At 45.9% G+C, this 139,786-nt stretch overlaps 14 protein-coding genes, 1 non-coding gene and 3 pseudogenes across 26 annotated transcripts in view; 12 read left to right on the plus strand and 6 right to left on the minus strand.

Moving 5' to 3' along the window:
- The window catches only part of LOC133892395 (uncharacterized), a 5,764-nt gene extending 2,075 nt beyond the window's left edge, over positions 1-3,689 (minus strand). The window contains exons 1-4 of one of the 3 annotated variants that reach the window (XM_062333138.1): positions 3,532-3,689; positions 2,424-2,792; positions 1,252-1,865; positions 1-1,164 (exon numbers count right to left, since the gene is read on the minus strand). The exon at positions 1-1,164 is cut by the window's left edge and continues 95 nt beyond it. In XM_062333138.1, coding sequence (XP_062189122.1) covers positions 1-1,164; positions 1,252-1,865; positions 2,424-2,761 — 2,116 coding nt within the window. In that variant the 5' untranslated portion in view covers positions 2,762-2,792; positions 3,532-3,689. Of the gene's footprint in view, positions 1,165-1,251; positions 1,866-2,423; positions 2,793-3,356 lie in introns of all 3 variants that reach the window. The other 2 variants (XM_062333140.1, XM_062333139.1) reach the window with 2 other exon arrangements.
- Positions 3,690-3,895: 206 nt separating this feature from the next.
- On the plus strand, positions 3,896-7,565 carry LOC133892396 (protein ALTERED PHOSPHATE STARVATION RESPONSE 1-like). The gene is made up of 6 exons (XM_062333141.1): positions 3,896-4,036; positions 4,695-5,508; positions 5,604-5,678; positions 5,977-6,134; positions 6,247-6,470; positions 6,707-7,565. Exons 2-6 carry the CDS (start codon positions 4,830-4,832, stop codon positions 7,314-7,316), a joined length of 1,746 nt encoding a protein of 581 aa, XP_062189125.1. The 5' UTR covers positions 3,896-4,036; positions 4,695-4,829; the 3' UTR covers positions 7,317-7,565.
- A 4,617-nt stretch (positions 7,566-12,182) lies between these two features.
- Positions 12,183-13,139, plus strand: LOC133892892 (calmodulin-binding protein 25-like). The gene has a single exon (XM_062333881.1). The coding sequence runs from the start codon at positions 12,309-12,311 to the stop codon at positions 12,921-12,923; it is 615 nt and encodes a 204-aa protein (XP_062189865.1). The 5' UTR covers positions 12,183-12,308; the 3' UTR covers positions 12,924-13,139.
- Positions 13,140-18,357: 5,218 nt separating this feature from the next.
- LOC133893217 (RINT1-like protein MAG2L) lies at positions 18,358-22,010 on the plus strand. Its single transcript, XM_062334190.1, has 4 exons — positions 18,358-18,680; positions 18,799-18,906; positions 19,696-19,805; positions 19,928-22,010. The coding sequence occupies exons 1-4, from the start codon at positions 18,443-18,445 to the stop codon at positions 21,890-21,892; spliced, it is 2,421 nt and encodes an 806-aa protein (XP_062190174.1). The 5' UTR covers positions 18,358-18,442; the 3' UTR covers positions 21,893-22,010.
- A 16,407-nt stretch (positions 22,011-38,417) lies between these two features.
- On the plus strand, positions 38,418-40,289 carry LOC133893656 (probable serine/threonine-protein kinase PBL11). The gene is made up of 3 exons (XM_062334745.1): positions 38,418-38,670; positions 38,864-39,468; positions 39,562-40,289. Exons 1-3 carry the CDS (start codon positions 38,610-38,612, stop codon positions 40,099-40,101), a joined length of 1,206 nt encoding a protein of 401 aa, XP_062190729.1. The 5' UTR covers positions 38,418-38,609; the 3' UTR covers positions 40,102-40,289.
- A 4,630-nt stretch (positions 40,290-44,919) lies between these two features.
- LOC133892947 (CBL-interacting protein kinase 31-like) lies at positions 44,920-50,633 on the plus strand (annotated as a pseudogene).
- Positions 50,634-50,970: 337 nt separating this feature from the next.
- On the minus strand, positions 50,971-55,355 carry LOC133892948 (family of serine hydrolases 3-like). The gene is made up of 8 exons (XM_062333935.1): positions 55,192-55,355; positions 53,879-54,249; positions 53,167-53,307; positions 52,987-53,079; positions 52,695-52,793; positions 52,023-52,064; positions 51,486-51,717; positions 50,971-51,358 (listed from the first exon to the last, which is right to left on the minus strand). The coding sequence occupies exons 1-8, from the start codon at positions 55,265-55,267 to the stop codon at positions 51,198-51,200; spliced, it is 1,215 nt and encodes a 404-aa protein (XP_062189919.1). The 5' UTR covers positions 55,268-55,355; the 3' UTR covers positions 50,971-51,197.
- Positions 55,356-61,780: 6,425 nt separating this feature from the next.
- On the plus strand, positions 61,781-65,785 carry LOC133891963 (rhodanese-like/PpiC domain-containing protein 12, chloroplastic). Of its 2 annotated transcripts, XM_062332686.1 has the most exons (8): positions 61,789-62,476; positions 62,967-63,089; positions 63,248-63,339; positions 63,906-64,006; positions 64,077-64,187; positions 64,937-65,045; positions 65,331-65,381; positions 65,524-65,785. In XM_062332686.1, exons 1-8 carry the CDS (start codon positions 61,825-61,827, stop codon positions 65,602-65,604), a joined length of 1,320 nt encoding a protein of 439 aa, XP_062188670.1. In that variant the 5' UTR covers positions 61,789-61,824; the 3' UTR covers positions 65,605-65,785. The 2 variants fall into 2 exon arrangements, with proteins under 2 accessions (XP_062188671.1, XP_062188670.1); XM_062332687.1 differs by lacking the exons at positions 64,937-65,045; positions 65,331-65,381; positions 65,524-65,785 and adding an exon at positions 64,839-64,929 and having other exon boundaries at positions 61,781-62,476.
- A 131-nt stretch (positions 65,786-65,916) lies between these two features.
- Positions 65,917-65,989, minus strand: TRNAA-CGC (transfer RNA alanine (anticodon CGC)). The gene has a single exon. It is a non-coding gene; the product is annotated as a tRNA-Ala (tRNA).
- Positions 65,990-67,465: 1,476 nt separating this feature from the next.
- On the plus strand, positions 67,466-72,439 carry LOC133891964 (transcription factor TGA2.1). 7 transcript variants are annotated; one of them, XM_062332690.1, is made up of 10 exons: positions 67,466-67,819; positions 68,977-69,033; positions 69,122-69,310; positions 69,999-70,082; positions 70,171-70,230; positions 70,935-71,012; positions 71,107-71,158; positions 71,282-71,553; positions 71,650-71,895; positions 72,029-72,439. In XM_062332690.1, the coding sequence occupies exons 3-10, from the start codon at positions 69,245-69,247 to the stop codon at positions 72,173-72,175; spliced, it is 1,005 nt and encodes a 334-aa protein (XP_062188674.1). In that variant the 5' UTR covers positions 67,466-67,819; positions 68,977-69,033; positions 69,122-69,244; the 3' UTR covers positions 72,176-72,439. The 7 variants fall into 7 exon arrangements, with proteins under 7 accessions (XP_062188674.1, XP_062188677.1, XP_062188673.1 ...); XM_062332693.1 differs by having other exon boundaries at positions 69,149-69,310; XM_062332691.1 differs by lacking the exon at positions 67,466-67,819 and adding an exon at positions 67,868-68,568.
- Positions 72,440-73,854: 1,415 nt separating this feature from the next.
- LOC133893326 (pentatricopeptide repeat-containing protein At1g13040, mitochondrial) lies at positions 73,855-78,093 on the minus strand. Its single transcript, XM_062334324.1, has 3 exons — positions 75,473-78,093; positions 75,238-75,331; positions 73,855-74,670 (listed from the first exon to the last, which is right to left on the minus strand). Exon 1 carries the CDS (start codon positions 77,681-77,683, stop codon positions 75,692-75,694), a length of 1,992 nt encoding a protein of 663 aa, XP_062190308.1. The 5' UTR covers positions 77,684-78,093; the 3' UTR covers positions 73,855-74,670; positions 75,238-75,331; positions 75,473-75,691.
- Positions 78,094-89,348: 11,255 nt separating this feature from the next.
- LOC133892025 (transcription factor JAMYB-like) lies at positions 89,349-91,198 on the plus strand. Its single transcript, XM_062332766.1, has 2 exons — positions 89,349-89,876; positions 89,973-91,198. The coding sequence occupies exons 1-2, from the start codon at positions 89,702-89,704 to the stop codon at positions 90,749-90,751; spliced, it is 954 nt and encodes a 317-aa protein (XP_062188750.1). The 5' UTR covers positions 89,349-89,701; the 3' UTR covers positions 90,752-91,198.
- An 8,423-nt stretch (positions 91,199-99,621) lies between these two features.
- Positions 99,622-101,687, minus strand: LOC133892949 (importin subunit alpha-4-like; annotated as a pseudogene).
- Positions 101,688-103,944: 2,257 nt separating this feature from the next.
- On the plus strand, positions 103,945-107,153 carry LOC133893535 ((+)-neomenthol dehydrogenase-like). 3 transcript variants are annotated; one of them, XM_062334573.1, is made up of 6 exons: positions 103,945-104,470; positions 105,552-105,593; positions 105,675-105,921; positions 106,010-106,087; positions 106,244-106,429; positions 106,507-107,153. In XM_062334573.1, exons 1-6 carry the CDS (start codon positions 103,953-103,955, stop codon positions 106,885-106,887), a joined length of 1,452 nt encoding a protein of 483 aa, XP_062190557.1. In that variant the 5' UTR covers positions 103,945-103,952; the 3' UTR covers positions 106,888-107,153. The 3 variants fall into 3 exon arrangements, with proteins under 3 accessions (XP_062190557.1, XP_062190559.1, XP_062190558.1); XM_062334575.1 differs by lacking the exon at positions 106,507-107,153 and having other exon boundaries at positions 106,184-106,322; XM_062334574.1 differs by lacking the exon at positions 103,945-104,470 and having other exon boundaries at positions 104,488-105,593.
- Positions 107,154-108,397: 1,244 nt separating this feature from the next.
- Positions 108,398-110,644, plus strand: LOC133892951 (subtilisin-like protease). Its single transcript, XM_062333939.1, has one exon. It carries the CDS (start codon positions 108,398-108,400, stop codon positions 110,642-110,644), a length of 2,247 nt encoding a protein of 748 aa, XP_062189923.1.
- Positions 110,645-111,315: 671 nt separating this feature from the next.
- LOC133892952 (uncharacterized) lies at positions 111,316-114,244 on the minus strand. Its single transcript, XM_062333940.1, has 4 exons — positions 113,887-114,244; positions 111,985-113,664; positions 111,458-111,882; positions 111,316-111,339 (listed from the first exon to the last, which is right to left on the minus strand). Exons 1-4 carry the CDS (start codon positions 114,242-114,244, stop codon positions 111,316-111,318), a joined length of 2,487 nt encoding a protein of 828 aa, XP_062189924.1.
- An 8,596-nt stretch (positions 114,245-122,840) lies between these two features.
- LOC133892953 (F-box protein AFR-like) lies at positions 122,841-125,918 on the plus strand (annotated as a pseudogene).
- Positions 125,919-129,132: 3,214 nt separating this feature from the next.
- Positions 129,133-131,233, plus strand: LOC133892792 (protein ETHYLENE-INSENSITIVE 3-like 2). Its single transcript, XM_062333741.1, has one exon. It carries the CDS (start codon positions 129,229-129,231, stop codon positions 131,017-131,019), a length of 1,791 nt encoding a protein of 596 aa, XP_062189725.1. The 5' UTR covers positions 129,133-129,228; the 3' UTR covers positions 131,020-131,233.
- The last annotated feature ends 8,553 nt before the right edge of the window (positions 131,234-139,786 follow it).

The following is a 139,786-nucleotide window of genomic DNA, read 5'->3' on the forward strand; positions in this document are numbered from 1 at the left end:
AACTTCGCTTCAGACCCTCAATTCCTCCTTTGATGCTTTGGTACTCAAAAGTGTAATCAGTGACTGTTAACGCATCAATGTCACTGAAAGATTCATTTTTATGGCTACTGTGTTTCATCAAATCCAACAGTTTGGTGCAAAGTTGGCTAATCTTATCGAGCAATGACAAGCCTTGCATCTGCAGGTTGTCCACTCTGGCCTTAAGCTCCTGGTCAAGGCGAATTGAGGAGGAGCTTAATCCATTTCCAGCACTTTGTAAACGATTTAAGAGTGCAATATTCTCGTGTCTGAGGGACTCTACTTCAAGATGACAAGATCGAACTTCACCTCTCAACTTTTGCTCCACTCCTGTCACTCTAATAAGTTCCATTTGCAATTTGCTCATTTTATCACTGCCACACTCAACAGTTTTCTTATCTAATTCAGCTCTGCATCCTTGTCTCAGGCCCGTAATTGTCCTTTCCTGTTCATTACATGCTGTTTGTAGTCTTGCAATCACTTTGTGCAATGCCCTGTTCTCACCCTCCTTGTCCTTCAAGTATGCCTGGATGTGATCCCTTTCTTCGGCAATCTCAGTAAAACGAGCTTGCAGATCCACTGAGGAATTATGGAGATTCTCGTGCTCGTTTCTGAGTTTTTCTAGCTCATCATTTAGTTTGCCGTTTTGCAGTTCCAAACTTGATACTTTAGCTGAATCTTCAGCCATATTTGCTTCAAGAAAAGTAACTTCTCTCTGAAATGAGACATTCTGCTCTGCAAGTTCTCTCACCCGTTCATGTAGTCTCTGTTCTTCAGATTGAAATCTCAATTGCCTGACAGACCAATCTTGTGACCTTCTGTCCATCTCTCTCTCCAGAGTAGTTTGTAATTCACTCTTCTCCTTCTCCAGCCTCCTAGTTCTGGTGTCCAATTCTTTCTTTGATTCTTTATATTGCTCTTTGGCAGTACATCTTTCTGTAACACGTGCCTTGATCTGCGAAGACAGTTCATGGGCTAGTTGTTTCCTATCTTCAGTCAAACGCTGGATCAATTGAAACATGTCATTTGAGCTTAATCGCTTATCTCTGAGCACGTTGAATTCATATTCATCTCCAGAAGGAACAATAAACCTTGATTCAACTTCTTTAGCTCTTTGAAGCAACCTGTCATCAGTTTCTTGCTCCCCTGGTGCAAAATCCAAGTCATCATGATGAAAATATTGAGAAGCATCACGAAAGCATGAGTGTGCAATGGAGCATCTTGAGGTCATACCTGAAATAGGACAGGTGGAGTGGCAAAAAACATTTGGAGGTCTCACATCTCGCAAATCTTCGTAAATATCTTCAATAGATGTCGCACTTTCTGATTTATAATCTTCTGAATACGGAAATCTCTCAAAAACTTCTGACAAGCTTACATGGTTTCTACTCGTATTGCACAGAGTTACAATCTTGCATGTGTCTCCTGTACCATCTTGAGCAAGTTGTCCAAGGCAGGCATCCTTTAAGTCCACATCTGAATAGGTCTCAGTCATCTGTTTCATTGATTTTGGCAAAGATGGTACAGTAGATTGGGGTCGAGGTGGCCTCCCCCAATTAGAAACCATAGATGTGGCAGGGGAGTAATGCTTCTGTTTCTCATTTGCAATGGTATCTTCATGCTCTCTATCGATGTATCGATCTAGCACTTCAGTCTTGTTTAATAAATTGCTTAGTCTTGTAGACCTGCATCGTAGGGCAATGGGAGAGCTAACAGGAGAGTGCCCTGTTGAGCATGAACAGCATCTTGAACCCAGAGAATCATTTTCCATGGCAGAATGTGGTTTTGGGACCTTTATTGCATACTCTCTCAAGATTGGATTCCCTTCTGGTGACCACATATAGGGACTGCAAGTTAAGATCTACTGTTACTATCATTTCTCAGATGATATGCTGAAAAAAAATGCAGTACATTCGCAATGCACATGGTTTGAGACCAAAATGAGTTTTACCACAAAACTGCTATTGTTAAAGGGAACTCAATCACAAGAATATACTTAGAGTAAAAATAGAACAACATAACTGGCATGCAATTATATCTATTGCAAATCATTGACAGATGCCAGAGAAAGGTGCATTTGCATTGAAACTGAATAATTATAAAGAGGGCCTTTGCCAAAAAATAATTAAGCATAATAGCTGATGAGATGAATAGCTGGAATGAGTAAAATTTGCAGATGCACATAATGAGCATATCCTGATGTTTTTGCCTTTTCCTTTCTTATTTTTAGATGCATTCCTTAAAAAAGAATTTTTAATGCATTATACTTTTCTTGATTTTACCAACCCGGATCAACGAGGGAAATAGGCAACAGAGAGTGATAGCAAATATTATCTCAATCATGGTAAGCATCCTAGACTATAGGGGAGTATCAATAACAATCATCAGGCAATCCAACCACTTACTCATCGTCTCCGGCATGCTGAGGTGCATCAGATTCATCATACAAAGAGCATGGAACATCACCGGAGAAGCTAAAGCTTCGTTCCAAGGAACTGTTTCTGGTCGGGGACGAGAATGACATGGACCTCCTGAGCTGCTTTGGATTGGATGGCTCATCATTAATCAGTTTTCCACGGCGGCTTCTTGATCTTGACATCCTCGTGCAGCGAGAACCGGAACTGTCCTTGCCCTCATCTTCCTCCAGTGTCTTTTTATGCTTACCCCTGCTATCATTGCCCGGTGTCCCATTTCCATCCCCAGCATGCGCAGAGGGGGACCCAAAGAAAAAGAATCTTCTCATCTTTCAGAAGTGTGGAACATCAACAGATTCCCTGCATAGACCAGATCTTGTTCATGAAAAGAACTAACCATGAAATAAATTAGGTAGCAAGTTGTACTGCTGAATCGTAATACTTGAACAGCATAAAAGTTTGGAATAAGCCAAATAACACAATCAACTCCGTTCTTCATGAAGTGTTCAAAAAATCAACAACAACAAGAGAGTTGGGAAACAAAAACGAAAAAGAGAATCTACAAAAAAGAAATTCCAGTAATTACGCGTATCCTTTGCAAGAAATTCAACCATTTCACATCTCCAAGCTGTCTTACATACTTGCTGCATCTCACTAGGTCGAGTGGGAAATCAGTCGAGCAGGCTACACACAACGCCCCCACATGCCAAGAACACCCCCTCCGATCCTTGATCCCAGAGCATCAATCCACCCGAAACCCATCCCGGAATCCAGAGACACCTGCACCGACTGAAACCCCAAATCTAAACCACAATGGAAAAGAAGATCTAGGAGAGAATTCCAGCAATTTCACGCATCCTTGGAAAGATTTAAGATATTCCAACACTTTGCTATATCCTAAACTGAGAAACAAACTCGCTTCACCTCACCAACTCGAGTCCGGAAATCGGTCGAACAGGCTACACGCCAGCAAGCCAAGGACACCCCCTCCGCCGATCCTCGATCCCAGCGCACCAAATCCCCTGAAACCCAGCCCAGAATCCAGAACCACCCGCGGGGCACTCGAAGCGAAACCAAACCCCAACGAGAATTCGCAAACCTTGTCCCTTGGGCAGCAGCGAGGCACGGCGAGGCGGCGAGGAAGAGGCAACGGTCGGGAGAGGGTCGGTGATTTGGAAGGAATTGGAACGGGAAAACGAGGGACGTTTTGAAATGGATTGGTGGGCCCGTTGATTGGAGGAGCGGGGTGGGTTGCATACTGGGCCGGCCCATTGCGGGGAGGCTCTCTCCATCGCGGGGCCATGGCTGGATTGATTGATGGTCCTCCCCCATGGATGATGGATGGAGGTGGACGCGGATGAGTCGCCGTCGGCGCTCTATAGCGCACGGCAATGGCGTGGCGTCCTCCTCCGCACTCCATTCGTGGCGTCCCCTCTCCTGCTACGCCTCAGCTCCGCGCGCCGCTCGTCTTCTCCTCTCCCTCGTGCGCGGCGGCCGGGGAGGGTCGTCGAATCGATCGGAGCAGAGACGACCGCCGTAACGGGATTTCACGCCGGAAAAATAGCGGATTCGTCCGCGGTCCAAGTCGCTGCCAAAAAAAAAAGGTGAAATTTTTTCTTCCTGAGTTTATTCTGGGTGTGTCCTGACTGGTTAGTGTTTGTCCCATCGGATTGGTTATGAGTGCTGCTCCTGCGAACGAGTACTACTGCAAATGTAGAGGGTGCTCGGCTGGGTCCAATCGGCCAGCCGGCGATCTAATGTGTTGCTTTTTTTTCTTGTTAATTCGATGGAGCAAGGAAAAGTATGGCGTTTTTGGCTGCCGCGCAGGCACATGGTTTCTTTTGGTTCGTGGGCTGAATCACCGGAGAATTTGACCTCAAGACTCAACTGATACGCAGATCAGTACTACACTCAAGACTCAACTCTACCCAACAAACTTCTAACTGTATTACTAGCTGCAGACCATAACATATATGGAAAAGTATTTAGACTTGGTCTTTTACATTATCACAAAAGACAAGCGGTATCTGTTTTTGGTCCTTTACCATGTAAATTATGAAAAAGTTACTGGGTACAGCAACAGTAAAATGGAATCAACTGGTGAACTGATCCCCATTTGAGGTAAATCCTTTTTTAAAAGTTCCCAAAAGAAAAAAGGGATTAAAAACAGATGGTTGTGGTGCTCTCTCGGTGAACATATCATTCTTGTTGACTTAAAATTTTAGCATATGGTTTAACCTCTATGGTTTCAAAACCTTGCAGCATCAGAGGCCGAGAGCTACATCACACAGACATTGTGACTTGCAAATGGCATCCAGCGGTGGTCGTCAGTGCATGGCCTGAAATTTGCATGTCCTTGTATTCTTTGTGCAGCTTTGAGTGCTGTTGCTCCTTCAAATGGGGCTGGCGCCATCTAAGATTGAAGATGATAAGGTCCTTGTGTTATGCCAGGAGAGGAAGCGTTTTGTTAGAGAAGCACTAGATGGAAGATGTGCACTTGCAGCGTCTCACTGCGCTTATATTTACTCTTTGAGAGAAACTGGATCTCTTCTAAGGAAATGTTTTGAACTTAAAGTGCTGAAAGAGTCAATGCTGAATGTATTGCCATCTATTTTGTGCTCAAATCATACGAATGCTAGAGAGGTCATTCAGGATTTTGAAAATGTCGATGGTGTTAGATGCCTTCAAGAGGAGGAAGGAATTCCTGGGCTCGAAGAGGAAGGAGAGAATAGTCCAACAAATAATAAGGGAGGTGATTTTGCAGAGCCAGAAAATGATTTTGACAACCCATCCACTGAAACTTTGGTTCAGGTGTCCAAGAACCGGAATGATGTGCCTGTTGAAATTCCGGCAGTGAACCCAGTTAATGTGGTGCAATCTTCAACTGATGTTCTTCCTACGAATGGGGAATCAAAGGAACCTTGTCCTGTTGTAAGTAACGTGGTTAAAGATTTAAACTCATGCATGAAAGAGGTTGAGATATTATTCCTTCGGGCATGCAATTCCGGAAAAGAAGTACCAAAGATTCTTGAAGAAGATAAAATCCAGTTCCGCCCTCTACTGCCTGAAGAGATAGGTTAGATATCAAGTGAATAACTTTCCAATCCTGACCATTTCCTAGCTTCTGTTAAAATTTCAGATAATATTTAATGAAACAATAATTTGCTGTAGCACATGGATCAAAGCCATCAAGTTTCCTGGCAACATTGTTTTCTTGCTGCAGGGAGGACGTCACTGTTCCTGAATGTAAGTTTTCTCTGAAACTATCTGTACAACTTTCGTTTTTCTTCAGTGCAGTCTTGTACTATTTCTGTGTTTACAAACATACAGCATACAGCAGCAAGGTTTTTTTTAGTGAGCATTTGTAATGTTATATTATGCTAAATTGTAAGTTATTGTCATACTATTTGTAATGTTATATTACTTCATTTTCATTATATTCGTAGAGAAGCGGTTGTTTTTCAGCTTTTTCTTTTGTACTGTACGATAGCAAACATGCCATTTCTACTGTACAAAGAATCAAATGCACCATGGTTTAATGCAGCTCCTTCTCAAGCTGAGATAAAGTACCTTACCTGGCATAGATCAGTGTCTTCACAATTGTCACCGTCCAGAAATCCTCTTGGAACTAGTTCTGGTGGCGATATCTCAACACTTGTTAGATTGTATGCATTGGAGAGCAAGCTTTATGATGAAGTTAAGGTAATAGCTCTTTTCTGGATGTTCTATCTGCAGAACTAATCTGTTTGATGTATGTTCCACAATCAGAAGACACCTGGATTCCTGGTACTAATCTGTCTGATTTTGCTTTCAGGCCAGCAGCACCATCTGCAGGAGGTACGATGAGAAATGTAAGAAACTGAGACACCAAGAATCAAGAGGGGAAAATCAAATTAATATCGATTTTACCCGTGCTACTGTAAAGGACTTGCATTCCAGAATTCTAGTGGCTGTTCAGAAAATAGACTTCATTTCTAAGAACATAGAAGATCTAAGGGATAAAGATCTTCAACCACAGCTGGATGAACTAATAGGAAGGTGTGTTTATCTGTTTGAGTTTCTATGGCAAAAGATGTTTTTTGCTATATGTGCATTATAACACAATAAATGTGAGTTTTTTTTTGGGAGGACAATAAATGTGAGTTAGTCAATGATGCAAGATATTGTCAGGTTGTTTTGACAGAATGCGCTCTACCACAATAGGCAGTTTGCATTTTATATGTTTATATACTGATTGCTATGTAAATCTGATACAGTATCTGTTTTCCCTGCAGTTTAAATAGGATGTGGGCAACAATGCTTGTGTGCCATCAGCACCAGTGCACGATAATTAAGTTAGTATGCAGAAGCTGCAATCTGAAAATATCACTTCAGTCAGAATCTCAATGCCAAGCTGCGCTTCTCCTCTCAGTTGAGCTGAGAAAATTATGTTCTAACTTCCAAAATTGGATGGCATCCCACAAGGCTTACCTCTGTAGCCTGAACTTATGGTTGCACAAGTGCATGAAACCATTGAAGAGGAGCAAGGGCTCCAGGAAGCAAAATGCTGTAAACGTTTCACTAACAGGGTGTGCTGTCGCACCAATTTTTACAACCTGTGAAATCTGGATAAAACTTTTGGATGATTTACCAACCAAGGGCTTGGAAGATGCCATTGAAGATCTCATTGCAGATATAAGCCACTCCATTCCCCACCAAGACAAGATACCAAATGATGGAACGGGGGGAGAAATCCCCGCTAGTTTTGCCCCTGCTGATCCACAACCGAGTCTGTTGAGATTTCTAGAGAAGCTTGAAGCCTTTTCAGAAATTTCACTGCAGAAGTACATTGATCTGCAGAAAAGCATCAGTGCAGCAAAGGAGATTTTTTGGAGAAAGGATTGAAGTAGCGATTGCAAATAGCTCATATTGGTGAACACTGGACTGTAGTCTAGTCCCTTTTGAGTTGGCTAAGTAAATGATCCTTGTGTAAATTTGAGGTCTGCTGGTGGTGGTGAAACTACGCAACTATTGTTTTATGTCAGTTGTAAAGTAATCTGGTGATGTAAGTATAGTGTTGTAATTACGCTGCAAGTGTGCTGATATGTATATGAAGTGTATTAATCAAATTCCAGAAGAACAATTCAGTGGGAATTATCGTGTCCACAGGAAAGCTGTGTCTGCAATGTTGTCCATTCTGACCTTTTCATCTGTGAAACAATGGTGCATCACTCTTGAGTCTTGACATTGACGAACAGTTGAGTGCCCCAGCCAGGCAAAGGATGCTTGCATGTTGAAACATTCAACTGGTTGACACTTGACAGCACAGGAATGCATTCGTGGCCAAACGACCAGCCTAGCATTCAAGCTCCGCCAGTACTTCGCGACGTAGTAGTTTAAGGGCATCTATAACAGTTGAATATAGTTGCTATCTCTTAGCTGAGAGAGCATAATTCTTAATATTATAACTAGCACGATTCTTCATATTTTACAGGAAGAGAATGTAGCAAATAATAACTCTTAAAGAAAAGAGATAAAAAAAAAACTAGAACTTGCAAGTCACATCAGCACGTTTCTTCTTTTTAAGGTATGAGAAATTGTAAACGACAGTATCAGTATATATTTTGAAAAGTGTACTCCCAATTAAAATATGGTAACTATGTATAACTATTAAACATACCTTAATGGAAAGAATCAACGCATGCATCTGACCTCTAGGAAACGAACAAGCAGGTCCACCAGATTCCTGGCCATAAGAAACTGCAAGTGGAGTTGAAGCCCTCCCCCTCCCCCTCCCCCTCCCCCTCCCACTACGTACGCGCGCAGCCAAAGTCAAAAGCCATTGTGCTCATCATGATGTGCTTTGTTTCTCGTGCAGCCTGTTTGCCAACTCGCCTCAGTCGCCTGCATAGTTTTATCATAGCAGCCATCAACTTGCTGACACTATGTGCATATTCGGATCAAACCCAGAAAAGGATTCAAAACTTTTCACCATTACTTTCCATCTTTTTTTTCTCCCAGCACATGAACAAGAACAGATTAAGCGATGTCATGCTGATGTGCAGCGTTGGTTTAATAGCATAATGCTGGAGAGAGAAGGATGCTTGAAACCAGAAGCAACATCCATGCAAAAAAACTAGACAAAGCTCCGGGGCACACCCACTCGATCTGACGATGGGGCAAAGGCATTGACCTACGGATAGGGATGTTCCCAGCACAGCATATCCACGCATGATCTGCTACATGTCAAAGGGAATTAAGCAGGACAAGGAGATGGTCCAAGCTGAAATGCTTTCCTAATTCATCCGAGGGAATCCGGCATGGTTTGGTAGGTACAGTTATTTTATTCTGAAGGGCGCTCTGTTAGATCTGTACGGATATTCTGAAACTTGTTGAGATCAGAAATTCATAATGCGGAACAAGGGGATGAGGGAGCAGGTGCGATAAGTCAAACAGGCGCAGTATCACATGAAGAATTTTATATTGGAGCATCTGATGTGTATGCAACCTTAAAATAATGAACAGTAGATAGTTACCACAGGTTGATATCATCATGCCCTCATAACTCCGTCATTCGGACTTCAAGTTGAAGCTAATGTTCGTCACATATTTTGCTCCTGAGACTGAAAAAAGAGTTGAGGCGATCATCAGTTTTTCAGCGGATATTGCTGAAACAGTTACAAGTCTGACCCAATTGTTGTTTGCAAGGCTGTTATATAGCTCCATTTTTCTGATGTCAAAGATGAATGCTACTTGATGATCAGTTACGTCTTACATTTTACAGACTGCATTCTGGATTAGTTGCCTGAAGAAGAAAACTACTTTTCTCATGTCAGAGTAGATTTCAACTTTCCAGATGACACTGACCTATGGATGCAAGAATCAAGAGCGGTAAGGTAGTATTAGTGGAGGTAATCGAGTGTTTGATGGACCCAATGGCACAAGAAAGTCTTCCAAAGCACTCAATTAGTACAAGGGAATGCCTCATGGGATGTCTTGATTATCTAATCTAAAAACCATGCCTCCCGATCGATTGCATCGTTCTCCGATCCGCTTCAACTGTAGTTTAGTACCCCCCTGTTGGCCGTATTGACCAGTGGGCTTCAGTTTGATTGGAGTAGTTGGCTGCTGAACTGAAGGATTTCAACGCTGACAAATGTCGGAACCCGTCAAACTTGTTCAGTTTCGTGTAATCTGTAAGCGTCCATGCTGTCTGTTGTCAGATCATCACGTGCTCCTCGTCTCTGTGTGCTGCCATGCTGCTGTAGCACTTGCAAACGCGTTATTCTTGTACAAGTTGTTCATAAAACACTATTATCTGTCTGCGGCATCAGAGTTCAGACTCGATCGAGTTGCATGCTGGTTTCTGGTGCAGAACGCAGAGTTGAGAAAATGCAGAAAGTTTGTGAGAAGGCAGTACCCAATACAGCAGCAATACCGATATAATTATAGAAAAAAAGATTAGCCCCGAGAAAAAATAGGCAAAAAAAATCTTAACAACTATCCGTTTAAATCAGAGCCAACCAGCAAAAAAAAATCCAATAACATAAGTACCAACAACAAAAAGACAAACATCACTACACTCTAGAAACAAACACACGTGATGTCCACGAACAGTTCATCATTGCCAAACTTATCACACTCTGTGACCAAACAGCTCCGATTTCTCGAAATAGACCATAACCTCTGTCGTGATGCCCTCGTATCCCATCCACTGCCACCCCTGCCATAGTCACCAAGTTCGTCGAGTGCCCTGACGCAACAGCTCCGTTCCACCAAAGCCATCTAACTGAGACTGTCCATGTTGACAGTAGTGGCTACTGAAGCAGGCGCCATGGAAGATCTGCAGTCGTGTTTTGAACACACATTTGGACTTGTGCTCCAGGTCAACCCAACCGAACCGCATATCTCGAGGATTACGTAATTCGTTTGAGCTCAATATTGTGTCGCCTACGGCGACACTGATGACTCCATCACAGGAAGAACATGTATGCAGTGCTACGCTGCTAGCATACGATCCTTTTCTTGCGATACATGGTGGGGAAAAAAGAAAAGTTTCCCCGTTTCTGAAGATAGGTGTGGATTCACCTCTGCTTTTTACCCAAACAAGGGACGATCGGATCATGAAAAAGTAAGTCTGTATCGGAGGAGCGCACTAAGCGCCCGGAATCCAGATGGTTCGCTCGGTACAAGTGAAAACTTATTCTTAATCACATTCGCTATACAGTGGACGCAGAATCTCCATGAGTGAGTAAACAGAGGAGCAATCCGGGGCCTGGCTGGTTTTCAAAGGCTGGCACCGCACCGAGGGATGGTGATCGCGTACGTCGAGATTCTGGCGGAGCAAATGAGCAATCAACCATGACGACAGCCAAATCTTTCGCTAATGCTTCCACTAGCATAAGTTGGTTGATAAACTTCTGCGCGGAGGCCCTTCTTACATGTTCGATCCTTCTTTCTTTATATAGTAGAAGTTAAAATATACATATAAATAGATTATACTAAAATACGGTGGCTAACTTATTCCTAACAAAACTACTTTTAGTCATCATTACGGGGTGGGTACGCCCAACCTGGTCTGGTCGTCCTGCATGCTCTATTCGATCCGCCAACCATTATCATGCCCATTGCGCGCTCGTCATGTCCGTCTGCTAGACCATCACATGCGTATGTCAAGCTGTCTTCTAGCACTGTCTTGTGTCGGTCCACGATTTCACTCTCCGCAAAGATGAATAGTGAAGGAAATGAATAAGTGAAGCATTAAATATGATTAGATTAATTAAGTAAGTGATGTGAGAGTAATGATTTTAAAAATATCAATTATCAGCTAGCATCTGCCGGCCCGAGCCCTCCTCATAGTGACTACTTATTCTTTACCTCGACAGCTTTTTTATTTCTCTTAATTTTTATGATGAAATATTGTAACAATGAACACAGACGGTATGTATTAGTTGATGAAAAAACCAAAACTTTTTCTTTTATCTTAAAATAAAAACTAGCATCAAGGGAGTGAGACAGAGAGTGAGCAAGCGAAGCGTAGATGGAGGGACAGGTCGATGTGATTCTGCTCTTTTTGTTACCGTTCGAGAGGGGCTGCCTAGACGGTAGAGTCTAGAGAGAGATCTCGCCGGAAAAAGAAATCCCCGGTGAGAGCGACAACGAGCCCACCCCCTATATTCCCGCGAATTGACGGGTGACGGATGAATGGACGGGACGGGTATAGTAACATTTGCTGCCTCTTCCTTCGTGCCAGTGTGTGATTTAGAGATCGAGTTCGTCCCAGTGATAGATTGGTTGTTCAATAAAACTTGTTAAAAAGATCAAATTTTGTGCCTCAGTCAGACTGACAGTCACCGATTTGTCGTGAGGCAATGCAAAGCTAAGATCTGCACTGCCCGGCCGACAACCCAATCAGTCAGAGTTCCCGGGGAAGTCGTCGTTTCTTTGCCCGTACGGGAGTGGCTGCTGCGTCCACACTGGGCATAGGCAAAGCTCGCCGTCGGTCGACCACAGTTCACAGGTCAATCTGGCCGAAAAGCGTCGCACGGCATGGTTGGCGGTTGCCACCCACCACCCTCTGCCCTCGGAGAGTGTTCCGGTCCGCAGCTCGCAGGAATGTTCGCCGTTCGCTTCACTCCAGCGGCTGGCGGTGGCCTCCGACACCGAGACAAAACCCCTCACGCCGACGCCCACGCCCCCACGCGGTTTCCCGTCCCCATCCCTTCTTTACCCGCCCGCCCCTCTTCCCCGGCTTCTTTTATATACACCCACCTCCCCCTACTCCCACTCCCCCCGGCCCTCGCCTTCCTCCTACTCGGCTCCTCCTTCCGGTGTGTACTACACTCACACTAGCCACTAGGCTTCCGGGTTCAGTCTCAGCTCAGCTTCGTTCAAGCCATGGACGCCATCTCCTGCCTGGCGCCGCCTGCCGCGCTCCTTGCCAGCTCCTTCGCCGACGCGGCCATCGCGCGCGCTCTCTACTTCTCCATGTCCGACTCCGCCGGCTCCTCCTCTTCGGCGCCCGCGCAGCAGCACTCGCCTCTGCTCGCGGACCTCGCGTACGCGTCCGCGCCCGCGCCGCACATCACCTGCGAGTCCGTGCTGGTCGCCGACTCGCCGCGGCGCTCCCCGGGCGGACGCCGGCACCAGCTGGCGCCCGCGGGCGGGCGCGCGGGGAAGCGGCGGTCCCGGGCGTCCAAGCGCGTGCCCACCACGTACATCAGCACCGACCCCGCCAACTTCCGGATCATGGTGCAGCAGATCACCGGCGTCCAGGCCGAGCCCGTGTCGCCGGCCGAGGCCGCCGCAGGCATCCTGCCGATGACGTTCGAGGCGTCCCTGCTGCTGGCCGCGGACAGTACCCACGCCGGCGCGTTCGGGAACCCGCTGCTGGCGGCCGTGGCGCCAGGCGACGTGGCGTCGCTTCATCACCAGCTCCAGCAGCAGCAGCAGCCGTGCTTCCCGACGCTGGACTCGTGGAACGTCATGTACGAGAGGAACGAGCTGCTCTGAGCCACTCTCAGCCACTCACGCCATGCATTGCCTGCCATTACTTAGGACCTAGATCGAGCTGCTGTTCTAGCCTAGCTACCAGCATGCATGTTTTTCCTTTTCCTCTTTCTATGTACGAGGAGATCGAACTGGAGAAGCTAGCGTATAGTAGCGTATGTAAAGCATCTACGCTGGACTCACGCCTTTTCCTCTTTCTATGTATTAATTCTTGGTCTTTGTAGCATGTATATCAGTTGGGGTCCTTGTAGTCTTTGAGATTTAATGGAAGTTTGTTAGCGTTTGTGAGTTTGTGTGTCCTTTCCTTCTAGTGGTTCTTGTGTAATGGCTGATGTCCTGGCGCGAGTCGTGCGCTAGGTCGTTTGTTCGAACTCTTTTCTCCTTCTTAATGTAATCATGCGCAGTTTTATTGCGTATTTGAGAAAAAAGAGTATAGTACCATATACGTATGTACTTGCTGTACTTAGGTTGTTGTATGGTTCAGAACTAAGCTAGCTAGCTTATCAGCTTCACTTTCAAGCATGATCTGGTTCTAGAATGCTGATCGAATATATGCAGACGAGATCGAGATGACCTGATCGATTTTGGTAATTTATTGGCTCGCAAGACTTCTATTGGATGGACGTTGTGCATAAATATGGCAATAGGCAGAGAATGCCCACGTGCCCGTGCGCAAGAAACCCAATAGGCGCGGATGCGGGTGTTAATGTCTGTTAACGGGCATAGGTATGGGTTTCATCTTAAACCCAACAGGCAAAAGTTAATGGGCAATAAAAATAAAACCCGCGCCCGCAAACCTGTCATACCCACTCCAATTAACTGACATGTGAGCCCTCAAGTGAAGTTGGTATATATATCAATTGCCACCTAGGCTTTCCTTCTTCATACCTCCTTGTCAGCCACCACCTGCAGGCCCCCCACCTGTCAGTCGCCGCCCGCTGGGCCTGCCAATTCGCCGTCAGGCCCCCCCCCCCACCAAGAGTCCTAGCCACCTCGCTACGGCAATGCTAGGCTCGCCTCCACACGGCCAACCAGCCTCCACACTACCCTGTCGCCAGTCACTCTCCAGCCTCCACATCGCCCTACCGTCGACCAGTCCTCCGCCACCGCCCTAGTACCCCCTCCCATTCGGCCCAGTGCCCCCCTCCCAGTCTTGGATCCAAATCCAGCTGCCTGCCACCAAAGGGGGCTCGAGGCGGCGTGACGCGCCCACAATCAGATCCCGACAACCTCGCCGACCACGCTGCATCCTTACAAAGGCAAGCATATTCTTCATCTTGTAATCTTGTTGATGTAGGTAGCCCAAAATTGAATGGACAATTGTGCATGGAGTGCTACTAGCTAGTTTAATTTGTGACTGGAGTGGTAATTTGTGTTCATTTGTGAATGCAGCTGCAATGTCAACCCCTAGTAGCTCCCAACTGCAAGCCTCCCATGCGACCACTGCGCCTAGTCCTCTTGTGGGTGCAGTTGGTATTGAGGAAGACATGGATGTTGTGCACATATCAGAGGGGGAGGACGAAGAAGCTGTTACTGCTGCTGGCTCAAAGAGAAAGCTCACTTCAGCAGTGTGGAACAACTTTGAAAAAGTGTGTGATGATGGTGTTTGGAAGGCTAAGTGCAACCACTTCAAGAAGAAGCTTTCAGCCACCTCAAGAAATGGTACAACCTATTTAAAAACTCATTTGAAAACTTGTATGTACAATAAAAAGAAACCAGGGGTGAAAATCCAAGCTAATTTGAGGTTTGGAAGCACTGAAAAGGGGGCAGTGGCTGTAGAGAACTATATGTTTGATCAAGATGTAGCTAGAAGAGCTTTTTTTTCTCCATGATTATACTGCATGAATACCCATTGTCCATTGTTGATCACTATGGCTTTCGTAAATTTGTTAGTGCATTACAACCTTTGTTTAAAATAGGAACTAGAAATACTATTAGAAGAGACATCTTGAGTTTCTATTGTTTAAAATGGGAACTAGAAATACTATTAGAAGAGACATCTTGAGTTTCTATGAGGGAGAGAAAAGGAAAGCTAGGATATTCTTGCAAAGGACTAATTGTCGTGTTGCTATTACAACTGACTTTTGGACAGCTAATAATGAAAAAAAAAGAGGCTATATGACAGTCACCGGACATCAGATGACTCGTGGAAGCTTAAAAGCTGCATATTGAGGTGATTATCTAATTTTGCTTGATGTCCAATTGAATTATTGCACTATTTAGTGTATATTTTCTTTATTTGCTTGTTGTCTAGATTGTATATTTATGTAATTGTCTAGCTGAATTATTGCATTCTTTTGTGTATATTTATGTATGTGACATGCCCTCATACTGGAGAGGATATCTGTAATACATTGCACAAATGTCTCCACAGTTGTGATCTTGATCGGAGGGTATCAATTGTGACCCTTGACAATACTAAGCATGATTGGCTTAATGGAGACAAGGCTTGGGGCAGCTAACATACTATTGAAAGGAAAATTGATGCATATGCGGTGCTGTGCACATATTCTTGACCTCATCGTCAAAGATGGCATGGAAGTCATTGGAATGACGGTTGCAAACATCTGAGATAGTGTTGCTTATTGGGTTGCTACATCAAAGAGGTATGAAAAGTTTGAGAAAACGACTCTAGATGAAAATATTGAATTGGATAAGAAGTTGCACCTAGATTACAAAACTAGGTGGAACTCAACCTATATCATGCTTAGTATTGCTATACCTTATAGTAAGGTTTTTGAACGTTTTAATGAGCTTGATAGGAACTATGTTTGTCCATTAGAAAATGATTAGATATTTGCTACTACTGTTTGTGAGAAATTAGAATTATTCTATAAGTTCATTGGGTTATTTTCTAGGACAAAATATGTGACAGCTAACATTTTCTTTCTTAAAGTATGTGAGATTAAACTTAAAATCAACTCTTGGAGTTATGATGAAGATGAAACTATTAGAAAAATGTCTGCTACCATGATAGCAAAGTATGATAAGTATTGGGCTAACATCTATGGTCTTATGGCTGTTGCTGTTATTCTTGGTCCACATCATAAGATGATAATGTTATATGCTTGCTACATTGCCTTTTTTGATGAAGAAGCAGTCGAAAAATATGTTACAGATTCCCATCAATTGCAGATTCCCATCAATTGCTAATTTATTTGATGAAATGTTACCTTGTGAATGAGCAAGAGTTTGTGGGTACATCATTTGGTGATGTTTCTTCTTCAGTTAGTGTAGCTGTTGTGTTGTCAATTTTTAAAACGCTTGCTGCAAATAAGAAGACTACTAGCTTTATTGGAAGTAAGAATGAGCTAGATCGCTATTTGGATGACGAAACTCTTCCTCGCGATGAGAATGATTATTTTGATGTCCTTGGTTGGTGGAAGTTGGAGGGAATTTGTTATCCCACTTTGAGGCTAATTTCTCGTGATATTTTGGCTATTCCAATCACTATAGTAGCTTTAGAATCAGCTTTTAGTACTAGTGGGAGGATTTTAAGTGAGCATCGCAACCGTCTTACTCCTAGAATGTTGGAAGATTTGATGTGTAGCTAAAATTGGCTTCATCACGCTCTCAAAGATAAACAAATGTGCATTTGCAATGTATTCTATTTCTAATATATGAATTGTAGGCTGCAGCTACTAATGTATATGAAACTTGATTGTAGATGAAGGTGGTAAAATGTTTGATAGCTTTTTGTCATGCCTTGAAGACATTGAAGAAGAAATGAAGGAAGAATCTTGCATCACTACTGTGGATTCCGATTAATGATCTATTTTTTTTGTTATTTGTTTCCATTGGTGAACTTGTTGTCTATGGCTATGTCTTGTCGAACCATTTCTATTGTATGTGTGAACTAAACTATGTGTGTAACTGTGTATGCAATTATGTATATTGGCATGTGAGATGCTTGTTATTTGTGTGACAATGAGTATTTCGATGCTTATTTCATTCAAATTTGAGATGTTTTGGATGTTGAAGTTGAATTTAGATGCTTGGTGGTTCTATTTTGGTGATCTGGTTCTGGAATCTGGATGGTGATCTGGTTCTGGCGGGCACACGGGTTTGCCCGTGGGCGATGGGCGTGGGCGGCATTTCCTACTCGTGGTGGGTGATGGGCGCGTGCGTGGGCATGAGATTTACCTCGCGGACGTGGGCACGGATAGGATGATTTCAAACAGAGATGGATGCTATCAACTAACTCAAAAACTAGAGAGAGAGAGAAAGGAAAATGTGCAGTCTCTTTTCCTTCCCTTTTCACACGAGAAGAAGCCCAACAAGGCCTTTGTTCCGTCGATGATCTAGGCCTGAATTCGGGCCCATCCCCTCCTCGGGCATGTTATACAGTTGCTTAGGAGGCCATTAGCAGGTGTTCGCACACCCCTCATCCCACATGCATCCTCTTCCTCCTTTTGCCTGCATCGTCTCCTCCGTCACCCTTCCACTGCCTCCCCTCAAATGAGCTCCAATACTAGGCCCCTCCTATTCTCACCTCCCGCGAGCTCTCCTCACCGTGCTCTCCCCTGTCTCGCCCTACTTCTTCGTCTCTGGTGTCTCTCATATCGGATCCGCTATCTCCCACCGCCACCATGCTAACCGTAATTGATTTGACGCTCTTGCCACCCTCGTCGACTTGCTACCCAAGGGCCTCCCTCTGAGCCCACTAACCGCCCAATCCTTGACCCGATAACCTCAAACTCAAACCCAAACCCAAACCCAATCATGGATGTCCTAAGGGTGTGCAAACGCATGATAAGTGTACCCCTGTGCGATGTATAACATTGCCACCCATCCTCTGCAATATGTTAGGATGACTTTTAGGCCCAGAGCTATCTCACAATTCAGAGTTGTCTCTTCTTGGCCTTGGGCTGTGGCAGATGATCCCTGCCTAGCTAGAAGCGGGTATGGTTCAATTTATCGTCGGTATCCGCTCAGTTATTGTAGTTACCGAATGATTCGGTCCGCACTGCATTCATAAATCGAGCGGTTACCGACCAAACTCAAATTCAAAACTAAAAAAATAAAAAATTTGATAAAATTTGACTAGTTTCTACCGAATTCACCGAATTACTATACGGTTACCGCTGACGAGCGATTTTCAAGATCCAGATGTATTTGTAAATGGGTCGTGGTTCAGTCGTGGGTATAAACAAACCTTCGAAATGGGTCATGGTTCAGTCGTGGGTATAAACAAACCCAAGCCCGTGTGTGCGTCAGACTTTGATCACCAAAAAGCAAGAGAAAATCATCCTTATATTTTTCTATGTGAGCAGCTGCTGGAAGAGCTAAAATCACAACCGTCCATCTCCATCTCTACGATCAGATTGAACCAGTCAAGCCAAGCCAGCACCAGAGAGAAATTAACTTGATCACAAACCAAATACCTTTTTCTATGCCCAATTTTATCACTGTCCTGAAATTGGTCATGGCCGAAATTTGGCTTGACACAGGTGGGCTAAGAGAGTCCCGTCCCACGCGGCCACGCCAAGCCACCTCCTCCTCCTCTCTCTCTCCACTCACCCATGTCGCCCCCGCGGCTGCGGCCGCCGCCGGCGAGCCTGCGCGGCTTCCTGGACGCGCACTTCGCCTCCCCGGAGGACCTAGCCGCCGCGCCGGCCCTCGCCGAGTTGCTGCGCCGCGAGTGCGCGGAGCTCGAGGCCTCGCTCCGCCGCCTCGAGGCGCAGCTCGCGTCCGCGGCCGCTTCCTGGCTCGCGCGCTCCGGCGAGGCTCGGTTGGACCTCCGCCGCCTCAGGTCCCGAGGTTCGCTTCCCTAAACCCCAGGGTTTTAGTCCTAGTGCCGCTCCCCCCCCCCCCCTCCCCCCGTGGCTCCGCTGCTGATCCGGCGCGGGCTTGAACTGATTTCCTTGTTGGTTCGTAGGCGGAGGCGTCGAAGAGGAGGATGAGGGGGTGGAGACGGTGCGTACCGTGGGGTTGCCGGCGCTCGTGCGGGAGATCCAACGGATCGACACCATTCGACTCTACGCAGGTGACCGTTTGTTCATCTCTTCGTGTCATGCTTTTTCCAACTATAAACTAGCAATCCTGGTCCTGGAATAGCTGCAAAATATCACTGTTTGTGAAATGATTTACTCTCAAGTTTGATATAGTTTATGTTTTAGATGATTTCTCTTGTTGATATGGACGTGACGTTTAGATGGTGGCCGTGTCAAATAGAATGTGGGTTGTACCTATCAAATTGGTTTACTACCTGTTGCATTAGCCAGCTACTCTGTTAGAGTGAATTGTGTAGCCAGTATTTGAGTAGTTTGTTGATGCTAGATGTTACCTCTTGGTGTAGTTCTTGGTAATGTGCATGCTTTATGTACTGCAACAACATAATCCGGTAATCCATTTTATGTCCACCCATTTCTCAAGCGCTCAAAATATCCATTAATTGTAGCACTGACCTTGCAAATTGCTGAGAAACGTAGTCAAAGTTCCGTTCAATGGAAAAGCTGCTGTGTTTGTTTCTTCCATGCCTCAGTGTCAGTTTATAACTAAGATACTCTTGAAGGTTTGCACTAAATGAACTAGTATCGACACTGAGTTCATTAACAGTACATGAATAAATGCCTTCTGCTCAGTGTGAAACTTGCCATACCAGTTCATAGTTTTAACTTTGATTCGATTACCTGTCTGCATGCCAATCTGTTCATTTTTTCCATGAGAAGGAATTTTTAGCTGCCGTAAGCAGTGTCATATCTTCTCCAAGATCTCCCAGTATGGTGTAGGAATGTATAGTGCTTTCTATAACTTTGCTACGCTGACATTCCAGAAGCTACTCTACAGTTGGAAGCTTTGGTTGGTAACCTAGAAGATGCGGCATTTTCCATCGTTAGACAGGCTTCAAAGTTGAACCTGCCATCTATACTTCGAAAATCAAATGTGAGAACTTTTCACCTTACTCTTTTACTTCATTTGTTATTTCAGATGTGCTAATAATAGTTCAATAGGTTTCTCAGCAAGCTAGTTTGCAAAATAATGCTGACCCCCTTTTCCAAATGTAGGAAACAGAATGGAAGCAAGGAAAGTTGCTTCACGCTATCAATGCCATGAGAGATATTGAGCGAGAGTTGGTAAGCATCAGCACAAGTAGACCACAGTGGACCAACCTTATCATGGTCGTTGATTCTAGAGTGGACAAAACTCTAGCCATTTTGAGGCCTCAAGCACTCACAGATTATCGGGCTCTACTTGCAGCACTGGGTTGGCCACCTTCTTTGTCCTCACCAGACACACAGGAGGATAAATACTCCCAAATTCCGAATCCTCTTGACTTGATGAACGAGGACAATAAAGAGAAATATTCTCAAAGCTTCCTAGCACTGTGTGCCCTGCAACATGTGCAGGCGAATCGTGAAGTGCGCCAATGTCAAACAACAGCAGCAACCCCTGCCCTAGCAGATTCGAAGTACTTCGATAAAACCGCTTGCTTCGATAATGGACTTTGGGCAATTGATGAATTAGTTCATCCTATTGCTTCAAGGATGGAATATCATTTTGCGAAATGGTCTGAACAGCCGGAGTTCATTTTTACCCTTGTTTACAAGATAACAAAGGATTTCATGGATGGGGTGGATGATATATTGCAGCCTTTGATTGATCAAGCAAGGTTAGTGGGCTTAAGTGCCAAAGAATCTTGGGTAACTGGAATGGTGAAAATGCTTGTAGGATACCTTGAGAGGCAAATTTTCCCAGCACTTGTCACCTCTTATCAAGAACAGGCTACTGTTGGCAAACCTGAAGTTCATTCCTCTTGGTTGCACTTAAATGACGTGATGATTTCTTTTGATAAAAGAATGCAACTTCTGGCAGATTCAGGAATTCAGAAAATTGCATCTATTTCTGAAGGGCTGTCGAGATCCTTATCTGTCTTTTCAATATATGGTGAACACTCTGATTGGCTTCAGATATGGGCTGGTGTGGAGCTTAGTTCAGCGCAAGATAATCTCAAATCTGAAATGGACGATGAGACAAGTTGGTCATGTATTGACAATCAGCATGGCCAGTTTGGTCATCAGGAAAACTCTATTAAGTTTCTTCTCTCTACAAGAGAAGATTACAAAGCTCCGCCAGTTTCTGAAATTGTTGTCAAAACTGCATTGTCAATGATCAAAAGAGGCTGTGCTCTGCCTACTAAGGGAATGCAGAGCCAGTATAACCGATCCTCTTCAGTCCAGTTCCTGAATGACTTTTTTCTTGTCTTGCGTGACCGATGTGAGGCATTGCAATTGTCGAATACAGCATTAGAAGATCAGTCTTTGTCAAAGGCTTCCTGTGCAATTAATGCTGCGCGTTATTGTGAAAATGTGCTTCGGGAATGGGATGAAGACACTGCCTTCTTGGATATGGGTGCTCGAGGGTCTCTATTTACAGATGAAATCAACTTTTTGGTTAAATTAGGGACCAATTATCTGGAACAGATACTGTCTTCCATTCTGCTTGAGTTTGAAGATCTGTCATGGGAATATGTCCAGAACATTGGATCATCGAGTGAACAAACTGCCTTAGATGATCAGATCCTGGATGAAGAAAGTGTTGGGGTATCTCCTGGTTTTGTTGCCAGTCTAGATGTTCTGACAGACAGAACCACTAAGCTGAACCTATATCTAAATTCCAAGGATTTCCTTGATCTTTGGAGGAGTATAGCGGAAGGTCTGGACTACTTCATTTACAGCAGCGTACGGTGGGGTGAAGTAAGTTTCTCTGACCCAGGAGTCATCCAGCTAAGAGTTGATACAAAAGCCCTTCTCCACGTTTTTAGGCCCTTCTGTTCAAGACCTGAAGCTTTTCTCCCATTGCTAAGCGAGTCCCTGAGACTGTTAACCATGAGAGGGGCAGATGCACAATACCTGCTGGAAATGCTCACGAACGATTCAAAGAGCGACAATGGCCTATGGCAACAAGGATTTCACCATGTAAAAGCTAGCCAAGCTGCAAAGATCTTAAGAAGCAGGAGCGTTGCTGCATAATCTTCGTCATAAAAGGGTGTTGCTGGAAATGATCATAAAGCTGATTTTGCATGCTGATATTTTGATTTGAATTGTGATGATACTGCTGCTGAATGCACGACTGTATTCCTTCCGGGAAGCCTACTGCGATTTTTTTTTACTTGCTGATTAAAAATCCCAAGTCACTGCAAGAGATGTCACTAATCAAGAAAAAAACTTGTATTATACAACGTTGCACGTATCGAACATGGTAGAAACTCGGGGGCTGCTAATTAGCGCAAAAGTTTTTTGCTTTTAAAGGACAAGAATAAATAGTACTTTTTTAAGGGAACAACAATAAATACTTCACTTTGGAATAGAATCTTTACTGTACAAAACACGAGTTAACTCTCGTGTCACATCTTCCTCTTTTTCTCATATCTAATAAAAACTTTTAAAATTTAAATAATTTATCTATTTTTTCACTCACCTTTGTCCTCTAGCCTTTTCCTTTTTTTATTACAAATATTAGGTCCGATTTACTAATAAAAATAATTAATTAATTCAGAGAAAAAATAGTGAATAATCAATTTTTTTAATCCTATTTGAAATTAAATTATGACATAGCTCTTGACATATTTGTTTGGCGATACTCTTATGACATATTTATATCTCTATATCTTGAGTTTGTACTTAATATTATCATATTTAATATTTATGTTTTTGTTATAACAAACCGCACTTAGCTTGTGGGCCATAATTGAATTGCGGAAGAAGGCAACAACGACAGGACTAATGATTGGTTGCCGAAAAACATAGTAGGTCCATGCCCTAATTCTATGGTCGGAGTAGTCTCCACTTCCTCCCCCCTCTCCTAATCTGCTTCCCTCTCCACGCCACCGACATCCCCTTCTACCCTCATCTTTGAGTGGGCTATGCGGGTGGAGGGCTGTGAGGGCCGCACAAAGTTCTTTTCCGCCCTTCACGAAGCAAACTGTCAGTCGAAGCTGCAGATGGAGGATGTGGGTAAAGAAAGCCCTCTGCTTCACCAGCGTGAACTTCCAGCTCCGACCGGAGTATCATGGAGCATTCCCGGTGAAGGCCATCAACAAGCGATGGTACACCGGGTGGTCGAAGAGGTGGTTTTACTACGTCATGGGCTCCGGGTTCCCTCTTCACTCTACCAACCGGGAGATTCGGTACATCCGAAACCCGGTAGTGGAGATGCTCGAGGCCCGGATGACTTCGAGGGTGGAGCTCCTCCGGCAGGTGGCACAAAAGATGAGCATGTACGACCTCGTAAAGGAGTTCATAATGCTACGTATCAGACCCCCAGGTAGGTTGGGACTATGCCTTTGAGCAAGGTGAGGAAGGTGAAGGCGAGCCAAACACATACTCCGGGCCCACCATTGACTCTGGTGAGTCTTCCTTGCTATCCAACTTCGAACTTGCAAACAAGGCACCATTTTCTTTCAAAGCGATGCCTGACGCTGGACGAAGCCACTAAAGTCGTGGACAAGTTCCTTGGTCAGCCTTCCCTCACTAAGTGGGAGCAGCACATGGAACTGGTAAGGAGCTGGGAGCATCATAACCGGATCTGCTCGCACCTCGGTTTTGTCGGCCCCAACATGGCATGATCCGATGGAGCCCTAGGAAGCTGAAAAGTGTGGGTATTCTACCACCAGCATCACGGGCTCCGCGGTCGTGACGACCTCGCTCCCAGCCTGAACTCCCATCATCCTGGTGGGCTCATGTACTAGTTTGGCGGTCGAGTCATCTGGGACGGGGTTGGAGGGGGCAAAGTGCTGGAGGCACGGCTAGGACTCAGAGGCTAGAGGTGGTGTGTCTGAGGACAAAGCCTAGTCCAAAGGTGGGGGCCTCAGGGAGGCTTCGACCTGTCCGGACCCGACCGTCCTCAGCCAGGGTGGAGGAGGGTGCGAGATTTTCACTTGATGGGCCCTGGGGGATCCTTCTCCACATCGATGATGAGGATGTGACAAGTCCGATGGTAGCTGTGACCGTTGGCATAGGTGAGCTCGCAATTCTCCCTCTTTCTTCTCTCTACTTCTTTGTGGGCTGCACTCACGGCAGTGGTCTTGACTTTGCCTTCTTGTTTGTAGGGGCCATTGGTACGTACCCTTTCCAGAGGTACTAGCTCCAACTGGAGTCCTGATGATTTCCCCAGGGGGAGGTAAAGGTGGCGTGCCGGAGGCTAGGGTTTCACCACCCTGAGCCATGGCCGCAGAACGGGTGTTGGCTTCCGTGGTCGGGGCTAGGGGCTCTGGACACTCCAGGGTACCCGCCTCCGCTCCTCTGGAGCAGAGCTTGACCCTCGAGGCCCTGACCCCGACTGACTTCACACTTCGTTCGGAGGCGTTGAGCATCTTTGCCTCTACCCCATCTCTCTTCACAAGCAGGGAGGTAAGACGCTCTCTAGCTCAGAGGCCTCCGAAAGAGGTGGTGGCGCACCTTCGAGTAACGGTTTGGTAAGTATTTTCATTTATTAGGGACCATTTGTGGTTGTAATTTATTGGTTGTCGCCCTTACGCTTCTTCGCTGCAACCGGCATCAATTGGTCCTGATGGAGGCACTGGAGCGTTCGCAGCGCCGAGCCCTTGCGGCGGCTCGTGACTTGGCTTGTGTTGATGTAGACAAACTCTGTCACGCATTGACAGAATCTGAGAAGCGAGCAGTGACCGTAGAGGGCCGCCTGCAGGAGGAGGTGATGCACTGGGAGCATGCGAAGGAGGTGGCCCGGGTGCTGCCAAGGTCCGTCGTGCTGCTAAGGAATCTATTGGTGCGGCCAATGGGACCTGCATTGATCTTCGAATTATTGTGGTCGAGGCTCAATGTGAAGGGAGGGTTGCTCGGGTCGCGGAGGATGCATTGCGTTCTGGGCACCAAGGGTTGGTTGGGCATGCGACGGAGGTGGCCTATGTCCTCGGGAAGGTGCTCGAGGGCTTCGAGGCCAAGGCCTCACCTTTGCCCTCAGGGGGGAACAGCCTGCGCCCAACGCTCAATGGCTCCAGTCTACCATAGGGGCGGCGACCAGCGTCGTTGTGGCTTTCACCAACTCCAGTGTCTACGTGGCCTCGATAGCGTAGCTGGCACTGCTACACCATGTGGGGTGCAACCATCTTGGAGTGCTGGAGTAGTAGTTCCGTTAATCTGCGGCAGAGGTCATCCTGTCCGAGGTGCCCCCTGCGGAGGTCTGCACAACGGTGGTCGGCTTCCGCCGAGGTGTATGGACGAAGCATGGTTTTGCGCGGGGGTCATGGTCTCGTAGTCGAGACGCTGACCGCGGAGCAGTGAGACATCACGAGGGGGGAGCCCCTGACGCTCGTGTTCCACGTGCGGTGTGATAGCCTCGAAGGCGCTGCCGCCAAGGTCTCAACATCAGGCAGGTGCTCGTTCGGGTGGCATGGAAGTTGCTGGGGTAATGTAGGACCACCTCTGTGCCCGGCGTCGGGTTGGTTTCCCTCTTGCCCAATGGCCTGGGGCTCACCGCCGATTTTCGAGACACTAGCGTCTTTATTGCCCCCCCCCCCCCCGTTGCATGATCCGTCATGCAAACTTCACATTCGGTCTCGAAATCCTTAGACTCCATCTTGGTGCCCCATGCTTGGAGAAGACTAGGCTCATCTAGGTCGTACCTCATAACGAAAACCTCATGACGGCTGAGGTCCTCGAAACAGGACTCCACGACTGCCATTGATCCGGTCATAGGTAGCCCAACCATAGTCTCAATACATGTGGAAACATGAAAAATACGCCCCTACCTGACGCGCCAGCTATCAGAGGATGATCCCTAACAATGTAGTTGGGGTATACCGAATGATGGATGCGTGGATATGCATTTCTTATGGGTGTTTATCGAATGAACTCAAGAACACAGGGATTTATTCAGGTTCATACCTCTCGTAGGATAATAGCCCTACTTCCTGTGTATTTTCTTATAAATGCATGAACTGGTTATGAAGTGTTCTCTCTCTCCTGCTACCTGGGTCCTCACCCCTTTATATACCAGGGAAAAGGAGTATATACAAATGGACCGTGCCAAAACAAGTGGCCGACCTACTCCTAATGAAGCCTAATTATTCCTAGCTCATCATGACGATGGGTATGCACGCCCATCCTACCCTGGTCGCCCTGCACGCCCTGTCACGTTCGCTACGCGCAGTCACATTTGCCTGTAAGATCGTTCCATAGCATTTAATGCTACGAGACGAGTCACCTCGTCTTCTCGCATGTCCACGACCATGCTCGCTGAAAGTGGGTGCCTGATGAAAGAAAAACATGAGTGAACGATATTTAATACGATTTGTTTGGTTAGGTGAATATCTGTCCTGCGGCTAAAAAGGACTGATTATAGGATCTCCTTCTGTGACCAAGGGACTGATTGCACAGGCCCCGCTCTGGTCACACGATGAGATTGTGGTCTTGAAAATATCTACCGTCAGCTAACATTTAGTAGTGTGGGGCCCTCCTGACAGGACATCATCTTACCCATTATACCAACAATACTCTTATAACGTATTCACATATTTATTACTTAAATTTATATTTAATATTACCATATTTAATATTTATATTTTCCTTACAACACGCCGTCATTACCTAGTATAAAAGAAGCTCTACTTACAGCGGCGGCTTCTGCTACCGTCCTGTTTTTCTTTTCTTTTCTTTCTCCCTACTGTGTTGGAAAAGGTTTGGGAAGAGAGAAGCAGAGGAAAGGCCCTGCCAGCTCGAGAACAAGAAACTCGCCCGTTATGCACGTGGACCTTTTTGGCGGCCCCAAACTGTGCAATATCCGTTGAGCCAACTGGAATTTTCTTTGCGCTTGCATAATCATCTTCCTTAAGCCACGTGATACGCGAGCTTTGCTGCAAGGCCGAGGACCCTAAGCTTCAGGGCCTCTCCTCTTGCTAGCTGCATCCTACCTAGCATTTCCAAACAGCAATTTACTACATTTCAATAATGCTGCAGCCGTGTTTCGGAGTTTGTTAATTTGTGTAGGAAACCAGGCACTCTGACCCAGAACTGCTCAAACATTGAACCTAGCACGCCTCGGCGGACTGTGTTTTTTTTAAGAACTCCAGTAGAGGAATCCCCTACCGGTGAAGAAAGCTTTATTAAAATGCTTAAAGAAAGAGCAAACACAACTGTACATAGCCTAAGAGTAGGCTAGACATAACGGACAGAAAAGGAAGAAGAAAGAAGAAAGAAAGAACTGGCTAAAACTGTTAAGCCATTGAGAAAAAGAGGAGTGAAGGGAACTATTGAATCTGTGCAGCTGCAAGCCAATAGTGTGCATGAAGTTTGTGCGCCAATTACGAAGGTCGGATTGGCTCTTGAAAAATCTTTGCATTTTTTTGTCTCCAGATTTCGCAGGATGCAATGGCGTGCGGACTGCTTTGTTGCCGGAGGAGTGGTCAGACATAGATGTGGAGAGAGCTTGCAAGACGTGAGAGGAAAAGAATAGGTCCCACTCTTCGTTGCAGCAAATCACGGTCTATTGTTCCATGTACACATCGTGTTATGCAAGGCGGTTTCCAAGAATTCATTGCTGTCCAGCGCATCTCTGAATTGCTCCATAAGTCGTCGGTTTAGGTTCAGATTATCCTTGTCACTAGCCGCATAAATCAAGTTGAAATCACCCAAACCCAATGTCCATATACGATGCACATATGGCAGTATATTCGATGCTGGGATCCTTTGGTTGGTAGGTCCAGAGAAATTTTGCGCTGACCAGCTATCTCTGGGACAGATCTTCAGCTACGGAGCCTGATATGATAGTAACAGTATTACCCCGTTCACACTTTTGTGGCTATCTGCAGCCTGCATGCGTGTTTCCTCCTTTTATTTTATATATATATATATATATATATATATATATATATATATATATATATATATGTCTTTATGTCTAGGTTAATCTCTGATATTATATTCGGTTATGTCAAATAATAGGTACGTGATTAGCGTTTTAAGTGGTTGTTACTAAGTATGTGTCTCGAAGGAATTCAAAAACACTAAGATTTATTTAGGTTCAGATTTCCCTCAAAATAATAGCTATATGTTCTATATATTTTCTAATGAGTTGAATGATGAACTTGTCCCCGTCACAAACCCGGTCCTCCTCTCTTTATATAATAGGAGGCGAAGTGTATATATAAGCAGACTGTGCTAAAATACAATGGCTACCTTATACCTAACAAAGATAGCTAAGCCTAGGTCATTATTACGGGTGATGGGCACGCCCAGCCTAGCCAAGTCATCTTGCATGTCATGTCCCATCCGCCAACCACCATCATGCCTGCTGCGCGCTCGTCACGTCCTCCTGCCCAGCTGTCACGCATGCCTATCAGGTCGTCCCGTAGTATTAAATGCTATGGGACGGATCACATTATCTCTACGTCGGTCCACAACTTCGCTCATCGAAAGGATGGTTGAGGAAGAAAAACGTATGAGTGGATGCCATTAAATATGATTAGATTGGTTATGTGAGTACCTGTCCCGCGATCATCCCTTGCTGGTCGCGGGATTTCTATCTGCGACTAGGGGACTGTTGCACAAGCTCCGCCTAGTCACGCAGGGGGGCCATGATCTTTAAAACATCAACTGTCAGCTAGCACATGCCGGCCTGGGTCCTCCTGACAAGGACCCCTTATTCTTTACATCAACAGTAGCCCCCAAGCTTTACTGTGGATGGGGTGGATTGAGTGGTTCACCGTATGGTTATAACGTCGTTGGACCCCACTTGGCCGTGGTCAGATCACTTGGGTCCCATGGGAACATAAGTTCACCCAGGGAGTAGTCATCGAAGTGGCCTGCTCTTGGTGTCGACTCAAGAAACCTCATCCCAAGTGAAGGTTTAAATGTCCGGAAAGAGAGAGAGAGAGAGAGAGAGAGAGAGAGAGAGAGAGAGAGATCGTGAGGGAGAGAAAAATGTGAGTGGGAGAGAAGCGTGGGAGAAAGAAATATTAATCGTCGCCGGACCAGAGGGAATTTTGGTTCCCTTGATGCATTTTTGCGAATTTCGTGGAAACTGGACTCCGCGGCAGTTGAGATATCACACTGGCCCTATAAATTGGAAAACCAAAGGTTCCCTATCCTTTCGCCACCTCCCATAGCTTCCAAGCCTTTTGCGCCCAGAGCACTTCTTCTTCGTCCTCGTTCTTACACCTGCCATGGCGTCGCACACTGACAATGAGCCAAATTTCCCTAAGTCCAAGTGCAATATAGCGAGGCTAAAACAGACACATGACACCGGCCTACTTCCTTGCCGCCTGTCTTTTCGATACTGCTCCAGGGAGAGCGTGTCTGATCCTCACCAAGGGGAGATTGTCATGTTTGTTTCCTTCTTCCTGGACGGTCTCGTGCCGACCTTCTTCGAGTTTTTCACCGCCATCATTACTTTCTACGACATTCACTACCTCCATCTTAACCCCAATTCTATTATCATCCTGAGGATATTTGCTCACATGTGCAAGAATTTTGTTGGAGCCAAGCCATGTCTCGATCTCTTTCGGCTTTTCTACTCGGCCCGGTCGGTGACCGGACCTATCACCAGGAGCTACGAGTTCCATCTCTGTGATGGCATCGTGTATTCCTACCACGAGCTGGGCTTCAAATCATTGTGGTCGGGCTAGAGGGAGGATTGGTTCTACCTATCAGCAGATAATGCCTTGGACAACTAGCGCGTGCCGAGCGCACCGGCGCTGGTCATCGAAAATTGGGGGAGTGCCCGAAAGACAACTTCGGAGTTGCTGACCCTCGCCACTCGGGTCAAGTAGCTTGGGGAAGCTAGGCTGACAGGATCGGACGTCGCCTATGATTTTGTTAAGCGCCGGTTGTACCCCTTGCGAAGGAGGGCTCATCCACATTCCTATATACTGGGAGTGACCACGACATCCAGGAGAGCTCCATGGGTAACATCACAGTCATTTCTATGATGTTTTTTTGCTCTTCTTTTTTTTTGTGCTAGGCGCATGACCCTTTACACACTCCTTCTGTCCAGATTTCACCGATGACATCATCAATTCACGGGTCCAAATGCTAATGTTGGCTGCCCCGAGAAAATATGGCCCTCCGCGTGGCGCTCCTGCGCTATGTGACCTTCCTTCATTAGAGAGGGCTCATCTAAGACTGGTAAGTTCGGCCTCTTCCTACAATCATCACCCTCAATCCTTGACTTGGGAAAAGGGATTTGTGACTTGGGCCACTGCAGGGTCTTCCTTAGGTCGATGTCCTGTGTTCGATAGTACACAAGATCATAGTGGTCGTTTGGTACATCAATCTGATTGCCCAAACGACCATCCCATCATCGGGCACCACCCCGACCAGCCGACATACTGCTCAGAGCCAGCCAGTGACTACGGATGGAGATTCTACGAGCGGTGTTGGGTGACAGAGGGTTGACAAATCCTACCCCGATGAGACATGCTCCGGCCAATCCTACCCTGACCAGACATGCTCCGACCAAGCCAGCACTGACTAGACACACTTCGACTAGGTCAGGGACGATCAGGCTGCTATTGGCCAAGGCCCTATGCCAATGGGGAAGAGATCGGTGGAGGACTTGGCTTCCGCAGAAGAGTCCAAACGTGCCCGTGGGACATCGGTCATTGGAGGCTTCACGAGGATGAGGGTCGTGCTTACCCCTCTGCCCACGTGATAAGTTTCCTGGTTAGGTGTAGATGCTTTTGAGGTTTTCTTTCTTTCTTGACTTCGCAGTCTGTTGTCGCTACAGGTTCTCGACTCTACCACAGGCCCTGTTTACAGCTCCTGTGGCGCCTCAGCAAGATGCTCCAGCCCCACAGCTTCCAGTGGATGTGATGCCGGGAGCATTGGCCATGACCTCTACGTCTGTAGATCCAGTCATGGAGCCCGTTCTAGGATCCGACCTACTTTTCTTGGTCACCAGCCTTCTCGCCTCTATCGGAAGACTGATCACCGAGAGAGAGGCGGCGGACAGTAGGTGCACCGAGCTGGAGAGACTGGTGGTTGGAGAGAAGGAGGCAACGCGCTTGCTTCAGCGGAAGAATGCCAAGGTTCAATAGGAAAATATTGCGCTCACTGTTGAATGTTCTCAGCTCAAGGAGGATGAGAGAAAGACACGTGGTATCCTTCAAGAAGCCTTTTAGGCAATCCGGTTACCCCTGTGGAGCATCAGGCTGGACACCGCCGACCCGAAGGATGACAGGGTCACCCTAGGCTGGGCCTATGCCATCCACATCTTGACGGAGAGGTTTGCTCAACTCCCAGGCATCCTAGCGGTGAGCACCTCGGAGGACGTGACAGCGGCAAAAGTCATGGAGGGGTATATTCTCAAGTGCTATCGCTGTCGTGACCCCAACTTTAACCTTGAGACCGTTCGGGAGGGGGTTGTGCATGCTGATCCCGCAGCCATGGAGAGGCTGGAGGTGGAGTGTCAAGGGTCAGCAGATTTCGTAGGGTCTATCTTCCAGGAGTAGACCATTGAGGAGACCGTAGAAGAAGAGTAAACCTTAAACTGTAACTTAGGCTTGTATTATGCATGAATGGAGTTTTTAATTTCTCTGATAAGCTTGTTTCACTGTTATGGTCGTTATCCCCCAGCTGCCTATATCCTTGAAATTGCATGAGTGGCAATTTTAATCCCCACTCAAATGGTTTGGTACTCACCACATGAGCAAACAGGCAAAGTAACTAGTAGCATGGAAAAATAGGAAAAATGACTACATAATCTAACCTGCTCTAGCCCCTGACAGTCTAGTTAGCAGAAAAATATGTCGACCAGGCGGTCAAGCCTTTGAATCAGAAAAACTTACAAGCTAGTGGGAGACTGTTCCTTTCAGGGAAATCCTGCAAAACAAAGAGTCTAATATTTGAATTGGAAACTTACAAGCCATGTTCCATGCTCGTTTAGAAGATCCTACAAAATAGAGAAACAGGCTTGTCTTCGAGTAACCCTACATACAAAACTTACACAATTGAGTTGTTTTAGGAGTTATGCAATAAACGGATGTCCTCCATGGCTAACTTGACCGCATCAGGTCAAATAACATCGACCACCTTGCAGGGCTCCTCCCACTTGGGGAAAATCTTATTCCAACCTACCTTATTTTAGATTTGCCTAAGGACTTGGTCACCTACGACCAGCTCCCGCACCTTGCAGTCATGATAGCTTTTGAGGCTTTGCTGATATCGAGCTGCTCAAATTAGAGCAGGATCACGAAACTCTTTGATCAGGTTTATTTCATCCTCTCGTCATGCCATCTGGTCATCGTCTGAGTAGCTAGTCACTCAGGGAGAATGAAGGGCAATCTTGGAGGGGAGCATTGCTTCCGCACCAATGACCTTGGTCTCAATCTCTTCACAGTAGTCCCAGATGACACTACTAGCGAACTGAGCCTCGTTGTCCGTAAGTATGCGGTTTGGACTACCAAACCGTACTACCAGCCCTCGTATGAACTTATTCGTTACTACAACAGTGATTTTCCTGATGGGCTCGAGTTCGATCAACTTAGTGAATTCGTCGATTGTCATGAACAATAATTCAAACCCGCATGGGGCATTAGGGAACAGTACCATAATATCGAGCCCCCAGACAGGGAATTGTTAAAAGAGTGGTATGGTTTGTAGTTCTTGGGCTGCTAGGTTGGTATGTCGGCCATGGTATTGAAATGACTCGCACCATTTCATCAGCTCGCAAGCATCCTAGAGGGTCGTGGGCCAATACAATCCTTGCCAGAACGTTTTTTCGACCAGGGTGCGGTATGAAGCATGGCTACCACATATGCCTCCATAGATATCAGAGAGTATTATGCTCCTCTCTTCCTGAATGATGCATTTCAGTAAAAGGTCATTGATCCCCTTGCGATAAAGACGTTCCTCTACCAGGGAGTATCTGTGGGCTTGTCGCATGACATTTTCTGCTGACGCATCATCATCAGGGACTACTTGATTCTAAAGGTAGTCTAAGATCTGATCCATCCAAGTCACACTCGAATCGAGAAGGGCGACCAGATGATGGCCACCCGAGGTTGACGGCACCGAAGGAGATGTTGCCTTAAAAGGTGTTGCCTCTGGTGCTCGGTTTCCAAGCGGAGCATACCCTTCACCTTGGTCTGAGGCCGCGGTGGATGGTCATATGAGTCTTTCTTCAAAGACTCTGACTAGGACATATTTGTGAGAAGAAGCTAGACGGGCTAGCTCATCGGCTATGAGGTTATCCTTGTGAGGGATATGCTTGACCTCGAAACCGATAAAGTGTCGCTCTAGCCTTCTCACTTCAGCGAGGTACGCCGCCATCATCAAATCAAAATATTGAAACTCCTTTTGCACTAGGTTCACGACCAGTAGCGATTCCCCTATCGCTAGCAGGGGCTTTATCCCAAGTGTGAAGGCCGCTCGCATTCCGGACAATAGGCCCTTATACTCTGCAATACTGTTAGTGGCCAAAAAACATAATTGAACTACGTACCTGAGGATGTCGCCAGTCGATGAAGTCAGGACCACTCCATCCCTCCCTCCCTTCAGCTTGAATGATCTGTCGAAGTGCATGGTCCAGCGCTCATAAAGCTCTGGTCGTTGTTCCTACTCGGGCTCGATGAATGATCACTCGGCCATAAAATTGACTAGTGCCTAGGACTTTGATGTTCTTCTACCCACTTTGATGTTCTTCCTACTGTATCCCTGCTATGGTGAATTTATTGAATGGAGAGCGATGATGTTATCTTGATTTTGTGGGCCTAGAAGTAGTGTATGAGTTTATGAGAGGCCTTCAGTATTGCGTATATCAGTTTCTGAGCCTGTGGGTACCAAGCATTCACGTCGTGTAGGACCGCACTAACGTAGTACACTAGTGACTAAAGACCTTCTATCTTGATGACAAGAACTGCGCTCATGACCTGGGCGATGGCTGCAACATATAGCAAAAGCTCCTCGTCTGGTCGAGGAGCAGTCAGTACCTTTTGAGATCTTGGAAAGCAGCCTCTACCCCCGATGTCCACTGGAAGTAGTCATTTCTCTTCAAAAGTTTGAAGAATGGCAACCCCTTTTCTCCTAGCCTCGAGATGAACTTGCTCAAAGCTGCCACACATCCTGTTAGTTTCTAGACTTCCTTTAACCTGGTCAGGCATCTCACCTAGTCAACGGCCTTGATCTTGTTAGGGTTCACTTCTATTCCTCAGCTAAACATGAGAAAGCCGAGTAACTTCCCTGATGATACTCACAACATGTATTTATTTGGGTTCAGCCTCATTCGGTACTTTCGAAGGTTATCCAATGTTTCCTGGAGGTCCGTGATCGGGTCGTCCTTTGTCCTACTTTATGACCAAATCATCAACATATGCCTCGATGTTTCTTCTGATCTTTGGTCAAAGAATAAACTAAATACACCGCTTGTAAGTGGCACCGGCGCTCTTCAAACCAAAAGGCTTTTTTACATAACAAAAGACCCCAAATGGCATTTAAAAAGCAGTCATCTCTTCATCTTCCCTACACATGCTAATCTGAGGGTACCCTGAGCGGGCATCTAAGAAGCTTAACATATCGCTACCGGTGGTCGAGGCGATAAGCTGGTCAATCTGGGGGAAAGGGAAGAGATCTTTTGGGTATGCCTTGTTGAGGTCGGTGAAGTCAACGTACATCCTCCACTTACTAATGGGTTTACAAACCATGACTGGGTTAGCCAGCCACTCTAAGTACTTCACCTTCCGGATGAAGCATGTTTTTAGGAGCTTTTTGACCTCCTCACGAAGTGCTTCCTTACGGTTGACCGCGAACCGATGCGTCTTCTGCCTTACTGGTCGCGCGTCCGGTTGTAATGATAATTTTTGCTTGATCACATCCCTACGGACTCCAGGTATATCAGACAGACTTCATGAAAAGACATACGTGTTCACCCAGAGGAAAGTGCTGAGCACGAGTTCCTCTTTGGGTCCAAGCCGGCCCCTATCTGGACCGTCCTGGATGGCTCAGAGTCATCTAGGCAAACCGCCTTGAGCCGATCATCTGGACTGGAGACGTTATGGACCTTCATCGGACGACCACCGGACCCTGCATTCTCGGACTGTGACCCTGGAGTTAGCTCGACCATGTCAAGGCTCCTCTTGTGGCAGTGCAGGACCATTTTTTTATTGCCAAAAATGGTGATGGCCCTCCGCCAAGCCTAAGATCTTGATTGCTTGGTAAGCATAGTGGATGATGGGCATGAATTGGGCCATCACCGGTCGCCCCAAGATTGCATTGTAAGCAGTCTCGAAGTCCGCCACATCGAACAGGACCTTTTCGGTCCTGAAGTTACTCAGTGAGTTGAAAGTTACAGGCAGCTCGATCTTCCTCAATGGCTTAGCCAAGGAGCCAGGGGTAATTATGAAGAAGGGAGGAGATGCTTTCAACGCACTCCTCGGGATATGCAGGGCGTCCAACGCATCGGTGAAGAGGAGATTGATGGAACTCCCACCATCGACCAGTACGCGACCCAGGCGAATGTTTTGTACTGTGGGCTTGACCACGATAGGATAACGACCAGGGCGTCTGACACAAGCGGGGTGGTCTGCCAAGCTAAATATAAGGGGCACCTCCGACCACTTCAGATGGGGATCAGGCCTGGCGTGGTAGCCCATACTTCACAGACCACCGACTTATATTCCCTGTTCGAGGAATATGTTGCAGCGTCCCCAAAGATATGGTAAATCATGTGATCGCCTGCTGGAAATCCAGCACTGACTGATAGGGGTCAGCCCCATCCTCACTATTGTTGTCGTGGCTGGATTAGCGCTCCCCAAGCTCCTTGTCGATGATGCTTGCACGACCTTGCATTCGGTTAGGCCGTGGGCGTCGGTGCGGTAGATCGGACAGTAGCCTTGGCACTTCTTTCCATCCTTTTCTCAAAGCGCCGGCATAGTTGGCCAGTTTGCTCGACCACCATGACCTCGGGCGGTCCTTCCTTGCGTTTGCTCTTCTTCTCCTTTCGGTCGACCCCCTTGTAAGAGGCGAACTATTCGGAGGTTGGTTGCAGCTTAGGGCTACTCTGGCGCTCTCAGGCCTCAGTGGCCTACGCACATTTGTCCATGAACTTCCTTGGTGGCTCATTTTTTGACCATCTTCTGGTCTCTGACCCCCTCTGAAATGCTATGATCATGGACTCACCTGTGATCCTTGGGATGGTATTTCAGCTTTCGATGAAACGCTGGATGTAGTCTCACAGCAACTCGCCATGTCACTGCCTGACTTGGTACAAGTCATCCTCGACCCCTGGTCGGGCATAGGTCCCCTGAAAGTTGGCAACAAACTAGTCGCACAAGTCCTTCTAGAAGTGAACCGACCGTGGGGAAGGCTCATAAGACAGGACCATGCTGATCTAGCCAAGGAGGTCAGAAAATAGTTGGTCATGACTTTCCTGTGACCTCCCATGGCCTGCACCATTGTAGTGTAAATCTGTAGGGACTCCTCGACATTGGTCGAGCCGTCGCATTTTTCGGCTAGGACTAGCTGGAACTTGTCCGGCCGGTGCACCTCTCGCGGCCGAGCGGACAAGGTGTTGCACCTCGTCCCGTAACGGGGAGTCGCTCACTGATGGGAGGCGACGCGGGCTCGAGGAGAGAGACACTGGTCTCATGGTCCTAGCGACTGGGTGGAGGAGTCTGGTGCCTCCCTGCGATTAGGAGGTGAGTTTTAGGGTTGCTTGACCCTTTTTTGCTCCAGTTGAGCCTGATCTTCCTACTCTCGGCCAGCCCTCTGGCCCTTGATCACGCCGTGGAGGTCGCGTTGGCGAAGAGAATCACGTAGGTCAGTAGGTCGGCTGCCTAGCGCAGCGGGGTTCTCCGAGTACTTTCCGTCACGGAGGGAGGACGGGATCTTTTCTGTCGCGTAGCCTACTACGATTCTTGGCGATCACAGCCTTCACCAGTCCCTATGACGGATGTGGTGTTCGCCACCATGGTTTGGCGTCAGGTGGTCTCCACCAAGAGGACGAGGTCGTGCAACCATGGCTCTACTGGCGAACACTCTGGCACGGCCACCGACGGGTGGTTGAGAAGCATTCGCGCAGTCTGCAGATTCTGCACGGGCATCATGACCTTGTAGTTAATCTGCTAAGCGCAGAGCGGTGATATATCATGAAGAGGGGAGCCCCAAGCGCTCGTGTCGTATGATGGTTTAGACAGCGATGCCACAGAGGGTCGTGCCCTATGCGGGTGCTGTATCGGAACACCTCCTTATTCGGTGCCAGGTCGATTTCCCCCTGGGCGCAAGGCTTAGGGCTCACTAATGGTGCCCGGGACACGAGGGCCCCCACTGCTCCCTGCTGCATGGTCTGCCATGCATATTTCATGTTGAGTCTTAGAGCTTTCGGGCTCTGATTCGGTGTCCCAGGCTTGGAGCACACCGAGATCATCTGGATCATATCCCATGATGAATACCTCGCGGCGACCAGGGACCTCAGAACGGGACTCAGTGGTTTTTGTGGATCCGATCATATGTAGCCTAATCAAGTTATCAACACTTATCAAAATGTGAAAACGCGTCCCCTTTCCTGGCGTGCCAACTGTTGAGGGTTAGTCCCTGGCAATATATCTGAGGTATGCCAGATGATGGGCACGTGATCAGCGTTTTCAGTGGTTATTGGTGAGTATGTATGTGTGTCGAAGGAATTCTAAAACAACAGGATTTATTCAGGTTCAGGCCTCCTCGAGATAATAGCCCTACATCATGTGTATTTTCTTATGAGTTGGATGATGAACTTGTTCCCATTACAGGGCTGATCCTCCCCCCTTTTATATAGTAGAAGGTGAAGTATATATACAAGCAGACTGTGCCAAAATACGGTGCCTATCATATACTTAATAAAGATGTTTACTCTTAGATCATCATTACGAGTGGCAGGCACACCCGACCCAGTCTGGTCGTCCTGCGCGTCTTGTCCCATCCGCTAACCACCGTCACGCATGCTGCATGCTCGTCACGCCCGCCTATCTAGCCGTCACGCACACCTGTTAAGCCATCTCGTAGCATTAAATGCTGCTGGGCAAGTCACATTGTCTCTGCGCCGGCCCACGACTTCGCTCACCGAAACGGTGCATGGAGAAGGAAAACACATGCATGATGACAATTAATATGATTAGATTGGTTATGTGAGTATCTGCCCCGCAACTAGAGATTTCTATCTACGACCAGAGAAGTGGTCGCGCGAGTCCCACCTAATCGCGCATGGAGATCATGATCTTGAAATATCAACCGCCAGCTAGCACCTACCTGTCTAGACCTTACTAACCAGAGACCCCTTATTCTTCACATGGACACCTTGCTGGTACTACCTCAAGACTGAATCAACATTGGGTCAAAATTATGTCCGGTTTATCTCTTGTTTGCCAAGCTCTTTTATGAGAAATCCCTAGACTTGTTCCACAAAAGGTTAAAGCAGTCAAAGACTTGGAGTACAATACAGCAGTCGTCCTTCCATGGATTTTTTAGTGGTGATTAATTGACGAGATAACAAATTACGTGTGATGGTGTTTAACAACAAGGGGAAATATCTTAGAAGTTTTCAGTGGCTGGGACTTGACCTTTGTGCTTGACTGACAAATTGGAGGCCTGCATGTAATTCAGTCAACTGACCGATTGACCAGCCATCTCTTGATGCATCCCTTCCCTTATATTCTTCAACTCTCTCCATCAGAGCCTAGAAGAACTATACTCTCACTTGGAGTTTGCATCGGCTGGTTGTTGATTTGGAGCACGGATAAGGAAGGAAAGAGTATCATCCGATCCAATGGGGAACTGCTGCAAGGGATCTGCTAAGTGCGCCAATGCCTCCACACCATTTGAATCGAGTAAGATACTAGTGTTTTCTATATATTCTTTTTTCCCCTTTTGATCCATCCTGCCGTGCATCATCCTTCTCTTGGATGCTTACCCACAAAAACAAAAAAAACAGAATGATCAGCGGAACAAAATAAAAATTGCTATCTTGAATCGGGTGAAGTGCTGATTGCACCATGGTGCTTCTTTCTATCCTGATTCCAGAGGTCACAACGAACAGCAGCACGTCCAATAGCTCGATAGGCATGGCCGCCGCCAAGCTGGTGTCACGCCGCAGAGGCGGTAGCTCCTCGGCCTTGTCCGGCCAGCTGCCACGAGCCGACTCCGACGTGAAGTCGTTCAGCTTGAGCGACCTCCGCGCGGCGACCAAGAACTTCGGTTCCAACTCGTACCTGGGTGAGGGCGGGTTCGGGTGCGTGTACAAGGGTTGGATCGACGAGGCGACGCTGGCCCCGACCAAGCCCGGCGTGGGCAGGATGGTGGCCATCAAGAAGCTCAAGAAGGAGAGCTTCCAGGGCCACAAGGAGTGGCTGGCCGAGGTGACGTACCTGGGCCAGCTCCACCACGAGAACCTGGTCAAGCTGGTGGGCTACTGCTCCGACTCGGAGAACAACAAGCTGCTGGTGTACGAGTACATGCTCCGCGGCAGCCTGGAGAACCACCTCTTCCGGCGGGGCACCCAGCCGCTGTCGTGGGCGATGCGCGTGTCCATCGCGGTGGACGTGGCGCGCGGGCTGTTCTTCCTTCACGGCCAGGACAACCCCGTCATCTTCCGCGACCTCAAGTCCTCCAACGTTCTTCTCGACTCCGTAAGTACTCGATCGTCGCCTGGTCGTCAGAGAAATCACTACTATGCTTTATTGCTGTTGCGAAATTTAGCGTGAATTTTTCTTCATCTTCAGGATTACAGGGCGAAGCTGTCGGATTTCGGGCTGGCGAGGAACGGGCCGACGGGGGACAAGAGCCACGTCTCTACCCGTGTCGTCGGCACCCGCGGCTACGCGGCGCCGGAGTACATCGCGAAGGGGCACCTGTCAGTGAAGAGCGACATCTACAGCTTCGGCGTGGTGCTGCTGGAGCTGCTGACGGGGCGGCGCGCGCTGGACGAGGCGCGCGGCGCGGCGGCGGGGACGCTGGTGGACTGGGCGCGGCCGCAGCTGGGCGAGCGCCGGAAGGTGATCCGGATCATGGACACCAGGCTCGGCGGGCAGTACCCCAAGAAGCAGGCGCAGGAGGTGGCCGCGCTCGCGCTGCGGTGCCTCCAGTACGACCCCAAGAACCGGCCCGGCATGGCCGATGCCGTCCTGCCGGAGCTCGAGCTGCTGCTGCAGCAGCAGAACCACCACAAGTCCCCCTTCTCCTCGTCGACGGCGTCTTCCAGATCCAACACGTCGACGCCGCCGGTGCACGGATCGGGCCGCCACTCCAAATCCAAGGGCTAGCTTAGCTAGCAAGGTGTTTGTTTGTTCGTTCGTTTGACGAGTTCACCGTGTACAGAGTGAGAGTTGAACACTGCCGTGTTGGGTTCCTTGGTTTGATACAGTTGCTAGATCATATCATCATAGTAGGACAGTCAGAATCAGACAGCCGATAGTAGCTTGTTGTGTGAATGGATCATAGATTTCTTTTCTGTGTGCATGCCGTATCCTCTGCAGTGATGACTCCACTGCTTAACCATTGCCACGTTTGGTCTGAGCCTTCTTGTTTTCTTCTCTTTTAAGAGTGTTCCGGTCTGACCGATTGTACAGATGTCAATGCACGCAAACTCTGTTTAGTCAGCGTTTCAGGATGCACGCAAACTCTGTTTTTCTATTCCTCACTGCATGACGAGGCTACAGTATCTGAAAACATGATTGTTGTAATATCACACAAACTCTTTGTGCATTAAGACCTATTTTTTTTTAAAAAAATGACAAATTTCATTTGGCGTAGAAAAACAGTAGCTCCTACTGTGTCGCGTTTAACTTTCTTCGCCATGATCCAGGTGGCCATTTGTCATAAGCAAACTCAGAACAAAGGGCAGCACTGGTCGGCTTCAGAAGTCCAGAAATTAGAAGCGAAGCAACGAGGCAGTCGCATTCCAGTGTCGCCAACGCAGCTGTGAAGCGACCGATGCATCCACTGACGCGGCTGCCGTCTCCGCCACCGCCGCCTAGCTACCAGCTTGGCAGCTACCTCCATGCGCGGACGGCGGAACCCTTGAATCGAGATTGATCGAAGTACACAGTGGCTCGACATGCTGCATGCTTGCGACTCCGGCTGCTGTATCGCTGCAGCATAGCATCCACGATCCGTCATCTTCCTCTTTAGTGTTTGGCGCGTAGGCCAGCTCGTCGTCGGCGCGTAGGCTTTGTCCTCCGCCCTTGCCCACCGCACAGAGAAAGAGTCAGTCGTGCGGATCGAGCTACGTCGCATTGCGAGCACTGTTAGACTGATCTCTCACTAATTAAGCCCAACGGCTTAATTAGAACCTTGACCCGCGCCCTGATCGGGGGCGTCCAGCCCAATTTGGCTGGTGGGCCCCCGTCGCCAGCGTTATAAAAAGAGGTGGGGGGCCGGGGCGCTCGGCACGAGGTTCACCGCGCCGCTAGTCACCCCACCGACACCTAAACCCTAACCGATCTAGAGGAGGAGGCGCTGTGCCGACGGGAAGCTCCACCTGGCCCTCTGCGTCACGCCCTGGACTACGTGCGCCTACGTCACCATCGTCGGACGCCGGCGAGCCCTTCTGCCCCGACCGTCGCTGCCCTAGCGCAGAGCTCCACCGACGAAGCAGAGATGGCGGGTTCTAGCAACCTTACTCCAACCACTGGAGTCTCAGGTATGAACCCATCCATCTCCCCCCTCTCTCCCTTCTACTCTCGGTAGTGCGGTCATCAGATTGTTGAAGATGAACATCACATGTTATAACAATGGCATCAGAGCCCACAACCAAACCCTAACCCTAACAGTTCATCTTCGACTCAGGGGGGGGGGGGATCTCTCACCTCTTCTGGCCGTAGATCACCGCCGTGGGCGGCAGAGAACTCGCACCGCCGCTCGACGGCGTGCGGCACAGAGCCGAGCCCCGAGCGCCTCCTCCGCGGGCTCAAGGGGTCAGGCACCACCGTGAAGCCACTCGACGGCGGCGCGCTCACCCCTAGGGGAGCGCGCACGCCGGCGAGGAGCCTCGCGGCGGCACCGTCTCTCCTCTCCGGCGCCAGTCGCCGCGGAGCGCCCCGGCCACCGTGTCGCCGCTCGGTCTCGCGAGAGAGAGAGAGAGGAGATTGAATAGGTTAGGGTTAGGGCGAGGGGCGCGGCGACGTCGGGTTTTGTTCGGCCGAGATCGCCGCTGCGCCGTCCGATCCAAATGAATGGTTGAGATCGACGCGGGCGGGCGGGGGGGCGCGCTGACGGGCCGAATTGGCGACCCAGGCCCAGGTTGCGGCCTGGGCGCGCGTCGGCCGTCGCGGGCGCGTCCGCCGCGGGCCGCTAGCGGGCCAAATCTCCGGCTGGGCCCAACAGTAACGGGCCGAAAGTGAAATGGATGGGCTGTCAAGGCCGAAATGGCGTTTTCAACAGTATAAAAGAATCTATACTGTTTAGCATTTTCCAGAAAGTATTTAAATTGAATTATTGGTGTGATTTTTATGCAAAAAAATTTATCCAACGATAATTTTGCCCAGAAAATTATAAAGTCTAGAAATAATTCTGGAAAAATAGTATAAAGTATTTAAAATTGTTTTCCGCTGCGTATTTTCATTATTAAATTCAAACCAACGGGAGAATTTAATTCTGGAAATGAAAATGATGATTATTATTATAATTTTGTTATTATTCTGACCAACGTTGATTAATAGCAATATTATAATAATATTAATGTATAATCTCATGTATTAATTCTATTTTGCCCAACGGTGATATAAAATTAGTGCAGGGAACAGTTGTATGTTTTGATTTTAACCAACGTTGCAATCAAGGCATGCAATTGTGGTGTCATTTCATGTTCTCACATTATTTGAATTGTATTTTCAGGAGGGTACAACTTGATGGGTTGTATCAATGAGATTCCAACTCTGAAAGGTGACAACTATTCAGAGTGGAAAAAGAAGATCGACCTAGCCTTCATCTTGGCTGAGGTTGATTGGGTAGTCACCACACCGTGTCCTACAGATCCTGTGGCACCGGTGAGGGAGACAAACGAGGCTGATGCCGCTTGGGCAACCAGAGATAGGGATTATCAATCCCAAAAGATGGCCTATGACCTTGAGCATAGGAAGTGGGTCACTGCCAATAAGAAATGTTTGGCAGTGATAAAGAACACGATTGAGCCTGCTATTGTGGGTTCGATCTCAGAGTGTGACACTGTCACTGAGTACCTGAACAGAATAAAGAGTCAGTTTACTGGCTCTTCAAAGACTTATGCTACCCAGCTGATAAAGCAGCTGGTAACAGAAAGATACTCAGGTGGAGGCAGTGGCATAAGAGAGCACATACTGAGGATGAGCAACTTGGCATCCAAGCTCAAACCAATGGATCTGGCTCTAAAGGATGAGTTCCTTATCCATTTGATTTTTGCTTCTTTGCCAAAAGAGTTTGATACATTTGTTGTGAACTACAACATACAGCCCGAGAAGTGGGATTTAGAGAAGCTCATTGCTATGTGTGTGCAAGAAGAGGAAAGGATAAAAGCTTCACATGGTGGTTTCATCAACTATGTGAAAGAGAATAACAAGAAAAAGAATTTCGATGCCAACTCTCCAAAGGGCAAGGGCAAAGGCCCCATGCAGCATCAACAAAAGAAATTCACAGTGGAGAAAGATCAGTGTCTTCATTGCAAGAAGACGGGGCATTACAAGAAAGACTGTCCCGAATTCTTGAAAATGATAATGGCAAAGAAAGGTGAGAACATTATTACGTTCATAAATGAAATCCTGTATGTGAGTTATTCGAAATCTACATGGTGGATTGACTCAGGAGCAACTGTTCATGTTGCAAACTCATTACAGGGATTCCGTTCGACGAGGACTACGCAAAGAAGCGAAAGACACGTTAAAGTCGCAAATGGAGTCCAAGCAGATGTTGAAGCCATTGGCGACCTTCCTCTGGAGCTTGCTGATGGATTCACATTAATTCTTAGAGATGTGCTTTATGTTCCCTCTTTACAGAGGAATTTGATTAGTGTTTCATGTTTGGACAATGATGGATATGATTGCCATTTTGGAAATGGCAAATGTAAGATAACATTCAATAATGCATGTGTTGGGATTGCTATCTTACAAAATGAGTTATATTTGTTATCACTACGTGATGAAGTAAATGTTATATGTGATAGTGAAAACGTATCCTCGTCTGCGGATGTAAACAGAAAACGAAAGCGAACTCAAGATGCGTCGTCGAAATTATGGCACTGTCGTTTAGGCCATATTTCGAGGGGGAGAATAGAGAGACTAGTAAAGAATGATATTCTTCCTCCATTAGAGTTCGCAGACTTAGAGCAATGCAGAGATTGCATAAAAGGAAAATATGTAAAGAAAATTAAGAAAAATGCCAAACGAAGCACAGGAATATTAGAAATAATCCACACAGACATATGTGGTCCATTTCCTGTGAAAAGTGTGGATGGTTTTGACTCGTTCATAACATTCACAGATGATTACTCCCGTTTTGGCTATATTTATCCAATTAAAGAAAGAACAGAAGCATTGGATAAATTTAAGATATTCAAAGCAGAAGTTGAGAACCAACACAGTTTAAAGATTAAGATAGTCAGATCTGACCGTGGAGGGGAGTACTACGGTCGTCATACCCCGTATGGACAGATTCCTGGACCTTTTGCAAGGTTCTTACAAGAAAATGGAATAGTAGCCCAGTATTCGACACCGGGCGAGCCTCAGCAAAATGGAGTAGCTGAAAGGCGTAACCGTACCCTGATGGATATGGTGCGTAGTATGATGAGTTACTCATCCCTACCATTGGGTCTATGGATAGAAGCATTAAAGACAACAATCCATATTCTCAATAGAGTACCAAGTAAATCGGTGCCCAAGACACCGTATGAGTTGTGGACAGGGAGAGTACCCTCACTAAAGCATTTACGTGTGTGGGGGAGCCCAGCTGAGGCCAAGGTGTTTAACCCAAACATTGGGAAGCTAGATCCCAAAACAGTTAGTTGCCATTTCATTGGCTATCCTGAAAGATCGAAAGGTTATCGTTTCTACTGCCCTGATAGATATACAAAGTTTGTGGAAACGAGACACGCAATCTTCCTAGAAGATGAGATGATGAGGGGGAGCGTGGTAGCTCGAGAGTTTGGCCTTGAGGAGAAGCGGGAATATGTGCCCACTCCGTTGACTCATGAGCCATTCTTCTCACTACCCGTTGTAGCTGCACCAACAGTGGAAGACACTGTGATGCAAGCACCTGTGGTTGTCCCTCCTGTGGCAACAACGAATGAAGATGTGGAACCTGTGCTTCAGGAACCCATGGAAGCTATTGCCACAGATCAAGGGGAGCAACAACAGCCTCAACTTGAAAATGTTCCAAATGTAGAGGCTCCTAGAAGGTCTCAAAGAGTGAGAAGATCAGCTATCCCTGACGATTATAAAGTGTATAACATCGAAGAGTTTCAAATGGAAGGTGATCCTACCTCGTTTGAAGAAGCCATGAGAAGCGAACACTCATCCAAGTGGCTTGAGGCCATGGAAGATGAGATAAGATCAATGAGTGCCAACGAGGTTTGGGACTTAGAGGTAATTCCTAAAGGAGCCAAAACAGTGGGCTGCAAATGGGTCTACAAAATAAAATATGACTCCCAAGGGAATATAGAAAAGTATAAAGCGCGACTTGTGGCAAAAGGCTTTACGCAAAGAGAAGGGATTGATTACAATGAGACCTTTTCTCCAGTCTCATGTAAAGATTCCTTCAGAATCATAATGGCGCTGGTAGCCCACTATGATTTAGACTTGCATCAAATGGATGTAAAGACAGCATTCCTTAACGGGGATTTAGACGAGAGTGTCTATATGGCACAACCGAAAGGCTTTGTCGTAAAAGGAAAAGAACGTCTGGGATGCCGCTTAAAGAAATCCATTTATGGGTTGAAACAGGCTTCAAGGCAGTGGTACTTGAAGTTTGATAAGACAATAAGACAGTTTGGGTTCAAAGAAAATGTAGAGGACAATTGTGTATATTCAAAGTTTAAAAGTGGAAAGTATATCTTTCTGATCTTATATGTGGATGACATCTTGCTTGCGAGTAGTGATGTCAGCCTAATGAAAGAAACAAAGAAGTTCTTGTCCTCGAACTTTGATATGAAAGATCTCGGTGAAGCTGCATATGTTCTGAGAATTGAGATACACCGAGATAGAAGCAAAGGGGTATTAGGACTGTCACAAAAGGCATACATAGAAAAGGTCTTGAAAAAGTTCAGTATGCATAAGTGTAGTGCCTCACCTGCACCCATAGTCAAGGGCGATAGATATGGGGATTTTCAATGCCCAAAGAATCAATACGAGATCGATCAAATGAAAGTGGTACCATATGCTTCAGCTGTCGGGAGCTTACAGTATGCGCAAGTTTGTACACGCCCTGACATAGCTTTTGTCACCGGGTTACTTGGCAGATTTCAAAGTAATCCAGGACCAGAACACTGGAAATTGGTAAAGAAGGTCTTGCGTTACTTGCAAGGCACAAAAGGCCTCATGCTAACGTACAGAATATCAGATTCCTTGCACATAGTAGGGTACTCGGATTCTGATTATGCGGGAGATGATAGAAAGTCCACGTCAGGGTACGTGTTTACTCTCGCAGGAGGAGCAATATCATGGAAAAGCTCCAAACAAACCGTCACTACATCGTCCACAATGTATGCCGAGTTTGTAGCATGTTACGAGGCAACGGGGCAGGTGAACTGGCTAAAGAAGTTCGTACCCGGTTTAAAGGTGGTTGACGACATCTATAGACCACTAAAGTTATACTGCGATAATTATCCGGCAGTACAGTACGCTCACAACAATAAGTCAAGTGGTGCTGCCAAACACATTGACATAAAGTATTACGTTGTGAAGGATAAAGTCCGGGATCAAATCATAAGTCTCGAGCATATAAGTACAGCAAGGATGCTCGCGGATCCGCTAACGAAAGGCTTACCACCCAACGTGTTCAAGGAACATGTAGCCAGCATGGGGTTAAGGGATAGCCTGTGATTCCTGGACTACTAGGGCCCAAAAGTCAAAGAATCTGTTTCAAAACAGAGACGTGCTTGTAGCTACCAAATCTATCGGCGATTGACCGTGACGATGAAGTATGCTCTATGCAACTATCTGTGATGGAATGGGATAAAAGTAAAAGTTTAAAAGTAAAAATGTAGAGTGAGATCAAGGGGGAGAATGTTAGACTGATCTCTCACTAATTAAGCCCAACGGCTTAATTAGAACCTTGACCCGCGCCCTGATCGGGGGCGTCCAGCCCAATTTGGCTGGTGGGCCCCCGTCGCCAGCGCTATAAAAAGAGGTGAGGGGCCGGGGCGCTCGGCACGAAGTTCACCGCGCCGCTAGTCACCCCACCGACACCTAAACCCTAACCGATCTAGAGGAGGGGGCGCTGTGCCGACGGGAAGCTCCACCTGGCCCTCTGCGTCACGCCCTGGACTACGTGCGCCTACGTCACCATCGTCGGACGCCGGCGAGCCCTTCTGCCCCGACCGTCGCTGCCCTAGCGCAGAGCTCCACCGACGAAGCAGAGATGGCGGGTTCTAGCAACCTTACTCCAACCACTGGAGTCTCAGGTATGAACCCATCCATCTCCCCCCTCTCTCCCTTCTACTCTCGGTAGTGCGGTCATCAGATTGTTGAAGATGAACATCACATGTTATAACAAGCACCCCTCCACCAAACTGTCCGCATCCATGCGCGCGACAACCGTCACCACTTGTTGGAGAGGAAGCGCCGAGACGGACGAGGAGAGGCAGCAAGCGCGCCCGGCCCCGGCAGAACAGTGACGTTGAGCTTCACGCCCTGCTGGCAGCCGCCCGCCCACAGAGAAACAAGGGAAGAAGGAACTACGTACCGGCGGGAAGGATCGGACGGGTCGTTGCCTTAAAAAGGAAATAGTATAAATTCAGAAAGGCACAAGAGGCCATTAGAACAGTAGGAGAACAAGAGGCCAAAGCCTGTCCTCGTTTCTTCTCTACCCGGTGTGTGGTTGGCGTGTCGCAAACTTGCAAAGCTTCTCTCTCTTCCCTGTCTTGTTGCTGCGTTGCGTTGCGCTGCGTCGTCCTTTCGCACTTACCACTCTTCACTAGCTCCCCTTCACCGGACCTCCTCTTCAATCGCCTCTGTCAATTCTTTCTCTAATCTGTCTGCGCCGTGGGATGCCAGTTTCGCGTTAGCATTAGCGTTTTGCGGGATTTTCTGTCACCTTTTTTTCTGAAAGCTTTTGGATGAGGCCGGATTCTGCTAATGCGAGTCACTTCGCTACTCCTTTGGTGCTTCATTGCAAATGGCTACTTTTCATGTCCGGTGGTCTCAAAAGATAGAAGCTTTCCAGGTTGGGAGCTGGGTACGCATGCATGGCGTCCTCCCTCCACCTGATTTTGGCCTTTCGCTGAGATCATCTCGCATTTTGCCCCGGCCCGTTTTGTGGCATTGCTGCAGAAACATGTAAATTCGTTGCTAATTGGAGTTGTGGCCAGTTTTCTGTTAGTTCTAATCCTTTTTGTGCTGCTTGCAGGATATCTGCCTTTCGAGGATAACAATGTCCGATCCCTTCATAAAAAGGTGCATACATGAAACGATGACATCTTAAATATTACTCTATCTGTTCATAAATAATAGACTTATTTTTTTAGGCTCAATCTTAGAAATTAGATTTTGGCTAAGATTTTTTTTACAAAATATAGCATTTATAGTTACAAAACCTATATAGTGCGAAATCATTTTGAATTGTTAATCTAGTTGTATAATTTTTATACACTAGATATTTTATAATTAAATTAAATGTTAGTCAAAGTACATAAAATTTGACTTTTCTAAATAGAAATACGTCTACTATTTCTAAACGGAGGAAATAACATTTTAGTTATATTTCTATTTACTCTGCCTGTCCATCTTGGTTTACTTGACAGATCTGAGGAGCTCAGTTTACTTGTCCATCTTCGTTTTCTGCTGGAGCTAAAAGGTTGATCAACAGAATTCTGGATCCTAATCCTTCAACAGTAAGTCGTCACTGAAATCTGAATTTGGTTAGACAAAATGTGGAGAAAACAATTCTCATGAAACATTAGTGATAACTTCAATTCTCTGTAGTGTATGATTCTTTGGTGGTCTATAAGGCTACAAATAGAAGTCTACATAGGCCTGTACAATCGTCGGTCCAGGTCGGGTTTCAGGTCAGGCTTTGAAAAGCCCGATAGAAAACCCACAGGCCCGAGCCCGACTTGAGCCCAATGTCGGGCCGTGTTGCTAAGCCCGAGTCTTTCCTGATATTGGTTTTTTTTTGGTCGGACTCAGTTTATTCGGGTCGGGTTTTTGGGTTTTAGGTCTATTTTGAAGCCCAAGCATGGCCCATCTAGAACTACGGGCCTATGTTTTGAATCCTGTGCACTGGTCAGGTTGGGCTTTTTCGGACCGGGTCGGGTTAGGTTCCTCGGACCAGGTTGCCCATGAACAGGCCTACGTCTACATTGAGTAGACCAAAGTTTTCACTCTTGGATTACTACTAGGAATGGAATTTTGAAGTCCTTTAGTGGCTTGTTATGTTATCTGTGGGTACCTTCTTACTTAGTTTTCCATTGTTTTTGACCAGCAGATTATGGTTCCTCAAGTACAAAAAGATCCATGGTTCAAAAGAGGCTACAAGCCACCTGTTTTCGATGAGAAATGTCAAGCTTGTTTAGATGATGTTGATGCTGCTTTTGGGCACTCAGAGGTAAATTAATTAATTAACCAGCTTATTGCTAGAAAAATATTTAGCCTTTTGTGGGGTGAAATAAGATGATCAAGTTGATGGTCTAATACATTTACCAGGAACATCATGTGACAGAGGAAATGGAAGGGCAGCCAGCCTCGATGAATGCATTTGAGTTGATTTCACTGAACAAGGTGCTGATCTGGGCAATTTGTTTGAATATGATAAGGTCAGGATATTTTCGGTTGCAGCAGTCATGAGTCAGTTTAGATCAGCTATATGTTTATCATATTTTACTATACACATTTTCTGTAAAATAGTTTAAGAGCTGTGCAATTATGATGACGAGCTCAATTTCACTAATCTCTTACAGAAGTACAAGCGAGAAACACGATTTACATCGCAGTGTCCTCCTAAAGAGATAATCAATAGAATAGAAGAAGCTGCTAAGCCACTCGGGTTTTATATCCAAAGAAAAACTACAAGGTGTGCTGAAAATCCTTGCCTGTAGTCTTTCCTATTAACACGATATCACTTTCAACTCAGTTGTGCAAATTTTGAAGCAAAAGTTGGGTATCAATAAATAAAACCATCTTTATCACCCCCATAAATTGAATCTTGAAAACTCTTCTCTTTTTTTTTTCTCTCACGCTATTGTTCTTTATAGATGCTAATGGAGAACCCAAAAGCAGGATTCCAAGTGGCTCCATCCCTACATGTGGTTGAGCTAAAGAAGGCAAAGGGAGATACTCTGGAGTTTCAAAATGTGTCAGCATTTAAAACTTTAGCCATAAACTCAAATTGTTTAAATCATGAATTCAGTATCCAATCTCAAATTTATTCCTTACAGTTCTACAGAACTCTGTCGACGGAGCTGAAGGGCGTTGTTTGGGTGTGCGATGGTGATGTCGAAGACAGAACCTCCGTATCATGAAGCAGTTGCAGACTTTCAGGCTTCGGAACTTAGTGTTTTCTTTTTTCTTTTCTTTTTTTTTAAACAAGGAACCTAGTGTTAGTTTTTCCTGTACATAGCTCTCTTTGGCTCTAACAGATTCATTTGATGCTCAGTGTATATAGGTGTCGCCATTTTATGATAAGGCAGAGGCATAGTCATCGTCCTCTCCATTTTCTGAAATTACCAGGTTTTGCCGTGATGAAGAACTGCTATGGATGATCTGGAATGAATGAAGAGGTAGATGAAGCGTAGGCAAGAAGGAAGGTTGTAGTGAAACACTGGATGTTGTATTCAGATATTCATTTTCATTGGTTCAATTTTCTCTGATTGTTCCCGAGATGCTGGAGTTGAATGTTTCTTAGTTGGCGAAACTTCAAATGGAAACATTGAGTTAGACAACCGTTATAGCATGTAGTTTCAGAATCTCAACCAAGGTTGCTTCCAAGAATACCTTGTGAATGAAAGTACGTTACACTGAATGTCTAAATCCATTTGTTTCAATTGTAACTTCAGAGGATGAATTATTCTTTTTGCCGATAGGATGCACATGTGGACAAACAAGTTCCATGAGCTACTCTGGTTCTGGATAAAGTGCCAGCAACCACAACCATACAGCGGGTGTACTTTTTTTTCTTCTAGAAAACACAGGAGAAATGCGTATCTCTTTGTATTAAGACCATGATGCGGCGAGCATACTCAAGCAGCAACTTGTTTCACCAGCCTTTCTGCTGGTTCAGCACCAGTATTTTCCTTATCAGATGATTTCTCTGAATCTAAGGCCTTGGGACCGTCTGCATTCGTGAGGTCTTCCAGGATGCTTGAACTCCATTCAGAAAGCTGCTTCACAGACGCATCATCTGCAAAAGAATATCGTTATATCAGCTGGAAAGCACAAAACATAAACATGGTAACCGAGTGAAAAGCAAGCAGCTTATGCTGATTCCACAGCATAAATTGAATAGAACAATTGGGAAGAGTGCGAACCAAGCCTAGGGACAGTGTGGCCCTGGGGATGCCTTATGATGAGAGGGTCATCAAAGGCAGAAGCCAGCTCCTCAGAGGGTACTTTGAGCCAGTCCCTTTCTCCAATAAAATGCACTGATTTCACGCTGATCGGGTCCTTGTAAGCAACATTGCAGATGCTTGGGTCCCGGAACTTGCTCCCAGATATTGAGACCATGAATTTAATTGGTGGATGATCACTCAACACCTTGCCCTGAATCGTTCAGATTTGTTAGAATTCACATGGGATCACAAATTGCATATGGTTAGGATGACATATTCCATATAACAAATTTTCCTTCTTAAGTTTCTATGTTCTAGTAAGTGAAAGTAAAATTAACATTTTTTATATGCTACCGGGAGGGGGCTGAGATTTCTATGGTTATTTACTGGCCAAAAATGAGAGCATTATGTCAGTCGATTTATAAATATTCACAAATACAGAGCACTGTTTTTTGTTCCTGTGTGCTGTCTCAAGAACTTAACTAAATTTTTGAAGAACTTAGGAGTAGAATTTACCTGTGCTTGGTAGCCTATCAGAAGGGCTGAAAGTGTTGCTCCCTGAAAAGAGAAAAAATAATAGATGAGCTGCAAGACACGACTGGATTGTTCAACACGGAGAAAAGATTCACGTTCAAAGACAACCCCAGCATTGCTCGGTAACTCAGAACTGATTAAAAACTAACAAACACAGTTCAATACATATCTCTTTGGCTTTCATATGCAAGTGGGTCTCTATAAAAGTGCCTGTGCTTATAATCCAATTCAACATGCATTTCTTGGCTTTTTTATGCAAGTGGGTCTTCATAGAAGTTCCTGTGCTTATAATCCCAGCAGAAGTGCCGAATTTGTTGCACCTTGGAGACAGAGAATGTACGAGATTAATTGCAAGGCATGACTGGGTTTCAACTCACACAGAAATAGGTTCAGGAGGAACTTGAAAATCCCACGTTGCTCAGTACGCTGTTAGTCAATTAAAAAAAATATTACAGCAACTCAAAAGGTGACAGTTCAATGTACTTCTCTTGGATTTAATCAATCCATATGCAAGTGTTTGGGCCTAAATTTCTAGTTTGCATACAGATAACAACTCACATACTAATGTATCTCCGAAATTATGACTCAATTTTCTCAGAAAAAAATATTCAACTCTCTAATGATTGAATAAGTTTCGCAGATTTCAATTTTTACCTGAGAGAATCCAAGCAGGCCGTCAAAAGGTCCATTTTTCACCATGTAATCGCATAGATATGAAATGCACTCATCCAGATTTGTGTATTCAGTGAATTCCTGTGTAGGAAAACATGCAAAAACAAGATTTTTAGCACAAGATTAGGAAAAGGTGTTGGATGATAGGATGGTGACATATATAACAACAAAAGGCTGAAGGCACTGAGTATGTTAGGATGATGAAATATAACAGAGATCTCAGGATGCCATGGGAAGTGTCGATTACAGTTTGGGTTCTATCTGAAGCAGTTACCTTGTTGAACTGGAACCACTCAAAGTACGGTGGTGGAAATATGCCCTCTATCTCCGACTTCCCACCAGCTGGGAAGATGCCATCAGGGAATACCTGAAAATCAGAAAAAAGATATGCTCAAGTGCAAACCAAAGCGAAAGGCGAAACAATTAAATCAGATCTATGAATCCTAGGCAGAACCATGTCAAATTGCTGGAAAATTGATGGGTGCCATTTGCTGATCTGCTTCTTCAAGAAACTCCCGCTTGTCCGGAAGCCATGCAGGCACAGCACCTTAGCTTTCTTGTCCTGCTCCATCTCCAAAGGCCCAAGCAGAGCATGAATTCAGACAAACACAAGAAAGTTTAGGCCTTAATAAGGCCAGGAGGACATGTGGTAGCTGGTACCTACCACTCAAAGGCCGCATGTTACTATCATCCAACAATAAATAGTTGAACCTACCCAGCGACACAAAAAGAAAAGACTGTATTTTGGTTTTGCTAAATTTCACATTTAGTTCACAGTATGCATCTTAAACAAAACAATCTATCTCTGCAGTTCGGAATAAATTTTCACTGAAGCACAGACAGCATCTGTCAATTGAACAAAATATCATGGCAATAAAAACAACTGGCCATCCATCGATACTGACAGAGTCAAGATGGGACAAAATATAACTACATGAGTCCAACTGCAATCAGAACACACAGGGAGGGCAAGCATTACATGTTCACATAAAACACAAGTGATCTGAAAACACACTGGAGAGAAGAATGTAACAAGAACATCACTGCCCTTTTAGCAACTACAGCTAATAGAATGTTCTGCTGGAAGTTGATGAAATAAGAGTTGCATCTTGACTAATATGCAATGCACAATCTTCTTCGCCTTCAGATAATGGTTTGATGGCTCACTTGGCCATCATAACCTTGACAAACTCCTCATAGTTGATCTGACCATCACCATCAACATCAGCCTCACGGATCATCTCGTCCACCTCCTCATCAGTTAGCTTCTCACCAAGATTTGTCATGACATGGCGGAGCTCGGCGGCAGAGATGAAGCCATTTTGGTCCTTGTCAAATACCCGGAAGGCCTCCTTGAGCTCTTCCTCTGAGTCAGTGTCCTTCATCTTGCGAGCCATAAGGTTGAGAAACTCTGGAAAATCAATGGTGCCATTGCCATCAGCATCGACCTCATTGATCATGTCCTGGAGCTCAGCCTCTGTTGGGTTCTGCCCGAGTGAACGCATGACAGTTCCCAGCTCCTTGGTTGTGATGCAACCTGAACAAGATACGCACAACCAATTCCAGGATCAATTACTAAACAGTGAACTCTATGTAATAATTCATTACACTTCAAATTAGGAAATATCAACTTATGAGGACGGACTATAGCAGTCAAAAAATTGCCAATGATTTCCAAGAAAACTTTGCCATGCTATGTGGAAAGCATGGTCAATCGTCGACTTTTAACACAACATCAATACATGGCAAAGAAAATCCAGTCAATCAGGGTGCTAAATGTTACCGTCTTCTAACAGAAACCAGTCCACGTTTTTTTCTCGTTCAACTATACGTCATAGTATGGACTATGGAGAACGGAAACAAGGCACTCACACAAAATAAAGCAGTTATTGGTTGAAGCTGGATCATATAATTACTTACATAAATAAACTGAATGCATTTTTTTTAACCCTCTCCACTCTGCAGTCAACCTGGAGCATATAAAGCCTTAACTGAAAAAAATGCAGTAGCAATCAAGCTGCTGCAACCGCATCGGCTACAGCGCACGGTCAACAAGTAGGACTGGCTCAAAGTTAAAATTTTCCCCAAATAATTCATCAAGATAAAACGTCGAAATGCCTCTACGGATACTGTTCGGAATTCAGGTAAATCTAACGCGGCGAAACACGTTGTGAAACACAGGATTCAAAAGGATCCAAATAAACAGAAGGCGACGAGATGCCATTGCCCGTGACAAAATGGTCAACCCAGCAGATAAGCCTTCCGTCCACATCGCCGATTCTCCACTAGGTGCACAAGACAGCGACCCCCCGACAGCCCGACTCGGTCCAGATCCGGGTCGGATCTACCGCCCGGCGAAACAGAGCTACGACAAAGCCACTACGCAGTCAGTCGCCCGCATCCCACTCGTGCAACTCCCCGGAGATCCGATCCCGACGGAGAGGAACAGAAAGGGGAGGAGGAGGAGGGAGAATCTTACCATCCCCGTCCTTGTCGAAGAGGCTGAAGGCCTCCTTGAACTCGGCGATCTGGTCGTCGGTGAGCTGATCCGCCATGCGCGCTTGCTTCTCCGGTGGTGGTGGGAGGCGCCGCGGCGGAGGGGAGCGGAGAGGAAGGAGAGGCCCGGAGCGTTCTGCGTCCGCTGGAATTTTCCTCCCTCGGATTTATAGACGTGGCCGTCATTTTCGGCACGCCGAAATCCCCAAACTACCCCGGGACATTTTTCTTTTTGGAAATCCATTATTTTTATTTCTTTTTTCCGGGGAAAATACATTGTTTTTCACATGATACACATATCTAAACTATAAAGCCATGAATGTGTTTGGTGTTGAGCATCCTATCCAATGTCTCCAAATCGAATCTAACGTCTCCTTATGTGTTATGTCTGATCTGTGGTATGTCTCCCTGCATATTCACGTATAGAAAGAATTGATCATGTTCGTGTATAAAAATAAAAATTATATTCGTGTATGGAAATGATTGATCATGTTAATCACAAAACGTTGATAGTGGTGATCTACCCCTCACTCACATATCCGTATATGAAAATAATTAATCCCGATCACGTATGAAAATAATCAATTATGTCCGCATATGAAAATAATGATTTGGATTGACACAATTGTACTTACTATCTCTTTCTAATCTTGTAATAGTTCATGGGTCTGTTTGTTTAAATCTATTCTCCATCACGTGATCATGTAATCATTTTTAATTGGATTCACACAATTATTTCTTGTGTGATAGCTAATGACATTTATGGCAGCTCATCATTGTTCTCCGAGAAGATTGAAGGCGGACTGGAGTCCATGGGGGAAGCGTCTCACCTCCCGCTAAAAGTATCGAATGACCCAGGATAGGAGATGAATTGGGTCCTTTGGACTGGATCGAACGATCAAATTTGATAATCAAAGTAAATACAGGAAAGTAAAGAAATAGGTAAGAATGCATCGAATTTTTTTCTGATATATCAAGGAGTTGGTACTCTTCTATAATCTTCGTTAGAGCATCCACTAGGATATTACTCTCCCTTAAGTTACCAAGACTCAAGTACTTCTTAATGATAGCCATTTCTCCATATCTGGATTGGCGAGCTTCAAACTATACACAAAGCTTCCTCTTAGGGCTACTACAAGAACTCTAAGAACTCATCAAGACATCTCTAATCACCAAGAGCGGCTAGGTATTGTCAATCAGCAAAAGTGATAAGCCAATAACTTCACTTGACCCAAATTAAGTCTATGACTACAACTAGATACACACTTGCTACCTCTGAAAATTCTATAAGATAAAAACTCTAAACATGACTATGATTTTGGAATTTGGCGTACACATAGTATTTTCATCTTGTACAATTTATTAACAAATTGGGTAAATGGAACATTTAAGAGCCCCTTTGAGTAAAACAATGTAGCTTGCATATATTTACAGCATTAAAGTAGCAGCTAAGCGTCTTGAACACCAATCATCAATGTCAATATAAAGATGTCTCCTTTATTAAAGTTCAAGAGAAATTTTGCTACAAAAATTTCCCTAAACCCTATCCCAGACCAGATGCAAGTACTACTTAATGGACTTAGGACTTATATTTGGAATCAAAGGAGGTATTTTTATAATAAAATTTATTTCATCTTCTATCATGAGAAGCACACACTGGAAGCAAGTATTATTGCCGCATCACACGAGAGATCGTGTGGCCATTTTGGTAACATGCACGCTGCTCCATTAGACCATCTTTACTGGTTTCTTTTTGCAGGTCCTATTTTTTTTAAAGGATTCTTGTTTACTCCAGTAAACCAACGGCTTTCCTTTACGGTTTACTCCGTGAAAAGATTTTCTCTCTCATTCCTCTTTACCCTAGGATTCTCTCTCCTTTCTATTTACATTCCTTCCGAATGAAAGCTATTGAAGATGAGTAAAAACAAAAAAAATGAAACTGAGGAGGGGAATCAGGAAGATAACGAAATAAATAGAATATGGTTAGAGATGTTCTTAAGCCTAGGTGTGACTTTTTGGGGACGATACAAACATATGGGGTCATAAAGCTAAGGAATCTATATTTCTTATAAAATACACGAGTTATGATAGATCTGATCGATTGAACTGCACTGTTTATTCATGCTGATCAAACGATTATCGTGCAAAGTTAGATCCATTTCTCCTTTTAAAACTATATTTAACCTCTCATTATTTGTCTTCACTACTTAGAAGTCAAATATTTGCCTTCCATACATTTCAAAAGTGCATTCACTCTCCGATTATTTGCCTTCTATACCTAGACGTCAAATATTTATCTTCCATATATTTCAAAAACACATTTAATCTCTAATTATTTGCCTTTCATATCAAGACGTTCAGTATTTCTTGGATTGATTACACGTGTGTGAAACACGTTTGTACTTGCTAGTTTTTTATAATAGACGGTTTTGTTGACATTTTTCAAATGAGGGAAAAGATGCATATAGCCCCCACGCGGAATGCCAAGATTGTAATCAGTTTTGGCAGTTATCAAAAGGACCCCTTGTCTTGCAAGTTTTTGCATTCTGGAACGTGCTATGGATTTGGCACGTCTGCTTCTCATGGGCCTTGATCTTCTACTATATCAATTTTCATAGATCAATCCTCTTTCATAAGCATCGAATCATTTTTTAAGCAAAAAACCGTCACAGATTTGTAAATCTTCTGTTCGAGCCAGCCACATAGTAGCTTTCAGATCAGTCAGTGAACACTAGCAAATAAATAAATGAGCTTCAAAGGTTTGCAAACCAAACATCTTCAGATGCTCTCAGAATTCAGAATTATCATCATCCCGAAAAATATTAAGGATCAGAATTGCTAATAAGCTCTGACGACTAAATATTCATATGGATTTGTACCACCTCTTTAGGTCATCAAATCTATCAAGGAAGCAGGACATGCTTCTACAAATATTCAAAAATGGCGTTGCGCTACTTCTTAGCAACATCGCTCAATGGCCTTGTATAGGACGCATGTCACATACTTGGAGCGGAACCTATGAGTGTAGCCGAGAGCCGCCAGGGGTTGCGCGCCCCAGCCCTTCTCAATGTAAAGGTGGTTAAGGACAACGCGATGTGGCCTCGCGCAACCTTCGTCGGAACTCCATGAATTGAGCACGTCGAGGTAGAGTTAGGCCGGCAACTGAAGAGGCTCCTTTGTGAGCTCCTTTTCATCGGGAGCCTGGAAGCCGTAGCTGGAGTCTGGGGAGGGTGGAGCCATGAGCTTAGATACTGTTGGAGGATGAACTCCTCAAGCAGGGATTCAGAGGGACTCCTTTGAGATTCGGTCGGGGGATGATTCTGAATCTGTTTCGCGGGTGAAATAAATGGGTGTAAATACAATGTAGGTGGAATGGAATGATCGGATGCAGAAGTAGTAAATGCACTGGAGGTTTTTAGACAGGTTCGGGCCGCACTGAGCGTAACACCGTACTCCTGTGTGTATGCTATAAACGCTCTGGGAATGTCTCTCAGAGATGTTGCTGGTTATAAGAATATTGGTCTAGCCTAGAGCTTCGGGTTCCTTGTTCTTCGGTGATCTCAGCTTATATGCTTGTATTGAGACTCTGTCTTCTTCCTCGGCTTCATGTCCTCAACCTTCTCCTTGTCTGTCTACTCGTCCCTTTCACAGGGGAGCCCGTCCCGCCTTAAATACCCACCGGGGCGGTAGCGTGCCCAGAAAGGGAGGGCGCGAGTTCCAAGGCACTATAAATGGAAAGCAACCATCATGGGCTGCTGCGCGAAGTGACAGGGAGGGTTGAAAACGCGCCTCCGTCCGGTCTGGTTCGTCATCATACCGTTCTGCAACGGGCGTCGCGGAGAGGGCCCACCGGGCAGCCACTGAACAGCCCGGCGTGCCCGCTCGGTCTTGTACACCTGACACAGCAGGGCGGCAGGCGGGGCACCTTGGGCTTCGCGATGCTATCCCGAGGCGCGCCGGATGTCCCGCGATGGGACCCGTGCATTAAATGTCCCTACGCCTCCATATCAGGTCATGGTAGGGACTGACACCGAGCGTGGCAGGAGCAGTTGAAAGTGACAGGCCACGCGACCTCTTAAATGCGGTATCGGGCCTTTCACTGGTTGACATCTCACCGCTGGACCTCTGTGGGGGCCACCGGCGAAGGACTTCTTAGGCCGTTAGGGAAACGAGTGCTCGGGGGTCACTGTTCACAGCCCCGAGCACTCTCTCCCGGATATACCCTTTCTTGGTCCTCGGGGAACCGGGTGCTCGAGAATCACTGTTCACGGCCCCGAGCACTCTCTCCCAGAATTGGCTGTTCGGGTCATCGGGGAACCGAGTGCTCGGGGGCCACTGTTCACGGCCCCGAGTACTCTCTCCCGGAACTAATTTTCTTGGATCCTCGGAGTACTCAGGTGCTCGGGGGCCACTGTTCGCCGCCCCGAGCACCCCCTTCCCGGTACTTGACTTTTTTGGTCGTCGGGGGACTTGAGTACTCGAGGGCCACTGTTCACGGTCCCAAGCACTCTTTTCCCGGTATTTGGTCTTCTCGGGTCATCGGGGAACTCAGGTACTCGGGGACCACTGTTCATGGCCCCGAGCACCCTCTCTCGGGACTTAGTCTTCTCGTACCTCGCGGAGATGACCCCCGTAGGAGGGCGCCACGTGACAAACTACTGATCTGGCCTCGGGACTCGAGGACCCCTGGTTCCTGTGACAACGACAGATACACTTTTCATGCTTTCTGGAATAAAATCCTGCATGACAGAATGAAGAGTAAGTTCATATGCATCGGACAACTCATTTGCAGCAAGGAGTACGAGGGACGATGTAGTGAGTAGTCGACTTTACATGGTAAGACAGAAACCATGCATAGAGATGATCTCTTCGTAACTCTGTCTCCTTTTCTTACAACACCCTAGAAGTCTAAGTTGGATCTTACAATCCCATAATGAAGAGAGAACCACCAAACAACGATTGTTAAAGTCAGTTAATTGATTCGTAACAATCAGCAATGGATGGCTCCAATAATACTTCTAGACAACTGGACTTGACCGGCTTTTATCATTTAAAATGCATAACTGAAAATCTTCCAAGTACATTCATTTCCATATGCATTCTGCCTGATTTCATGTGTTTCGAGTGTGTGTTTGATCTATATAAACACTCACCAGCATGTTACGATATTTCGTATGAAAGGGAGAATACTTACATAGACATCTATAAGGTTCACAACATGACCCATGTTGTCAGTTCCGTAGGGAAGATCGGGTATAAATCTTCTTTCTCCATCTACAATGAACCTATAACGGTGAACTCCAGATGAAAGCATCAATAGAATGGTGTGATCTTTTCCAGATTTTTCAACGGGTTTCCTGCGATGCATATCGTGCCAGAACTAAGACATTTATATCGTTAAGTTTCAGTTTCAGGGAAAATAGAATGGAATGTGTGTCTTTTACCTGTCTGATGAATGTACTTTGATGCCCAATTGTCCCATGATCCTTCGACATAGATATTTTTCCCTCCAAAAGTCCAAGTAAGCAAAGTAGGAATTTTCTTTTGAGGTGGGTCGTCAGAATCCCCATGTTGTTCATGCATCAATATCTAGTTGAACACTGGAGGTACTTCGGCAGCTCTTTGCAATGGGGTTACTGGACTCTGCAATATGAAATATATCAATGCCTTTACCAATATATTTATATCAACTGGAGAACCATGCATAAGATGAGCTAGACTGCTTACATCCAAACATGCATTAGGCAGGCCTTGAGGACGTTGGTTAATAATTAACAGATATAGTTAGCCGTATTGTTCTACCAAAATCAGAATAAAACAGTTATCAATGTGCACCGTCAAATCTCATATATTGTATTCTTATGTTGGTTACGATCTCGACCAACAAACCGAGATGACAGTGGGGCCTTGGACCCACCATGACTCACGCGCGAGCTAACAAATGCGCTTGATCATCATTCTCGAGTCGCTAGCGCCACAATAAAAAGAGGAGCCAGCCACCCACGATCGTCTTAGATCGATCGTGAAGTGAGACTCAGCCTGACACCTCAAAACCCTAAAAATACGATATTGCCACGACTCGAAGATCGTCACCGCAGCTGGAAGATCCCGTCGTTTATCCTACACCGACACTGACGTGTGACTGTACCGACCCATACTGATCCTTGCTGCTGCTCCTCCCCAAGTGACCGAGATCATCACGAATTCATGGTGGCATCACCAAACTCACGCTAGCTCACATAATTCCGTATCAGTCTAAGTGTTCATGTGATTAGGTTAAGTGACCCATGTCAGTTTAGATTAGATTAGAGCATTTCACAATTTGCACTAAATAACTTGATATGTTTCTTATATGGTATCGTTATGTCAATAATATGTAAATTCAGATCTTATATATTATCCTCACAACATATAATATAGAAAAACTAAACAGTTATTCATCCATATCTCAGCATGTTATGCCATCCGTACTACTACTGTTAGTACCTATAAAAGATAATAAGGTTGCTTTTACCCAACCAAAAGGTTAGAATACACATTGCAAAGATATCGTACCACTGATCCTAGCAAAATCGATGCGCGGGGATTACAACGTGATCTGACCTGGGGCACGAACATGCGCGGCGAATGCGGCCGCGGGGGGCTCCCCGGCGGTGACCCTCCCCGGCCGCCGCCTCCGACGTATGACGCGCGGTTGCCGCCGCGGGAGCCCTCGTCCATGTCGGCGTCGGCGATGTCGTCCACCCTGCCGCTCGCGTTGCCCATCTCCAACGTCCACGCACGCAGGAGGCGCAGCGGAATCGCCAGTCGCGATGTGTGCCGCCCCTGCTATCGCGGTGGTGCTGGTGCGGAACGGGAGTGCGGGCGCGTCAGGAGGAGGAAGGAGAGGAGCCCACAAAAGCTAATGGCCCACGAAGAAACAGAGCCCGGCCTTCTTCTTCCTCCTCCTCCTCGCCCACAAGTCCAACCGAACGAAAGCCAGACCATCCAACTCCCAACAAATCCTTCCCCCTTCCTCGGCACGGCAGCGACAGCGAGCGAGCGACCAGCCATGCTTGGTCTTCGAGCCCGCGCTGCGGCGCGGCTTCCGTGCCCCTCGCCATCTCCCTACTCGGCTGCCACGGCCAGGTTCACGCGCCTCTCCCCCCTCGCGCCTCTGTCGTCTGCATCGCCGCCGCCGAGGACTCCGCGGCCCTCCCTCTCCACCAGGTGGCGCCTGCCCATGCGTCCCGGGGGCACTGGCAGCTACTCCAGGCCGACTACCAGGGGTGAGTGAGGGGCGTTTCTGGAGTGTCGGTGATCGATTAGCGAGAGAGTTTACTCTCTCGGCCATGTTCTCGCCTAGGGGTGTTGTTTTTGGTGAACTGATGAGCTTTCTAGCGCTACGATTACAATCCAGATTCTGTAATATCTTTGCATGTGCCATCGGTACGAACTTTCTAAAGCTGTGAATGAAAACTTTATGTCTACTTGTTAAGGATTCTTTTGCTTCTGGGGCTTGTTCCGAATGATTATGTACAGCTAGTTTTGCCAATTCGTACGTCTGAGCACATTCATGTTCAGAAAAGTAGTCAATTTGTCACTTGGTTTTAGGGAAATCAGTTAGCACTTTGTTTGATTGTGTAGTTCATCAGGATTTTGCTATCTTATACTCAACAACACTTGGTGGAAATGAATTATTCAATTATCTAATGCATTTGTGGTGCTTACTACTCACATGGTAGAATTGAGTGACTGAAACAAGTCTTTGCTGCATAGTTTTTTGCACTGCTGCCAGCAGTCCACCGAGAGAGGGGAAGGAGTTGCTAGTTCAGCATCTGCTTGTTGGTGAAAAGGATGTCAGGCTTTTGGTCGATCTTGAAAAGAGCATCATCGCAGGAGGTACCATGATACCATCTGATTGCTCAAACTGCTGTTATTTGTACTTTTGATGATCTAGTTTTCATTGTGATATTTAATGTACCCCACTTATCTACAGAAATCCGGTTGTTTCCGAATATATGCACTTACAATGAAAATGCCATTCTTGTATATTTCAGGGGCAGACTTGAGTGATTTAGCTGTCGTGCATTCCTTGTGTCCATCAAAAGAAAATGGTGGTATGCTTGGGTGGGTTCGAAGGGGACAGATGGTACATACTAGAAAACAGTGTTCTTGTAGCTTTTACATATTTTCATTGTTCAAATAAGCTAATAATGTACCTAATTGTACAGCTGAAACTGACTCACTGGTTTAGCTGAGCAGTGATCATAAAATACCGGATTCACTTGAAAGTTCTATGCTTTATAGTACATTGTTTTGGGCTAGATGGCTAGTGTTAAATTCTACCACGACTTCTGTGGTGGATGTTACTGCATCCTTGCAACATGTCAAGTGTAATCAACAGCGTCAATTGATAAACAAGAAAAATGTAAAAGTGATTGTTTTGGTGTTTTTACTGCGTTCTTCCATGCTTTGTGGGAGAAAGGAAGCCTTGCCGCAAGTTTATTTCTTCTTATCGAACACATTTGTACTTGGATGTAAGTACTTCATCAGTCTAATTAACTGAGGCTTCTACCCACATACACACCTAAATCCATGTGCAACTGAATCATCTATCTAGGGCTCTAGGCTTTCATCCATTCATCTATCCCGCCATTTTATTTTTGTGCACAGTTTGTTCAGTAGTAGTTGAATGTTCTAACTTGAATTGAGCAGGTACCAGAATTTGAGGAAGCAGCATTTGGTGCTCCTTTGAACAAAGTAGTGCGATGTACGACAAAATTTGGATGGCATTTATTGCAAGTTCTCGCTGAGAGGTAGATAGTTCTAATGAAGGAAATTTTGATCAAATGAATAGCAACTAATATCTTCTTTACCAAATGTCAGGGATCAATGCATACTGCAAGACATTGAACCAGAGGAGCTTCACACAAAAATGCAAGATCCTAGTTTTGTTGAAGAAGCTCAATTGATTGATGTTCGGGAGCCTGATGAAGTGTGAGATTCTCTGCCATTGTACCTAATGATAATCAAAATAACATGTCGCCCATGATTAGTTCCTTGTCTCCGTACACAAAGATGCATGACCTTTTGTTGAATGCGAGATGTGAATTCATGAATGAGGATGCAAGATATTCCTTTATTTTTGCATTTTTATCATAAGAAGAATAAATCTTGCAAAGACAGGGTCATAGTCTTGACTGATAACAGCCTACAGGGTCATAGTCTTGACTGATAACAGCCATAATCTTAACTTCATAATCTTAACTTTTCACGAAAAGATGACAGGGTCTTGTCCCCATCTTTTGAGAGTTTGATCCTGACATTGCCATGGTCTCAATGGATAATGCACTGAACCATGTGATGCAAAACTGGTCACTAATTACAGACTATGCAATCTTTGCTGTGGTTCCCAAAAACACTTTTGTATACTATCAGGCTAAAGCTGTTAAAACGATCACACATGGTTTTCAGCCTTATTCTATGAGCTTACAGAGTATGTTAATACCCTCACACTTGCAACACACTGATTTTATAAATTTTAGAGGAAGCTTTAATTCCCTCACACTTACAGCACCCCAATACGTGTAGAGTTTCTTAATTCAGCTCGTATATTTCCTGGAGTTTTGAAAATTCTTGCATTCCCAGGTATACTACTGTGACGACCCAGTTCAGTGTAGTTACTTTTCCTATTTTTCACTTATTCCCATGGAGTCGATGCTGAATTGTTACTTCTTGCACGGCAGGGCTAAAGCTTCCCTCCCGGGCTTTAAAGTTCTACCCCTACGCCAATTTGGGACCTGGGGACCAGTTATGACAGATGAATTTAATCCTCAGAAGGACACTTATGTTCTGGTAACCTCATTGCCATGAAACTTGCTGCCAGTATGCTTGTGTTGTGTAAATGCCAATGACCTAGTGGATAAAGAATATATATTTGCATCCTTGAAGCTCCAGTACTTCACCTGTTGAAACTTATTCTTTTTTAAGAAAAATAAAAATCATAAGTACTTTGTACAGATCAAGATTGAGTTGGTTAAATGGTTCTGTAAAAAATAGCGATGAACGCCTTGTTGCTACGCACATTCGAGACGCGCACAATGCCACTTTATAACCCTTTGCCTTTTGCTTTTGTTTCAGTGCCACCATGGCATGCGCTCAATGCAGGTGGCTAAATGGCTGCAGTCTCAGGTAACTGAAGTTCTCCCATAACTCCTGGAAAAGGATGTTCCTACTTTTCTGTGGATACACAAATAATATTTGTTTGTAACCCTCTTTTTCCCTGTGTAGAGTCTTAATACCATCCTCTGATATGAGCTCCATGATTTTGCAGGGTTTCGGAAAAGTCTATAATGTCACGGGTGGAATTCACGCCTACGCCGTTAAAGCCGACTCCTCCGTCCCGACTTACTAGCAGTGATAGCCAATCCGTCGCTGGAGACTGTTTAAAAGCATGCTCAATTTGGCAATGGTTTTGACGGATGCCAGAATTCAGATCTCAATTTTATTTCTGGAACTGCTTGAGGCATTTTTGAGAAAATGTATGCATACGACTATTTTTCTGAAAATAGATAAATACATGAGAAATTGCCTTTTGGACCAACCTCGTCAGAAAATTTCCATTCTGAACGTATCGTAGTACAGTATTCTTTACTTTGTCACCAAATCCAGGCAAAAGTGCAAATAAAAAGGCGTTAAAAATGCTGAGGTGAGCATAAAAAGATATTGGAGGTGCGGGGAATCGAACCCCGTGCCTCTCGCATGCGAAGCGAGCGCTCTACCATATGAGCTACACCCCCGTTTTTGTGTTAACCTCCACTAATCTCACACATCTACAGACAGCTCAGGTATGCACGAGCCCATTCTAACCCGGTTTTTATATTTTTATACTAAATGTTATGAAATTTATTGACGTTCAAAGTTTCAAAATTTGATAGGATGTTAGTCCAAGCCACAAATATTTAGGATCGGAGGAAGTATTATTCAAGAGTGACAACTGAAAGTGTTTTTAGAGAATTTCATCCAACCTTGCCCATGGCAGGGTGGCGTTGGTGAAGAGTGCGAAGGTAGAGGCGTTGCCGGCCGGCCGGTAGGAGCCCCTACTAATCCCCATCACGTCATGCCAACCAACCAACCAGAATTTAATTTATTGACGGTAACCGATTGAAATTCACGGTTACCGAGTTTACTGCTCCGGTCTGGTTTTAAAAACCGAATAGTAATTGAATTTGAATTAAAAAATAAAAAATAAAAAAATCCTAAAAAAATAGAGACAGTTCTAAAATCTTCTATGAAATTTTTTTCAAAACTAATGTCGTTTACATCATATTCTATAGGGAGGAAGTTTAAAAAAAAAGTTGAAGCTTGCGGCTCAGTTATTAACTCATGTTAAGAAAAATCTTAATATGCAAACACATATTTTTCTTGTGTAGGACGTATCTTAAGAGAATCTTTAAAATTGATTTCACTTTATTTATAGTTTTATTAATTTTTCCATAATTTTTACAAAATTCACAAGCATAAAATGAATATGTTAAGAAACAACACTGTAATTAATATTTTCATATCTACCATTATTTTTTCTACATAAAGCATAGTATAAATAAACTAATAAAAGTGGTTTCACTAAATTTGGAGGTGTGATGGATTAGTGGTGAATTAATCTAGTCACAACACATTTACACAATCATGTATGTCACAATAACTAATTCATGAGTTTATGTATTTTTAAAAGACATAGGATCATATAAAAAGACTAACAAAATTAGTTTCATAATTTTTGGATTAGCAAAGAGTAAACTATGCATTTAACTTAGTTTAAAAAATACATTTTCTCACAAAAAAAAATTCAATTTTTTTATGAGTATAAATATTTTTATCATGTATATCATGTTATAAGGAAACTAAAAAAATTGTTTCACTTGATTTGATTTGAAGCTCAGATGAATTAGTTATTGATTTTATAAGATTAAGCTAATTTTTGAGTTTTTTTTTAATTTCACTGAAAATCGAGAAAATCGAGCGGTTACCAACAATACGAAAAATTTGAGAAAACACTCTATAAATCGAGAAAATCGCTCGATAACCGGTCCAATTCAACCGGTTACTGAACGGAGAATCTAATATTTTTTATCCAAATTTCAAATTTTAACAAATAAATTTTATACGAATTTCAACTGAATTTCAAACCGTTATCGCAATAACCACATATTTTCAATTACCGTTGAACCGGTTACCGTTTCCCAACAGTAACTAAAACTTACAACCAACCAACCCCATCCTCCGTCCGGCCCCACATGCCACTCGCGCCACCACCACTGTGCGCCTTCCCCTCCACCATCCCGAGAAGACCTGCTTCTGGAAGCTTCCCCCTACGCAAATCGCCTCGCCACGCCACGGCTCCTCCTCCCCGCTGCCCCGAATCCATCCTAGAACACACGCCGGCACCGCCAGCTTCGAGAAGCTGTCTGCCGCGCCCTCGGTACCGTCACCGATTCATTCGTTGCTGGTTTTTGTTTTCCCCCAAGCCCCGGCCGTTTCTCCGGCGGTACAGCCAAAGGCTGCTCATGGTCGTGGCCCTCCGGCGGCATGCCAAGACTTGCTCCGACCGCCACCGCCTATCACACAAGGTATGATCTTGCTTTCAACTCGCTTCCACTCGCTGAGTTTTTTTTATTTACAATTGCTAGCGATGCTTACCTAATCGAGAGGATTTGAGCTGTGAGCCTGTGACTGCACGAGTGGGTGTTCTCGTCTTCAGCACATCAAACTGCTCCATTTTGATGATCCCCTAAAAATGCGTAGGTTTTTTTTTTGTTCGAAAAACTGCTGCGAAATTACTCATGCTTGCGCAAATGATTCATGAGGTTGAAGAAGGAAAAAAAGATTTTTTTTTCCTGATTCATGCGTAGATTTCTGCACAAATGGTCGCCATGGCCAAGAGATGGTGCAGAGAATAAAAAAAGGACAGGGAACAGATGGTGAAGAAGAACAAAAGTCAGCGTAGGTGTGCTGTCTGATTTCTGGACGTTGGATGCGGCTTCAACGGTTAAGCTCTCCCGAGCCCTACAGGTGAAGCTGCACCCCATGCCCATGCCCAGTCCCGGTCCGCCGCTTCATTTCCATTCCTGCTTGACCCAATCCCTCTCCCGAGCTTGTCATTCGTCCCAAATTCTCCGCGCCGGCGCAAGCACGTCGCCGGCAACCTCCTCCAGGCTCACGGCTCCCGCCTGACCGCGCCGAAGAGCACACCTCCCATCCTCCTTCACCGTAGCACGTCGCTTCGAATTCTTCTCTCCCGTGGTCGCTCCCCTACTCCTCTCTATTGGTCCTGGAAGTGCAGATCCATCCGGACGTGGATTGGTTTCTTCGTTTGTCGGTAAGGAAGCCCTAACTTGCTTGGATGGATTGTCCTAGCAGTTAGTGTTGCCCTGGTCTGGACTTCCCTTTCTTTGCTGCGAGCAATTCTTTTCTTTCTCGGATGGATATTCGGTCCCAATGCGTCCAGTTTGTTATGATTCTTCTGCTGCGTGGTTGGTAGAGTAGTAACTCCGGTTTAGTTCCCACAAATATTTTTGGGGGTTCAACTGAATTCCCATAACCCAGTGCCCCACGTTGAGCCGTGCTGTGGCACAGAGGGCAGTAGCACTGTGCTAGTTGCTGTGGTCCGGCTGGGTGATTGACCAGCCTGTAGGGTTTCAGATCGACACAAGTACAGCAACGTGCGTGTTCTTTTGTTCCCATGTGTTTAGATTGTACTAATCTGGAAGGTGTCTTTTTCCTACAGGTCATATGATTGCAATGAATCCTGAGCAAGTACTGTCTTGTAAAGAAGTAACCCCAAGTGTGTACTGTGTATCATTAGTTTTATGAAAGCTCAGCTATAAGTTACTGATTTGACAAAATAATCTTTTTATTTCACTGAATGAAAGATTCCGACATCAATCGATCCTGTGAAGCATTAGGTTGCTCACTACCTTAGTACCTTGCAACTGGAAAGGAGAGAGCAAAGTGATTTGCTGTCTCCTGGTGATTGTTGTCCGTGACGCCTAGTGATGGCAGATGCTAGTTCGAGGACTGACACCTCAACTGTTCTAGACAACGACGACAAGAATCAGAGGGTAATCCTTGTTCATTAATTTTATGTGTTCACAGGTTTTTCTGCATAGATTTCAAGTTGAACTCAACCATTGGAGCATCATATCTATATCTGTTCCATATTATACTCATTTTTTACCATATATAAGCTAGAACTTCAACTCATTCACATTATGCCTGCCTACAAATTATATACCAGTTCTTGAATATTTGAGTTGATACTGGTCTGAAGTATCAATTTACTGAAGTAGAGGATAAGAGATTATGCATAACCAACAATCTGCTGAAGATATCATTATGATTTTTTAAAGCTACTTTAACTCAATCGTTAAACCTTATACATCTCAGCCTGTTTCACTCGCTCACTTTTTTTGCTTGGAAATCTAGCACGATAGCCACTAATTTCACTGAAAGTTCAGATAAAATTTATTTTGGTGGGCCGGTATTAGAGTCTAATAAGATTCAAATCCTTGGTCTAATGGGATGGGCCGGATGTTAGTCCAAAAGACGATGCATAATTATTCCCTGCCAGCACCATTTTATACTGGTGGATCGGAGTTCTCTCAATCACAGTGTGAAGCTGCGCTGTTGCGCACTGACATCTTTTAGATGCCGTGAATCCATCACCTGTACACATCTCTATAAGTTGATATTTTTCTGAGATTGGCATGCCTGGCTGATGCTATAAATATGCTTAACAAAAAATTGCAGTTGGAAAACGGACAAAGTGAAGCAATCATGCCATCTAATTCTTCGGATAGGTCCGACAGGTCCGACAAACCTTTGGACCAAAAGGTGATATTCTAGCTCCTTTTATCAAATTCTTATTTAACCTTGCATTTTTTTTCCTTATTAATTGCATGCTGTGATTTTCCTATAACAGACACTGCGACGGCTCGCCCAAAATCGTGAGGCAGCAAGAAAAAGTCGGCTGAGGAAAAAGGTATCATTAGACATTCATCCTTATTTTACAGTTGTAAATGTTCTTTTTTTATTCAAATCAAATATTATTTTGAAATGTGCATGATCAATTTTAGTAATATAACCTAAATTAAGTTGGTAGTCTAACTAAATCTGTTAAAGTTGTGTTGATATGCTGAACTGCACGCTATCTCACTATAGCTTATGTCGTTGTGAGTCCATTTTCTTATTTGTGATGCATATTGTGTAATAAAAGAGCACTTGGCGTTAAGGACACGTAACATTTCACAAACTCACAATGCAACATGCTAGAGACTGCTTCTTCTTATACTTCAAACTTTGATAATTTTTTAGTTGTACTTCAAACTTCCACGGATAGAAGCGTGTGGAAGTTAGCAATTCGCATGTCAGAACCATAACTTGTGCATCAGTCTCCTTGTACCATTATTACTTTTTTTTTTTACTATCACTAGTACTTTTATCATCATTATTGTTTTTTCATCATCTTTTTAGTTGGATCTTGTGGGCTTCATCTCCTGCCTACCCCAACTTGCTTAGGACAAAGTCTGTTGTTGTTGTTGTTGTACATGCATATGCAATTGAATCATTTTAATTGGTAGCATAATTTCTACCAGTTCTTCTGTTTCATTTGCCATGAATACTAAGTTATTCTTTTTTTTCTTGGACCACTGCAAATCGACATTGTTTCTTTTTATTTGGTTGAAGGCATATGTGCAACAGCTAGAGAGCAGCAAGCTGAAACTTGCACAATTAGAGCAGGAGCTCCAGAAAGCTCACCAGCAGGTAAATCTTTCATAGTTTCATGTTTGTTTACTGAGTGCTTTGAAAATAGTACTTTTGTGATGTTATTTAGACTCTCATTGAATATTACTTGCAGGGAATCTTCATTTCCAGCTCTGGAGACCAAACCCATGCCATGAGTGGAAACGGTAATGTTTCAATTTTTCATATCTGCGTGGCTCTAAATGTTTGTAGCTTTAATTAATCTATTTTGATTGTGTGTTGTCTGTCTCGTTAAAAGTGCATCTGAAACCATAAACTTGTCTTTGCAGGAGCATTGACTTTTGACATAGAATATGCTAGATGGCTAGAGGAGCAAAATAAGCAGATAAATGAGTTGAGGACTGCGGTGAATGCTCATGCAAGTGACAGTGATCTACGACTTATTGTAGATGGCATAATGGCCCATTATGATGAAATATTCAAGGTCAAAGGTGTTGCTGCGAAGGCTGATGTGTTTCACATACTTTCAGGCATGTGGAAGACACCTGCTGAAAGGTGCTTCCTGTGGCTTGGGGGTTTTCGTCCATCTGAGCTTTTAAAGGTGAGTGAAGATTTAGTTCTCAGGCTCTGTTATTTGTTTTATGCCCTCACTGTTTTTGTAAGATTACTAATTGCTCAATAAGATGCAAAATTTCAGCTCCTAGCGAATCACATCGAGCCCCTAACTGAGCAGCAGTTGTTGGGATTAACCAACCTCCAGCAATCTTCCCAGCAAGCAGAGGATGCATTGTCACAGGGGATGGAGGCATTGCAGCAATCTTTGGCAGAGACTCTGGCTGGATCTCTTGGTCCATCGGGTTCTTCAGGGAATGTGGCAAACTACATGGGTCAGATGGCCATGGCCATGGGCAAACTTGGAACACTTGAGAATTTTCTTCGCCAGGCAAGCATCTTCTCTACATCTTTGTAGGCAATATGTCAGCGTTTTACCAGCATGGATTTAGCCGATCACTCACGTAATGATTATTTGGTTTTGTTGCTTTGGTTTTGAAGAGTAATTTGTTTCATTTCTGCAGGCTGACAACCTGCGACAGCAGACATTGCATCAAATGCAACGAATTCTGACGATCCGGCAGGCTTCTCGCGCTCTTCTTGGTATACACGACTACTTTTCACGGTTGCGTGCTTTAAGTTCTCTGTGGCTTGCTAGGCCACGGGAATAACCAAGGATGATCACTGTGCTGAGTTTCCTGAGATCACTGTGCTAATACAATTATGTTTAGCTGTTGCTTGGTCCAAATTGTACGTAAGTGGTGTACAAGTAGGTTAATCCTGTAAGTTATGATGATTATATGGCTGTATTAGCAATAATAATTAGAGAAATCAGGATCAGTGCTATATGGTTTGTACTGGTCAAAATATGTAGTCCTAAATGCAACTCCTGTGACATTGGGGCGAAATGGGTAATAAGAATGTTCCATTGGTCATCTCTGTTTTTCACTTTGCAGTTAGCATAGTGATTTCATTTATGTACTTGAGTGTTGTTTTAAACCACAACAGGTTTATTAAGCACTATGTTGCAGTGTTAGATCCCTGGTGATGTCTGCTTGTTTCAGTTGTGGATTGTGAAAAATAATTTGGGAATTGTGAAAGCTTAATTGTACAATAACAAACCCGTAAATTCATACAACAGTAGTAGTGGAAGGCTTCCATGGGATGAGTAGTTGAGGTCGCTCATAAGCTTGTAAAACGGGATGAATGAACTGGCACGATTTCTTTCTCAAGTGCCGCGATTTTACACCCTCCAGTCCAACGGCGCCGTGCTGCTGCTCCTCCCTGACCACCACAGCCGACGACTTCATCGCCGTTGGACCCTATCCCGTCCACGGAGATAGAAAGATATCGCCCAGCCATTTGACCGATATGCAACTGCCATTGCCATAAGTACGTGATCCATTTGCCATCCGATGCGCGTAGGTAAGATCATCCGAAAGTATATAATCCCTTCACGAAGAGATGAGCCCAGGCCATCGATCTGTATACGCAAGGACAGGGAAGTCAGGACCGACCGGCTCGCTCGCTGTCAACACTCACTCCACAGGCAGATCGACAGACACCCAGCAAGGAGGCAGCAGCGTCTGAGGCGACCATTTCGATCGTGGAGAAAGAAACGAGCCAAAAAAAACACACGCAGAGAGAGAGAGAGAGAGAGAGAGAGAGAGAGAGAGAGAGACAGAGAGAGCGCTTGCTTGCTTCCCCATAGGAGTTACGACTAGTAGCAAGTGCTGAAACATCCCTTGCCATCGGAGACATGAAGACTACCACGTTGTCATGATACATAGAAATACGTAGTTCTGAGCGTTGGTCACTCAACGGTGCAATGTTGCCACTTTCAGCAGCCTGTGATAGGATATGTTGCAGCAGGTGAGTGGATAAGACGTAAACAACAGCGGCGATAATGGGTCATCCTGCCAAAAACCCTCGCCCGTGCTTGATCAGTCGGTTAGGCATACCGTTAAGGAAGACTCTGGAGAATGAAGTGGCGAGGAGCATGGAAAATCCAAGCATACTATTGCCGTGGAAAGCCCATGTGCAATAAGAGTGTCAGGAGGTATTCCAATAAATAGAGTCGAAAACCTTTGCAATGTTAAGTTTGAAGAGAAGGCCGGTGTGCTTGAACTATGGAGCTGTTTTGCCGTGTTCCTGTCTAAATCATACCAACTAGTACTTTTGAACTCATCGTCAGGGGAAATGTTTTCTGATGAGTCACGGCCAAAAGGCATGTCTCCTCGGAGACCTGCACTCCGATGTATCTGAAACCAGCAGAGGATGCGATCAAACGGAACAAAGGAGAGGAGCATTGTATAGCTCTGCGGATGAGGGATAGTTGCAGAAGCCTCCATTCGAGTTGAATGCCGAATAATATATTGGTACTTTGTTGCACATATACAAGTATATATCCTATTCCTAAGTCACCGGAATTGAATATCCAGGGGTGGGTAAACGCTAAACACAAACGTAGTCCAAGCTAGAGAAGAAACAAGCCACATAGGTACGTGGAACATCTGGACACCGACGTGCATCTCAACAACTACGACACATGCAGTGACGTTTGTTCTGATCCCGGTGCAGCAGTTGGTGGCCGCGTCGATCTGGTGACGCGGCGTACTAGCCACGTGCCGCGCCCACAGCCTGGTGATTTGGACGGTGGTCGCTCGGCGTCCGGGATTTTTGGCTCGCGCGACAAGGCGGCGAGTGTCGTCCTCCTCCCAGTCTCACAGGTGGACGCGGCAGCTTCTTCGGCAGGCATGGGCTCATGCCATGCGTGTCGTCTCTTCTATGGGTGCGTGTCGTCTCGAAGAAAATTTCCGTTTGGAACGGATAGAGATCATTGGACCAGGGTTGTTTCATGGTAGCCTCTCTTCAGAATACGGGGCCCTCACTTCCGTAACTTGTACACACAACAGAGAGAGAAAGAGAGAGAGAGTGAGAGAGTAGACATTACAGAATATCACGTTGTGCAGCGCCACGTTGCTCGCACTGAAGCAATTTCCCGCTCAATAGTCCGGTGCTCCGGACCGTTCATTGGAGGGTATCATCAAACTCGGTTGTTGAAACCCTTCATCTTCAACTCAGTTGTCAAAACCATTCATCTTCATGGTACAGGGCTCCTAGTGATATCGATAAAGCGAATCACAGTTGTCCACCCAATACAAGCCTGGCCATGCGCAGAAAAATTCATATTAAGGAAACCAGCCATTACTTCCCCTCCTGTAGTCATACTATTACGCAACACAAAAAGGAGGACGGAAGACAGCAAAGCAACCATAGCAGGAACATGAAAAATGAAAGAGCATGTTGACAAGTTGACAAGTGCAGTAACACTATCCACGCAGTTGGAGTCATGATATGTCAAGCTTCAGCATTTGAGTACCTAAACTATGATAGTCATCAGCATTTGAGTACCTAAACTATGATAGTCATCAAACACTTGAGTGTATTTGAATTATACATCAGAGGTTGCCCTTGCATATAGCACATCTGTAAATCTGTGATGAACCTTATCCAAGATTGACATTTCTAAAAGTCAATTTCATAACAGTGTATCTAGATACTAACATTATTTCTTTTGGCATAAAGTATAGTTATGAGTCATTGAGAACGAACTTACAATTTCATGGTACTATGCAAGAAAGGATGTATGATGCAACCATATTTGACTATAGAGTGCAGTTGCATTCGAGGAAAAAAATGATGAAACTTATCACTGGAAGTGAAAATGTACCTCAATACTCTGAGAAAGCCACAAACTTTCTCATGAAACAATTGAGAACTTGATAACAAGATTGCACTTGCTGTAGAAGTACTGAAGACCACACCTGGAATTTTCAGATAACTGTTACAGCATATTGGATAATTATGCATGTGTAAGAAAAACATTTCAAAAACTAAAAGATTAAGGACAAAACAACTGAAATCGAATAAGCTGCTGTGAACCAGGTCGTCAGAAGGAGAAGTACCTTGCCCGTTGCTTCTCTGGTGTGGCTGCCTTGGGTATGGTCCAGCTATAATGCATGCATCAAAGCGAATTGCACAGCAAAGCTGTGCCCAACAGCACAAAATGAGCTAAGAACCAACTAATGAAGCCCAGACCTTTAAGCTCTGATATAGGTAGGTCCATGGTGCCCGCATCAGGCTGAAAAGCTCACAGCGACTGAAGTTCTCCAGAAACTTAGCTGTTACTTGTTCTTCGATTTAAGCACACTTATCAGCCTGTCAGAAACATCCCTGTCGAGAATGATGCCATTCTCCATCATATATTCCCATACCTCATAAGCCAGCGTAGCTTTTCCCTCCTCCAGAAGACCACTGATCAAATACCTAAATGTCAAGCTGTCAGGTTCTACTCCTCTAGCCCTCATATCCTTGAATAGATCGAGGGCTTCAATTGCCCTTGAGCTTTTCCCGAGCCAATATATGAGTGTGTTAAAAGTAATAATATCCGGCGACACTTCCTTCTGAATCATCTGCAAGAAAATTTTCTGAGCTTGTTTGAAATGACCAGCCTTACACAGGTTATGGAGCATAATATTGTACAGATTAACATTAGGAACAATCTGAGCCTTCATCATCTGCTCAAAAACTTCTTCAGCTAGATTGTAGTATCCTACACCATAGAGACCATTAATCAGAGTTCCGTATGTCACAGCATCTGCCTGTATTCCCTTATAACCCATTTCTTTGAATAGCTTCAATGCAGAATTTACCTTTTTTGCCTTGCAAAATGCATCAATCAGTATGTTACAGGATACAATATCACAGAACCCACCAACTTCCATATGATCAGAAACGAAGGCAGATGCCTTGTCCAGTTGATGAGCTTTGCATAATCCTTTTAATAACTGATTATAGCTGTACCGGTCAGGATTTACCCCACTCATTTCCATCTTTCTTATCAAATTTTCAGCTTTCTCCACCATACCTGTGTCGCAGTAATGGTTTAAAAGGATATTATATGTGACAACATCTGGCTCACATCCGTTTGCTCGCATGAAGGATACAATTTTGAAGGCTTTATCAATGCTTCCGGCTCTCCAGAAGCCACTTATTAGAGCATTGTAAATACAAACATTCAGTTCTAAATTCAGAGTTAACATCCTCGATGCTAATTCAAAAGCCTTGCCAACCTTGCCATTCTTGCAGAACCCAAAGATTAATGTACCACAAGCAACACTATCAGGTTTAAGGCCCCTCCTCACCATTTCTTCCCAAAGCTCGACTGCTTCTGCGAACCGCTTATTATGACATAAACAACCAACAACCGTTGTGTAAGTGACAATATCAGGACCTGTTCTGTTTATCCCCATCTTCTCCAGCATCTGCAAGGCATCATGCAACCTATTTTGTCTACACAAATAGTCAACATATATGTTACATGCCCAAATATCTGGAAAACACCTAAATTTATCCATATCAGCCAGAAGCTCCTCTACAAGCTCAATCCTGTCTGATTGGCACAATGCAGATATCCACCTTGAATAAGTGAATGGAGTCAAGCAAAAACCTTTCTCAAGTGCCATGCCATAATACCTCTCCACCAAATCAAAGCAACAATTCTTAACTAGAACTCCTATGAACCTATTGTAATCCACACCAAACTCACGGCAACCTGACATAACCATCTCATCAAATGTCTGAATGACTGAATCAAATTGCCCTGCCCGGACATAGCCGGACAAAAGGATCCGGTAGAGGGAGCGATGCAATGCCACCCCCTGGCTCCTCACTCTATCGAGGAACTCTGACAACAGAGCAAAGTTGCCATCTAAAAACAGCAAGCTCACAATGTACGCTATCGCAAACTGCGTGTGATCAAATCCGGGCCGCGACTCTGCCCACCAGTAAAACCGCACTGTGGTCTCCGAGTCCGACAAGCCCCGGAGCACCCGATTGACAACAAAGGGATCCAGGTCGACATGAAGCCTCTCGAGCTCCAGCTCCACTGACTCTGACCATCTCCCCGATTCCAGTGCTCTTCCAATAACGGCGCTGACTTCAACCCGCGGCGATCGGAAAAGCTCTGGCAGCCGCCCGAGATCCCCTGGAGTGGCATTGCTGCAGCCACCGCCACTGTAGGGAGCCTGCCTCCACGAAACTATCCAAGAAACAGTGTGGAGGACGCACAGCCTGCTAATCTGAGACGACCAATGTGGTCGTTTGGCCAAGAACATAACAGATCCCTCTGAGGGGAGTTTCTTCGAACACCTGGCCGGCAGGGGAATACTTAGCGTGGGGCATGGGGGGCTTACTTGAACCCCGGATCTTTTCGGAAAGAGAAGTGCACCGGAGGCTTGGGTCCGAAGTCCGGCAGCGTCATCCGAGATCTATCCTGTTCGCGCTGAAGCAGAATAAGAGGCCAGTCGAAATGGAGAAGCAGCAGGATGGATGGATGGATTAGATCAGTACTCAACTATGCAGCAAATAAATCCGACACTAACTGATGGGGAAAAGGAGAAGGAGGAGTGAGAGACTGAGAGTGGGAGGACGAAGACGACGGCCACGAGCGAGGAGTTTGCTTGGAGGTAGCCGGCGGGCGTGCTTGGGTGGGTGGAGGCCAGGCCGGTTAGACGGCGCGGGAGGGGGTGCTGGTGATTCCTGGCGAAGAGAAGGGGGTTTAGTATTTAGTGCTGCTGGGCTTGCTCGCTCGGCCCAATAGGTCTTGATTTTCTCGTCTCGATCTTCTGCTGCTTAGGCCCAACCCAAAATAGCGATCAGGCCTGTAGGATGGGCTGAGATCAATCCACACAGGTTAGGGTTCGGTGATTGGGTGGCTGATGGGTTCAAAGGGAGGCCCGTCGGAGGTTGGGTGCTCCGACTGTGGACAGGACGGTAGGGCGCTACCAGCTGCTGCGGAGGGATGGCAAAGGTCACGGAGGGACATCAAATCAACATCCTGATAACACTGGGTAAGCGTGTCGGCGAGACGAAGAAGGAGGTAGGGGAGGGGATGAGCACGACAAGAAAGATCACTGGAGGTGAGAAGGAGGGTGAGGGACGGGAGCTCGTTGTTGTCAGAGACAAGCAGCAGGGAGGCGGCAACGATGGCTTCAGGGGGTGGGAGAACGGAGGCTAATGGACCCCTAAGAGTAGGCATGTTGGTACACGTCATTCGTCTTATAGGTCGTCTCATGCAACACCATGTGAGATTTTAGATGATGAGGAGGAGACAGAGGGGGTGAGAGAAAGAGGTGGCGGTTGTTTTCCGAAGCAGTGGTCTCGTAAGTTAAAATATAGGACTATGAGATATTGTATGAGTTGTCATTGTCATGTAAGTTACAATATTCATTTATTTCATACACAAATTAAGGAGTTATGAAATTAGTATGAAACAATTACAAAGACAACTTATTTTAGAGATGTCTGTTAAATTGTTTCAAGATTACGTAGGAATACACAAGACAATCTATAAGATGGCACCATTGTACTCATCCTAAGCAACGAATAACAGCCCCTCCAGCCCAGCCCTTCAGCACGGTGTGTCCCCTTGTCCCCTGAATTCAAACGTGTCAGGATCAAGCTATAGGCTAACCAGCCGAACCATATATGCTTGCTAGTCCAGGCTTGCACAAAAGGTACACTTTGAAAGCGCAATCCACTCCTGCTCTGGCTGATGCCCGGCTACCGAACAATAGCCATGCCTTACCTAGCTAACGATCGATGGACCTTCATGCATGACTCTACATGAAATCTAAGCTAAACTGATCTCTACTTCTCTTGGTCAACTGGTGATAGTCCCTTTCCAACATCTTTTTTTTTCTCTCTCTATGAAACCTTAATTGTACCTACCGTCTGTGATCCGTATCCGGCATGTTTCTCACTGCCAGTTGAATCAGATAGGCGTAGCTTCTCTCTCTCTCTCTCTCTCTCTCTCTCTCTCTCTCTCTCTCTCTCTCTCTCTCTCTCTCTCTCTCTCTCTCTCTCTCTCTCTCTCTCTCTCTCTCTCTCTCTCTCTCTCTCTCTCTCTCTCTCTCGCGTCAGGTGTCGTCGAGTCCTGCGTGTGCATGCATGCATGTTGGATCGATCGATTGGTAATGCGCATTGCACCACCAGTCAGCTGGCGGCGTCAACCCCTGATTGTTCTACTTGTTGAGTCGATCGAGTAGAAGAAGTGTAGGAGAATATATTGCAAGGGTACGGTAGCGCGACTTCTAGCTTGTTTCACACCACCTTTATTTGGCATTCGATCGATCTCATGGTGAAGTCTGCAGTTTGAATTGCGACGACAAATTAACGAGCAAGCACTGCACTGCATTAGTAAATGGAGCAGCAGTGTCACGTAGCTATCCGTAATTGACACAAGGGGTAATGGATCCATCAGCTGCATGTTAGCTACAGGTACCTTGCATTGACCAACAACATATATTGAGCACAGATAAGGATTAACTGGCAGGATTAATTCGAGTGTGACAACACACACACACCAGTGATACGTACATACCTCATATATAGTCACGTGCACGTACAATCTAGTGAATCATTTGCCCTCTGCAAACAGGACATATATATTGTGCACTATATATGTCTTTGTTCAGACGTACGTTGTGAGATCGAGATCGAGATCGAGTAAAGCGCCTAGTTTAGCCTAGCTAATACTCCAGCAAATAGCTAGCCTGTTTGCGAGTACAACAGCGACAGATCGCTCGATATATACAGATACACCGGGCGGTCCGACATTGCACCTGGACATCTATTCCAACTGAACTCATGGAGTCATGGACGCCATCCAAGGCTTCTTGCCTCAGCTAACTATACGCCATTGCACCAAACTCAACAAGCTCCAAACCAAACCATGCACCAGCGTTATATTTCCACGCATGCATGGATGCCTGCTGAAACTGACTTCGTCGTGCTGCGTGCCGGTGCCGGCGTGGCGCATGGCGGCGGCGGCGGCGGCTGTGCGATGCAATGACGCGTGTACACAAACTTAACTTTCGAAGGCTAGGCTAGGCTGGCCACGAGAGACGACGTTTACTGTACACATTCTGAAAAAGAAGTGACTTTATACTGTAGAGACTTGGAGAGATTTGCCATGCGCGCGCATCCTCCGTATCTAACTCTTCTTACTCTCAGGTACGTTACGCCGCCACTCGCCGGAGAGGCCTGGACAATACAGCGGAGGCTTCTGTGGGTCTTTGGGCCGACATGGGCCTCCCACTAGGTATTTGGGCCTGCATTATCCGGGAAGTTCAGACACAAACGCTCACTCGAATACTACTTGATTCGGAAAGTTCCTGTCTGAGAAAAGGAAATTTTTATTTTTATTTTTCAAAATTTACAAAAATGCATGGCCATTTAAAAAATATTGCATATCTAACTACCTCGCTCGTTGGAAGGGCGATGGGAAGATGTCACCCATCCAATAGGTGATGCTATATGGGGTCCGCGATACAACGATCAGAAATTAAATACCCTGATCGACGTAGTGTACATGTTAACATATCGCCTACACAATAGATGACACCTTTACTATCGACCGTTGAAAAGGTGGTAGGGCTCTGGTGGACCTATTAGAAAAAATGTCGTCCATCCAATGGACGACATCTTTTCACATACACAGTGCTAGCTAGCTTTTTCACTCTAAAAACATGCATGCAATAGCAAAAGTCTAAAAGCATGTATATGTATTTAAAAAGGTATCACCCGTTCCAGTAGAATCATGTTGCCCTTACAATAGACGATAATTTTTACTATCGGCGGTTGGTTGAGCGACACATTGATATGCATGTCATGTCAGTCAAGATATTTAATTTCTAACATGTTATGTTGTGAGACACATAAGGTGTTGTCCATCAACTACCGTACTTTCAATTGACAATTATAGTCTAAACAATATTTTAAAATTATCGTAAATTTTTATAAATATTGAGAAATATAAATATATAAAAAAGCTTGGAAAAAAAGAGAGGAGAGACTTGATTTGGTTAGCACGACAGTATCACTGTCGGGATAGACATGTTGCTGGAAGCAGAGACAGCAGCAGCAAGCACAAGGAGGCCACATGCTTGTCCAATCCTGTTCCTGTTCCATTGCTGATGCTACTATATCTATATAGCCTGTTTCGGCCATTGCAGTAGGTAGGAGTATGCTCCTTTCCAAGGCAGGCAGGCAGGTGTCTCCATGCTGCCTTTTGTCTTTGTCGGGATTAATAAGCGATGTTAAGCAAACATGCACAATTGTTGATTACTCCTACAGAACATATGATTATACGGGACTGAATTTGACCCGTGCAATTACAGGCAAACTTTGCGGCAGCTTCTAGACGCTCGTCACAACGCATGCATGAGTCACATGGTCATGGGTCGGTCAGAGAAGAAGTCTGTTTACTCCTCCTCAAAAGTTCTTGTAGTGATCACAACTGTAGAATATGCATCGAGCAGGATGTGATGTGACCCTTTGGTCAGAGCCTCTCTCGCTCCCCGATCGATGTATTCTTCTTCTTCTTTCGTTTCCGAGTCTTTCTACCCTTCCTCCCCACTAATAAAACTAGGACTAAATTCGTCCAGTGTTTTACTGGTCTTGCAGCAAGAGGCCGGAGTTGGTTTATCGTTGTGGTGTCGTCAAACTGATCCATCACCCAAAGATTTTTGTCTCCGGGTCAGATCAATTCAACTCTAGTTTCCATTGTCAAACTGACCCATCAGCACAAATCTGTCTCCAATCGAGTGAGATTAATTATTTCTTCTCTGAGATCTGTTCAAAGTAAGTCTCATGAATTGTTTCATCACATGGTCTTGACACTATGTTTATGCCGTTCAACTTGCCTATGTTGGTTGTCCTTTTACAGCCCTGTAATTGCTGTCAGCTTGATGGCAAAGACCACTCAGTGCTCATTAACCTGGCTGCTGTTGCTAGCTTACTACTGCCACCATTGATTATGCTGCTAAATTCCATCTAGCCCTTCTGGAAGATGATGCATGCTAATCACAAACCTACACGTCGTTTTCTACATGGACCTGGCATTGAGACTTGCACCCATTGCAACAACTCATTTTCTGCTCATAAACAAACACATCCTGAAACGAACTCGACCTCCCTCAGTGTCATTTTTATATCGTCGCTCACCTAACTCGCACATCACTACATCACTAGTCAAGACGTTGTCCTGGATGGCTGTACTGATATTGAAAAAACCTGACAAAGCAGAGGCCTTTGTGCAACCACTGGTCAATTAAAAAGAAATCCTTTTCAGACCAAAGAAAACACATTGATCACTGATGAAGTCTCACACCATGCAACCGTAGCATTTCTCTCCCTCCCTCCCTCTCTCTCCATGAACAAACTAATGCTGTCTCGCATCACTTAATTTTTGACTGGAGCATGTTTGAATAATTTTGCTCGCATTTGACTGCGCATTATCTGTGTCGTCGACTCGTCGTGTACCAGTTTTTTTCTGAACTTGTTGTCATCAGCCTAGCTAGCCATTAGTGCATGGCAACCAAAGGGTCTACTAAGCTGGGAGGCACACCAACTCGAGATCGAGCTGCGCCCATGGGCGGATCCACCGAGGGCTTGAGCCCCCTACCTCTGACACACGGAAGAAGAAAAGAGGAGGAGGATAAGAAGAAAAGGAAGAGAAAGAGAAAAAAAGATAGGGGAAGAAGAAAGAGGAGCAGGTTAAGTCTCTTTAAATTTTTACTTCGGATCCGCCACTGATTGCAAGATATGTTGGTGCTTGCTGCCGATGGACTAGTATTAAACTGTGCTGGACATGACCCTTATCTACGCCGCATTTGAACACGAAATGGAAGGGTCTAAAGATTTGAAAGCAGTTCGGGTCAAAGACGCTTCAACTTGGAAGCAGACCATCGATGGGCCATCGTTTTCATGCCGCGGTATTGGTGCTTAATTTGGATCAGTAGATACTTCAGTGCCACTAATTGCAATTTTATTTCTTACCAGTTAGACTATAAATGACCTGAAAAATATGAACTTCCAACTTGCGATGTTTTATCATTCGAACTACGTACAGTCAATAGCAACGTGTGCGCAGACATGCGTGCAGCCTGTCTAATTCAGAGAAACAGAAGTAGTCAACATCGAGCATGCATTGGCATTTCTTTTTCATGAATAAATAGAATTGGAACCCTGATGACCAAGAGAAATTTAGGTTTATATCATCTGTTAATTACAGTTTTGTCTTTTGCTATTGATTTTGTAATTATTCGATTCACATCACTGGATTCAAAACTGATTAGGCTCATGATACTAGTTGAACCCAACCAGTGGTATAAACTGAACAAGTTTTTCGGTCCAAATATACCAATTAGTGGTATAATCTCAAGATTTTTTATGAACCAGTGACATGAAACTAAAAATTCAGAAAGTAATAACAAAAACAAAAACAAAAACGATAATTGAACCAGTGGCATAAACCTAAATTTTCCGATGACTAACGAGACCGGTCTACCTCATTTCTCTGAAAGACTGCACGATTGTGCCACTTGTTCAGAAGATGAGAGCGCCGTCGTACGTAGTGATTAAGGATAGCGTGGCATCCACTGATATCTGAAGGGAAAGTAAGGGGCTAATGATGGTCAGGGAGTAGAGTAGAACGCTAAACTGCTACTACGTCGTAGTTAGTTGCTGGTGCTATATCAACTTCACAACCATCATTGGTGGCCTCTTGTTTATCCCTTTGTAACTTTGGCCTGCTTTCTGCCTGTGGCAGTTGCCAATCGTGCAGACAGGGCGATGCTGAAATTCCACATGAAGATAAGTACTACCTTTCACTTCCATTATTTTTTTACACCATACATACTTTCACTCACCTATATATGCAACAGAAACAAGGGTACATATGTAAAACAGGGAAATAGATATGTATGTACTTGAGAGTACTTTTTACCTTGGTGAACTTAACAATCAACACATGGCTGTGTTTTATTTTTCTTTTTTTAGGAGAGGGCTTCATGATTGCTGTTTCCCGAGAATCCAGTATGATGGGAGAATAAAAAAATACAGGCAAGTATTTCGTTAAAAAAAAGCAAGGGTAAATTATATATTTATTTGGTGGCTAAGATTTCTTGGTGTGATTCACCACAAGTGCATGGAAAGATTGCCATCCCCGCAAATGCATCGGTTCTAAATTCCTTACTAAAAGTTCGATAGAGTAGTGAATATGAATTCACCGCCTGTTGTGCATGAGCAGCTTAATAAAATTCTAAATGCATTTTTTTCTTGACCATATGGAGGAGATGTTCATCGGGCTTTGATTTTTTAGATAGGGGTATTGAACCCTCGCTAGCCAGGATCACAATGAAACCAAATTTCTCAGCGAGGTACCCGTTACAAGCACCAAAGTTCGAGCCCGGGTGCGTGGCTTCCTCTACGGGAGACTCTACTGAGTTATCGCTCGGTTCTCTTAAAAATGCATCTTTGTTCCTGTTTGTTCTTGAATTGATGACAATGTAAACTACAGAGTTTGCCACCAAAATTAATAGTAGTATCTGCTACTACTTTTGTTACAGGATTTGCCATACTGATATTTGCTCTCAAGTTTTCGCTGAAAATATCATGCCTTTTCAGTCAGAGTAAGCACTAGAATAAGAATTAGCCCAAGTTGATGCTTGCTAAGTAGTGCTAAACTTTCTTACCCAAAGAGTTCCCATTGGATTTAATCGGAATATGGAATCCCAATCATGTAACCTTTGGTCCTCCATTTCTCACAGCAAGAGTCACTAAGATGCTTTGATCCAAAGTATAGATCGATATTCAGTCAGATGCCTCTAAACACTTGTTTATATAAATCTTATCCGTCATGCATAATCCTTACTTTGCTTAGGATGAGAACTTGAACACATGATGGTGAAAGGAGGAACATGAAGTTTCTTGCGATGGTAACTCCAGCTTCGTAAAGCTAGAAATAGCATGATGGCGACTAACTGGAAGATGAAAAGGTCGGGCACTAAATTCATATGCTGCAGCTCCAACCATGTTAGCTGAGTTATTATATCCTGAAGAATCTGGCGAACTGCACATTTATGCTCTTTGGAGAGACTAAAGCAAACTGAAATTCAGCATTGCATCCCTGAGAGAAGTAAAGATGGGAATATGTTCTGTGCTTCCGGGATGAAGCTACTAGCAGGTTTCGACAAAATAGGATGAACACATTGAGTCTCTGTCCTGTTTCCAACATGTGACATTTTTTAGTTGCGTTCACTTTGATATTTTGACGTAGTATAAACAAAACAAGATTAGTTAGGGGAAAGGTCTTCTTTACTTCCACTCAAATCCAAACAAAACAGAGAACTCCATAAGTAAGGAAAGGATAAACAAAAAGGGAAAGCAACTTTAATGTTTTTCTATATATACACTAGTATGATCAATGTAGGAACCACGTGACATCAAACATGTTGTTGCTGCTTTAAGGAACATGTTCTTGAGCCTGTCCTTAAACTCGGGACAAGTAGTTCTTTTCATCAATGTTTAAGTTTTTGTTAAGCCCCTCGTGTGCCAGATGTGTTAGCTTTTTCTGCCTCACAAAAAGGTTGAACTTAATAAGTATAATGCTTGAACAAATGGTGTCCATAAAAGAGCTTGGCTCAATAAGCTAAGTAGTATACTTGAATAATACTTATTTCTACTCCATTTCACTGATATTCACATACGAGACACGTCAACCAACTTACACTTTTGCAGAGGTGCGAAGGGCCAAATCGATCGAGCAACCGATATTTTCTAGCTTTAGACCATCAATAATCTATCTATCTAGCAGCCTCCAGATTTGGAACACGTAAAAGCGGCGCCGGAGTTCATCGGAGACAAGTTAGCTCGCATGAAGGGTGGCTTTTGCTTAACGTGAGCCCTTCGAAGCCTACAAACACTGACCCACATGCAGATGCTTCCACGATCAAACACTATAAAGCAGAAGGAAAGCGAATTAGGCCGTAGCTACCTTAAATTTTTATCCTTAAAAATATTATTATATTATCCTCTATCACTATTACAGCATCCTTTATTTTTTTTATATCCAGCAGCTACCTCATTTTCTATCTTCTGCTTCTCTTTTTCTCTCTCTGTGCCGTCTGTAAGCCTCTGTGAACAGTGTTGCTACAGTACTGCTACAGTACCCGGCGCGGTTTTCTGCAACCGGGCCCACTGTCAGTCCCTGCGAGCAGTGTTGCTACAGTACAGCTACAGCGATACACCTGCTACAGTAGTCCAAAAATGCAGGCTCCGCTCCCACTCCGCGACACTGTAGCACCACTGTTCGACACTGTAGCATTAGATGAGGTATCTGCTGGAGTGCAGTTTGTAGGGCTACAGTACTAGCACTGGATACTGACTTTGCTGGAGTTGGCCTTAGCACGAACAAACCCCCGGTTTCCCACTCGCTAATCCTATGATGTGTCCCCCACTAGTTCATCCATCAGCCTTATAGCAGTACAATGCAATGCATGCCTGAGCTGATCTATCGCAACGGAATCGCTGATCGATTAGTCGTCGGTTTACTTGCTCACCACCGACGTGATCGATCGATCCATCTTGTCTGGTCCTGGTTGCATGATATCTTTTTCTTAATTAGGAAGTTGGTAGGTGGATTTAGAACACACGTGCTGTAACGATCCTTAATTTTAGTGTTCAGTTCATCTGCTAGCGGCTGTCCTGCATAAAGAAGACACACAGCTAGCGTTCTGTAAAAAACATATCATACAGCAAGCTCGCCGGACCTGCCTGAAGCTGCGCCGTGCGACGCCGCCGTGTTTCGCGCGGACGTACTAGGCTTTAGGCTACTAGCTGCTGATATATGCTTGTGTTACATTGCATCACCGTACAGCATCCACCGTCGACACTGCAAGAACATGCATGACAAAGCAAGTGGCCATATCGTAGCACGCATACGGATATGATCGACATGTACGCCTGGGAGATTCCCATGCCCCGGTGACACACATGACGACAGACATGGCAACCTCAGCAGCAACCCTTGTGGTCAACTCGGATCAACATACAGTACTCCAGCATCGATATATTCAGCACGTACGTACACATGATAATTCAGGGAATATTTTGACCTTTGCAAGCAACCCAGCAGACGTACACACTTGATACGCATCGTCGACAGCTCGGCGATCTAGGCAGGCTAGGCATCCAGCTGAAGCAAAGCAGTATAAACAATGGCAGGGACAGCGGCACCGGCTGATCCAATACCATGGACGGATCCTGCTCATGCCATACAGGTCAGGCTGAGCCACAGTGCCGCTAAAATTTCTAAAGGACAGCACTTGGGTTGGACTAGTTTGCCGGAGATGGATCGGCGTCACAGGGAGACCGCAGTCTTCGCGTTTGACAAACAGGGCACCTACCAGAATGGAACCGGACCACACCTCAGCTGTATTTTTATTTTTATACTCAGTTTGTGGCTGGTTTCTGTTTAGAATCACCAAGTTGGTGTTGGACGTGTAATGAATTATTACGACAGCGTACTAGAGTTGAGCAGAAAAATGGACTACTAGACACATTCTGCTTGTTGGCTCAAGCAGTTGACTGACTGTTGTTAATAATTGAGGATCAATCTTAAAAAAATACATTAAAAAATCCCCATTGATAGATAGATAATGCATAGATATATGACCAAAAAAGTTATTGTTAGGAAATTGGATATGAGAGTCACTGATTTAACATAAAAACCTCAAATGTGAAGGAGAAAACTACAGAGACAAATATTTATTATAATGCTACTAAGTAAAGTATAAGGGTTGGCACATATTTATAGGTGTCTGATGAGTCCTATTCTATCAAGGACTAGGATATTGAGGCATTATCCAACAAACCTCTGTCACTCAAACTCCTTACAAATATGTTCATGAAAAAATTATCTCGGAGAACCCCAAAGTGTGAGTGTTTTTTCATCTAGTTCCTCCCATTTATTGTTTGACATATCCGTTGGTTTAGCATAGAATGTCTTTCAAATGCCAACTTTTGCAAGAATAAGTTTAACCTGAACTTGTCATATGGAAAAACTGATCTTTCATTGAACTTCTCAATGCCAAATTTTGCGGATGACATGATGGAGAAAAATTACAGATAAAAAATACAGTTCATTCTGAAGGGAAAAAAACTTATTGGTATGTTGTGGGTGCACGTAGCAATTTTCAGCCAAAAAAATTGTATGTTGGCCTATTGGTTCTATGTGCGCGTAGCAATAAAACCAAACGGACGGCGTGGAGGAAGCCGCGAGCGAGCATGACAGGGCAACGCATGAGGAAACCCAAGCAGCGATGCATGAATGCGAATCCCAGAGGCGACACGTCGATAAAGAATCCCAGGGGGACACGCGACAACAAAGAATCTGGGGGGCAACAGTGAAGAATCCAAGGGGCACGACAGCGAAGAAACTCGAAGGCGGCGCATTGGTGAAGAATCTCGAAGGCGGCGTGTCAGGGAAGAATCCTGGGGGTGACGGCACGAAATCCGAAGCGGCGATGAGACCTGAGTGGCAGCGCAAAATCCAGAAAGGCGATGAGACCCGGGCGATGGTACCACTTGTTAAGGAAAAAACACGCGAGACATGGATTTAATATAGAAAATCCTCCCATATGAAGGAAAAAACATAGGAGTGTTATTGAGCAGCAGAGCACTGCATTGTGATACAGAGATGTAGAAACAGGAGCGCGTGGCGATGGGGGCAGGTCAAAGCACCCGTCAAAGTTGACGTGTGCACTGCGGATTAGCATCGTTAATCTGGTGCGCTAATTCCAAAAGATAAGCTAGTAATCAGGCCATCCCCCCTGTGCTTTTGGCTTTTGGAATCAATCGGCAGCTCCATTAAGCAACAGCCATCCATGGCTTAAACAACTTCTCCACGGTTGCGGCGTGCATGCTCCCTCACATGCTTCTTCCATCTCCAATTCTCTCCAAGTCCACGTCGCAGCACAACTGCACAAGCCAAACCACCAAGACATGATCGACCTCTCTCTCTCTCTCTCTCTCTCTCTCTCTCTCTCTCTCCAGTGCCAGTCCCTCCTCTATATAATTAAGGTCCCTTTTCACCATCTCATTCATCATCGTCCATACTTCACCCATCTCCTTCTTTGGCTATCCTTCGCATCTCTCCTCTTGCGTATTCCATTCTTGGCTGCGACCTACGTGCCTAGCTGCTTACCGTGCTACTTAGTTACAAATCCTGCCTGCTTGGTGTGATCGACACACGTGTACACAGAGCTAGCTAGCTGAAGCTAGACGGAATAATGAAGACGATGGAGATGGCGGCGCGTGATCACCGAGAGGTGAGCAGCGACGAGGAGTCGGCGGCGGCGGGTGACCTCCGGCGCGGACCATGGACGGTGGAGGAGGACCTGCTGCTCGTCAACTACATCGCCGAGCACGGCGAGGGCCGCTGGAACGCGCTTGCCCGATGCGCAGGTACGTGCTGCCTACACAAGATCAAAAACACTAGCTTCATGTGTGGTCTATCGATGATTTCTTGACTGACTCAACTGCTCATATGGATGGTCGCAGGGCTTAAGCGGACGGGGAAGAGCTGCCGTCTACGGTGGCTCAACTACCTGCGTCCCGACCTGCGGCGCGGCAGCATCACGGCGCAGGAGCAGCTGCTGATCCTGGAGCTGCACTCGCGGTGGGGCAACCGCTGGTCCAAGATCGCGCAGCACCTGCCCGGGCGCACCGACAATGAGATCAAGAACTACTGGCGCACGCGGGTGCAGAAGCACGCCAGGCAGCTCAACTGCGACGTCAACAGCCAGCAGTTCAAGGACCTCATGCGCTACCTCTGGATGCCGCGCCTCCTCGAGCGCGTCCACTCCGATGCCAAGCACGACGACGCGCCGCTGCCGCTCCCGGCGGACGACAGCGGCGCCGCCTCCTGGCCCATTGACAACGCGATCAAAAACCTCGTCCAGGGCGACATGGAGCTGTCCTGCACCACCGCCGCGTCGTCGTCGTCCGTGTCGACCGATGGCATGCAACTGCAGCTGCAGCAGCTCGTCGTATCCCAGCCACCGCTGGTGACCGCCGCCGGCGCCGAGAGCGCTTTTCCCGGCGGCAACCACGTCGCGTCGTACAGTAACAACAACACTGGCAGCATGTGCGACACGTTGCGGCAACCACCACACGCAGAATACCCGGCCCAGTTCGGCGCCGAGACGTGCTGGTCCGACGAGTCGCTGGTCCCGGGTCTCTCAGGCGTCTACGCCGACATGGGTTTGCCGGAGCTTGGCGAGACCATGTGGGGCGCCGGCGCCGACGACCTGTGGTACACGCAGATAATGGGGTTGTGAAAGCAAGTCCGCCGCTTCGATTATATCGTTGACCGGACTGGCCCGGTACAGACGTGCTGGACGGGCGTCCAGCGCGCGAGACCTTGACAGATGAGTGGAGATGAAAAGATGGACTCGAAGAAGGATATGGTTATTATTGGGGAGCTTCTGGTTAATTTGGAGCTTAATCCTCATTGCTATTTGCTAGCTCGCCAATAATTTCTTCTCCAGTTCTTGCACCATCTTTTCCTCAAGTATATTAGTTACTGGAGCAGTAGCTTTTACTGGTATGGAGTAGCAGTAGCTGTGGTTTACCATGAGGTTATGTACACTTGGTAAATTATTTAGTGTCGTCGTTGGTTCGTCGTTTTCACTGCCTTTTCTCCATTCTTTCTTGGGTAAATACGGACTGATTGGTTTGTAACTTTGTGTAACGTTGATGATGATCTGGAAGCCGTAATAAAAGTTGAATCACCACCCCTGGGGTGTTGTTGATAGATTAATAGGTAGTAATTTCTATCTGCTCGACTGATGGATCGTTCACTAATCATCACCAACCGGCCAGTACGTTTTGATCTCTCCGGGACTCCGGCCGGACTCACGGATGACGATGATTAGTTTGTCCTGGTGATGACGATGGTGACTGACCATGGAATTGTTTACATCCGACTTGCTTGGTGCATATGAACGACATGGCCGGATCAGATGTATAGCAACGAATTCTTCAGCTCTGCATATGCTCTGATATGATGCGTTTGCCCAATCAAATCGCAGCAGCACTAACAACACGGCACGCGAATGCATGAGCATGACTGGCAGAGCTTGAAGCCGAAATTCGGAGACTGATGAAGCTAAATGGTATTCAATTGTATCATAAAGGGATCGAATTAATAAAATATGATTGATTGAATCTAAAATACACTATAAAATACAAAAAATACACTACAAAAGATTACCCCTATCCATAACAATACTCTGCCATTGATAAGTATTATTGATTAGAACCGGATGTGGGTCTTACTGTGTATGGATCGCTTTAGCATGGATAGCATGGGAAAAGGGACGAGAAAAGAAACAAAATGAAGGCCTTTTTTTTTCTGATACCAGGGAATCAGATTTCAATTTGGTTCCCATCGATGGATCAAGCATTCATGAATATCAGGGTCACCTGAGGAAAGCGGCTGGCCAGGCATCATCGAATCCCTCGCCAGTTTCGTTTCGTGGTTGGGCCGACATGCAAATGAGCTCCCGCAACTGTCAATTTCCCCATCATTGCATCGACCCAACGCTGCATCATTTTGGCTCTTTTTTTGGAGCGCCGAGATGCAGAACAAGTCCAAGGTTTCGTGCAATTGCAGTTTGTTTGATGGCGAAGCGCATTAGCGGACTACGTATATATATCTCTATATGTCCAGATTAGTATCTTTTAGCCTTTTTTCCCCTTTCTTTTTCGTTCCTTTTTTTTTCCTTTTGTGCTGGTCTTCTTCCTGTTGATGTTTGGATCAAAGCTGTTGTCATTTCCCACCAAACAGACCACAAATTCAGAAAGAAAACTGCACAAGTACAGAGCTAGGTAACTGCAGTAACACAGTTGAGAGTTTTACTTTCAAGCAGTATGGTGTGTGGATTACACAATTGTTTACACAATTGTACAGCATGTTGATCGATCGATCACAGGTAGGGTGTCGGATCCGATACGAATGGTTCTATATCTTATCTTATATTTTTTTGAAGTTAGAGTCAGTTACGTATATAAAGAGATCATGAATACGAATTGAATATGTGACGTGTCAGACACAGATGATTAGTCGCGAATATTTCTTCAGATATTAAGTAAAAGCAACAACCGTATATCATATATGTTATGATTATTGACCACTCCACGTGTCTAAAAATCAACTACATTAGCCAATAAGCAAATTAACAATATACTTCTATAGAAGGAGTCACATTAGAGCCAAGCTGGAGAAGTTGAGTGTCTAATATATTGTTGAAGCTTCTATTAATTATTTAGAAATATTAATGACTTCAAATGAAAAAAAATCACAATAAAGTTATAGATCTCGTATCTCATTGAGAGCTATAATTTTTATATAAAGATTGTCTCCATCCAACTACATATGAAATAAAATACAAGCTCTGAAAGAAAGACTCAGATAATTTTCAGATATATCCGATTTTATTCTCAGACATTCGATATCTAACAGATATTTATCTCCTATATCCGACACAACTATATTCCAATATCTGAATTTCTTTTGTAGATATTTGAAATACTATTAGAACCCTTGGAGGGATCGGTCCGGAAATATCCGACTGGTTTCACCCCTAATTACAGGACTAGTGCCCAAGGTGCCAGTCACTGGCAAATCATGTGTAGTACGTTTTGGGCACCTGAATTCACAAGTCCGTTTAGGTTTGTTGCTTGGCATGCAACAGCGGCTGGGGCGGCCCAGATGACACGGCCTGGAAGCAGTAGCACCACACCACGCGCGCACATGATCGTGACTTGTGAACGCGTGGTGCTCCTCCTGCTCGTCACCTTTGCTGCCCCAAGGCTCCAACCCTTCACACTGACCTCGAATGTTTGCTCTTGCCAGGTTTCCAACCTTTTCCCCCCTTCAAAAGGGCATATCCTTGTACCATGAAAACGTGCGTATATAGATATGTAACGAGGAAAGATCACTCGACGAGAACATGCAAGAAACATTGTTAGTGGCTGTCCTAGTGGAATTCTGGGGACCGGCCGGTTATATTACGCACGTCATGCTTGCATCTGCAGAAAGATGGAGGCTTCCATCACTGGTACGCATGTACAATGCGATTCTTGAGGCTAGTGTTTCTGAACCATACATCTGTCGCAATCATATTCACATATCTGCACTTGTGTTCAATTCCTCCATCAACCCTCATCCTTGAGTACATTATCTCGGCCACAAATCACTGCGAAAAGAAAAGGTGCATTGGCAAGTCAAGGAAAAGCAGCTCGACGACTTGAATGAAATGTGCAAAAAGGAAAGGGCCGGCTGCACAAGTCCAATGCATCATCCATCGGTGATCGTCGTCGATGCACAACACATACGAGCCGTGCGAGGTCTGCGACATGGACGGACGATGCATCCAACCAGTTGTGTACATCTCTTGCGATCACGCACGCAACAAATATTCCTTCCAATCTCAACGCGTGCAGCTCCATCGGGTTCCGGTCTTGTCGTGCTAACCTGGAATTGTCATCCTCACTCTCGTCTAGTCTCTTCAAGATATATAATTCCATCTCCTGCATGCATGTTTTTCCAGATTCTTGCGTGCCAAGAAAATAAATACTCGAGAGAGAGAGAGAGAGAGAGAGAGAGAGAGAGAGAGAGAGGATATGGTACAACGATGTACATCCTCGAAATTTCCTGATGGGTGTGTATCGAATTATCTATCTATCGATGGTTTGCTTCTGAATGTATCAGTGCTCTCGGTGGTTGCAGTTAACACATTATGTATCTCCAGGACCTGTCAGTTTCAGAGAAGAGATGAACGCATGAATAGGAGGCGTAGGATACATAGCTTTCTCGGTCGACCAGTGGCTCTCCTGAAAACACATGCGAATTGAGCCACGAATAGTGCCTGCAGATACATTATCCAAAGGGGCAAATTAAGATATGCACATACACTGTTGTTTCTAGCCTGAGCCTAACTGTGGATGGAACAAGTTGTTATCGGCAGGAATGATTGGGAAGGGCAAGTTGCACACATCTGCCCGTTCCATTGGGAAGGGAAAGCCTCTTTGGGACTTGCCAGCTGCTGCAATTCGATATTCGGCAATTCCTGACAGTGAGTTTTCCTGAGCGCTATTCACTCTGCCGCCGCATCCGGTCCCACCACGTCGGCTTCGTACCATGCAGATGCAGTGTGTAACGCGGCAACAACGCAACCAATGAACCAACTCTTTCAAACGAAGAAAGGTGTACTAAGTACGACGCTCTGTCCTGTTTAACATTACCGTTGATATGTTAGTAATCATTATTGAAACAGTAAAAAATACAAGACAAATTAAATAAGTTGTATCCCATTTGGTGGACAGTATCAATCTTTCAGTGTGCCGATCCCACAATCTTATTCACGAAGGATGACCTAGAAAAGTCTAGAACATGAAGTTTTTACTTTATGATTTCAAGTAGCTTTCAAGGTTAAAAATAAACTTCTACACAAATAAATTGATTTGCTTTGGGGCGGTCCAAGACAAGCCCGACCAATATGCTAACATACTTCAATGTGCAATGGCGAGTTACCCATACGGTACCTAGGAATTCCGATTCACTATCAAAATCTAAAACAATCAGACTAAAAAGGCGTAGAGGGACAAATAAAAAAAGACTGAGCAGATTGAAGGCCAAGTACTTATCTATGAGGGGGCAGATTGATACTTCTAAACTCAGTTCTTAGTAAACTCAGTTAAAAAGTTGGCGCCCCACGCCTGTGGGCTTTGGAAGCAGCAGCGCATGCCTTCACACAAGGATGAACCCTCTGGAAGTAGCAGCTTCGGCCATCATGCAAGGGTGGACTCACTCATGGGCCTTCAGGAGCGGCAGCAAGTATGGACCTTCAGCAACAACTGCACTCAACTCCAATGCTTTATATCCCTACATGTTCCTTTTCTTTTTGCAAAAGAAAATTTGCCACCAGTAGGCTTTAAACCTGGTACGTGTAGGTGGGTAATGAGATTTATAACACACACCGAACCACTAGGCATCTATTTCGTTGCTGATGTGGTCATAGCATTTTGCTTGTCTATCTTGCGAAGGGTTACTCATTGGGTAGGAGTGCCACTAGGCAAAAACTGCTTTCTTTATCACCGTACAATCTTACATGCTATTAACGGAAATCTAGTTTGTTGTTAAAAAGCTGGTTTGTGTACGCTTTTGATGTATCTGATAATTTGAATCGTGAGCGTACGCACCTTCGTGGCAATGAAAAGATGAAGCGTTGATGGACCTCAAAACCGAGACACCGCCTTCGCAAAAATTGCAAGACAAAGTGACGGTTGACCTCAATAAGAGGCAACACGCCTTCGCGGTAGTGAAAAGTTGTAAGATGAAGTGCAGGTTCATACCCTAAGCTGGAGGAAATATTTATTCCTCATACACATGTTTTAACCTTCACATGAGAAAACCCTTATTGCCCTTATACAAGAATTTTTAATCTTCATGGGATGGTACTAATCCCTCGTATACAGAAGGTTTTATCCTTCGATGCTACATTTATCATTATGCTAAAGCATGTACTCTTCGGTTGTACTTTTTCAGCATCTATTTAACTCATGCACAAAAGAGAGGGGCTAAGAGTGCTTACCCCCGCACCGAAGATAAACCATGTCTTCGGATTACAACAATGCATTTAATTATTTATTCTTCATGTGCACACACCTAATTGGTTATAATGTGTTTTTCGTCTCAAAAAGGATGCGAAGCACCTATAGTCCTACAAGATACGAAGTCGAAGTGGCACTGGTCCTTAGGTAAAGGCGGTGCACCAATCAACTAAAGGCAGGTGAAGACCCGCCAAGGAGGACCGACATGCTGCTTAGATTTAGGTAAAAGCAACGCTCCAGTTGGACCTCGGACAGTAAGTCTTGAAGACATGGCCCTTTGCGCTCCGTGGAGTCGAAGATCCATTCATACACAGGGCATTGTCGGCCACCTTCATTGACAGTGGCTACTACCTTGGCTATGTTGACCCCTTCGATATCGACTCGTCGTTACCTTCGGCATCAGCATCAACTCAGATAGAGTCGCCCTCACCCTCGGCTTCGACAGTGTCGATGAGACTCCGGATGGAGTCCTCGACGGCTTCGCTCCCCTCTGCTTCGACTAGGGTTGCTTTCGGCCACGTTCACTTCAGGCATGTCGACTTAGCCTCCGACAGCCAGAGGGGTTTCGACCATGACGACTTTGCCCACGGCGACTCTAACTATGTCGTCCAGGGGGGTTTCGGCCGACGACTACAGCCAACATAACTACGCCTTCGTCGACTCCAACTACATCAACCAGGCGACCACTACGGCCGCGGCGCCTTGGCTTTGTCGACTTGGACGTCGACCAAAGGGGCTTCGACTGTGATGCCTTCACATGCGTCGACCACGACAACATCGCGAGAGGGGCTTCAGGCATGTCGACTTCACCTCCGTCGACTATGACTCCATCGACCAGAGGGGCTTCGGTCATGATGACTTCGCACACACCGACTTCGACTACGTCAACCATGTGTCATCCTTCACCACTCACGAACACCAGTCAAGAGGGGCTACGAGGGACGCCCGGATTAATATCCCGTCCTAGGTCACAAGAGTTTGGCCGGCACATGTGAGCGAAGACGTGAGGACATCATCGCCTTCGCTGGGCCGCGACAATAGCTTTCAAACTCAGCTACGTCAACTACGTTGAAGCTGAGCTCGTCGAATCCTCGGTGGTAGCCTTCGTCGGGCACATCATCGAAGATCGTCAAAGCCTCGGCAACAGCCTTCCTCGAGCACGTAATCGAATATGTACCTTCGACTTCGACTACAGAGGAAGAAGCACCTTCGCCAGCCGTCGAAGTCCTCAGCCTTCGCTCAAGACCCCTTCGCCGGGCAAGACGAAGCGTAGTTATAAGAATGTATCTAACTTTAGCAATCATGTAAAGAAAAATCAGTGCCATGTACGTGCTCTTTTCTCCATGCCCTTTTTTCTCACTGGGTTTTTGGTACGGAGTTTTTAGCGACACGTACATGGTGACTATAAGTCTGGGCCTTTTCCTAGTTATAGCTTTCCGCTCCGCTGTCCCATTAGAGCTTATAACTGAGGGGCTACGGTTGGGGGATAGGCCCAGACCTATAAAGGAGCCTATGTAGCAAAGCAGCCCATATAAAGGTCCAATGGCCTTTATGTAATATTTGTACCCTATTAAGGATTGGAGAGAAAATTTCACCTCTCCCTCTCACCTATATAAAGGGCCCAAGAGGTTAAGAGGGGGGGATCCCCTACACATACACTCCTCTCTCTCTCTCTCTGCCCGGATTGAACCATTCGGTACTGTAGATAGAAATAGTTCTAGCAGATGTCTTTCTTCCAAATTCCACGTGGGGTTTAAAAAAGATCGATTATTTTCTATTAAGATTCTATTGGCAAATCGATAGTAAAAAAAGAAATACCATCTGGTGAAATAGAAAGTCATGCGTAAACCCAAAGATCTAGGTGGATTAGGGATTAATGATCTTGATATCCAAAATACATCTCTCCTATGTAAGTAAATGTAAACGCTACTAACTGAGGATGGGACGTGGCAAGAATTACTTCGAAACAAATATATGGGACTAAAACCTCTTTCACAAGTTGAAGAAAAATCAGATGACTCACACTTCTGGGTTGAACTAATGAAAGTGAAAAGTATCATATTCAAATATGGTACTTTTAACATGAAGATTGAGTCAGAAATTAGATTTTGTGATGATACTTGGTTGGGCAACTCGCCACCGAGGTGCCAATTTTCCTCCTTACATAACATAATGTGAAACAAATTAGGCTCGGTAGCTAAGGTGATGGAGTAATTTCCCACAAATATTTCATTCTGATGAGATCTAGATGGCTCAAAATTAATCGCATGGAATGATTTGATAGCTCGTCTAACCAACATCACCTTGTCGAGGGGCTGAGATGAGTTCCAATGGAGCTTAAACAAAACTGAAAAATTTACAGTTAGCTCTTTGTACAGGGTCCTAATGCAAGGTGATGAACCGATCTGAAGAGTAAAATACGAAAATTAAAGCTACTGTTAAAAATTAAAATATTTATTTGGTATTTACATAAAATGGTTTTCTTAACAAAGAATGACCTAAGGAAAATGCAATAGCATGGAGATCAAAAGTGTTATTATTGTCACAAACCTGGAATAATTAAGCACATCTTTTTTTTATAGCCATTTTGCCCGTTCTACATGGCTTGAGTCGAAGTAACATCAAATCTTCACCAACCGTAAAGCATTCAAACATGCTTGGAAACTGGCTTCGGGGTCTTAGTAAATATATGAAAGGCTATATAATGGCAGCGGTGGCCACATTTTATTGGGCGCTATGGCTATGCAGGAAAAATATTGTAATGTTGTCTTTAACAAGAAATATGTTTCTCCTTTGGAGGTTATTTTCACTTGTACATATTGGCTCAGTTCATAATCTGTATTACATCGGTAGGAACATCACATGATGGTTACGATGGCGTGTACGAGGCTAGAGCAGACGACCAGAGAGCTATTTATTCAATTTGGATAACAGTCTAGACTCTGCATGCAAGCTTAATCATAACAACTTGTGTAGAAGTCTCTTGTAACGTTATGGCTCCTTAATGAGTGGATGTGTACATCTTAGTAATGAAAAGATGGATGTAAACTCTTATATGGTTGTATCAGTTTGATGTAACGATGAGAGTTAATAAATTTTTTTCAATTTTAAAAAAAGAAAAATAAAAGAAAACAAAATAAATCTGTTGAGGATAGATACACCGGTAGCCCAGGAATTTAGCCCAATTGCCAGCAATATGGGCCCAATCTTGTGCCTAGCTTATGATTTTCATAAGTCCTTTAAAAAGGGAAAAAGAAAAGGGACATGAGAGTCCTAAATTCAAGTTTTCTCCTCATGGACTAAATTCTCCATTGAAATTTCGTGGGTACTTCATAATTTCCAATGTTGTGTGCACCCATTCACAGACCTTCAAAGGTACAACCTACAGAAACGTAATGAGAAAATTCTGCACGTCATAGGGAAGATTGGCACCTGACCTCAACACATTTCTCCACATCAACTTGATTATAGTATCATAGATGGAACTAGGGAAAGGAATATGAATTTATCTCAAGCAATAAAATGTCTGCCATCATTCGGCTTCGTTTGCACCGGATGAGGGTATTGGTGGCTGAGCAACATCTTCATATGTTGCTTCCACGGTCTCCACTGAGTCATTCGAACCTGGGATGTCTGGATCATCGCTTACGTCTTCCTCCCAGTAACTCTGTAGCAGCTTCATGACTAACTTGTAGATTCTATCACTGTGGTGATCCTGCAGATCCTCCAATTTATCTAAACCCCCACATTCTAGAATGAACTGTGCATATGGGTTCAGCCCGGATTCCTGGCCCTTCTTCCCCGCCTCACCTGCTTTAAGTATGTTTTGAAGACCTTCCAGACACGTATATACTAGGTCAGAATCTTGGTACGTGAGGACACTGCAGAGAGGCTCCAAACATCCTCGGCTCACCAGATACCTGCACCCAGATGGCAAGCAGTCATTGCGAAGGACCAAGTTCAATTTCAAGCACAAAGGACTGAAAGATACATCCAAACGACCACAGGCTACAACATACTGAATTTGATCACTTGAACCACCAGACGCAGCATTTGATATAGCCCATGCAGCCTCCTTTTTTACATTAGTATCTGATGCCTTCAGTAGGACAATGAGGGTGTTTATAACGCCCGCATCAATTACTGCCTGTTGGTAGAATTACGAGTCAAAACATACCAATGAAATAATTTGCACATGATTCAGTTGACATGGGAGAACGATGATGATGCAAAATATGCACATATGTTTGGCCACATTTGGTTATATCACACTGATGGTAGGAGGAGCATATTTATAGGAAATGCACAAAGATCAGAATATACTACCTGAATTTGATCCTTGCTGCCAGCGGTGATATTAGAAACAATTATACAAGCCTGTTTCTGGATGTTTATTGGGTAATTTCGTGCAAGCAACTGGGCTAAGCAGTTGAGAATGCCATTTGCTATTAAGATCTGCAAAATATTGCAGCATTGGTTCAGCATCAATTGCAGAGGTTTGGGTAGATACCAAGCAGAACATAAAACTAATCAGCTGTATGCTAGAAGAAATATAAGAACTTCCTGACAGTCTTGCAACTTCTATCCCCCACCCCCTCTACTGCAGATACGTAAGTATTTTGTGGTGGAGGCATGCATAGTTCCTCAAAGAGATAACAGCAGAACAAGGGTGACTAAAAATAAGAAAGCATTGCACCATTAAAAAGCAGTGTGAAAGGATTAACAATAGCTGATGAGGCTTATGGGGGGCATCAAATGATGTAACTCAAGAGATTTACAAGTTGAGGGCAAAGCCCAGCATCTAATACATCTTGGATGGCATCATCTACGCCGCCACATATATAACAAACATTCCAGCATGCATCTGCCAGTATCTTCTCATCAGTATAATGAATAAGCTGGCTGATAATGTCCAGTATAGGTTTCACCTGCAATGACCAGCCAAAACAGACTCTCACCAAGCTATTGCTTCACAAACTTAACAAGGAACATTTCAACAGACACATAGCAGTAACAAACCCTACTTGCACTTCAGCTGGCAGTTTTCCGAAACAAAGGTTCGACAGCGCCCATGTAGCAGTCCTTAGAATTGGAATTCTCATGTCTTCTCGAAACCAAGAAAGTAACGGCGTAACAGCACCATGATCAAGTCTGCAGCTATATTTCCAAGAGCCCAGATAGCATGTTTAACATATCAGAACCAACAATATCAATGACCAAACTATCACACAAACAAACTATGGTTGAGCAAACTGTTTGACCTGATGCGTGAAATTCGCATTTGGCGATCCTAAGAGCTCTACAAACTTTGGAACGGAACCGCATTCTGCAACCAAAAGTGTATAGTCAGAAGAAGCTATGTTGGTAAGCACCTAGGCTGCCTCCATCTGCAAAAAGCACACGGGGTAAGACTGTTAACACAAGAAAACAAATGCAAGAAGATTAGGGGTAAAGGGAATAAAGAATAAAGCACATACTTGGAGCTGAGGAAGCTCATGTCAGGATCCCCTGTTGCGCCAGCAAGTCCTTGACTCTTGTCTGCCAAAGCCCGAAGTTGCCAGTCCCGTTAAATCTCGTCACCTCGAATTTGGACGCCATCTGCCTGTTGCCGTAAACCGCCAAATCCCGCTCACGTGTACCTCACATGTGCTGAACGTGCCTCCGCACGCTCGTCCCCGTGCCTCGCTTGGATGCACCACCACGCACACGTCGAACTGTGTGTTCGCCGCCTCGTACACCTCCCGTGCACAATCCGCCGCTCTCGAACCCTGTCGATTGCCACGTAGCTTGCACACGACAAAGCTGACCCGCTCGATCACTGCCCATCGTTCACTGTCAACCGCCACAAACAACGGTTCACCAACAGCCCGATTGCAACTCCCGCAATCCGTGAACTCCAAACCTCGATTGCCTTTGCGTTCTATTCTCTAGCACCTTGTACACGGCTACTATTTATTGCCCCGCCGGACCATTGATCGAAATCCAAATCGGATGAGTCCAAACACGATTGCCTCATGGCACAAAAGTCGTGACCGACTCCAACTCCAAAAAATCGGTCTCCTGATCCGCGCGCTCCAATAAAACTAGCCGCCTACTGCACGTCTCGTGCCTCCCGAGCATTCCCACGCCAGGCCTTGTCCTGCCGGCTGAACCAAGCCTCCTGCACCAAGGCAGCCGATTGCATGCCAGCTTACTAGGCGCACGTGTCCAGCACCCCTTAGCTGACCAACTGCCCCATGAGCCTTCTGACCGAATAGGCGCGACAGCCACGTACCGAACTGCCGCCTGCAACCGATCCACCGTGACGCCCTTGTTTCTCTAGGCCGACACGCCCTCCACGTCCTGCGCTCGAGTCGGCCAGTGGCCCGTACCTGGCTAGCCGCCTCAACGCTGCTGTTGGCCTCTTCCTATTTTAATCCGCCGAGCACTCCAGCCGAAGCATTAATACACGCATGCAACGAAAGGAGTGCATTCACTAATACATGTGAAGCATCTTTTCCTTGCATGTGCATTAATACACATGGGGCCCTCCTGCATGCACCGTTTGACTTGATCACCGACAACACCAGAGCCGATTGATCTGGACTACCGCAACAAACGAAACCAGCGCTAATCCTCCAGGTTCCTTCTGTGCGTTCTAAGCTGCCGTGCGCCAAGTCCGCATGCAGCCATATTATCCAACGCAGTCATCCTCGCATCCGACGCAGCCTCCACGCGCCACGACCAGCAGACCGACTGCCTGATCCATCATGGCGTCGAACTAGCCACACGCCTGGGCCGTGCCAAACTGTCTGCCTTCTGCTACGCAACCCGTCCATGCGCACTCGCGCTGCTTCGCAATCCCGAACGCCTTCACAACCTCCGAAGTCCACCATAACTTTCGCCACCGCTGTCGCTGCTCCACCTTGAGCAAACAACAGCTGCTCCGATCTAGATTGACCTCCCGTCAATTAGACCGTGAGTCGAAGCCGCCGCCTTGTCCACGATGTCTTCCAACCACACCGTCGAACCTGCCCATCACGTCTGACCGACCCCTATCGAACAGCAGCCCCCAGCCACCACCAACCCGATCTCCACATCTGGATGAATCCTCGTTGATGCAGCCCATCAGACGGTTCAAGCCGCATGCTCGAAGTGTCCAAATCCACCGACCAAATCGTCGATCGCCGCCATGCTCCACCTTGCAACGGCCTCCCAGACCCGTGCAAGCCTTGCACAGTGTGGAACATATCCTCGTGTCTTCCCTTGATGTTTCTTCATGGCTCTGGTACCACTTGTTAAGATTTTAACGGAAGCATCACCAGGATCATCAAGCTAAGCACAAGATCAACATATAAGACACGATGTTTTTTTTAATAAGGTTCAGTCAAGTTGCCTATATCCTCGGGGCATAATTACGGGCGCTCCTCCCCAACTGTTTCAATCTTACCATTAGTTACAACGATTGTGCCTTCTATTTAAAGGCCCGGAATTAGAAGTTCGACTACAACTCTAATCCTAGTTCCACCCGATTACAACTTAAATCTATCTGAAACTTATCATGTACACATATTCGACACATATTCCAACAATATTTTCAGTGACCGAAAAAGACATATTGTATTTCTAGTTTTCACACCAATATAGAGTTCAGGTTATCTGAGAGGTAATCAGAATGAATCCCAAAATAGAAATAGACGATGGTGTATGAATTTATGTATGTTGTTAGAAATATAATGGAGTGGCAACTGGCACCACCATTATTTTGGCTCAAGCTTGCCCTGTGCATGGCCATGGATGCTGCATTTTCATGTCCATGTTTTGAGCTGTATAGTTGGAGTGTGTTGACTGCTGACAAAGAACGGGGGCACAGCACGCCGCCGCATGAATCCAAAAGGCGATGACGGGTCAACAGCCAGCCATCATCTCCTGCTGAAAAGTCTTCCCAACGCAGCTGCAGCTCACCCTCGCCTCACTGCGACGTGGGCCCCACCACCGGGCCGTCGACGCCGGCGGCACTTCGGCGCAAAGGTACGGCCCAGAGCTAGCGGCGTCGGCGTGCCCAGTGCCACGAACCAAAAGAATGAGGTGCCCAGGTACTCGGCGCTCTGTTTAGGGTTAAACACGCTCTGCGCTAGCCAACCCTACCACCCCACGCCGCCGCCGCCGCCGCCGCCGCCGCCACCCTCAAGAGGGGTAGAAGACGCCAGGGAGATGCGCCACCTCGGCGTGCCGGCCAGTGCCACCGCGAGCTCACCTTGTAGCATCCGGCCCTGCTTGACCCCAACCCCCTCCCGTCTCCAGCAGTTAGTCCTCCGAACCCAGCAAATCTCATTGCCTGCCGCTCGCATAGAGAAGGGCCCCGCCGCGGGAGCGACGGGGGCATCACCTCCGCATCACAGGTTACGTCCTCTCCCAGTTCCACCACCTTTTGTTAAGTCCATGGATCTGGTGCACTGCAAAATAATGTTATTCTGACGCTGTACATTTTTGTTTGAAGAAGATAATGCTGTAGATGTATGAACACGGCCTTTAGATATGGTTTGCAACGATAGATATATAAGTTGCATTTTTGCAAAGCACTTGGCGCTCTTGTGTAATTTTAGTTGCAGTAATCAGTTTCGAGATATGGACCAGGGGGACAGTTAAATTTGAATCAACATAGTGTTCCATATAAAAGTAATTTCTTGCCTGATTTGTCAATATATGTACATACATAACAGGTCAGGCACAGGTAGTTTAAATTGAACCTAAAAAACCCAATTTTTTTTTAGGAAACCAAAAGACCCATTTTGTCAGTTTAGTACCCAGTTGTACTTTTATTCTTTTCATGCTGTCAAGTTATTTCAAGTTGTCTTCTCGACCGAAAAAAAATGTGATATTTGTGATTGGAGAATAGTTGGTGCAAGCATAGAGATGACGCATACAAATTAGAGTATCTTTTGAGATTTATTTGCTTTTACGACTTGGAGTGTTTTATAATCCCTGATATCATATACAGCCATATTGGATAAAAACTGCATCATTAAACATCCCTAACTTGTAAACTCTCCTCTATAGTATGTAATTTTAGTTGCATTGATCAATTTCGAGGTATGGAGAATGGACAAGGGAAACAATTAAGTCCATGCATCCTTGAACCAGCATATTGCTCCACATAAAAGTAATTTGTCGATACATTACACGTACATGTTGTCAAGAGATAGTCATTTACCACGTCAGGCACAAGCGGTCCTAAAAGATCCATTCTGTTTGTTTAGTGTTCTTTTTGTTTGTTCTTTTCCTGCTGTCAAGCTATTTCTAGTCATTCTCGCAATGGTAAAAAACATTCTGAGATTTGTGACTGGAGTATGGTTTATGTGAGTGTAGAGACAGCTGGTACAAGTACATACAGGTACCGCACTTATTAAGCATTTTCAGCACTATTGCATTTTAAGAAGCCGTCACTTTTTATCTGATGCAAGAAAACTCATATTGTTCCAGGCTTGAGGCAGTGAGCCGTGACCATGAAACAATACCAGAAAGGTGATTTACCATGCATTCCAAATGGCATGCCCTTCCTAGTTCTAGATGAACAGAGATGCTAACTTTTGGTCTTTTCTTCAGGCTTGCAGTGGTCACTGGTGGAAACAGAGGAATTGGCCTAGAGGTATGCCGGCACCTTGCTGTGCAAGGTGTAACGGTCATTCTTACTGCAAGGAATGAGAACAGAGGAAAAGATGCAGTCGAGTCCCTTGGCCATGGATCTAACCTCTCCAACATAATCTTTCATCAACTCGATATCCTAGATAATGATAGTGTCTCCTCGTTAGCCCAACATATTGAGACCAGATATGGGAAGCTTGACATTTTGGTAAAATGATGTCTTGTCACACTAGTGCTAATTAAGTCTCATCATCCAACTTTGAGAGTATTTAATAAAGATATAATCGATGATACAGGTGAATAATGCAGGTGTTGGAGGAGTTGAAGTAGATCAGGATGGCCTGAGAGCTCTCAACATTGATCCTAACACATGGGTATGCAGACTTTTCTCAGCTTTTAGCATCTTTGGCATTTTGCGTTCATGTGAACTTTCAAGCGTTATCTTATCAAAAACCTATCGATGTCAGTAGTCAGTTGGCCAGTTGCACCAGTGATGAACGCCTCAATAGTTTCATGCCTCCGTGATTCAGTTATCAGGTAAAGCGGCCAATCTCCTTGAACATGTGGTCGTACAAACCTATGATGGGGCAGTGAAATGCGTCGACACGAACTACTACGGATGCAAATGGGTAACTGAAGCTCTCCTTCCTCTACTGAAACAATCCACATCGGGAGCAAGGATTGTAAACACTAGCTCCCTCCGGTCAGAGCTGAAGGTACATGATACAAAAGCCTCCAGTGCTAGTACAACAATTAACACATCCTAATTGCTGCGCTTGTACTTTGCCACCAGAGAATGCCAAACGAGAAGCTCCGGGACGAGCTGCGCAACGTTGACCTCTGGGACGAGAACCGGATGGAGGCGATGCTGGATGAGTTCTTGGAAGACTTGAAGCACGGACGGCTCGAAGAGAGAGGCTGGCCGACGATGCTGCCGGCGTACAGCATGTCCAAGATGGTGGTCAACCTCTACACAAGGATCCTGGCCAAGAGGCACCCGGGAATGCGCATCAACTGCGTGCACCCGGGCTTCGTCAAGACAGAGATCAACTGGAACACGGGGGTCATCCCTCCCGAAGAAGGCGCTAGAGGAGCTGTCAAGCTGGCCCTGCTCCCTGACGATGGACCGACCGGGTGCTACTTTGATCAGACTGATTTGGGGGTCGCTTGGTGACACAAGGTTGCACGCTGCATACTTCTTCTGGGCGCCCTTTCGTGGGATTTGATTCTTCGCCGTTCTCGTGCGAGACGGCAGATGCAATGCATCTTAGTTTTGTACTGCCCTGCACGTGCTTTTTCCATTCAAAAATAGCTTGTACCACTCTACTGAAGCAGCAGTAATAAGATGTTTAGGACATCATAAACAGGCCTAAAATGGCAGCAGCACTTTGGACAAGAGTGGTCGGATTTGCTATTGATAAGTTGTCTGGCTTTTTCGTACCTCAAGTTACTTTTTTCTGACCATTGCATTTGTGTATTGCAGGTTATACATTGATTAATGGATAAAATTGTGGCTTATGCCTAAGAAATCAGTAAGTCACACTAGAAACGACGATCCTAGAATCAACTGTGGTATAGCTTCTGTTTACTGGCGTTTGGGCCGCTTGTCAGCTCCATAACTCGGCTGGAAAGAACACCGCCTGAACTTGACATGAGAGAACTTGCACAAGGGTCTCTATTCTACGTATCTGCACGGGTTCATACGTGGCTCTGTTTAAGGCCCACGTGTCCATCACGACCATTCTCGCGCCGTTCTATATATATACGCGCTTCACCAATCTCTGTCGTCGCGAATCGTCCTTGAGAAGCAGCAAATCTAGCTACAGAAGAAAGTGCAAGCGAAGTAATCAGTGAGTCATCGAGGCAGGAGCAGCGAGCAGCGCGCGCGGAGGAGGGCGACGCGCAGGCGAGCAGATCGCGCGCGCGCGGTCGATGCTCACAAGGAGGAGCCCCACCACCAGCCCGAGGAACACCACCGCGCCGGGATCCTGGAGACCGTGCAGCAGGGCGCCATGTCCCTGATGAGCGCCGTCGGCCGCACGCTCGGCATCGCCAGGGACACCACCGCGGAGGCGGCAAGCGCCACGACGGACAAGCTCACCGAGTGCAGGGACTAGTCCGCCGAGAAGGCGAGCGAGACTGCAGTCTGCAGGGGCGACCAATGACAAGCTTGGAGAGTACAAGGACTACACTGCTGACAAGGCTGCAGGGATGAAGGACGCCGCGGCGCAGAAGGCGAGCGAGATGGTAGAGGCGACCAAGAACAGGTGAATCTTGCCCATGAATACCGACCACCCCGACCAGGGTGCTGCTTTACTGCTGGCTCCTCGCCGGCGCGGCCTCTTGTTCGCCGCCGCTGTTGTGCTCGTCGTTGCCACTTTCCAGCGCCCACACCGTCTTGTTAAAAGCGCTAAGGCCATGCGCAGATCGGTGCGGGTCAACGTGGAGTTCCTGCAGCCAACCTTGCAGTTTCTAGTCAACGCTGGCGCATCAATGATCTTGGCTACACTTAAATGCACTCTATCTAAACCACAGCCAAAATTTGCAGCAAGTTATATGCAGCCTTGCAATCCGACAATTAATGCCAAAACCACACACCATCCATGGCGTATAATATAAAACCACATCTGCATCGCCATCATCTTCATCATCTCCATCTCGTAGCTCCAAGCATCGCGCAGACAATGGCATCATTTGCATGTCTCTTAGTTCCGCTTCTCTATGTTACCACCGTCCTCTCTCTTGCACCTGCCCTGTGCTATGTCAATCCAGGTGCTAACCCCGGCCAGGACGCCGAAGAGAATTCGGAGTATCGTACACACATCGTGCTTGTCTGGCCACCGGCGGACGCCCACGCCGCGGACGAAGTTGCGCACCGCCGGTGGCACGAGTCTTTCTTGCCGAGCTCCCTGACCGAGTTCGGCGAGCCGCGCCTCGTGCATTCCTATACGGAGGCATTCAGCGGCTTCGCGGCGAGGCTGACGGACGCCGAGCTCCACGAGGTGTCCAAGAAGCCAGGGTTCTTGCGCGCGTTCCCGGACCGCACGCAGCAGCTCATGACGACGCACACACCGGAGTATCTCGGGCTGAGGCAAGGTCCCGGGTTCTGGAGGGACGTCGCACGGTATGGGAAGGGGATCGTGGTCGGGCTGCTCGACGTCGGGATCTATGGGGCGCATCCATCATTTGGTGACAACGCCGTCGCGCCGCCCCCGTCGAGGTGGAAGGGATCATGCCAAGGCTCTGCCTCCCGGTGCAACAAGAAGCTCGTCGGCGTCAAGTCCTTTGTCGGGGATGACGGTAGGGATGACTTTGGCCACGGGACGCACACCTCGTCCACAGCCGTGGGCAACTTCATCAACGGCGCCTCGAGAAATGGCATGGCCTACGGTACGGCGTCTGGGATCGCTCCCGGCGCGCACGTCGCCATGTACAAGGTGTGCACTGGCAAGGGGTGCCAGGACTCCGCCGTACTAGCCGGAATGGATGCGGCAATCAAGGACGGCGTGGACGTGATCTCCATCTCCATTGGCGGCAACATGACGTTCCAATTCGACCATGACCCCATCGCCATCGGCGCGTTCAGCTCGGTGTCGAAGGGCATCCTTGTGGTGTGCGCGGCTGGCAACAACGGCCCCAAGCTAGCGTCCGTCGTTAACGACGCGCCCTGGTTGGTCACGGTCGCCGCCAGCTCGGTGGACCGGAGCTTCCTTGCGGACGTGCAGCTTGGCAAGGGAGTCAGCGTCGCCGGCGAGGCGATTAACCAGGTGACAAACTCAAGCTCCAAGACGTATCCTCTCCTCTACTCCGAGGAGCGGCGCAACTGCATTTACCATGGCGAAGAAAGCAAAGTCGCCGGAAAGATCGTGATCTGCGATGCCGTGGACAACCTCCTCCCCTACAACACGTCGGAGAAGTCCATCCTCCGTGAAATAAAGAGCGCCGGCGCGGCCGGCGTGGTGCTGATCAACACCAATGCCGACGGCTACACCACCGTCCTCTGGGACTACGGCTCCGACGTGGTGCAAGTGACCGCTGCCGACGGAATCAATATCAAGAAGTACGAGATGTCTTCTCAGACGAACTCCACGTCCGCGGTCACGTTCAGCCACAAGACGGTGCTCGGCGTCCGTCCATCTCCCACCGTGGCCTCGTTCTCGTCCCGGGGTCCAAGCACGATCACTCCAGGCGTGCTCAAGCCGGACATCCTGGCGCCGGGGCTCAACATCCTCGCCGCGTACCCGCCACAGACCCTGCTCGGCACCGGACCATTCAACGTCCTATCCGGGACGTCGATGTCGACGCCGCACATCAGCGGCGTCGCGGCACTTGTCAAGAGCGTCCACCCCGACTGGTCGCCGGCCGCTATCAAGTCGGCCATCATGACCACATCTGACACTGTCGACAAGAACGGTGGCCCGATCTTGGACGAGCAGCACAGGAAGGCCAACGCGTACGCGACCGGCGCCGGCCATGTCAACCCCGCGAGGGCCACGGACCCGGGCTTGGTGTACGACCTCGGCGCCACAGACTACGCCAGCTACATCTGCGCTCTCATGGGCGAGGCCGCCCTGGCGGTCATCGTGCGCAACTCGAGCCTGAGCTGCGCGAAGCTGCCCAAGACTGCCGAAGCGCAGCTGAACTACCCGACGATCAAGGTGCCGCTGCAACCGACGCCGTTCACGGTGAGCCGGACGGTGACGAACGTGGGGCCGGCGGCGTCGACGTACACGGTGAAGGTGGACGCGCCGACGTCTCTGACGGTGCTCGTTTCGCCCGGGACGCTGGTATTCGCCAAGGCCCGCGAGAAGAAGACGTTCAACGTGACGGTGAGTGGCCACGGCGCCGACGTGTTGGAAGGCAGCTTGCTCTGGGTGTCAGGGCAGCACGTCGTGCGAAGTCCGATCGTTGCCGTCGCCAGACACGGCTAGGATGTCCGAGAAGTAGGATTAGTGACTGTGCATGCGTGTGTGATGCAGAAATCATGTGTCCAACATGCAATAAACCATCCAACAATGGCTAAATATCTTTTCAGACCGGTGTGAGACTATTCTGTTGGAGCTGAGTAAAAGAGGCCCTCGTGTCGCATTCGGAGGCAACTAGGGGGCAGGGCCGGCTCTACAATTTCGAGGGCCTAGGACGAACTCAGCACTATAGGCCCTTAAGACTAAATATTTTTTTCACTTGTATAGTTTATAAACCATTCATCCTTTAAAGTGACACAAATGAACATTACTAATATTATAAGCCAAGTAGTAACTAGTAAGAGTTAACTTTCAACATGTTTTTAATTCTCGATGAATAATGTCAATAGTACAATAAAAAACTAAAAAAACAGTAAAATAAAACTAGTATGATTACCTCAAATAAGAACGAGAACCAAACTCAAATGACTTCATTGATAATGTTTCACAAAAGAGGAGACGATAAATACCCAATGTCTCTCATAAAAAACAATTCCTTCGGGCATTTCTCGATGCAAAATCATTAAGGACAATATCGAGATCAATGTTGTCCAAGATATTCTTCTCAATGCAGCACATAGCCAAACCATTCAATCTTTCATGTGACATAGTTGACCTCAAATAGTTTTTCAGTAATTTTAATTTTGAGAAACTTCTTTCAGCTGAAGCAGGTACAGTTAAGAGGATCCGATAGGAATAGAGACATTTGGATAGCAATCTACAGCTGTAACGAACTGAAGAAATCTCAGGTGCTGACATCAAACCATCTGGCAAAGTTACTTGCAGCACTTTTAATTCAGAGAAAAAATCATTTAACTCAACATCAGATGAGTTATCATGAGAAAAAGCTTCTACAAAAGTAGTGCAACATTTCCGTAGATCAGTATCATCCAAGGACTTCAGATTTTTTGAATTGAATAAGAATCCAAACACATTTTCAAATGCCTTCAACTGCTCAAATCGAATAGTCAATGAAGCAATTGCAACATCAATCATGACTAGAAAGTAATTAACTCTGAATGATTCTATAGCTGACTGTGGTTCTTCATTTTGGTCATTTTCTTCATCAAAATTCTTCTTTCTTTTACCTTGACGTTTTGTAGGAAATTTTGGCTCTATATCCAATTCAGATGCAATGGCTTTTGCAATGTCAATACTAGAAGTGAAGCCTTCATTTCTGTACCTCTTAAAAAATGAGATGACCCCTTCGATTTGTTTGAGAGTAGCATCCATACACACAATCTTAGACTGCAACTTCTTGCTCACCATATTTATAGAAAATAAAATGTCATGCCAAATAACCATACCAACTAAAAATTCAAAATTCTCAAGTACAGTTATCAAAGATTGAGCATCACTCACTGCTTTTGGGTCATCAGTAGAAGATGTCTCCAGTTCCAACAAAGCTGACCTTATTTGGGGAGTTTGGTACCTGATAGCTTGGACACTGTTTATTCGACTCTCCCAACGAGTATTAGATAAATATTTGATAGTTAGTTTTGGAACATTGTCAAGCAAATTCTTCCACCTTTTAGTAGAACATGAAAACAATGCATATATCCGTTGTATAACACCGAAGAATGAAATAGCTTTGCTGCAAGATTTCGCCATATCACAAAGAGTGAGATTTAGACTATGACATGCACATGGCATATATAATGCTCTTGGATTAATTTCAAGCAAACGCTTCTGAACACCTTGATGTTTTCCCTTCATATTAGAACCATTGTCATAACCTTGACCTCTCACATCATCGACATTCAAATCAAGAGAGTCCAATGCATTCATCAATTCGTTAAAAAGCCCCAATCCTGATGTATCATCCACCTTTAAGAACTCTAGAAAGAACTCCTCCACTCTCGGAATGTTACTTGATATATTGACACACCGCACAATTAGAGTCATTTGTTCTTCATGGCTCACATCTGGGGTACAATCCAAGATAATAGAGAAATACTTGGCATCCTTGATGATCCTTAAAATAAAACTTTTCACAGCATGAGCAAGAAGAGAAATTAACTCATTCTGAATATTGTGGCCAAGATAATGATGATGAATTTCATTATTTTGAATGCGTCTAATGTGTTCTTGCATCACAGAATCAAATTCAGCAATCATTTCAATTGTGCCCAGAAAATTACCATTGTTATCCTGATAAAGTTTCTCATTTGATCCTCGAAAGGCCAAATTATGTTTAGCAAGAAACTTCACAGCAGAAACTATTCTTACCAAAACCTGTCTCCAACGCTCTTTTTCCTTTGCAATTTCCCGTTGCAAATCATCATCAATTGTCTGATTTTTACTTAACCTCAACCTAAGTTCATTCCAAGTATTCATGTTTGTTATATGCTCAACATTGTTCTCATGTTGTTTGAGTCTCCCACTGAGATGTTTCCAGTCCCTCAATCCATCATATGCCAATAAAGTTTTGGTCTGATTTGATTTGAACAATCGGCAGCAAAAACAGTAAACTTTGTCCACATGCTTAGAGTAAACCAACCACTTTCTATCAACAACCTCGCCATTACTTAACTTTCTGGAGTAGTAAGCATATGAAAAATGTCTACCACTGCTATCCGAAGGGAATTGCAAATTTAATTCTCTCACAGGCCCTTTTTCAATTAAGATATCTCTTCCTCTATTGTCAAGATTGTCCCATGTTCTAGGATCATAGATAGCTAACAGAGAATCTTTTTGTTCATCAGCATTTGAATTTTCAGTATCAGATGAAAGCGGTAAATTTTGTTCCCCTGTAGCATCCTCATTGACATCAACTTCTGCATTTAAATTATGATTAGGTTCCTGCCCTTGATCTTCTGTACTACAATCATCTACCTCTTCAGGATTATCACCGGGAACAACATTACTTGAAACTGAAAAGAACTTATGTATAGCACCCTTTTGCGATTCAATAAACTGATCTTCTCGTTTTCTTTTTTTCCTTTTCTCAGCACCCGACAAATGCTTCTTAGGCAACATTCTAACACCTAAAATTAGAAAGAAAAGTAAGCAACAAGACCTCTAACGACCTAACCAATGGGCAATGGATCATCTATTAGTTAATGAACAACTTAATTTGCGGACTAAATAGATAACAATCAATAGTATTTTTTGAGTTTATACTATAGTTATACTAACCGAATAACCGTACAAATTAAGTCCAGACAAATCACAAACGAAATAAGTAAATAGGATAAAGATGATCTCACCAGTCACGCGAAAGACGATCGTCGACAAGGCGACAAGCGCGAGGGCGAGGCAAGCGAATCCGCGAATAGCTGAATAGGCGATCGCCGATCGGCGGCACAGCCGCACGGCGCGACTGCTGTCCGATCCGACTGGCGGCTGGCAGCTGGCGGCTGTTCCCTTAGACGCTGGCGCTGCGACGTGCGGTGCGGAGTGCCGTGTGCAATCTGCGGGCTTCTGATTTGCACCGAGGGCGACCGGCCGAGGCGAGTAGGCAAACAACATCACAGCTATACGAGTCATCGGCCCATCACGCTGACGGTATGACTGCATGTGCACAGCAGCTTGTACTGGGCTACTGGCCTGCTGGCCTGGCTGCATGCCCGCACAAGAGACTGGGACAGAAGAAAATACAGCAAGTACAGCACTACAACAGACTTGGGCCCCCCCTCTGGCTTGGGCCCTGGGCAGTCGCACCCCTTGCCCTGGCCCAGAGCCGGCCCTGCTAGGGGGTGACCCCCACACTCCGTCTACCCACCTCAGACTCCTCGGTGCGTCTGCTGCCGCCATCTCGACTTCCTTCTCCTCCTCTCTCTCTCTCTTCTTCCCCTTCACGTCCGTGGCTTCATGTTGTTGTGCCCGACGAATCTAGCGGTCAGATCCTTAGCGCAGTGCGCCAGGAGGCATGGGGAGGCGGCCGGCTCCACACGCCCGACAACGCGGTGTGGCATCTCGATGGTGCGGCTTGGCGCAGATCCACGCGTTTGGTGGCGCGCACGTGGCGTCTCAACGGTTGGTCCCGTATGTCCGACGGCATGGCGACCAGATCTGCGCCCTGGCAACAGCCAGGCTCGGACGTAGATCCACGCGCCCCCGACGGTTCCGCGTGACTGGTGGCTCGGAGTAGTGTCCTGCCGATCGATCCCTCATGTCTAGCGTTGTGGCACGGTGGCCTGACGGCCAGATCCAGGCGTGGGGGCAGCACGGTGGTGAGCTGCTACATCCTGGTGTGGCAAGGCCAACTTCGTGCCCTTCTTGGTGCCATTAAGGCTTCGTGTGGTGGATGACCTTGGCGCAGCGGTCCGGTGGTGCTGCGCAACAACCCAGCGGAGCGATGTTCCTCAGACCGTCATGACGTGCTCCTTCTCCTTGAGGCTTGTCGGTGCACTCCATCTTCAGTAGCGTCGGCGCTCGTGTGTTTAGTCGAGGATAACGCTCCACCGCTCCCATGTTTCGTCCGTCTTCTTGCTGCCAAGCTAAGGGGCAACCGCTTCTCGTCCGGGTTTTCTGTCGTCGATGGTCGGAGTTTCTAGCATTGCGTGCTCGTCGTGGTTAGTCTCTACATTGGGTAGTTTGTGGTTCATCGTGCCGCTGCTTCTATTCTTCTCTATGAAGCTTCATGCGATGGTGATCTGCCACAATGTCTAGGCCGTCTCTAGGTAAGTTGCATCAATGTGCCTTTGATTGTGGTCTGGCATTGTTATGTTCGGCGGCTAAGTGCAATCTGAAACACCAGGCAAAAGCCTAGTTCGGCGTCTTGCCGATGCTAACATCGGGGAAGTCCTCGATGAAAGGACAATGATGTCTCCTAGAGGGGGTGAACAGTCTTTTTGCAAAAATTCGTCCATTTTTTCCGTTGGTTTAAACTTGCAGCGGAATATAAACTAACAGATTTTTATGAAAAATCTAAATATACTAGGCTCAACTAGTGCACAATCACTCTAAATAAGTGTAAAAATTACAATATTATAGTAACAAAATTATTCAATTCTAGCAAAAATTATGCAAGAAAACATTAATTGAAAAACGCTAAAAACGCTGTTCACAGGAGTATCCAGACCAACCCGAAGTATCTGGGTTGAGAGTAGATCATATAGTATCTGGAGTTTCTGGGTTAAATCCGGAACTTTTAGGTTCTGTATGAAATGTGCTCAAAACTGAAATTAAAGTACGACTAAAGAGTTCTAGCTCAAACCAAAATGAAGTCATGTGTTCCGAATGATGGTTACAAGTAGATCCACGAATAACCTATAATCAATTTCACACGAGCAAGTAGATCGAGTAATATGTACAAATATTGGGCAAAAACTCAAAAATAAACAAACCGAAGTGGAGACACAAAAAATCATTTTCCGAAGTTCGGATTCAACACCATGAATTCTACGTCTCTGTTGGGGAAGCTCCAAAGATCCGGGTCTCTTTCAACTACTTTTCTCGATCCACTAGTTTTATCCCTTTCCTTGCGGAGGCGAGATAGACCTTCACAGACTTTTCCGCGGCTCACCACAAGCACAGAAGCTCGCCGGGCAACGCCTAACCGTGTAGGGGGCTTCATATCTAAGAGTAACAAATGCTTCACGAACTTCTTGCTGATGAACTCAAGTGCTTAAGAATGGATTTTAGCTTACTTACACTCAATCTTTCAATCTCTCAATCCAACTCACTTTTTTTCTCTAATCTCTCACTAAAATAGAGTAGGAAGGAGTTCTTTTAACTCTAAAATATGTTCTCTTTCGTGCCCTTACAGCAGCTCCAAAGGATGGGGGTGAGAGGGTATAAATACCCAACCCCCCAAAACTAGCCGTTACAACACTTTTTTTTATTGATCCGGAGTCTCTGGATAAACTAAAAAGGCCTAAACTGAGACTCCATCTCGAAACCTCACCCGAAATATCCAAAAATCGGAGTATCCGGGTAAACCAAAAGGGCCATAACAGACCACTCGGCTTGGAACCTCACCCGGAGTATCCGAGTTCAACACAGCTGGCCCTCTAAAAACGACGATAACTTTTGATCCCGAAGTCCGATTTCGACGATTTTGAACTCTATGGAAAGCTTATTCAGAGGGCTACACATCCCAACTAAATTTGTGATTCCAAACATATTTGATCAAACTAGGAACACTCTGAAACTCAATTTGGACACTTTCCACACCGAATTTCTAAAAAGAACTCTCACTTGGGTTTGGTTAGAAACTCTTGAGCATTGAGACACGACAATTAGCTCTACGTTGCATCCCTCTTAATAGTGTAGCATACCTATACTCAAATTCAAATGTAAAACTCGTTTGAACCAATTTGAGCCTTTGAATACCTTCAAGTATCGCTTCTTTATTTCAAACCTTAAGGGTTACCAACTTCTATATAATCTTCACTCCATCTCTTCTTGATTCTTCAAATGATTGATGCGAATCATTCATAGCTTCCCACGGTCCATTGACGCAAAGTCTTCACTCGCTCTTCACCACCGCTTTGGTCCTTCAACGCCAAGTTATTTGCTTGCTTTTTACTATGGATGGTCCATCACGGCCGAGTCTTGCTTGCACTTGACCGTCTTGACATAGAAAATCATTTTGTATCCGACATCTTCAAAGAATTCGCTTTATCATATATATAGAGTCCGATCTTATTCTTCACTTATTGACATATAGAATAGCTCAATTCAACTTATTTCTTCTTATGGAACTTAATCCTAACTCATTCTCAAGTACAAAGCACACGGGTTAGTATATAAAACTTAATTAATAATTTTATACCTTTAGTTACTTAACCTCCACAAGTGACTTAGTCTTCATGCTTATCGCCAATCTTCTATGAGTTCATCTTTCCTCTTTTCAGCATCACTAAGATCTCAATGAATTTGATGGAATTCTTTGAACTCATGATAATTCTCAACGAATCCATGCTTTATCATTTATACATCTCCCGAGCAACACTTAGAGCTCATTTATCTTGATGCATATATCTCAACTACATGGCATTCCATAATGAATCCATGCTCAATCTTCCATGCATCACCTATGAAATATACTACAAATAATTCTTAACACATAGTTAGTCCATAGTTATTATCATTAATTACTAAAACCACACATAAGGGCTATATGCACTTTCACTCGTGTATCGTTTCCCTTCTTGGAGGCGGTGCTATGGTATTCTTTACCGATCCCGGGAGGGTCTGCGGGTGAAAGATCAGGTCCGATGTTTTGGATTGGTTGACGACAACGTCTTTGGTGTCATTCCTCCCTTGGAGGCATCGTCTGGGTGATACTCTCTCCATGGGTTTGGCTTTCTTTTTCTTTGGGGCGTTGTCGACCATCTTAGGTCTAGTCTTGCTAGGTAGATGGTTTAAGAGTTGACGTCGTCTCCACGGTGCTCTAGGCCATTGTGTCTTGTACTTTTTGCTCAATTTTTCCTCAATTAACCAAGTAATTCAGCCCGCCGGCTTTTCTTATTATTAATACAATAGTCAGCTCTGATACCGATTCAGTTAAAAAAAGACGAGTGTGAGACTGTTAGAACGACAATATTGTGTGGGATGTAACTCAGATAATCGTCAGGGACAAGGGATTTTCTAATCACAGGGAGTTGTTCCTAAATCCTCACCTAATACCTAGTGCACAAGTGGAAAATCAGAAAATCCGACAATTTTCATACCGTGAAAACTGATAGTTAGAGGATTTTCAGGCCTGAGAACAGATTTTACAATCCTAGGTTCAGATGCACTGCCTGTTCTTGCTGTAGGATCCATTATCTTGTTCACAAAGGTATGAGATGTTTTGAAAAAGCTGTTGCTCCTGGTCATACTAATTTAACAGCAATCCACCAACTGAGATCTGTGACAAACTGTTGAACAATCATTCATATAAGGTCCAGTGATCTTCTTTTTTTTTGCTTTCCGTCGCAATAAAGAACCAACACCAGTGCCTCTCTCAACAATATTGATTAGACTTCAGACCCATTGCCATTGATGCTGGAATGAACTTGAGAAGTTTAGGGTATGATTGGTTGCTCATATGATGGACCGTATATGTAGGTTGTGGGGAAGCAAGTTGAGCGGATGTAAGAGTGTTGAAGAAAAGAGTGTTTAGTTGATTATATCTGTCTGAACATGCTGAGCTGAGTTTCTGTTTGGTTGATTGAATCTGAGGTCGTATGAGCAGATCCAAGAGCTGAGATTCTGATTGGTTGCTCGTATGAAGGTGATTTTGTGACACCGACAATTGGGTTTGCTTGCATGAGCGGATGCAACAGCCTGCATCCACCCAACCAAGCTGCGGACATGCATTTGCATCTGTCGGGTGAGACTGAAGCAGTGCATACGGCCAACCAAACACGCTTTTCTCTGAGATTATACGCAGCAGAGCTGGACGGATACAGGCAACCAATCACCCCCTTAGTGCAGTATTGTGCACAGAAAACTTTGTCAGTGGCCGTCCATCCAAGTGGCAACAACAGCAGGCAAGCAGCAGACTGTAGTTGCCTCTACAATTTTTTTTTTAAAGTTCAAGGGACTTCTCCCTCTACAGATGGTATTAGAGTCTAACATTTTGCATGATCCTTAGCCTATCTACGGAAAATGCAATTACGTAATGCGGTGTATACACAAATTCTATCTCAACCGTCCATCCATTTATTCTCTTATCTACCATATTTATTTTTACCTAACCCTTCAGCACGAATCTCAACGCAAATACACAGTCGAGATAGAATGTACATGTGCACCGCGTTGTGAAAATTTCCCTTCATCTACCAAATTAAACCACATACATGACAACAAAGTCCTCTCTTTCTAGCCCATAGTTTGACGCATCGCAACAGAAGTTGAAACTTCTGCATCAGAATTTTGGACAAGTAAAATATTGATAAAATAAAAAGAATTTGAGAAAAATAAACAAAATTTAAAGCACCTGGTGGATGTAAAATAATGAGCAAGTCTACATGGTCATAGATCAACTTAAGACAACAAAGAAACGTAAATGGAGGGTCTTAAATTGGAAGAATATGAGTTCAAGAAATATAAATAAGAAAAATGGTACAACATGACTGACTGAATGTCGGTGCCCAATAAAGTACTGCAGATAAATTAGTCTTGGTTCCATGACGAAACAAATCATGTAAAAACTGACCGATGCCAAGGCATCTCTCCCGTGGAGTGAATCATGTGATGCATACATTTGGTTTCGAAGGTAGCAATTCAAACTCAGGCAATGGATCGTAGTTTGTTCACACAAGTTGGAACATTGGTCATTTTTTGAAGCGCATGATTAATGCACAAAAGAGAAGTCCAAAAAATAATAGATGGTTAATGTACAAATGTCTCCACCATAAACCTTTTCCACTCAGTAGATAAATGTGGCTGAAAATACGTACTGTGTAGAATCCATGTTTCTTTTGTGGATTGGGAAATGACAAATAGTATGAAATGAATCTGATATTTTGGTATCTGAAAATGTCAAGGAGAAGAAAAATGCTTCAATTGTTTCATGAACTTCTTTCGTTTTGCTCATCTTTTGTTTCTTTTCAAATTTCGTTAGTTTGTATTTTGTATCCAGTTAGCTCGAAGGCCTGTCAGAATTGGTGGACAAAGTATGGTCAGATGACACCACTAGTCAGCTGGAGGCCACAGTGAAGTTCAGGAAACTTCTTTCAGATGGTACTTGGCATGTTTAATGTGAGATGTGGCACCTTGCTTTGGATTACATATTTATCTATGGTGGTTATGTACTTATGTCTGTAGAGAAGAACTCAACTGTGATAAAAAAAAATCATCAGAGCTCTCAGCGACAAGAAGCATGCCAAGATAGATGATGACAGGTGGGAGGAGATGCAAGCGCAAGCGGCGGCGACAATCAGGTTGTGTCTCTCCGATCAGATCATGTAACATGTCATAGATGAAACATCACCTAAGAAAATTTAGGATAAATTGGATGGTCAATTCATGTCCAAGATATTGACTCAGAAGTTGTATCTGAAGCATAAACTGTACAGGCTGAAGATGCAAGAGGGGTCGGATCTTGCTGAGCACGTAAACATCTTTAATCAAGTTGTTGCTGATCTTGTGAAGGTGGAGGTGACGATTGATGATGAAGACAAGATGATTATTCTTCTACGTTCCTTTCCAAGGTCTTATGAGCAGTTGGTCATAACACTGATGTATGGTAAAGAGACAATCAAAGTGGATGATATTCTTGCAGCGTTGTTTGCTCATGAACAAAGGAGAAAGAACAATGCTAGTGAGAGTTCATATGGAGATGCTTTTTTCATCAAAGGTGATCGAGGCAGGGAGACTAACAAGAAAAAGAAGAAGAAGGGGCCACAGTGCTATAAATGCAAGGATTGGGGATATGTAAGGAAAGATTGTCCAGAACTGAAGAAGGGCGTGACAAATATTGTGATTTCCAAGAAAGATGACTCGGATAGCGATGGTGATCTTCTCGTGCTATCAAGTGATAAGTCTTGTGGTGAAGTATGGCTGTTAGATTCGGCAAGTTCATATCATACAACATCAAACAAGGAGTGGTTCCCTTCACACTCTGAAGGTGATTTTGGTCTTGCTCGCTTGGGAGATGACACGGGTTACTGTTGTCGAAGGGTGAACTCCTGTCGCAGGAATCCTAGGAGACCCCTTTTTAGAGATTCGGCCGGGGGGATGATCCTGAATATGTTCGTCGGAGAAATAAATGGGTATGAATGCGATGGCCGGTGGGGTGGAATGGTCTAATGCGGAACGGGGTAAATGCGTTGGTGTTTAGACAGGTTCGGGCCGCACGGAGGCGTAACACCCTACTCCTGTATGGATACTATAAATGCCTTGAGGATGTCCCTCAAGGATGTTGCTGGTTACAAGAATGTCTAACTATCTTAGAGCCTGGGGCTCCTTATTCTTCGGTCTGCGCGTATCTCTTGGCTCTGGGTGCTCTCGATCTTCTCTTCTCTACTCAAAGCCTGTTCTGATATTCTTGAGCGCCGGAGAGCTTGTTCTGTCCGTGCTGTTCTTCTTCTTTTTGTCTGTGCTGCCGACGGCTTTAAATACCCGCCGGCAGCAGCGTGCCCCGAACGGGAGGGCACGAGTTCCAAGGCACCATAAATGGAAAAGGCGTCATCATCACCTCTGGGCGAAGTGACCGGGGGTGGAAAATGCGTCACACGCCCGGTCATTCGTTACCATAAATGCACTGGCAACGGGCGCCGTGGAGAGGGCCCACCAGGCAGCCGCGGAGCGGCCCGGCGTGCCCGTCCTGTCTTGTTCCCCTACCACAGCAGCGCGGCAGACGGAACACCTCGGCCCTTACGACGTTATCCCGAGACAGGCCGGATGGCACGGGATGGGACCCGTGCATTCAATGACCCCGCCAGAATGTGGCAGGAACTGACACCGAGCGTGACGGGAGCAGCTGGAGGTGACATGCCACGCACGCTCTTTAAATACGGCCTTGGGCCTTTGACTGGCTGACACCTCATCAATGGGCCCCTCGGGGGCCACTGTCAGGGGGCTCTCTGGGTCGTCGGGGAACCGAGTGCTCGGGGGTCACTGTTCACCTCCCCGAGCACCCTCTCCCGAGAATGCCCTTTCTTGTCCTCGGGGAACCGAGTGCTCGGGGGTACTGTTCACCTCCCCGAGCATTCTCTCCCGGGCACGCTTGTACGGATCCTCGGGGGACCGAATGCTCGGGGGCTGCCGCACGCAGCCCCGAGCACTCTCTCCCGGAACTTCCTTCAGTGGGTTCTCGGGATACTTGGGCGCCCAGGGGGCCGCCGCTCGCGGCCCCGGGCACGTTTCTCCCGGTACTTAGCTTTCCTGACCGTCGGGGGACTCGGGTGCTCGGGGGCCACCGTATACCTTCCCGAGCACTTTCTTCCCGGCACTTAGACTTCGTGGATCATCGGGGAACTCGGGTACTCGGGGACCACTGACTGTGACCCCAAGCGCCCTCTCCCGAGACTTAATCTTTTTTACCTTGCGGAGGAGACTTCGCGGGATGGCGCCATGTGGCGGATTGCTGGCCTGGCCTCGGGATTCGGGGACCCCCGGTTCCTGATTCACCGACAACTGTGTTATGGGAGTCGGTAATATCAAACTGAAGATGTATGATGGACAAGAAGTGTTACTTGAGAGTGTGCAGCATGTGCCGGGACTTAGGAAGAATCTAATATCGCTTGGATTTCTGCATAAAGAAGGATGGTTGTATCAGGCGATGTCAGATAAGAAGATCTTGGATGTGATGCAGGATGGCAAGACTATGATGATAGGTGAGAAGACGGAAGGTCATCAGTACAAGCTAAAAGGTGAAGTCATGGAGGTGTGAGATGCAAATTTTGCGGAATATGTTCCTGGCGGCGAGGCATCCTCATCAGACCGTTCAGGATGAGCAGTGGAGATAGACGGCTCAAGTCTAGGTACATGGAGGTTCACACATGGCGGACTCAAATTGGTGTGCATATTTATCAAGGTGGAGTTTGTTAGAATATGTGTCGAATATGTGTATATAGTTGGTTACAGATGGACTTGAGTTGTAATTGGGTGGGACTAGGATTAGAGTTGTAGTCGAACTCCTAATTTCGGGCCTTTAAATAGAAGACACCACAGTTGTAACCAATGGCAAGATTGAAATGGTTAGGGAGAAGCGCCCGTAATCATGCCCTGAGGATGTAGGTAACTTGATCGAAGCTCGTTAAAAAAAAATATCGTATCTTATGTATTGATCTTGTACCTAACTTGATGATCGTGATGATACTTCCGTTAAAATCCTAACAAATACCACCAACGGATGAAAGTTTTACATCTTAGATCTGCAAGTTTTGAGGGAGAGGGAGAGTGAATAAAAAAAAGGCACATATCTACTCGATTACATTGTGTAGTCTATCTCCCCAGGCGCCAAGCTTTGTCTTCAGAACAGGGTCCCGAGCTCGGTGAACCCAGAGCATGAGATCAGCGGTGGCGTGACGCAAGAGCTGCGCAGTGGACAAGAGGTCATTGCGGAAGACCTTATTGTCACGGTTCTTCCAAATGTTCCAGAGGACTGCCGTCAGGGTCGAGGTGCGGATGCAGCCTGGTGGAGCTTGGCAGAGGCTCGGAGCCGACCAAAGATCCCGAACGTGTGCTACGTTTGACACATCGGATCCGGCGGTGGCCGCCCAGACATCGCGTGCGTGTTGGCAGTGGAGAAGCAGGTCCTCTTGAGTTTCCGGGGAGGAGCAGAAGGGGTAGGCCGTCGTCTCTGTGTTGAAGGAGATGGCGGGTTGGTAGTTGTTGGTGGTGTAGGAACCAGAGGAAAGGAACGCCGCCGCTCCTCCTGCGGCGCTCATCCGCAGCGTCAAGCGGGAGGACCACTTGGTTGAGGGCCGCGAGAAGGGAGTGGAGCTCATTTGCAGCAGCCGCAGTCAGTCGAGGTTGGATATGTCAGGCCCATGCCCACCGAGATGTTCGCCCTGGTACGGTGCGAGTAAAGCACGGGCGTGAGCTGAGAAAGTGGTGCTGGGCCAATCCAGTGATCCTCCCAAAAAGCAGTGTGGTTCCCGTTCCCGACGACCACCGAGGTGGACTCGCGGAAGGCCGATAGAATTTGGAGCAGGCTGCTCCAGACGGAGGTGTCCAGATAATGTGTATCACCAAGGTCTCTTCCCGAGCCAGTGCCATAGACACGGTGGCACACCAGAGCTACCATGGCGTGGTCGATCCCTCATGCAACCGCGCCAAGAATCTGGAGGAGGCACTTGTTTTGGAGCTTCAGATTCTTTTACACTTTGGAGTGCAGACGACTTCCCAAGTGACCTTACAGTGACCTCCAGAGCACTTGTCGTCACCAGTCCAAAGAATTGCACGACGTTTTTGATCCATGACTTCCAGAGCGCCCTTTGGGATGTCAATTGAGCACATGGCATGGACAGGTAAGGAGGAGAGAACAACACTGACTAGAGTTTCAGCCAGGTTGATTGAGGAGCTTGCCGCACCATCCAGATAAGTACCTGTCAAACTTGCAAATGACCGGCCGGATGTCTGCAAGGCGAAGCTTGAGGAAAGGATACAATTGAGCAGCCAAAAGATCGATGCCAGTTGCTCTGCACTGTATGTTCATAGGGCCTACCGTGTATATGTATGTGATCGTGATATATCAGAAATGGACCTAGCTCATGCCCAATTCTTAAAAGAAAATCATAGATAGACCTGAAGTTGCATTGCCATCTCATACATTCTGGAAAATAATGCTTGTGCCAAGGGAGGGGAGTGCGGGAGCCGTACAAGGGAGAAATTTCAGAATTTAACATTTAATTCACGAGCCTCCGGATTTAACATCTAATTCGTGTGACTTTCAGAATATAACACCAGAGTTACGAATTTCTTCATTTCCTACCCTTATAGACTATTTTGCCCCTTTCTCCTTCATTCCCGTCTTCTATTTCCTTTCTCCTCCCATTCCGACGTCGAGCTGAAATTTCTCCACCACGAAGCAAAGCGAACCGCACCAAATCCGATCGAAAAATCGTACGACTCCACCCCGCCCCACCACCATGAGCAAGCAGCAGGTGCTGGATGCCAAAGAGGGGACGGGGAAGAGGTCGTGGAGCTGATCCCCGGCCTGCCGGAGGAGGTGGCCGAGAAGTGCCTCTTCCACCTGCCCTTCCTCCACCATCACCTCTTCTGCACCGTCTCCTCAACCTGGAACCACTTCCTCGTCGACATGCCGGCCAAGCCTCTGCTCTTCTCGGCAGGGGCAGGGGCCATGCCGTTCTCGTCGTTGTTCCTCTTCGTCTTTGCCTTCGACCCTGTTTCTCGGTAACTCCAATGACAGACGCTCGATCCTTTCTCGAGGAGGTGGCTCATGCTGTTGCCGGTGCCCGGCGGCAGCGCGGCTAGGTCGTTTGCTGTGGTGAGGCTCCCCCGTCGTGGCGAGATCTACGTGATTGAGGGCGTGGCGGAGGACGGCGAGAAGGCGATCAGGAGCGGAGGGCGGGTGGTGGTGGCTGGGGAGGTGGAGGTGTTCGACCCAGAGGAGGGGTGGTGGGCACTGGCAGCGCTGGCGTGATACGACACCGCGGCGGCCGGTGGCAAGCTGTACGTGACTGAGGGGTGGGCGTGGCCATTCGAGCGCATACCGAGGGGTGCGGTGTACGACATGACGGCGGTCGCATGGGGCGAGATGGCGCGCGGGATGTGGGTGGGGTGGACGGGCTCCTGCGCTATTGCCGGCGGCCGGATGTACATCGTAGCGGAGTACAGGGAGGAGGTCGACCGGGGGACCCACCCCTCGAGCGGTCGACTGCCGTGGCCATAGTCCTGCGTGATCTCGGCATCGAAATGGGAGGAGAAAGGAGAGAGAAGAGGAGAAGGAAGAAAAAAGGAGCAAAATAGTCCGAAGTGTTAAGAAATGAAGAAATTCACAGTTCCCGTGTTACGTTTTGAAAGGCATGCGATTGGATGTGTTAAATCTAAAGACACGTAAATTGGATGTTAAATTCTAAAATTTCTCCGTACAGGAGGACTTTCAGAAAGACTTGCCCTAAGTTACCTGAACATGGGCAGACCCATGATTGCCACGCAAACCCAGGCAACGAACCCGGGTTCCAAGCATGGCAAGTTCTTTAGACTTGAGCCCTGTGCAGCGAACTGGACCCAACACCAATGCCCAGAAGATTTGGCCCCGAGACGATCTCCTCGCAGGATCTACCTAGATCCGATCCGATCCACAGTGATCCTCACCTGCCTGACGCCAAGGGAGCACATCCTTGTTGTGCTCCGCTTTGCTGCTGCCTGCGCCATCCTACACATGCGAGTGTCAGTAATTCATCCAGTACGCTACTGTCAGTTCGTCTCTTGTTCAGAGAACCTGTACACTTCGGGAAGAAGGTGGTGGCATGTGCCTGGCTAATAAGTGAAAGTGTTCTTCGAGCACCGAGCCGTGGAAGAATGGATTCGTTATTTGTAGATTATCTTGGTTATGGCGGTGATTACTTGCAAGAGCTGTGGCTTCAATTTTACTGAATTCCATCGGCATGTGCAGCGAGCTAGATACATTGATCCCTCCCCGGAAACAAGGTAAACTATGTATTCGTTGACATTGTTGGGAATGGAAGCAGAGCTATCAAGATAACCGAGTTGGACCAAACAAATTATTGACACCCATGCTTACACTAGAGTATCGATCAAGGGTGAGACCAAAGAAAAGACTAATAAATAAAACGTTGACCTGATCATTGCTGTGATATACTACAATGTCACAGGTTGCAAGTTGCTACTTGACCTGCATAAAAGATAAGCAGACACGTGGCGCAATCTTCTTCTTTCTCTCTCCTCTGCTCTTGCAGGTTAATTCTATGCACTAATCAACAGCACCGATCATTTCATATGTTGTGTCAAGGCCTGAGATGTAATTGACGAGTGCATCTAGTGAGAGTAGTTGAGGCTGAAGATGTATATTACAGTAGGAAAGCCCATCTGGTGCTTCAGGCAACGCGCTGGTCCCGAAGAGGACGTTACTTCTGCGCATGTATAATAGAGCTGGCTGACTTGCCGACACTTAAAATTCCACGAAAGCATAGCGAAATGGTCAAGAAGGAAGATATTATGCGATATTAGTGGGCCTGAGATCTTTGCATGTCCTTGAGATCAAGCTTCTCTTTGGCGAGGCAACTGAACTATAGCCGTGACCGTGACATGAGGAGGGGACCGTGACCGTGATCAGTTGACCTTAAAAATCTAAGTCCATGGAGAAAATCGGACAATTCACATGTACAGAATCATCTCCCTAACCAATCATGTAGGTCCCTTCTCTTCCTTGCTGGTAGCTTAAAGCCAGATGCATGTGGGTAGGGCCTGGCTACGTGTCATGGAGTCATAGTGGTGCCACGTATCAGCTGTTGAGATCAGGGGCAGCTTAAAATCCATCGTTCCAGGTTTATCTATACTAGTATAAAATAAATTACTTATGATAGATCTAAACAATCTTCTCTATATATCATATATGATTAAATGATTTATAATCAAAGTTGTTCCTTCGTCTTCTCTCCTCTTCTATAACATAAAAAGTCACAATTAATTAGCCGATTAACAATCAACCCTCGCCGTCTTTCATCACCTTCTTTGATTACAACATGCTCTCTTTCCTTCTGTCACTCTATTTCCAAAACTTAAATCTATTCTGCTATAAAATGCACGAGCTACAGTAGATCCGATCGATCTCCACTATCCACCTGAGCTGATCAAACGACCACCATGCAAAATTAGATCCCGTTCCTTCTTCCAAAAATAATTTAATCTCTCATTATTTATCTTTCATATCTAGACATCTAATATTTATCTTACATATATTTCAAAAATACATCCAATCTCACATTATTTACCTTCAATACATTTACTACCAGGTTTCTCTATAGGGTGTGCCGCCTCCCGCACTTCGCCTACAGCACCGGGTTTCTTCAGAGGGTGTGTCACCTCCCGCATGTTGCTTATAGCGCTGGCTTTGTGGAGAGGGTGCGTCGCAGCCTGCATGTTGCCTCCACCGCCATCTACCATGGAGGTCGTCTCCGTCGTGATATCTTTACACCAAGATATTATGTGAAAATTATTTTCATTCTCTCATAAACTGGTCACCATCTTGATCCTCCTTACAGTGTTAGTACAGGTAGCCAACTCTAGACAATACAGTCCCCTCCACCCTCCTATTTAGGTAATTATCATTCTTCTCTCTCTTAAAATTATATGACCATGGAGGTAGCCGACTACCGTCTGCACGGATTGATAGGCATAAATCTCAACTCTAGTCACGTGCCGATCACCTCCGTGGACGGACGTCGGCTACCTCCACTTATCGGCTCGCACCCACTTTGTCAACATTAGCCGCCTCCGTTCATCGTTAACGATCATCTACTCGGCACCATTCATCTCTGTGTTTCACAGCCATCTGTATTTAATTACTGTGTATGTAAATCTCTCTTTTGTCATGTTATATACTTTTACTTCTTTATATGGCTATATCTTAGATTGATTTTACTTATGTAAAATACATGTGCAGTTGCTAATAGTCAAAAAGAATTTTCCAGTAGCTTAAAGTGAGAAAATGACCTGCATTCAACCCATATAAGATATGTTGCCTTTAGTATATTTCCTTTCAAGATAAGGGTCCTCTGGGGTGAAAAATCCTATGAGACCAGGTCTGCCATAGTATTTTTCTACTGCTAGTAGTCAATCGTGTCTGGTTAATGAGTACTGGCTATGCAACATAATTTGAAACTTTATCTACTGGTTCTCGTATAAATTTGCATCCCTACTCATGTCCACGAGTTTTGCCATTCACCTGAACACACATAAATTCAGAGCAATCCTTATTGAACATAAATTCAGAGCAATGCTTCACACGGTTCCTCTTTTTTTATATTTGGAGAGGATTACACGGTTCTATTTATTTATTTATTTTGAAAGATTACACGGTTCTTGTAAGTCGTTACCATTGAGCTCACGGCTCACGTGCTCAGTTTGCGCGTCGTGCAGGTGGATATATAGCGGTGAGCCGGTGATACTGCTGCCGCGACACCAATCCTAACGAGGACAGGGTTGCTCACCTTGCTCCCGTGTGCCTGTAAGCGGCGATGATGGGAGGAGGGGCGGCGATGGTGGATCAGCGCATGGCGCCGGCGGCGGATGGCATCCGCGAGAAGGGCTTCTTCGGGTTCGGAAGCGAGTGCTTCCTTGGGGAGGGCGACCTCGTGAACCCGGCGCCGGCGCCGGCGAGGGTGCACGAGGAGAGCTTCCCCGATGACGAGAGCGACGACGACGTGGACGGCATCGAGGAGCTGGAGCGCCGCATGTGGCGCGACCGCGTGCGGCTCAGGCGCCTCAAGGAGCTGCAGCAGAGCGCGCGCGAGGCCGGAGGCGCCAAGGAGAGCGGCGGCGACGCGGCGAGGCAGCAGCGGAAGTGGCAGGCGCAGGGGCAGGCGCGGCGCAAGAAGATGTCGCGCGCGCAGGATGGGATCCTCAAGTACATGCTCAAGATGATGGAGGTGTGCAACGCGCAGGGGTTCGTCTACGGCATCATCCCGGAGAGTGGCAAGCCGGTGACCGGCGCGTCCGACAATCTCCGCGCCTGGTGGAAGGAGAAGGTCCGCTTCGACCGCAACGGCCCCGCGGCCGTCGCGAAGTACCAGGCCGACAACGCCGCGCCGGGGGGCGGTAGCGAGAACGGAGGAGGCGCGGGAGCCGCGGCGCCGCACTCCTTGCACGAGCTGCAGGATACCACGCTGGGGTCGCTGCTCTCGGCGCTCATGCAGCACTGCGACCCGCCGCAGCGCCGGTACCCGCTCGAGAAGGGCGTACCGCCGCCGTGGTGGCCGTATGGCACCGAGGCGTGGTGGCCAGAGGCCGGCGTGCCAGGGGAGCTCGGCTCGCCGCCGTACAAGAAGCCGCACGACCTCAAGAAGGCGTGGAAGGTCGCCGTGCTCACCGCCGTCATCAAACACCTGTCCCCCGACGTCGACAAGGTCCGCCGCCTCGTGCGGCAGTCCAAGTGCCTGCAGGACAAGATGACCGCCAGGGAGATCGTCACGTGGCTCGCCGTGCTCAAGCAGGAGGAGGAATTCTACCTCAAGCTGCACCCCGGCGCCCGCCCCCCACCGTCATCCGCCGCACGCGCGCTCTCATACAACTCCAGCTCCGGTGAGTACGACGTGGATGGAGTCGACGAGGAGGAGGCCGGGAATCAGAAACCATCCTCCGCCGCAGCAGCGCTTGTGGACCTTACCATGGACACTACAGGCAACAAGTTCGTCATGCCAGCGGCGATGATGAAGGAAGAAACCGCCGACGCCGAGTTCCTCCAGAAGAGGAGGGCGCCGGCAGCCGTCGAGCCGGACCTGATGCTGCACAACAGCGGCCGCGTGTACATCTGCGACAACAGGAGCTGTGGGCGCGGCTTCCTCGACCGCAACGCGCGCAACGCCCACCAGTACACCTGCAAGTTTAACAGCCCCGCCGTGCCGCCGAGCGCTGCCGAGAACAAGCTGGTGCCACCCGTGTTCCCGTCGCCGTACGACCTTCCCGCCGACGGCCAGAGATCGCTCGCCGAGCTGATGAACATGTACGAGGCCAACGTTGGCGCGCACAGGAGCCTAAGCAACGTCGGCGCCATCGTCGCTCCGAGCGTGCACTTGCAGATGGGTGGCACTTTTCTGGCGCCGTGCCTATTTGGCGATGTCAACGACGTGATGATGCAGCAGCAGCAGCAGCAGAGCACGCCGTTCGGAGGCGACATCGCCATTGCGTCGCCGGAGTTCAGGTTCAGTTCAGGCTTCAACGTGCCAGGAGGCGCCGCACACTATGGCGGTGCATTGCAGTTGCAGCAACCGCAGCCGCAGAAGTCCGTGGAATCCAATTGGTTCGACTGAGTACTGAAGAATGGATGAAGCTTGTTAGTTCTAGGACACTAGAATTCACGAGCTCGATCGTGAGTAATTTTCAGTTCATGGCGTCCTGTATGGATTAGTTAATTCGAGCCTGTCGATTTGTTTTGGTCCTGATGTAACTGCAAATGGCTCATGCCATTCAACCATTAAACCTCTTCGTGGAAACTTCCATCTGTAGCTCAATTCTTTAGCTTAATTCTGTGCACCGGATTGGCTTAAACTTGGCATTTTGGACATCGACAAATCCACACATAACTTTTACGGTTCCAATCTGAAATTTCGAAAGATACTGATATCTAAAGTTTGAATACAAGTCTATCTAAAAAGAAAAGTTTTCGTGGGCTGTTTAATGCATGGAAATGAGTTGAGCTGATGGTATGGGTCGATAAGGCTAAGATTTTTTTTAACGCCGGATGTTTATATGCTTAGGTCAGGTCACCGTTGAATCATCTGATGAGTTCAAATCGAGCCTTACAGAGAATTTTGGATTTCAGCCTGGTTGAACTCACTGGATGTTTCGGTATTTAGAGTTTTGTTATCGTCGGATCATCCAGTGTTTAGTCTTGGAGCTGGAAGTTTTAACGGATCGAAACATACAATGTTTGGATCGAAATATCCGGTTAGATGTTCCGGTGTTCAACTTTTTGTTCTCGCTAGACCATCCGGTGTTAAATCTCAGAGCTCGAAGTTTTAACGGATCGAAACATTAGATGTTTGGATCGAAATATCCTATTAAATGTTTTTTTGCCCAAACCGAGAGGTCCATACTTAAAAAATCGGACCTTTCGATTGGATCGTAACATCTGATCAGAGGGTCAAAACTTCCAATTAAATATTTTTAATCCAAACCGAGAACCCCACGTTTAGAAAAATTTGATATTCTGATATGATCAGAAGTCCTTATTCTCCGGATCGGGGAATCATAACTTTTCTCTCTTTTTTTATCTTTTTTTCCTAGTTATCTTTTCCAATATCTATTGCTCTTCGTTCTTGATCTCGATGATAAAGGACAAGCCGCCGACCATCTACGTTCTGACGGGTTCCTCTTAAGTGTGGGTACTGATGAAGACCCAGTGGTGCGTCACCACGACTGGGATTTACTAGGTGTTACTCATCAAATACTGTTGATCAGAACTTCTTATCGTCCCGATCGAAACATCCGGTTTGGGCTAGAAGTTTTGATTCGTTTAGCACACGGAATGCTCAGAATTTGACGCGGCGCTTTTTCGTGTTAACAGTATGCGTAACGCCAAAATTTACCTAATTTCGCGACGCTCTAGGCTCGGTCAGGGCTTTGAGCTTCCTTCTCTCCAGTTCATTTTGAGCTCTCCGCAAAAAGGCACATATTCTTGAACGAGGTAAGTTACAAATTCTCGTGCGGCAACTCAATGATTTAAGACTTGACTTTTTCTTTACCAAAATCACAAGAGATTGAAAATGTTATCTCTTTTCTTTGGTTCCCTTGTCGAGCTCGTGAAAAGGCGCCCTTTTCCTGATCTAGAAAAGTAAGGTTGCCCTTTCAGTGATCACAAAAGGCTTCCAACCTGTTTCTGATTGAGACTACTCCAGCCGTCATCACATGGTGTGCTGTATTTTCACTTGTGATGACTGACGGGCTCTTTGATTCTCGCACCCCAGTCATATTAAAATTAAAATTAAGGTTCTAGTAAAATTTAGCCATATTAAATAGCGTTTAGTTTAAGACTAAATTAAAATTTTGATCGGTAAAATATCAGGACGGCTGTTTTTATATTAAAAAATTGTCGGCTAAATTTTTTAAGACACGACTAAATTTTAACTTTAAACTAAATGAAAACTAAAATTTTTAGACGTAATCAAATTTTAACTTAGACTTACAGGCAAGAACCAAACAGCCCTGACCTTTGGCGTGCTCGCCGGGACTGCTCGCCTCCCCACTGTCATGGAGCAGCAATTGAGCCGTGATGAGGACCGTTTACCCGACGGGACAGACATGCCAACAATACTGTGGCGCCGGAAGATGGGAGGGACACCCAGCACGCACCTAGATGCTGCTAACTCTGTGAGATTTCGGAATATAATACTCAATTCGCGCCTCGCAACAAACGAAGTATAGCAATCGGGCTGCGAATTTCTTTGTTACCTGACATTCTTCCTTTTGCCGTAATTTTCTTTCTCATATATTCGCGGGCCAAGTGTTACATTCCAAAAGGCACTCAGATTAGCTGTTGTTTGTTGCGAGGTGCGTGAATTAGATGTTATATTCTGAAATAGCCTTTGACAGGATGTAGCAACTTATTTCTAGTAGCTTACCCTTTAGAGCGAAATTTGTTAACTTGGTCACTGGTCAGGTTAGAGTGCTGAAATAGAAACAAAGCCTTCGTCAGATTGGTCAATTGGAGTGGACTAGGGATAAAAAGGCTCGGCAATCGGCAGATGCTCGGAAGAAACAGAAAAGATGCAATGAAAAAATTCAGAGGAAAGTTGGGGGGTACTTGATGGTTGGTTGATAAAGAGGGAAAACTACCAACAAACACTATCCAACTCAAATCACATCCTCTTTAAGTACACGATTATGACAAGTCGAACGCGCATAAAAAACTCGTGACACACTTAGCTGCACCTTCCATCTACCAGTTTGGCATGGAAACAAGGATCTGTCTAATTGTCTGTCAATATATTTTAGGAGATAAAAGCACTCAAATTTCCATCCATCTGATCTTCATCGGATGTCCCATATCAAACTCAACTTTATATAAAAATCTAATCCTCTCCCTCACTTCCACTCCCACCACGCGTCACCTCCCCACTGACCTTGGCTCCCCTCCATCATCCGATGCGTCTCCCCATTGCCTCAGCTCACCTCCATTGCCCGTCCTCTCTCCACCTCTCCTCCCCCTTTGCCACGCTCTGTCGTCATCTCTAACCACAGATTCGAGCTCCCTCGCCTTCGCCGTCACCCCACCTGACTCCGGTGACGCCACTGCCACCAGAGGTGTCGCCTGCGACTGTCATCTGTCACTAACCTGTTTAATCCTGACGCCCCTACCATCACCACATACCAATCGACCTTCTCCCACCATCACGGCCAGATGGCGAAGGCGCTACCCACCATCCCGCTTGCCGTCCGCCATCACCATCAGACTGACAACCCTCAAAATCCAAAAACCTAAAGCCAAACCCGAAATAATAATCCTAACCTTGTCATTGTCCGAGAAGAAGATGCCACCAAAGAAGTTTAGGCCATCTCTAGCAGAATCGTTATCAGTTGTTACAGTAGGCGTACAAGGTTGGATACAGAATCTCTACGAACGGAAACCAGCTCCAGCGGAGTAGTTATCAGTTGCTACAGTAAACATGCACTGCAAATTGGAGCAGCATTTTTGCGGGATGGTTAGAGATCCCCTATCACTGTTCATGGATAATGACACGTGGATTCGAAGAAATGAGTAGAGTAATGAAAGATAGAAAATAAAGTAGTCACTGAAAATGAAAAAAAAATAAAAAATACTATAATAATATTAAAAAATATTATAATAATGTTATAGCCTTACCAGAGAAGATAGTAGCACTAATCTACAAATTTACCTCGGGGAACCATGCAAGGACAAGCATAAACCGCTGCAGCTGCACACCGTACTGCACACACTGCACTCAAGTGGCCCAACCGAAACGAACAAGCGGCGGGCTGCTACCTAAAAGCACCGGCAACGTGGCATGGAGTGGTCCACGCAACTCGACAGGCTCACACGTCTCCTGCTCGTGATTGACCAAGACTCGCACTTCCTCCTTCACACTCTACTCCTTGAATTTTTTTTATTTTTATATTTCGAAAATCATAAAATGCAAAACTAGGTGTTTATTTGAAAAAATAGGCTACTATCTTTCGTTAGAAGGTGATACCTTACTGTGTTTATTTGGAGAGATAGATGATAGTATTCTTTACAATATAATTTTTTAAAAATATTTTATGACTATTTCGATAGTATTTTGAATTTTGAGAGTAATCAAATGTAGTGTCTTTTATTTTTTAACATGTCGTTTATTGGACGGGTAATATCTTTATTTTTTAAAAGATATCACCGGTATCGCACTTTTATCGGGTGACAATACCTATTTTTACGATCTTTTCAAATAGGCATTTAGTTTTGTAATTTTTTATTTTGAAATATAAAAATAAAATAAAAAGCGGGCATCCCCGCATGGATGGAAATGGAGATGCAACGAAAGGTGGTCTTGATTGATTTCGGCGCTGTCCCTGTCTGAACATCTCATGGTGCTGCCCAAGTGCCAGCATGTTTCGACCGTAGAAACATGTTTGAGACCTACGGTGCAGGTCATAATTTCTAGAGACCATTCTCCTACTCCTAGTTAAACATAATGCCACTTCGCTGATCTAGAGTGCACACCATCAGGATTAGATGCAGATAAACATGTTAAGATGTAGAGGGCACAACAGGTTCATGCCCATGGTGAAATGAGATGTGCACGATGGTAGTTACTGTGGAGGGAAATTGCAGCAGGATATTCCGTTGTGTCCACTGACAATAGGAATCCATGATGACCACGACGAAGGAACAGTGTCCGTTGTCTTCTTACCTCTCACTAAACGTGATTCACAATGGCAAATTCTGTAAGCATACTAAATATTACTCGCAGAGTACGGAGCAATACACATTTTAATAATTAATGTGGTAATTTCTAGGCATTAAGAGTGAAGTAGGTGGTTCATTTTAACTCTGTTATACTAAGATAATAGATTGACATATATTCAAAAAGGGACCTTGTACTAGGACCGGCTTTTGCTTCTGTGCGCTTTCTTTGGTGCTGCTGTCTTCTCCGATGATGTCGCCAGGAGAGCTGAAGAAGGTATGTATGCGTATGTGTATGTGTTGGAGTGATATGTGTTTGCATATGTGTATGTGGTATGTACGTGTATCGTTTACCAAAACACTGGTGTTTTGTTGGCGGTGCTGATTTCATCTGTGAAGGAATTGGACATCCCTTTTATGGCTTGTGGCTCCGGGTCATAGGTTTCCTTGTCGATGGTAGCAAAGGAGTATTTCCCTATATTCAAGCCGGCGATGCAACTGTCGAGACACTTTCAATGGTTCAAATATGCTTTGGCTGTGGTTCTGGAGTGCTAGATGTTGCGGTGTTTCCAAGGCTTGGAGTTGGTCGATGGTCTCGGTACGAGGAGGGTTACTCTAGGATCCTGGTTCGTGCAGACAGATTGGGATAGCCGGAGGTGAAGACAACATAAGGACTTGGATGTGTTTTATTTTTATCTTTGTTCTCGAGGGTTCTTTATGTAATTTCAAAAAGTGGGATGTATTATGCTCCAAATTAATATAACTCCTTTCCCATCGTAAAAAAGAAAGAAAAAAAAGGACCTTGTACTAGCTAGTAAATGCCAACCTTCTATGAGAACTCAAAGACTAAAGCATCTTAGGTCTTCCACAGTGTAGTTGATGCTTGAAAATTATCTCTCTGCCACATCACCTCGAAGCAAAATTTGTGTTTTGGTTGCAGTGTGCGGCATCGACGTCTACTGCAGCGTGGGACCCACGAGCAATTGAAAAGGAGCCCGTTGTTGACCTAACGTTGTTCCAGATAGGGATGAAAACGGAACGGGAAAATCCCGTTCCGTCCCGGTGCCGTATCCTTTTTTTTTCAGTTCGTTTTCGTTTTTTCCCGTTCCTGTCTATCCTGTTTTCGTTTTCGTCCGGTTGAGAAAATGTGAAAGTGAAAACGGTAGGGGGTTTTTCCGACCGTTTTCGTCCGTTTTCATCCATACGGTCACTTATGTCTTTGGTTGAGACTTATCACTTATGTTTATTATATGCTCGAGTATCGAGTTAAGTTTTATGTGGTTCTTTTTTAGAGGGTACAAAACATGACGTACATAATCCACTTACATCACACTCACACCTAACGCACGCATACACGTGCATATCCTAAGCATACACATTACAGATATATTCTCGCTAAACGGGCACGTGTGTGTATACCCCTAACTACTAAGGAAAAACCCCCGATGAGGCTCGTGGGTCAATCCTAGGGATCGAACCCACGACTGGCCGTCCCTGTCAGTCTGCCACTGGGAGCGAACCAACCGAGCTACTACTCGGTCCTAAGGCTTATATTATTGTATCTTCGTATCTTGTATTGTTTGAGTCAAATATTAATAAAAAATGATATGTCATGTGAATCGAAAAATAATATGACATTTTTTTTACTTTAATGCGACTTGCTGATTGGATTGGTTCATTAAACTTATTAATTCAGTGTTATCTGAAGATAATGTTAAACTTATACATGTTGACATGTCTTGATGGTTCTGTAGGTCGGTGTTTCCATTTTGTGTTTTCGAATCCCGACCGATACCGGCATTTTCCCGATCGGATTGGTTCGTTTTCGACCATCCGATTATGTCCGACCGTTTTTGTTTTTTCCCGTTCCCGCCTATCCCCTTTTCTTTTCCGTCCGGCAGAGAAAATATGAAAGTGAAAATGTTTAAAGAGTTTTTCCGACCGTTCCCATCCGTTTTCATCCCTAGTTCCAGACGGCGCTGCGTCGGGCCCCTCAATTACTGTAGGTGCATCCTGCTGTGCTTGCATGCAACAAAATGATTTTTTATTAAGTTGGCTCCGGCGCTCCTAGTTGCCCCGCTCCAACTTTTTGGGTTCAGGCATCATTGCTTGCAGTGTAAAGAGCGGTACTCGAATCCCCTCTCTCCTCTTGAAGCATCACTCTAAGCTAACATTGTGGAAGGCCTTAGGGAGATATTTGCAAGTCCGAATAAGTTAAAGATGGAAACACAACCAAGTATGTATAAAAAAACTCCACCAAGAAACAACAACAATGTCACTCACTCCAGCTTGGAAGCATTTTAGTACCAACGGTCGGGGTTATCATCGCTCCACGAGATCCACTCGCTTCCTTTTTCCTTCATTTGCACAACATAGGCGGCTCATAATCCACCCTCCATGCTCTGATGAAAGCAACAAGCTAGAGCTCTACGAGCTCACCATTGATGACTCAAGCTAGGTTTACGAGTGGAAGATGGGGAATAGAGAGAGAAGGGGCTCAATTCGGTGTGACTTCTTTTAATCCAAGCAGCTGCTAGCGATGACGGGTGTTGTGTGGCCACATCGGACAAAACCATGGTCAAAAGCACCTAGGGAAAAAAAAATTATGGTTTCAATTATTGAGGTAGTCTGCATATTTGGTTTTATGGTCAGTAAACAAATCAGACCGAGACAAGAGTTAAATGAGGTGAAATGAACTTTTCCCTGTGTTACATGGACACATATACACGAGTGTCGAAATCTGTGAGGAACCGTCCAAATAGTATTCTAATTAATCATCAGGAGGATCATTATTCATAATCACAACCTCGACGATTAACCAGAATACCATTCCGGTAGTCCCGGCACGTGCTTTGTGCCCAGGATCGGAACACATGCCTTCCAACTCAAATATCACAACACAGTTTAATAGAGAGCAAATAATTAAACTGGATTACCATTGTTAAACAAGCAACTGCTTCCACAATTTACAACAAAATAGGAACAACAACAACTACTACGCAGCGGAAGAAAAACCTATACAACAAAAGAGTATGGAGCCGTATGCCCTTAGGCTCCATACCAAAAGCGCCGGAGTTCGGAGTAGAAGGTGCTACTCCTGCCTGCCACCCTGATCGGCAGGCACAAAGTAGCCGAACACTGCCCCATCTTCGCCGACCTGCGAACCTGAAAGCAACTTAAGGGCAGCACCCTTAGTACGAAAGTACTAGCAAGTCTTACACAGTATGAGTATATATATTCTCGACTCCAAGGATCATGCATTTAAAGCTGTAGCAAGGATTAAGACATGTTTAAGTTCATTAAGCGGTAAGCAACCTAGACTCTAGGTGTAAGCAACTGACTTAACCAACCACCAACTCAAACCCTGCCAACTACCTGATCGAAACAGATATGTAACAACAAGTGTATAAAGGTAAACCATTCCCACCAAACCACCAACCACATACCGACCAAACCACCCCAATCCAACCATGCCACAACCCACATCGAAACTCTACGACCAAAACATGGTCGCTCGGTGGAGATAAGCGATAGCGATGCTCATAACCGAGAGCGCGGCAGCTCGAACTGATTTTACACCCTGCAGGGGGATACTCCTGGACCCACACGACACAGGGACCATACGGCTTGTGCCACCCGCTAAGATGCGCACAAGGGGGTACCCGTGACAACCTTTCCCAACCAGGCCCAACCATGTGGATCAACCATAGCTCGGCACGGCGGTATTAGAACTACTCCCCGAGCAAACTAATACCGCTAAAAGCCCGGACTCAAACCGGACTCACACCGTCTATGACGAGGCCCACATGACCACGTCTGCGAAGGTAATCGGCTCGCCTACCATTATATCAGCATGTGGTGAGTAAGGTATGTGCTAAGGCCGACTACACCGATGATCGGTGCTTAACCGGTGCAAGCGGTCTACGGTGTCCGGGTTCCCTCCCCGAACTGCCTGAGGACTCCTCGTGAGCAGATGACACCCCTAACACCGCCCACACCTCGTCTCAACTCACCACTCACCAAACCGACTCATCATCAACACAACCATAAGTGCGAACAAGTAATAAGTCCTAGGCTCGCGACAACGGTGGACGCCGTCGTCGACTTCTACCGGAAAGCCTAAGTACCACTAAGCATAGCGAACTAAAATTAGACCTCGATGACACCACTAGGCTCCT

This window comes from Phragmites australis, chromosome 15 (assembly GCF_958298935.1).
Source record: "Phragmites australis chromosome 15, lpPhrAust1.1, whole genome shotgun sequence".
NCBI classification, from domain to species: Eukaryota; Viridiplantae; Streptophyta; class Magnoliopsida; order Poales; family Poaceae; genus Phragmites; species Phragmites australis.

Bases quoted from the DNA above. Each gene is read 5' to 3' on its own strand.
- LOC133893326 (XM_062334324.1), bottom strand. From the start codon at position 77,683: ATGTTCTTGGCCAAACGACCACATTGGTCGTCTCAGATTAGCAGGCTG.
- LOC133892952 (XM_062333940.1), bottom strand. From the start codon at position 114,244: ATGCAGCCAGGCCAGCAGGCCAGTAGCCCAGTACAAGCTGCTGTGCAC. The intron at 113,665-113,886 runs GTGAGATCATCT...TTCTAATTTTAG, and splicing joins GATCGTCTTTCGCGTGACTG to GTGTTAGAATGTTGCCTAAG. The intron at 111,340-111,457 runs GTAACTTTGCCA...TACCTGCTTCAG, and splicing joins CTGAATTAAAAGTGCTGCAA to CTGAAAGAAGTTTCTCAAAA.
- LOC133892948 (XM_062333935.1), bottom strand. From the start codon at position 55,267: ATGGCGGATCAGCTCACCGACGACCAGATCGCCGAGTTCAAGGAGGCC. The intron at 53,080-53,166 runs GTTCTGCCTAGG...TCTGATTTTCAG, and splicing joins TTTTCCAGCAATTTGACATG to GTATTCCCTGATGGCATCTT. The intron at 51,718-52,022 runs GTAAATTCTACT...TGAACGATTCAG, and splicing joins TGATAGGCTACCAAGCACAG to GGCAAGGTGTTGAGTGATCA.
- LOC133892025 (XM_062332766.1), top strand. From the start codon at position 89,702: ATGAAGACGATGGAGATGGCGGCGCGTGATCACCGAGAGGTGAGCAGC. The intron at 89,877-89,972 runs GTACGTGCTGCC...GGATGGTCGCAG, and splicing joins CGCGCTTGCCCGATGCGCAG to GGCTTAAGCGGACGGGGAAG.
- LOC133892396 (XM_062333141.1), top strand. From the start codon at position 4,830: ATGGGGCTGGCGCCATCTAAGATTGAAGATGATAAGGTCCTTGTGTTA. The intron at 6,135-6,246 runs GTAATAGCTCTT...TTTTGCTTTCAG, and splicing joins AGCTTTATGATGAAGTTAAG to GCCAGCAGCACCATCTGCAG. The intron at 6,471-6,706 runs GTGTGTTTATCT...TTTTCCCTGCAG, and splicing joins CTGGATGAACTAATAGGAAG to TTTAAATAGGATGTGGGCAA.
- LOC133891964 (XM_062332688.1), top strand. From the start codon at position 67,487: ATGCCACTCGCGCCACCACCACTGTGCGCCTTCCCCTCCACCATCCCG. The intron at 67,820-69,998 runs GTATGATCTTGC...AAAAAATTGCAG, and splicing joins GCCACCGCCTATCACACAAG to TTGGAAAACGGACAAAGTGA. The intron at 71,159-71,281 runs GTAATGTTTCAA...TTGTCTTTGCAG, and splicing joins CCATGCCATGAGTGGAAACG to GAGCATTGACTTTTGACATA.
- LOC133893656 (XM_062334745.1), top strand. From the start codon at position 38,610: ATGGGGAACTGCTGCAAGGGATCTGCTAAGTGCGCCAATGCCTCCACA. The intron at 38,671-38,863 runs GTAAGATACTAG...TCCTGATTCCAG, and splicing joins CTCCACACCATTTGAATCGA to AGGTCACAACGAACAGCAGC. The intron at 39,469-39,561 runs GTAAGTACTCGA...CTTCATCTTCAG, and splicing joins CCAACGTTCTTCTCGACTCC to GATTACAGGGCGAAGCTGTC.
- LOC133893535 (XM_062334573.1), top strand. From the start codon at position 103,953: ATGAATCCAAAAGGCGATGACGGGTCAACAGCCAGCCATCATCTCCTG. The intron at 105,922-106,009 runs GTAAAATGATGT...TCGATGATACAG, and splicing joins ATGGGAAGCTTGACATTTTG to GTGAATAATGCAGGTGTTGG. The intron at 106,430-106,506 runs GTACATGATACA...CTTTGCCACCAG, and splicing joins CCCTCCGGTCAGAGCTGAAG to AGAATGCCAAACGAGAAGCT.
- LOC133892892 (XM_062333881.1), top strand. From the start codon at position 12,309: ATGGACGCCATCTCCTGCCTGGCGCCGCCTGCCGCGCTCCTTGCCAGC.
- LOC133893217 (XM_062334190.1), top strand. From the start codon at position 18,443: ATGTCGCCCCCGCGGCTGCGGCCGCCGCCGGCGAGCCTGCGCGGCTTC. The intron at 18,907-19,695 runs GTGACCGTTTGT...CTGACATTCCAG, and splicing joins CACCATTCGACTCTACGCAG to AAGCTACTCTACAGTTGGAA. The intron at 19,806-19,927 runs GTGAGAACTTTT...TTCCAAATGTAG, and splicing joins CTATACTTCGAAAATCAAAT to GAAACAGAATGGAAGCAAGG.
- LOC133891963 (XM_062332686.1), top strand. From the start codon at position 61,825: ATGCGCGGCGAATGCGGCCGCGGGGGGCTCCCCGGCGGTGACCCTCCC. The intron at 62,477-62,966 runs GTGAGTGAGGGG...TTTGCTGCATAG, and splicing joins CTCCAGGCCGACTACCAGGG to TTTTTTGCACTGCTGCCAGC. The intron at 65,382-65,523 runs GTAACTGAAGTT...ATGATTTTGCAG, and splicing joins CTAAATGGCTGCAGTCTCAG to GGTTTCGGAAAAGTCTATAA.
- LOC133892951 (XM_062333939.1), top strand. From the start codon at position 108,398: ATGGCATCATTTGCATGTCTCTTAGTTCCGCTTCTCTATGTTACCACC.
- LOC133892792 (XM_062333741.1), top strand. From the start codon at position 129,229: ATGATGGGAGGAGGGGCGGCGATGGTGGATCAGCGCATGGCGCCGGCG.